This window comes from Cynocephalus volans, chromosome 2 (assembly GCF_027409185.1).
Source record: "Cynocephalus volans isolate mCynVol1 chromosome 2, mCynVol1.pri, whole genome shotgun sequence".
Taxonomy (NCBI): Eukaryota; Metazoa; Chordata; class Mammalia; order Dermoptera; family Cynocephalidae; genus Cynocephalus; species Cynocephalus volans.
This window is the reverse complement of record NC_084461.1, coordinates 208913397-209056110: the sequence shown is the minus strand read 5'-3', so window position 1 is coordinate 209056110 and position 142714 is coordinate 208913397. Positions and strand designations below refer to the sequence as shown.

Here is a 142714-nt window from a genome sequence, read left to right as displayed (position 1 = left end):
AGTCGACACAGACACACTCATGTGTGCACACACACAGGCACACATATGCACACAGGGCATGCATACATGCACATGTGCAGAACTCACGCATAGGACACGCACACACACATATACACGCACATAAACATGCAAAGCCATGCATGCATATGCACGCATGAACATACACACGCACACTCATACATGCATATACACAAATGCACACACTCACAAATGCATACAGGCATACACACTCATATGCATACACACACACACACACTCATACATGTGTATATACACTTGCACACACTCATGCACATACAGATGCATACATGAACACACACATGCATACACATATGCACACTCATGCTGTAGACATGTGTGCACTTGTGTACACTCACACGCACACACATAAACACTCAACGGCACACTCACACACTCACAGGGAGCCCAGCGGCCATGGGCAGAGCCAGCCAAAGCCTGGCCCACACTTGCAACCTGCCTGCGGCCTGGCAGGAGTTTCCAGAACCTCACCAGAAGAAGGCTCATTCTGAGATGATGAAATCAAGTTCTCCTGTATTGTTTCCCCAGAACTGCAGGGAACAAACCTGTCACGTTACAACAACCGAAACGTTCAGGCCAAAATGTTGCGTCGGCAATTAAGGGCCCCATCATTTCAAGCAATTAAAATAAAAGCTTTATTTGAAAACTAATTAATTCTAGCTACATATTTTTCCCATGACAATATCCTAGGAGTACTTGATTTATGACATCTAATTATTCTTTATTAATCTAATTGAGAATTACTGCCCTCTCCTATCTCCCCCGGCCCGGCGCCCGCAGCCCTTGCGCAAGGCCACTGCGTGGTACCAGCCTGGCGCTGCCCGGCGCCACTCTCGCCCTTGTCTCTTCCTCCCGGAGGGCAGAGGAACAGGAAACCTGATCCACAGAGCACAACTTTGGATTCCATTTGCTCTTTGAGATGGAATAGAGAGGCGCATTCTTTTAAAAATTAAAAAGAAAGACAAGCTGACAAAATGTGCATAACTCTGACAGCTTTTCCGATGGGTGCTACAAACACCCCTGAAAGTCCCACAGGCCGTCAGCCCTGTGCACAAATGGTCGAGGACAGCATCTCCCGCACTGCACCACAGCAGCGGCAGGTCAGCAGGCCTCGTTACCCCCACAAAGATAGGACCTGAGCCATCCTCTGGGCACGGAGACCAGTGGGCAGGCAGGGCCCAGGCAGCAAGGCACACCTGGTGCTCACTGCCAGGATCCAAGGGTGCCCTCGGGGGGGGCAGGAGCAGGAACAAAGACACCCAGCTGGTGCAGACCTGCCGCGGCCCTCGTCAGCCGTGATGGGCTGCGTCAGCGCAGATGCACCCATGCAATTCGAGGCAGGTGAGACAGGGCTAGGGAAGTGGCTGGTGCCCAAAAACCATGGGTCCCTATCCAAGTCATTCTCGGACAGCTGGGGGTTCATGCCTCTGTGTGCACCCCGCAGCCTGACACACAGACGGGCCACAGGTAAGCCCTGGGCACTCACCTGCCCTCAGGGCTGCACAGCCTGTATCTAGTCACTGAGACATTTCCTTTCACTACAGCAGAACCACTGCTCACTGAAGAAGTCTGGAAATCAGCAGAGAGCATGAGAAGAGAGCCAAAGCAGGGGAGCCATCACCCATGATGCCCCAACACTGCCCCTGCCTGCCCCAGCCCACGGGTCCTGCCTGAGGGCATGTGACAATACAAAGAGGGGCTGCACATGCTGCCAGGAGTGCCTCAAAGTGGACCCCATGGCCGCCCTGGCACCCTGCCTGTGTGTCAGACAAGAGCACAGAACCAGCTCCAGAGCCCCGTGAGGCAGCCAAGCATCCTGTAACCAACACAGACTGGGCGGGCGCCACTTTCCAGCAGGATGGATGCCCTGATCGGCCCTCCCACCAAAACAATAGAAAATGTTGATAAAATAAAAAAATTAAAAAACACGAGATCTTCAACACATCACCAAGTTGGCAAAAAAGTCTGGAAAGTTCAGAGGCCAAACATGAAGTAAAAGTCCAACCTGGTGAGGCCTGTGAAGCCTGCAGCTGGCGCCTGCCCTGAGGGCATGTGCTCCATTAGAGACCTGGAATTCCAGTTCTGATGGCCTCTAGGGTCACGAAAGGCGAGGCTTAGGACCCTCCCAAGGTGGCTAATCCCATAGGAGAACCCCAATAAAGGTGGGGCCCCACAGGGTTTGTGCCCAGTGTTAGGCTGAACCAGAACTCAACCTGCACCCACAGGTCCCAGAAAAATGCCAGCCCTCAGGTGTCAGCCCTAATTCATACCACCTTAGGAGATCCCCAAGACATCAGTCTGTCTTCTTACAAGGAACCCACCTTCATCCCACGCAAATGAATTCACAGAAAAAGTCCTAAGAAACACAGACTCGTGGTCACAAATCACAAAAAAAATAAGGAATCATGGCACCATGAGTGAGAGCCACCAGAAACAACAGGATGCAGAACTAGACCCACAGGGCAAAGCATTCGTGTATATAAAATAAGGATGCTCAGTGTTTTTAAAGAAATAAAAAGAGGAACCTAAACTACAAGTAGAAGAGCAAGAGACTAAAAATCACCACACAGATTCAAAAAAGGATCCAACCTGGTGAAAGGCTGCTGGGAAACAGGAGATTTGCACTGTGCCAAGGTATCAGTCTCCTGATTATTTACGAACCACAAAAGGAAAATGTACCTTTACAATGAAGACATCTGGCTGTCACCACCTTCACCAAGTGATCAAAGCTGGCATCGCCAATAATAAACAAACTGGCATCACTTATCTCTTGATGTGATGTAATCAGAAGACATGGCAACATCCTCGTGTATCTGTGCCAACAACGTCAACATGAGTCCAGCCATGAGGAAACAATCAGACACATCCAGATCAGGGACACTGAACAAGTAACCAGCTTGGACTCGTCAAAAGGTCAATGTCAAGAGAAACAAGAGCAAAAAGCAGGGTGACTCTTCTATATTAAAAGACACTAAATGCAACATGTGAACCTTAGATCTTGGGTTTAAAAGGGGGGAGGTATGAGGAACATTTTGGGGACACTGGGGGAAATCTGAGAAAGGACTGCAGACAACATGGAATTAATTTTCTTGGGAAGGCTAAGGGTATTTTATGTAGAAGAATGTCCTTATTCCTAGGAGATATACCAGTATGCCGAAGTATTTAGTGGTGAAACGTTATAATGTTTGCAAACTGTTTTCAAAAATTTCACAAAAAAAATTCTCTTTTAATCCCTCTCTATCTATCTATATATGAGTACACAGGTAGAGAAGTAAAGCAAATGTGGCAAAATGCTAACCACTGGTGAACACAGGTGAAGGGTATGCAGATATTTATTACACTACATGTGCAACTTTTCTGTCCGTTTAAAAATATAAAAGCATGCTGGGGGAGAAAGACAAGTCTCTGCTAGACTTGTATCCAGAATCTACGAAGAACATACAGATCGATACAATAAAACAGCAAACGCCAAAAAGAAAAATGAGCAAAAGACTTGAGCGGACATTTCACAAGCAACATAAATGTGTCCAATAAACATATGCAAAAATATTTAACCTAATTAATAATCTTGGAAATGCCTGTCAAAACCACAATGTAATATAATTACACTCCTAGCAGATTACCAAAAAAAATTAAACAGTCTGTCAAGTGCTGACAAAGACATGGGACAACTGGAACCTTTCCACCATGCTAGAGGGAACGTAAATTGAAACAACCACTTTGGAAAACAATCCAGTACTATCGTGCCCACCCTGTGACTCAGCAGCCCTACTCTTAGATAAACACCCTAAAGAAATTCTCTCACATGTGCACAAAGAGACTTGTACGAGAATGTTCACAGCAGTATTATGAATAACAACAAAAACTAGAAACACTCCAAGTGGCTATCAACTGCAGAATGAAATAATTTTGGTATATTTATACAATAGAATACGCCACAGAACTGAAAATAAATCCATTCTTACATGGACGAAGCCCAAAATCATAATTCCCATCAAGAGACATTAAGAAAGTAAAAAATGAAGCTACAGACGGCGAAAAAATATTCATGACACATATTATCTGTAAAAGGACTCATTTACAATTTACTCATTGACTCAGAATACATGTCAGTAAGAAAAAAAAAATTGTAAAACAAAGTGATTCCAAAAAGCTAAAATTAGAGATGGCAAAGGTGTATGAGGCAAACCGAAACAATATGAAGGCAGGGATTGAAATATTAATATCAGACAAAGCTGAGTTCCAGCCAAAAAGCATTAGATTTGACAAAGATATTTTTTAACACTTCATTGCAATATACAACGAAGATATAACAGTTTTGAATATCTATGCCCTAAATAACAGAGATACGACCTTTATAAAAGCAGAAACTACAGAAGATGCAAGGAGTCACAGAAAGAAACCTGCTAATGATCAGAGGATGTGACACACTACTTTTGGTACAAGTCAGATTAGTGGACAGTAGTAAGGAGACAGAAGACCCAAACGACACGACCAACAGGGTAGATATTGTGATCTATACAGAAGTTTACGCTCTGATAACTGAGACCACACCTTCTTCTCAAGGGCACATGGAACATGTGCAAAAATTGATCATATATTGAGTCACAAAGAAATATCAGTAAGTTTCATAAAAAATTTATAAATAAGATTCTATGACTATAGTGCAATAAAACTAGAAATTAACACAATAAAAAACAAAAAGCCCCTCCCAAGTAGAAGTTAAAAACCATTCATTAAATAAGTCTTAGGTGAAAGGGATATTACTGAAACTACAAATTTTTAAAAACGGCAATGAAAAACACTACATACCAGAATTTATGAGATATATTTAAAGCTTTGATCAGAAGAAAAAATACAGATCAATATCAGTTAAGAACATCATACAAAAATAGTAAAGTAAAATATTAGCAAACAGAACCAATATCACATTAAGAAAATAATACACAATGACCAAATGGAATTTATCCTAGAAACGCAAGGTTGGTTCAATTAGGAAATCTGTTAATATAGTATTTCATATGAATAGATCTAATGAGAAAAAGCATATGATTATCTCCATAGATGCTGAAAAAGCCTTTGACAACATTCAATACTCATTTTTTTATTAAAACACTTTAGCAAACAGAAACTGATGACTGGGACTGATGTGTTTCTTAAAAATGATTAAAAAGTATACACGCACATCCCCCTTGGTCCTAAAACCAACACATTACTTCATGAAGAAACATTGGTGGCATTCCCACTAAGATCAGAATGCCCAATATCTCCAGTACCATTCAAAATTTTACTGGAGGTTTAAGTCAAAGTAATTAGACAGAAAAAATCTAGTAGAGGCATATGATTGGAAAAGAAGATGTTAAACTATCTTCTGGATGATATGATGGTATAAATGGAAAGCCCTAGACAATCAATGATAAAACAGATTCAAACAATAAACAAACAAACAAACAAACAAACAAAAAACCTTCAATATGGTAACAGGATATAAAACTAACATAGAGAATTCAATAGTCTCCATACACAAAACAATAACCAGTTAGAGAAAATTCCATTTATGATAAAGAAGATAAAATACTTAAGAATAACCTTAACAACAAAATGCAAAACCTACATGAAGAAAATTTTAAAATATTCCTGAAAGATACAAAAATAGACGTGAAAAAAAGGAAAAGAGATCCTTTGTTCCTGGTTAAGTCAGTTCACCATCAACATAAAGATGTCTCTTTTCCCCAAGTTAATTTATAAATTTAACACAATAGAAACATTAACGAGCTTCTTTATGTAGTTAGACAAGTTGACACCAACATTGACACAGTTAAACAAAAATGCAGAATACCCAGAAAAACACAGGTGAAAGAGCTACAAAGGGGCTAGCCCTATCAGATACCGAAATGTTCTGGAGTCTTTAAGATTAAAAGTGTGGCGCTCCCATATGGACAAGCAGATCAGTGAAATGGAAAGCCCAGCAGTAAACCTAAGTATGTGCAGAAGTTTAATATATTAAAGAAATGGTATTTCACATCACGGGGGCCAAAATGGGCTTTTTAACTAATGGTGCTGGGCCAAATGGTTAGCCGTTTGGAAAAATGATAAAATCAGATCCATATCTTACAGTGAAAGCTTATATCTTACATGAGAATAAACTCCAGGTAGATCTGGGATCCATACGCAAAAAATAAACCATTCAAGTACTGGAAGAAAACGTGGGAAAATTACTTTGTAACTTACTTGTAGAACAGGTTTGCTATGACTCAAAATTTAGATGCAATAAAAGAAAAATTGATAATTCTAACTACATAAATATACAAAAAATTCTAAACTTTTGCATTTCAAAAGAAATAAAAATACCCTTATAATACATATACATAAACCTTTCAAAACTAAGGAAAAAAAGACGAAAGACCCAATAGAAAAATGGACAATCGATATGAATAGACAATTCACAGAAGCTATGAAAATGGCCCTTAAACATATGACAAGATGCTCAACCTCAGCCTCACTCATGAGAAGTTTCCGGTTCTGGCAGAATGCAGTAAGCACTACAGATTTTCTCTTAGGCTGATTGCAATAAAAAACTCAGGACAAAATACAAGAAATGACTACCTGAAAACCAAAAAGTGAGGAAGAACAGCAGCCAGATTTTGGAGGCAAGCAAAAACGTGGGGAAGTGACCTACCCAGGGATGAGTTTCCTGGGTTTTTTGTGTGTCTTGGGGCAGTGCCTTGAGGGTGTGCCCTGGTTGCAGAGCTGCAGGGCAGCGGTGGCTATAACTAGAAATAAAAAGTCCAAATATCTGGATAGAGGTATGGAGAAAAAAGCCCGCTCTGGTCCAAAGACTGTGAGGGAAATCCTGACAGCTGACTGTTTTCTCTCTCACAGTCCTTCCCCAAGGATGGTCCTAGACACAGAGCTGTGTGGGACAGGTGGCTCTTAGAGAACCCGGTCTTTCTGACCAGAGGAACAAAGGAAACAAGACTCTGCAAGATAGAGAGGGTGTGTGTGTGGAAGGGGGTGCTGAAGAGAGGGAGAGCTAAAGAAAAAGGTCCCGATTCTGTGAATGAACACACAAAGGCCCAAGTTCACCCCTGAGCTGCATATGCATGGAACAGACTCAAGGCAGCACCATCTTTAAGAACTGAACTGAATTTAAACCACCCCTCAAGTCGCAGACTGAGCCCTGAGTGGCTCATACCTATGTGGGACAGAACCAAAGCAGCAGGTCAGGCTCTGAAAATGGAAATGAGATTAAAATCATAACCCAGAGAGGGCAAGACAGAACACGTGATACAAATCTAACAGGTTGACTGCCTGCTAACACAAAACAGCATCCTACAGAGGACCCCCCATACAAGCAACCAGGAAAATGAGACCAATTCTCCAGGGAAAAGATAACTTACAGATGCCAACCTTGAGCTGATTCAGATGTTGGAAACATTGGATAAAGATTAGAAAGCAGCTTTTATGATTATGCTCCATGAGGCAAAGGTAAATATACTTGAAATAAATGGAAGAAAAGAAGTTGTCAGCAGAGAAAAAGAAATTATTTTTTAATGGAAATTTCAGAACTGAATATTAATAAAATATCTAAAACAAAAAAATTCAATAATGGAATGGGATATGACAGTACACATGAAAATTGGTCAACAGAATCAATATAAGATCAGAAAGAAAAAAGATTGAAATAAATGACTAGAGAATCAGGGACTTGTGAAATAATAGTAAAAAGTCTAACATTCAGGTCAGGGGAGTCCAACAGGTAAAAGAAAGAAAAAAAATCAAAGCAGAAAAACTGGGTAAATAATGCCTGAAACTTCACAATGTTAGGAAAAGACAAAAATGTATACACTCAAGAACTCAGTGAACCATAAATAGGATAAACCATATTCAAACACATCATAATTAAACTGCTGAAAAATAGCAACAAAGAAAAAAATCTTGGGAGTAATGACATTATCATATGGAAATACTAATTTGAATGAGTGTGGATTTCTCATCAAAAACCATGAAAGCCAGAAGACAGTGGAACATCTTCATTAAAATACTGAGAGAAAAGAACTCTATATTCAGCAAATTATCTTCTGGGAAATGAAGGCAAAACAAAGATATTTTCAGACGAGGGAAAACTAAGAGAATTTCTTGCCAACAGACATGCACTAAAAGAAATGCTAAAGGAAGTTACTCAGGCTCAAAAGAAATGATACCAGAAAGAAATGTGGAGCTTCAAGAAGGTAGAGGAAGAGAAATGGTAAATATCTGGGTAAATATTAAAGACAATTTTCACCTTTTAACTGAAAATGTATGAGGTTTTCAATATGACAGCTATAACATAAAGGTGGGAGGATAAGGGGTCTGATATAGTTATATGACTTCTTATATTTTACTTGAAATGAAAAAACATTAAGAAGACTGTGGAGGATTAAGAATGTACACTGTAATCCCTAGAGCAACCATTAAAAACATAATTCAAAGAGACGTAGCCAAAAAGCCAATCAAAGAAATTAGGACAGAATATTTGAAAATATCCAAATAATTTAAAAGAAGGCAGGAAAGGGGAGGCAAAAGAACAAAAAAGGAGAGAGGAAAGAGAAAACAATAAAATGGTACATCTAAATAGAACAATATTAATGATTACAATAAATGTAAATGCTCTCAACATGTTCAATAAATGACCCAATTATAAGCTACGAAAAAAACCCAACTGTAAGCTACCTAGAAGAAACCCACTTTAAATATAAAAACAAAGATAGATAAAAAGCAAAAAGATGGAAAAGATATACTATACAAATAATAAAATAAGTTGGAGTGAATATAATAATATCAGACAAAGTACACTACAGAACAAGGAATATTATCAGGGACAAGAAGGAGACATAATGATAAAAGGACAACATAAAAGTTGTAAATATGTATTTACCTAACAATAGATCTTCAAAATGTATAAAGGAAAAACTGATGAAAGTGAAAGTAGAAATAGACAAATGTATACTTCTACTTGGAAACTTAAACTCCTACTTAGCAACTGATTGAACAAGTGGCCAGAAAGTCATACAGAACACCTTAGTAATACTACCTACCTACTTGACCTAGTTGACATTTATAGAATGCTATACCCAACAGAAAACACACACTCTTCTCAAATGTACGTGGAACATTCATCCAGATAGACCACATCCTGGGTCATAAAACAAATCTTTAAAAAGGTAAGGGAATCAAAAGCATACAAAACATATACTATGACCTTACTGAATTCAACTGGGAACCAACAACGAAAGATAACTGGAAAATCTCCAAATATTTGGAAATTAAACAACATTCTTTTAAACAATCAATGGGTCAAGAAGGAAGTCTCAAGGGAAATTAGAAAATGTTCCGAACTGAATCAAAATGAAAACGCAACATATTAAAACTTGTAGGATGGGTGTTTCCAATAGAGCTTAAAACTAAAAAAAAAAAAAAAAAAAACAACTTGTAGGATGCAGCTAAAGCAGTGTTTAGAGGTAAATTTGTAGCATTAAATGTTTACATTAGAAAAGAAGAAAGGTCTCCAAATCAATGACCTGGCTTCTACCTTAAGAAACTAGAAAAAGAGTAGCAAAATAAGCCCAAAGCAAGCAGAAGGAAGGAAATAATAAGATTGGAGCAGAAATAGATGAAATAGAGAATAGTAAAACAATAGTCAACGAAACCAGAGGTTGATTCTTTAAAAAGTCTCAATCACTGAACAATGAATTCAGGAGCCACCTGCAAACACTGGATGTAGCTATTGACCCTGGTAGGGAAGAGGAGGGAAGATGCCTAGAAAAAATTGGCATCTGTTTACTAATTAAAACATTTTTTAAAATTTTGTTACCAAAATATCTTTTGAAATTAGATATTCAAATAATTTTAAATAAAATTGGTAAATCTCTAGCTGAACTGATGATATAAAGAGAAAAGAAACATATTATAACAATTCAAAAAGGGTTATCACTACAGACACCAAAACTATTGAAAGGATAATAAGAAAATACAATGAACTCAATGCACCCAAATTTGACTACTTAGCAGAAATGAAAATTGAAAACCACAGACTAGGTGGAGAAAAAGAGTACATAAATAGCCTTATATTGATTAAAGGAATTGTATTTTTATGATTTTTTTTCTTGGTGGCTGGCCAAGGAATTGCATTTTTAGTTTAAATCCTTGAAAAAGAAAAAAAAAAAACCTCCAACCCACATGACTTCACTGGCAAATTCTACCAAACACTGAAAGATGAAATAACACTAGTTCTATACAATTTCTTCCAGAAAAGAGAAAAATAGAATGCTCTCCAACTGATTTTATGAGGCTAGCACTATCTTACTACCAAAACTAGACAAAGGTATACGAGAAAAGAAAATCACAAACCAATATCCCTCATGAATACAGACATAAAAATCCTCAAAAAAATAATAGCAAATCAGATCCAGCAATATATAAAATGAATATACCATGACCAACAAGAGTTTATCTCAGGAATGCAAAGCTGATATAATATTAAAGAATCAATCAATATAAACCATCACACTAAAGAAAAACCACAGGATCATATCATTTGATACAGAAATAGCATTGACAAAATTCAACATCCATTCATGATTTTTAAAAAACTCTCAGTAAGCATAATCCATAAGAGAAAAAACTAGTAAAATCAATTTCAAGAAAATTAGAAACTTTTACTCTTTGAAAAATGCTATTAAGAAAACATAAAACAGTCCACAGATGGGGAGAAAATATTTGTAAATCATGTCTCTGGCAAAGAATTTTTATATCAAATATATAAAGAATTCTCAAAATTCAGTAAGAAAACAAACAAAAAATAAAACAGATTAAAAATGGGGAAAGATTTAAACAAACACTTCACCAAAAAAGACAAGCAAAAAGCAAATAAGGACGTGTAAACATACTCAGCATCTTCGGTCATTAGGGAAATGCAAATTAAAACCACAATAAAGTGCCACTACATGCTTATTAGAATGGCTAAAATGAAAAAAACTGACCATTCTAGTTGTTGGAAAGTATGTGAATGAACTGAAACTCTCATATGCTATTGATGGGGTTATAAAATGGTACTACCACTTTGGAACAAAGTTTGGCTGTTTCTTTAAAAACAGCCCCCAAAAGAATACAATCCAAATGTCCATCAACAGCTGAACAAACAGGGGTATATCCACACAATGGACTATATCCATCTTTGACAATAAAAAGGTAGAAAGTACTGACACATGCTTCAATGTGAATGAATCTCAAAATAATCATGTTGAGTGACAGAAGCCAGAAAAAGAGAATCAATATTGTGATTCTATTTATATAAAATTCTAGGGAATGCAAACTGACCTAGTGGGACAGAAAGCAGATTAACAGGGACCTGGGGAAGGGAAGTGCAGGGAAAGGGAGGAGAGAGGCACACACAGTGGCAGGAGGAAAGTTTAGGGACCACGGATATGTTCACTATCTTGAGTGTGGGGATGGTGTCACAGATGCTGAAACTTGTCAAACTGTCCACTTTAAACATGTGCAGTTTATCACACATCAACTACACCTCAAATACACTCAACAGCAACTAAACAATCCAATTTAAAATTCACAAAAGATTTAAGCAGACACTCCACCTAAGAAGATGAACATATGGCAAATAAGCACACAAAGTACTCAACATCATTAGCCATGAGGGAAACGCAAATTAAACCCATGATGAAATACTGCTACACACATATTAGAATGGCTAAAATTAAAAAGAAAAAAAAAATGACGAAAACAAGTGCTGGCAAGAATGTGGAGCAACCGGAACGCTCACGTGTTGTTAGTGAGAATGCAAAATGGCCCAAGCACTCTGGAAAACAGTTTGACAGTTTCTTATAAAATTAAATAGGCATGTATAATATTACCCAGCAATACCACTCCAAGATATTTATTCTAGAGAAATGAAAACTTACTTATGTGTGAACAAATATCCATACATGAATGTTTATAGCAGTTCTATTCACAATCGCCCCAAACCAAAAATAACCCAAATGACCACACATGGGTGAATGAAATACTACTGAGCAATAAAAAGGAACAAATTATTGCAATAAATGCAACAACATGGATGAATCTCCAGAGAATTATGTTGAGTAATAGGCTACATACTGTACAATTCTATTTGTATCGCATTCTGGAAAAGGGAAAAGTGTAGGCACAGAGGACAGGTCAGCAGATGCCAAGGGTCAGGGGGAAGGGGAGGGCCCGACTACCCAAAGGCAGCAAGGGGGAGGGTTTTAAGGGAATGAGCAGTTTTCCGTATCCTGATTGTCGTGGTGCTGGTGCAGACATGTGTTAAGACTCACTGTAAGTACGTATGATAATAAGAGTCCATACGAAAGTAAAGAAATGATTGAATAGATAGATAAATAAGGGAGAATAAACAAATCTCCCACGGAAAAGATTCCAGTTTATGTAGATACCCCACCCTTAAGGGGGGAGCATGTAATTTTCCACACTTTCAGTGTGGGCTACGCAGTGACTTCCTTTCTCAGAGTACAGTATGGAAAGGGAGAAAAGAGTAACTTGGCAGTGTAGACACCTGACAAACACTGCCTCGGCCAGGTGATCAAGGTCAACACCAACAGCGACAAGAAATGTCGACGGTTTGTACCACGGATGTGACATGGAAATATGAGAAAGGCACTTCAGCTCTGTGGTCTTCCTCCCCAAACCCATAACCCCAGTCTAATCATGAGAAAAACATCAGACAAATCCCAACTGAGGGACGTTCTACAAAATATCTGCCTGGTGCTCCTCCAAACTGCCCAGGTCATCAATAACAAGGAAAGTCTAAAAAACTGTCACAGCCAAGAGGAACCCAGGGAGTCATGAGACTAAATGCAATGTGGCATCCTGGATGGGATCCTGGGACAGAAAAAGGACATTAGGGAAAAACTCAGGAAACCTGAGTAAGTCTGGACTTTAGACAATAACAATGTATTATAACTGGTTCCTTAGTTGGGCCGGACATATGATGTTAACAAGGGAGAGGGCTCTGATGTTCTTCTGTGCACAAGTTCTGTGCACAGCTGCTGCTCTTGGCAATTTCCTGGGAGGCTATTTTTCAAATAAAATATATTGTATGATATTTTTGTGCTATTTTTTTTTATGCTACAGGTAATGGTATTTAATTTACTAATAATGTATTACTAAAACTCAGTTCCTGCTTAGAAGTTCCTGGCTTTAGAGCAGAGCCAATTTCTTTTGTTTTTGTCTTTTTTCCTTTTTTTCTAGAACCAATTTCTAATTCTACTCAAGGTGACTTTAAACAGATTTAATGCCCATTTTAAAGTTCTTCTCCTATTTAAAATAATTCACCTCTTATTTTTGCTCTAATATAGATTTAAATTCATCAACAGCGCCCCTAATAAAAGCTAATCATTACTTGGTTGAGCATGTTAGCTGATAGCTTTTATCATCATCGTCATCGTTACTTCCAGAAGGCACCTTCCTTCTACACAAGCAGAGCAGCCAGGGAACGTGAGAACGCTGATCTAACCAATACTGCTCTCCACCAGCTGACCCACTGAGTCTCTCTTCGAACTAGCACAGCCCTTCTACCAGGAAGACTCAGAATCGGTCAGTCTTCCAGGCAACAAGGCCCGGGTGGGCATGTGGGGGGCACGTGGGTGGGATGGGCTCCCTCCTGCCTCCTCGCACCAACCAGGCTACACCTGGAACTGGAAAGGTGCTCCCTGCTCAGGCCCGTCCCCAGCAGAGGCCTCATCCCTATCCCCTGCCATCCTGATGAGACCAGACAGCAGCAAGGCCCCTGTCTCAGCACAGGCCCCTGCACTGCAGCCTCAGCAGGCGGTCTTGCACTCCCAGCCAGCCCGACACACACCCCCTCGAAGCTGCATCCCAGGAGCACAGCCTGGGCCGTGCAGGCCAGGTCACTGGCACACTTCCCAGTGCTGGTGCCTCAAACCAGGAAGTGCAGGTCTGAGCACACCCCTCCCCATCTCTGAAATGCAGGGAGATCTGGGGGTGTCAGTGGGTGCACATACAGTCCACGGAAACCTGCCATCGACAGCCCTTTCTCAAAGTCATAGTTCTCGGTCACGATGCCATCTGCTCACTGAGGCCCCCAACAGTCAGTATCGCTTCCTGAGCCTTGGCTCTCAGCCCAAGACAGGGGTGGGAGCAGCATGGTCAGTGACGCAGAGGCCTCTGAGGGGTGTCCTGCCATAAATAATGCCAAGGAAACAGCCCCTCCCAGAGAGGCCAGACCTGCCCACAAGGGCTGCAGGAAAGTTCCAGATGAAAACAAGGGAAGGATCGAGCCTGCTGGGATAGAAGATCCTATCCCACGACCTGCTGCTCATGGCCACAAAGAACTGGACATACTCCTGGGCCAAGGAAAACATGTCGCACCTCCCTGCTCCAGCCCATGGGCTGCCAGAGCTGGCCGATAGGGGCACCCACACGTCTGCCAGCATCACCTGGTGCGGGCCCAGCCTGGGAAGGACCCGAGCGGGTTGGGCCCACCCCAGACCCAGCCACGGCCCCAGCCCTGCCTGCGCCCACCACAGGCCCAGCCACAGCCCCTCCCTGGCCCTGAGCGCGGGAAATAGCTCTGCCCACAGTAACTCAAACTTCACAAAGAAACCATTTCTGGAACGGGGCTCCGTTTGGCGATGCGGAGTCAAAGGCGCACTTCATAGCTTCTCTCCAAATCCCATGCATTGTCAGGGCCCTTTCCCCTTTGAAGCCTCGCTGAGTGATTGAAGCATCTACTTTCCGAGGGGCAGATAGCACCGGGCCGGTAATCTGACTCTAAGCCACGGGATAAAGGTAGTTTGTTTCCTCTCAGCCTGTCTGTCAACACCTCCTCAGTAATTAGCCCTAATTATTACAAAGGGCCAGCCTCCACATTCGGTTATTAAATCAGAAATAGTATCATGGCTGGGCATCTGTCAACGCCCCAACTGGCGACCTTCGATTCATTGAATCCTCTGTCAGTATCCGCCTTTAGAAGCACCGAGGCGGGCAGGGAGGCAGCGGCTTCAAAGATGCAGATCCTGGGGAGGAATTCCGGGGATGCAGGGAGGCAAGGAGGGCGGGGGCCATGGTAGCCCAATGACGAGGTGGGAGCTGGCATCCCCAACCCCAGGGCAGCGAGTGCACACCCCAATCACAGCCATTTCCCATCTCCCAGGGCTGATGATGTCAATCTAAGAGAGAGAGAAAGAGAGAAAGAGAAAGAGAAAGAGAGAGAGAGAGAGAAAGAGAAAGAGAGAGAGAGAGAGTGTGTGTGTGTGCGCGTGTGCGTGTGTGTGTGGTAGGGGGTGACAAGGCACGCCCCCAACAGCCCCTTCCCTGGGAGGACGCAGCACCCCCAGGCCTGCATCTGGCGTATCCGTCTCCAGGAGTGGCAGGCAGGCTGTGGCCTTGACTGACAGCTGGGCCTAAAGCTCAGCGAAGCCCTGCAACAGCTCAGTGACAAGATACAGGCAAAATGCCCCAGAGGGGGACACCAAGCCCCGGCTGCTGGGATCCCTACTCTCAGCCCATGCAGAGCCTGGGCACTCCTGTGAGAAGGCCATCTCCCCTGGGATTTCCGTGATGGAGCCAACAGCACTGCTGTCCTGAAGCCCCTGCAGGAAGGACAACCACCCACCTCTGTCCTGGGCCTGAGCATCTCCTTCCACCCAAGAGAAACTGGATGCCTGCTCCGCAACAGAGGCCTTCTGCTCCTGCAAAGCGACTGTCACTCCGGCTCCTCCCTCCCCAGGGAGAAGCTGCCCCTCCAAGACTCACAGCCTCAGGCCAGGAGCAGGCACTGACCTCACTTTCCTAGTGGCAGTATCCCAGGCCCCTTGGGAATGGCCGCCAGCACTTCTCCACAAACTGAGGCCAGAAGCGCCTGACCCCAGGCCCATAAGGGCTCCTGGCCTGCAGTGAGCCAGCACTGCCCAGCACAGTGCCTGGATGCTCACCCCACCAAGTCTGCAAGCACCCCTTCCAGACAGGCCCCACTGCGTTTGAAGGAAAGAGTGACAGAGACCAAGTTAAAAACCCATCTTCCTGACCAGTCTCCTCTGCAAAGAACACGGCCCACATGGTGAGGACAGTGTCCAAACAGAGGCGAGCATGGCCCTCCCTCCTGCCAGCCCACTGTGGCTTGTACTTCTCCCCAGTGGTGCCACCACCAAGTCCCTGCTGGGTGCTCTGCCAACGCATTAAGTCCTCACAGCCACCAACCATCACACTGGCAGGGGCAGGCCAAGCTGGGGCAGTGTGAGTATCTCCTGGAGACAGGGACACACAGGTTAGTTTTCTTCCTTGGTGATGTCTGGAAGCCTCGTGGCAAGTCAGCAAGGGCTTCCACGGGACCAGCAGGCAAGCTGCCTAGGCTGGGCCAAGAGGAAATGCCAGGGTGAGAGGCTGCTGGGCTGCAGGGGAGGCAGGATGGGCAGGCGGGGTCTCTCCATGAATGTCTGTCACCCCAGGAGTGGGTCCAAGGAGCCTGGCGTGATGGCAGGAAGGAAGCCCGGCTCGGGGGCGTTTTTAGGCAGACTGTTCCAGGCAGTTACTGGCAGGGGTGGGAACCTGGCCAGCAATGGGCCACCAGCCTTTCTGTCCTTGGTGAACGCAGTGAAACACTTGCTGCTTTTCAGGAACCGTGACCACTCTTGCACACCAGTGCTGGCCTCTGGGGCCCACTCTTACCAGGAGGCCTGGTCCACACATGCCAGGTTCCCACCCCACCAGGGAGAGAGACAATGCTCACATAGAGTGTGGGACAGGGCCTAATCCCCTTGGGCTGGTGCCCCTGGCCTAGGTGACAGGGACATGCCTGGCCAGCTCCTGGGAACCCAGTTCCACTTGGAGGAAAGGTCCTTAACCACGGTGGTGGTGACACTGACAGGGACTTGTGTCAAGTTCCTCCTGTGGCAGAGGCCACTTCAGATGGGGGAATTCCCCCCACACCCACAGGTGGCAGTGTGGCCAGGTGTGTGCCCTGACGACTCTTGACCATCCACACTTACATGCACTGTGTTGGTTGTGCATGTGCTTACACACGTGTGACAGCAATGGTCTATCACACCCACATCCAGAGACTTGCAAATGAAGGCAAAAGCCAGCTTCCTGATTGCTCCAGACCCATGGGTGGTGCGTGAGGACACTTTGCTGAGGAGCCCCCATGTGCACAGCCTGCGATAATGGGCCCCATCTCCATGGCAACACACACCCTCGGCCCTCAGGATGTGAGACGCCCAGGTCCCCACAATGCGGTGGGCTCCCAGGTGCGCACAGCCATGCTTCCACTGTCTGCCTGCAGCCAGGGACAGATGGGGGGAGGGGAGAAGTCAGACACCCCTCTCCACTGGTCTGGTAGCCCCAGCAATGAGACAGAAGAATCTGGCAAGTGCATGAGCGCCCACCACCCACAGTCCCCAATCCTGTGCTGTGGGGCCCCTGAGGCAGGTTGGGAAGGATCAGGCTGCTGAGGGCACCTGCAGGCCAGGCTCTTCCCCACTTGGCCTTGTCCCAACCCACAACACCCTGGTAACTAGGATCGTGTGGCCCATCTGCAGAGAATACTGTGGCCCGAAGAGAACCAAGGGAGCTCAGGGCTCCTGCTGTCCCAGAGAGCATGGCCGGCCGGGCTGTCCACCAAGGCTAGTGCTTCCCGCTAGTGGAGCTGGGTGAGGGGCCCACTGGGACCTGCTGTACCATCCCTTCCACTTTTGTGTTTGTGGTCAAATGCGTTTTAAAAATTAGCTAAGACAATTTGAAGAAGGAGGGGGGACATTCCTTTACCAGAAAATCAAGATTTTATTACAAATCTAGAATAACTAGAAGATAGATCAGACCAGAGTGCCAGGTGGGCACAATAGGGACAGCCCCATGGGTCACGGTGGCCAGGACAGCACCCAGGAGCCGATGCTGGGGCAGGGACGTGCCCTATGAAAAGAGGTGAAATGGGATCCCCTGCCAGTCAGGATGTAATAGGTTAAACTGTGGAAAACACAAGCCCCCAAGCTCTGTGGCTTCACACATTAAAAATGTATTTCTTGCTCATGTTACATGTCCATTGCAGTTGGCAGGGGGGCTCTACTCATCACGGGCTCTTGAAGTCCACAGCAGACCCCTCCCTCACACCATAAGGCTGCTCTTACAAGTAGACCCGAAGTCTAATGTACAAGGGAATACGAGATGTCTTATGTAAGAAACAAAAAAGAGCCGTGCATACAGAACTGGGCACTGCCTACTCAAGGGCAGGAGGCTTGGCAATCTGTCACCTCAGTACAAGCCCACAGAACCCAGGGCCTGGAGGGACTCTACACATGGCACTTGGTGACATGCAGAAGGTGGCTCACGACAGCAACGCCCAAAATTGCAAGAATAAAAAACAAAGAAACCCATCTTGGGCATTGTTATGGGTTGAACTGTATGGGGTGCCCGCCCCCCAAACTCTTATGTTTCCTAACACCCAACACCTCAGAACATGACTGTATTTGGAGATAGGGGTCTTTAAAGAAGTAATTAAGGTAAAATGAGGTCATTATGGTGGGCCCTGATCCAAAATGACTGGTGTTGTTATAAGAAGAGATTGGGACAGACACACAGACTGAGGGATGAACATGTAAGGACAAAGCAAGAAAGTGGCCATCTGTAAGCCAAAGAGAGAGGCCCTGCCCACACCTCGATCTTGGACTTCCAGTCTCCAGAACTGAGACAATACTTTCTATGTTTAAGAGCCCAGTCTGTGGTACTTTGTCATGGTAGCCCTGGAATGTTGCCACAGGTATCAATGCAGGTCCAGCCCTCCCTTCCTCAGTGGCAGCACTGTTCAATGTCGCCTCGAACAGCTGCCTACACATCTCAGTGCAGAGTGCCCCACCCCGTGGGAGGATGAAACGCTCTTGTCCTGTGGAACTCAGCTGTGGCTCTGTGGCTTCCTTTGGCCACAATAATGTAAGCAGAGTGGCACGTATCACTTGTGGCTCCCTGTGGTCTTGCCACTGCCTATGTGATTGTGGAGAGGTGTGTCCAGATGAAGTTCTTGTCCACAGGGGTCCCTGAGAGGCTGCAGTGGACACAGCGCCCCCCAGCCTATCCATGGGATGTACAGCGTGAGCAGGAAACAAGCGGTGACGACCCAGGTGGCTGAGACATTGGAGGTTTTTTTGCTGCAGTGCAATCTGGCTTATACTGTGACACTGCGGGGTAATGGCGAGGTCAGGTGACACCAAGGACCCTCAGCTTGTGCACGGAGGTGGTGAGGTATCATGGTGGCAAGCTCAAGAACATACTCTGAACCCCACACTGTGGCACTGTGCCACGACCATCCGTGGCATTAGCCTCTGCACGTGACAGGCGGGCAGTGTTGTGCCCAAAATTGTCATGTGATTAAACTGTAGTATTTTATACTCCACCAACAGCATGAGAAAGGCTACTTCTCCACACCTTCAACAACTCTGGGCATCTAAAACTTTTTAATTCCTGGAAACACAGCCCCCCTCCAAAAAAAGAATTCACCCATATTTCCCTGTAGTACTTATATGATTTTTTAATGTTGAAATCTTTAATCTATCTGGAATATACACTGGTATAGTGAGTTAGGTATCTGGTTTTACCATTTTCTAGATGCCCTACCAGTTGTCCCAACTGAATAATCTTTTTACCCCCATTAATTTTAAACAACACCCCTAGCATGTACTACGTTCCCATATGTATTTGGCTCTACTTCAAAGTTCTATTTTCTCCTCTGTTCATCTGTCCACGCCACTATCCAAGTACTTTAATTATCATAACTTTATAAAGTACTCCAGTATCTTAATGGACCACATCCTCAGTACTTCCTGTTTTAGAATTTTCCTTGGGGCCGAGCTCGTGGCGCACTCGCAAGAGTGCTGCACTGGGAGCGCGGCGACGCTCCCGCCACGGGTTCGGATCCTATATAGGAATGGCCGGTGCACTCACTGGCTGAGTGCCGGTCACGAAAAAGACCAAAAAAAAAGAATTTTCCTTGGATACAGTACTTTCCATCCCGTTGCACCCACCGTGCCCTATCTTTAGGAAATGAAATCACCAGGTATTTCCAAGGAAAGTGAGGGACAGACACGATGATCTGAAAGGCAGGTCCCAGCACCTCAGACAGTCCCTGAGCACTGGCAAACCCTGCCAGGCTCTGTGACTCCCGGAGCTCCCTTCTCCAGGCTGTCTGCCCAATTGCAGTTGCCAAGAGTGGAGACTGACCCAAGATCCCCTCACACAGCACAGAGCCTCCTCTCCCAGACCCAAGGTCCTCTTGCACAGCACAGAGCCTCCTCTCCCAAACCCATGGGCCCCTCACACAGCACAGAGCCCCCTCTCTGGGCCATTGGTGCACTTTCTTCCCCAAGGAGTAGAAAAGCAGCTCAGTCACTGCAGAGGTAGCCGCTGGTGACAAAGTCACTTTGTAATGCAGTGTGTGCCACCAGTTTGGAAGGCCAGGCCAGAGGCCTCTCTCCACTCCCCCAGGTCCTCTCCTCCATCCCACCTGCATAGCCACCCCAGAACCAGCAACCAGGCCATTGTCACTGTGCAGCCCTGCCTTCTTTCCCTTCCCAACCACAATAAATAAAACCCATTTTCCAAATGAAAAGAGTCACCTGGCCTCTCCCAAGTGCTCTCGAGCCTGCCCAGCCCTCACAGAGGTGTGGTGGACCATAAGGGACCAAGGGAGGAAAAGGCCAAAGCCCCCAAAACAGGGGTCAGCGGGAAAACTGCAATATCGAGCTAAAGGGACTCACTTAAGGCCCACTAAATGGAGGCAGGGAAGGCAGCCTTGCAGAGACCAGCAAGAGGGGACAGGAGAGTCTGCTGGGTGACCAGGCCATCCATTCCCTACAGCAGCTCCAGGTTCTACTGCCAGACCCACAGGCCACAAGAGGCTCAAACGGGCTGTGGGGGAGCAGTCTTTCCCTGCACGAAAAGTAGGGCCCGGACCTGAGCGACCACATGGAGCGGCAGCTGTGCAACCCAGCACAGAAGCATCCTGGCTGGGCCAGGATGTCCAGGGATTTCCCACATCTGACCAGAATCAAGACCCCATATCGGTTTCTTCTGTCAGCTTGCTTGTTTTGCTGTCAGGATTACATGGGTTTTCTAAAAATAGCTTCCCATCTATTTCCAAGATTTCCAGCTGTTGTATTTAAGAGGAATCCATGCCTTGATATAACTCACACATAAAACCATCTAAACCCAGAGCTTTTTTTAGTGATGGTGACCAAATAAAATCATCCCAACTTCTTTTTTTCTGAAAGTTTTACTAGCTTTTTGTTTATTACTGTTTTCCCTAAAATAACTGGCTGTTTTTCCAATTCACGTTTCTACTTTTTCCTCCTACTTTCCGGGAAGTTGTTCCTTTTTGTCATTTGTTTTCACAATTGTAAAACTCCAAGGGGCTTGGAATTCTTGTCTAAGCACCCCTCTGAAGAGCCCCACTCTACATGGGCAGCTGTACCCACACACCATGTGAACTTGGCTTGAGGGAGCTTCCTGGCTCAGCTTTCATTAGAAAACCCATTCTTGTGCAGAACAGGTCTTTCTTCATTCCAATCCTCTGGCTCTGGGGCCTCCAGCTCCGGTCTGTTTACCAACACCTCTGGGAAGTCAGTTCTCAAGGCTGTAGCCTCCCATTCCCATCTATTCAGCCCCAACTCCTCCCATCCTCAAATCCCCCACTGGAAACAGCCACACCTGCGACACTGACCTGCGGTGCTTGTGGCTGGGCGTCTGCTCCTGACAGCTCCCATCCACGAAATAAGGACTTTCCTTGTTGGCAGCCACCACACCAGGCACAGCCATTGATCCAACACACATTTAATGAACACCAATTGTGTACCAGGGACACAAAGCTCATTAAGATAGAGCCCCTGCCCCAGAGGCTCACAGTCTGCCCAGGAGATACAAGTCACTTACATCACTGGAGTTTTAAGTGCACACTCAGCAGTGTGCAAGAGGATACAGGGCAGGCAGGGACTGCTGAAAGCAGAAAGGAGGGCAGCATGGGAAAGGCACGGAGACTAAACACCGTGCCAGCTTCTGAAGAAAGCCAGGTGTAACTGGAATGTTAACAGATAGCAGGGGGAACGCCTGGAGTGGAGCCTGGCCAGGGGCTTGCATCCCACCTTCCTGCATCCAACCGCCAAGCGGGCTAAGGCTGCTGGTCAACCCACAGAGAAGCATCATTCTCAGCCACAACACCATCCCCTTCACTTGGAAGGATGACAGTGGCCGTTTCCTCCACGCAGCCTTCCTTACTTACATTCCAGCCAAGAAGACGGAGGTCACAGGGAGTAAAGACGTGGGGGTGGGGGGACAGAAACAGACCCCATACAGGGACCAGATCTAAACAGGACAGGCCTGGCAAACCCAGCCCAGTCCAAGCCAGTGTTGAAAACCAAGAGGGGTGACAAGGACGGTACAAATATCTAATGGGGGCTGACACACACAACTATCCACTAGTGGGAACAGGCCCAGGCGAGCTGGCACTCCCAGGTAAGGGGTGGGGATGCAGTTGAGAACCCACAGGAGCAGGAGGATAAAGGACAGGCAAACGACAATCTGGCTGAGGGTGGGGGGAGCTCTTTGTATCAGACAAGGTGAAGCCCAAAACAACAGTACCTCCTTGCCAGCTGTGGGGTCATCTGGAGTTACCGGGGATGCTCCTCTGTCCTGAATGTGGGCCTTGGGGCTCCCTAGCTACACAGACCACTTCATCATGAGGGGTGCAGCTGTACCTGCCTGGGCCGTGTTCAGAACCCAGGGATGCAGGGTGGGGAACAGGAGAAACCTGTTGGTCTCCTGGGGTCCCCAGGGTGTCCACTACCCTCTGTGGGGTAGCCAAGGACACCTCCTGGTCTTTCTCTGTCTCAGAAACCTCCTCCTCTGTTTTCTGGAATTCTGGACCCCCTGGCGAGCTGGTTCCAGTTTCTTGGAAGTCGAGTTAGCAGATTCTGAAAGTGCAGGCACAGGAGGTGGCTGGCCCCACTGGACCAGGATCAGAGGTACACGCAGAACTGGACAAGGCAGGGGCCCCCTCAGGTGTAGGGGCGCTCTCCTTGGCCAGCTGATGCTTGGGCAGAGCATTTCTGGATGTAGAGTTTGACCTAGAAACAGCGGGGGTGGCCAGAACAGCTGCAACAGGCCTGAGGCAGGGCCCATGTTGGGAGCCAGAGCCTCTGAGAACTGAGCTAAGCATTGCCTCACCACAGGTAGCTGTGGGGCCACTGGTGGCTGGCTGGAGGCTGGGGATAAGGCGTAAGGCACTGCAGCATGGTACTCAACAAAACTTTGGGTCTTGAGTAACTTCCTCAAGATCCTGGCAGAAGAGCTTGTAATCATCAGGCAGGGGCAGGTCCCTGTCGAGGTAGGGAGGTGCCCATGCCCAGGCTCGGCCCGTCAGGACCTCACAGACGTGGCTGAGGTTGTCCTGATAGTGCTCAAAGTAAAAGGACATGTAATTGCCCAGCTGGGCCAAAAAGTGATCCAACAGCCATGGGGAGCCATCAAAGGTGCCTGGATCTGAGCCTGGCACTCAGTGGAAGTCCACCCTGAGGGGCCGGGGGCCAGGCATGCACCCAGCCGGGGGACCCCTTTCTTTGGGCTTACCACCAGGAGTGCCACTAGCTGTGCTCTTCTGCTCCGTGGTCATGCGCACACACACAGGGTCCCCGCAGCAAGGCCGCTCAATCCAGGGATCCACAGGGGCGTGTACGCCAGCCCAGGAGAGGCTGGGTCCATCTGCTGCCGAGGGTGTGCATTGGCATAATTGGCTGCTGCCCAGATGGGATTACGAGGCCCCAGCCCATGGCGCCGGCCACAAGGCATGCTGGGAGTAGAGGGGGGAAGGGAAAAGAGCCGCCGCAAGAAGGAGGGTGGGGACAGAGGCTGCCCACAGGACACAGACAGGGATCAGCTGGACAGGGTGTGCAGACCTGGACCTTTCTAGGCAAGTGCTGAGGATCAGGGGAGCTGACAGCTGTAGCCTCAGGAGAGCTGAGAAGAGCTGAGGGGACTGTCAGACGCAGGCCATCATCCAAGGCAATCTGTCCAAAAACAAGGTGGGAAAGAGCGCGAGCGAGACTCAACCGTCACCACTGGGCTAGCAGGCGGAGGCAGCAGCAGGCAAAACCCTGGTTCCCAACCAGGATCTCAGAGTGGGAGGAGGGGCCCAGGGGGCTGACCTAGGAGGTCCAAGAAGGCAGGCAAATGCCACCTGTGACATGTCAAGGGCAAGGTACAACAACAGATGCTGTCTATTTCAGAAGAAGAAAGGGGGCAAGATCAGGACTGTCAGGGGATTTCAGGACAATGGTAGTAGCAACCTTTTTTTTTTTTTGACCGGTAAGGGGATCGCAACCCTCAGCACGATGTGGTCCACACCACACTCAACCAGTGAGCACACTGGCCATCCCTATATAGGATCTGAACCCACAGCCCCCGCGCTCCCAGTGCTGCACTCTCCCGAGTGAGCCACGGGGCCGGCCCAGTAGCAACCTTTTACTGAGTGCTTTTTTCATGTCAGACAGTGACCACCCCACAAGAGGTTGGTACTATTGTCATCCCATAGGCACAGAGTGGTGACGTAACTCTCCTGCAGCCACACTCCAACCAGTAAGTGGCGGAGGAAGTGGAACCTGGCTGTAGAGACCACAGGCTTAACCACTACACATCATGCAGATCATAGGCTACACTTCAGTCTGCTGAGTAGGCTCCCAGCCACACCAAACACTGAAAACTAACATTAAGTACACAGATTATATCATGAGATTCCTTTACATCCCAGTACCAGGCACATGGCAGGTACTACCTGCATCCCGAAAGAAGATAACAGTGCCGCTATTATCTGTTCCTTCCTGTCCCTCGCCCCATGATTTCCAAACTCAACTCTCACCACTCTGAGAACTACCTGCAGGCAGCGCCATCCCCACCCTGAACGCCACCTCCCTACATTCCCCATTCCAGTCAACAGCGCAGCATCCTCACTCCCACATGTAAAATCCTGGAATCTCACTTGCTCATCAGAGTCCACTGGGGTTTGTTCTCACCAGTCCAGTCACTCATGTCAAGGGCCTGGAGAGCCCCCCTCTAATGGCCGAACCTGCCGCTCCTTCTCCATGCAGCCATCACAAAGAAGGCTCCATCAGCAGCTGCAATCCGTTCTTCTCCAAGGCAAGGAGCACTCCTCTGGGGCTCTTTCACTCTGCCCAGCCTGACCATAACCCCCTCCCTGGTCTCTCTGCAAAGGGAGACCCACTCATGACCTCTACAAGACACTCTGCCTCAACCCTACGCCCACACCCCAGTATCCATCAGCTCATATCTAGGAGCACAATGGCCCATACACACTTTCACGCCAGTTTCCACAGTCAATTCCTCCAAGGAACTACGGCTATGTTGATCTTTCCGCCCAGTACCTCTCAGGATGGCCTGCAATACTCGAAGCTGTGAGGGCCACTGGCACCTACCTCCACCACACACTCTGGATCCCCTCAGGTACATTCCCCACTCTGGGCGAGGGTCTTCCCCTTGAAAGCCTAGCCCTCAACCCTGGATTCGCACCGTACTGCAAAAATAGAGAACATTATGGTCGGCTGACAGCAGTGCCCCAGGGGACAACATGTGACTGGAGTCCACGCGAGTCCAGTCCAGTCCCTCACTGAGCTCTAAAAAAGCAGTGACCACTGGGCCGAGCCCGTGGCGCACTCGGGAGAGTGCTGCGCTGGGAGCGCGGCGACACTCCCGCCGCGGGTTCGGATCCTATATAGGACTGGCCGGTGCACTCACTGGCTGAGTGCAGGTCACGAAAAAGACAAAAATAAAATAAAATAAAAAATAAAAAAATAAAAATAAATAAAAATAAAAAAGCAGTGACCACAATCCAGACCCCAGTTCCCACGACCACCCCAAAGTTAGGTGCCAGACTGCCCACAAACACCACATCCTATGCACAGGCATACGTGTGCTACCTAGATCTCTGCCCTCCCTTCTTCTCAGCCCCTACCTCCCACCCCTAATCGGAAACTTAACTGTCACCCTATCCATTCACCTGCATACCTGTGTGCCTCCTGCAGCCTCAGGAAGAAGGTTCCCCTGCACCAGCCAGCCAGAGCTAGCCTAAACCTGGGACGGACGCTCACATTTTGAGAACCTTCGCCATTCTACGCCGCCCTCGCCTATTAGTCTGTTGGTCTCCAGCATCTCTGGCCACCCTGCCTGGCACTGGGGAATTTCGGCCATTCTCCTGGGCTGGACAGCGCTCTACTAAGAAGCAGGTACCGCGGCGAAGGCGTATTTGCCCACGCAAAGGTAGCGGCTGGAACGCGGAGCGTTCTCTGCTCCGAGGAAACCCAGAGGCCCCGCGAGTAGATCTAGCCCCCAGACCTCAAAGCAAGTTGAGGGCAGACGTTTGCACCAGCCGCCCGCCCCCCAGCAACCTCCATGCAGGAAATAAGTTCACAAGGCGCACTGCAATAAGAAGCCCACCTACCCGCAGCTACGCCCGGCGCCCCCCAAGAGGATCCAGGGATCCGCACCCGGAGACCGCTCGGACCGGCCTCCCTCCGAGGGCGAGAGTCCAAGGAACACCTAGAAAGTAGAAAACGAGATCGGCCACCGTGAGGCCAGGCGGGAACGAACCAAGGCGGCGGAAACGTCCCGAAAAATCTCCAGGAGCCCCGCCCAATGCCCAACGCGGACAGAGCCTGAAGACCGCTGGCCGGGAGGGCAGCGGGACTCAGGCCGGGGGCTCCGGCTGCTCTCCGCGGATGGAGAGAAGAAAAGGGACGGAGAGGCGCAGCTCCAGACCTACGCACACAGGTTCCCCCGCCGGCCACACTGACCCTCTGGACGAAGTCTGCGACTCCCGCCTGGAGGAGCAGGGCGCCGGGTCCGTCCGCGTCGCGCAGCAACGCCCCCAGCATGCGAGCGACCGCCCCGTACGACCCCGCGCAGGCTCCCGGCACGCCCCACGCCGGCCTCCCAGCTGGGCCGCGCACGCGCTCTCCGCCCTTGTGGCGCGAGATCGCGGCCGCGCAGGCGCTGTCGGTCCCTGCCCGCGCTGCAGCGGGCGCGGGGGGTGATGGGAGCGGGCGCCCAGTCCCGCGCCGCGCCAAATGCCACGAGAAAAGGCTGGATTGTGTGCGCAGGCGCTGGGCGGTCGGGTCTAAGCTGTCTCTCGTTGTGATCCCCAGTAGGAGGTGTCTGACAGAAGGTGCCGTCATGCCGCCACAGAGACCGAGGGTCGGGTGCCGGCTTTGCCCGCTGTTACTGCCCTCGAGTCAGCTGGACACTTGGGGGGCTGCTGAGCGTCAGCAAGGTTGCTGTGGGGCCGGGCTAAGACGAGAGGGTTTGGGTATGGAGGGGCTGCTGGGCCTATGAACCTGGCGAGCGCTTCTGCAGAATGTCTCTCAGCACCCGGTGTCCCTTCTGGAAACCTAAGGAGGGCCTGGCTCTACATTCTCCATCCCAGCTACAGGAGGCAGGGCAGGCTGGCTCCAAGGACTCTCCGCCTGCGTGCAGCGCCTGTGGGTTTCCTTGTCGTGGGTGGGTGCGTGCTGCCCTACCCCAGCGGAGACTGGACCCGGAGAGGACAATGAGGGCAGGTGGCCAAGGCCTCCCCATAGGCCTTGCCCAGCCTAAGCCTGCCGCCCCGCACTGGCATGCCCAGTCAGAACCCCGACACTTTGGAAAAGCCAGGAGAGGATGAGCTTCTGTGCTCCTCACGTGCATGTTCAGGGGCCCACCTCTCCCCGCCTCCCCAGGTCTTCGAGGTGGGTGGGGGAGGCGCAGCACCCTCTCCCCGAATGCCCATGGGCCAAGGACTTGGATGCAGGCCAGGAGTCCGTGGGGCCATGGGCAGCCAAAATTGCTGGAAAATGACGCTTCTTAAGGCGAATACATACGTAACACACCAGCTCCCTTTATGCCCTGGTCTAGTGACTCTTTTCATGAAAGATCTCTGAAATGTTATCTGCATTTACACCCAATCTCTCTCGCTTTGATCCTTGAAACGCGAATCAAAGATCACATTGTACCTTCCCTGGGTGTGTGGGGCTTTCAGCCACCCGGGCCAAAAATAATAAAAGTGGCACCCAGCCAGGAAACGCCTCCTTGAAGTGTGAATGAAACTTGCCTTTTTCGGTTGTATCTTTCCTAATTGACCTGATAATTTAAACTTCCTCCCTCAAGGGAGAGGGGGAGTTCCCGCAAATTCGGCTTTCCTCAGGCAGCTCAGGCCAACTCAGGTAGGGCTCGGCAGAGAGTGGGCAGTAGATCTGTGCAAAAAAAGAATCCCAACAGGGCCAGAAAAGGCCTTTTTCGGTCCAAATTGCTTTTTTCTTTCAGATCATCTTCTACATTTTAAAAAAATTTATGTAACATAAAATTACCATTTTAGCCATTTTTAGGTGTAGGATTCAGTGGCATTAAGTACATTCGTATTGTGCAACTATCACCTCCATTTCCAGACCTTTTTCATCACCCCAGAAACTCTATCCTTTAAACAATATCTCCTCATACCCTCCTACCCCCAGCCTCTGGCAACCACCATTCTGTTTTCTGTCTCTATGAATGTGACTACTCTAGGTACCTCACATAAGTGGACTCATACAATAATTGTCCTTTTGTGACTGGCTTATCTCACTTAGCACAGTGTTTTCAATGTTCATCGGTATTGTACCATGTTTCAGAATTTCCTTCCTTTTTGAAGAGGAATAAGGCACAGAAAGAGAAATACCACATGTCCTGCTCATAAGTGGAAGCTAAAAAAAAAAAATCAATTTTAAAAAGAGAAAGATACAACAAGCACAATAATATGTTGAGCTTTCAAGAGGAGAGAACAGAACTGAGGTTACCAGAGGTGGGCCAGGGGGAGGGATGCTTAACCAGGAATTGGTTAAAACTGATTACTTTGTATAATGTTGAATATACTAATTATTCCAATTTGAGCATCACGTACTGCACACAGGTATTGATATCCAACTTTGTACCCCACAAATTTGTACAATCATGTTTCGATAAAATTTTTTTTTTTAAATCTGAATAATATTATATTGTACGTATATACCACATTTTGTTTATCTGTTCGTTTGTTGAGGGACACTTGGGCTGTTTCCACCTTTTGGCTGTTGTGAATGGTGCTAATATGAACATTGGAGTACAAGTATCTGAGTACCTGCTTTCTATTCTTTTAGGTATATGCCTAAAAGAGTGAAATTGCTGAATCATAAGGTAACCTTTTGTTGAACTGTTTGAGGAACTGCCAAACTTTCCCACGGCAGCTGCACCATTTTACATTCCCACCAACAGGCCACTAGGGTTCCAATTTCTCCACGTCCTTGCCAACACATAGTAATTTTCTGTTTTGTTTTGTTTTTATAATAACCATCCTGATTGTGCGCAACCGGGGCTGGCGCTGCAGGGAGCCACTGCGGTTGGCCTGATCCGCGGGCTCCTTCCTCAAAAGTGGAGGTCAAGATGGCGGAAGAGGAGAGCTGCCTGCCGCTTTTCCGCCACGAGTAGAAGCAACCTGAGGCCCGCGCCAGATGCAGCCATAGCAGAATCGACGCAAAGGAATGGCTTTGAAAGGGTGTCTTTACCCTGCCGAGAACTGGGAATCTTCCCCCAACCCGTGCGCGACCCGCCAGTGCACCGTGGCCCGCGTCACAGCTGCAGACGTGGAAACAATGAGGCCTGAGCCGGTGTGTGTCACCCCGGGCTGCAGTGGTGCCCGGGGCTTCTGACCCCCCGCCCCCACCCGCCCGTCCCTGGAGCTGGAAGTGAATCAACCCGTGGCCGAGACAGGGAGACGTCCAGCGGGAGAGGCAGAAGCTCCGTAGAGACCACACGCCTGGCGGGGCGCCACTGCGCGATCCAACAGGTAGGCTTCACCACTGCCACCCAGCTTCATTCTCAGCCCAGCCCAGTGCACACAGAGTGGTGAGACGTCCGGCAGGGGAGGCGGGAGCTCCACAGGGTTCATGCTGCTGCCGCGCAATCCAGCTGCCGTGCAATCCAGCAGCCCAGCCCAATGTGTACGGAGCACAGAGTCATCCAGCAAGGGAGATAGAAGCTCCGTAGAGTCCACACACCCTGTGGGGGGGGCAGCCGCCACACAATCCAGCAGCAGGAAGGCTTCACCGCCGCCACCCGGCTCCATCCCAAGCCCAGCCTAGCGCGCACAGAGCAGGGAGACATCCTGCAGGGGAAGCTCTGCAGAGACCACACGCTCTGTGGTGCCTCAGCACATCCCAGCAGCCCGGGCCAGAGCGCACGGAACAGGAAGTCACTGAGGTAGCCATCCCAAATTGGCAACCACAGCAACATCTTAGTCAGTCAATAGTGTCAAACCTGTGGACTGTGAAACCCCCTGCCACAATGAATAAACATCAAAGAAAAGATACCAGAAATACGAAAAATCAAGAAAGTACACCACCAAAGGATAATAAATCTCAAGCTCTAGATCCTGTAGAACAAGAAGCCCTTGAAATGTCTGACAAGGAATTTCGATTGATAATTCTAAGGAAACTGAATGAGATAAAAGAAAACTCAGCTAGACATCATGATGAAATGAGGAAAAGTATACAGGACCTGAAAGAGGAAATGTACAAAGAAATCAATGCCCTGAAAAAAAATGTAGCAGAACTTGCCGAACAGAAGAAGTTATTCACTGAAATAAAAAACACAATGGAGAGTTTAACCAACAGGCTTGTGGAAGTTGGAGAGAGAACCTCTGAACTTGAAGATGGGCTGTTTGAAATAAAACAAGCAGACAAAAAAAAAAAAAAAGAAAAAAGAATCAAAGGCATTGAAGAAAATCTGAGAGAGACATCAGACAACCTAGAGTGCTCAAATATCCGAGTCATGGGTATTCCAGAACGGAGGAAAAAGGAGATTGCATTGAACACATATTCAACAAAATAGTGGCAGAAAACTTCCCAGGCATACGAAAAATCACAGATCTTCAGATCCAGGAAGCTCAACGATCTCCAAACGTATTCAACTCAAAACGTCTTCTCCAAGACATGTTATACTCAAATTGGCAAAATTCAAAGACAAAGAGAGAATCTTAAAAGCTGCAAGAGAGAAGCGTCAAATCACCTATAAGGGAGTCCCAATCAGGCTAACATCAGACTTTTCATCACAAACCCTAAAAGCCAGAAAGGAGTGGGATGATATATTCAAAATACTAAAAGACAGAGATTGTCAGCCAAGAATACTCTACCCTGCAAGGCTATCCTTCCGAAATGAAGGGCAAATAGTATATTTCTCAGACAAACAAAAACTGCGGGAGTTCACTACCACACGACCACCCTTACAAGGAATTCTCAAGGGAGTACTGGGTTTGGTTCCTGAAAAATAACTACCACTGCCATAAAAACCCAAGAAAAATCTAAACCCACTAGTATAATAAAAATGGCATTCATGAAGAGAAAACAAAGCAACAAAAAGGCAATCTACAACCCAAGGAACCAACAAACACAGAAAACAAACAGTAAATCAGAAAGCAAGGAACAAAAGACACCTAAGACAACCAAACAACAATCAATAAAATGCTAGGAATAAATCAACACCTTTCAATAACAACTCCTAATGTAAAAGGCTTAAATTCCCCAATCAAAAGACACAGACTGGCTGGCTGACTGGATTAAAAAGGAGGACCCAATTATATGCTACCTTCAAGAGACCCACCTCACCCATAAAGACTCACACAGACTAAGAATAAAAGGATGGAAAAAGATTTACCATGCAAACAGAAAAGAAAAACGAGCTGGAGTAGCTATTCTTATATCTGACAAAGTAGACTTTAAACTAAAAACCATAAAAAGAGACAACGAGGGACACTGCATAATGATAAAAGGACTGACCCATCAAGAAGACATAACAATCATAAATATGTACACACCCAATGTTGGAGCAGCCAGATTTATAAAACAAACTCTATTAGACCTAAAGAAGGAAATAGAAACTAATACCATAATAGCAGGGGACCTGAACACCCCACTGTCAATATTGGACAGATCATCTAGACAAAGAATCAGCAGAGAAACAGAAAATCTAAACAATACACTAGACCAATTGGACTTGGCAGATATCTACAGAACATTCCATCCAACAACCTCAGAATATTCATTCTTCTCACCAGGACATGGATCATTCTCCAGGACAGATCACATATTAGGTCACAAATCAAGTCTCAACAAATTCAAAAAAACCGTATTTTCTCAGGCCATAATGGATTAAAACTAGAAATCAATAACAAACGAAATTCTGGAAACTATACAAACACATGGAAATTAAACAGCATTCTACTTAATGACATATGGGTTCAAGAAGAAATCAAGCAGGAAATCAAAAAATTTACTGAAACTAATGAAAATAATGATACCTCATACCAAAACCTGTGGGATACTGCAAAAGCAGTATTAAGGGGGAAATTTATTGCATTAAATGCTCACCTCAGAAGAATGGAAAGATGGCAAGTGAACAACCTAACACTTCACCTTAATGAACTAGAAAAACAAGAACAATCCAAACCTAAAGTTAGCAGACGGAAAGAAATCATTAAGATCAGAGCAGAACTCAATGAAATTGAAACCCTAAAAACAATACGAAAGATCAATGAATCAAAAAGTTGGTTTTTTGAAAAGATAAATAAAATTGACAAACCATTAGCATGGCTTACAAAAAAAGAGAAGAGAGAAGATTCAAATAACAAAAATTAGAAATGAAAAAGGTGATGTTACAACTGATTCATCTGAAATACAAGGAATCATTCGAGAGTACTATAAACAACTATACGCCAACAAGTTTGAAAATCTGGAGGAAATGGATAAATTTCTGGACACACACAAGCTCCCAAAGCTGAGCCATGAAGATTCAGAAAATCTGAACAGACCAATAACAATAAAGGAGATTGAAGCTGTTATCAGAAAGCTCCCAACAAAGAAAAGCCCAGGACCAGATGGATTCACAGCAGAATTTTACCAAACATTCAAAGAGGAAGTGACACCGATTCTTTACAAACTATTCCAAAAGATTGAAACAGACGCAAATCTCCCAAACTCATTCTATGAAGCAAACATCATCCTGATACCAAAACCAGGTAAAGATATAACCAAAAAAGAAAACTACAGGCCGATACCCTTGATGAATATAGATGCAAAAATCCTCACTAAAATACTAGCAAACAGAATACAGCAACACATACATAAAATTATTCACCACGATCAAGTGGGATTCATCCCAGGGATGCAAGGTTGGTTCAACATATGCAAATCAATAAATGTGATACACCATATTAATAAAATCAAACACAAGGACCATATGATCATCTGTATAGATGCTGAAAAAGCATTTGATAAAATTCAACACTCATTCATGACAAAGACCCTCTATAACTTAGGCATAGATGGAAAGTATCTCAACATAATTAAAGCCATATATGATAAACCCACTGCCAATATCATCCTGAATGGGGAAAAGCTGAAAGCTTTTCCATTAAGAATAGGAACTAGACAAGGATGCCCACTCTCACCACTCCTATTCAATATAGTGTTGGAAGAACTAGCCAGAGCAATCAGAGAAGAGAAGGAAATAAAGGGCATCCAGATTGGAAAAGAAGAAGTCAAACTGTCCCTGTTTGCAGATGACATGATCCTATATATCGAACAGCCTAAAGCCTCTACAAAAAAACTCTTGGAGTTGATAAATGATTTCAGCACAGTAGCAGATACAAAATCAACACACAAAAATCAGTAGCATTTCTATTCTCCAATAGTGAACATGCAGAAAGAGAAATCAAGAAAGCCTGCCCATTTACAATAGCCACCAAAAAAATAAAATACTTAGGAATTGAGTTAACCAAGGATGTGAAAAATCTTTATAATGAGAACTGCAAACCACTGCTGAGAGAAATTAGAGAGGATACAAGAAGATGGAAAGATATCCCATGCTCTTAGATTGGAAGAATCAACATAGTGAAAATGTCCATACTACCCAAAGTGATATACAAATTCAGTGCAATCCCCATCAAAATTCCAATGACATTTTTCTCAGAAATGGAAAGAACTATCCAGACATTTATATGGAATAACAAAAGACCACGCACAGCCAAAACAATGCTGAGCAAAAAAAATAAAGCTGGAGGCATAACACTACCTGACTTTAAACTATACTACAAAGCTATAATAACCAAAACAGTATGGTACTGGCATAAAAACAGACACACTGATCAACGGAATAGAATAGAGAATCCAGAAATCAACCCACACACCTACAGCCATCTGATCTTTGACAAAGGCACCAAGCCTATACACTGGGGAAGAGACTGCCTCTTTAGCAAATGGTGCTGGGAGAACTGGATATCAATATGCAGGAGAATGAAACTAGACCCATACCTTTTACCATACACTAAAGTCAACTCAAAATGGATTAAAGAATTAAATATACACCCTGAAACAATAAAACTTCTTAAAGAAAACATAGGAGAAACACTTCAGGAAATAGGACTGGACACAGAGTTCATGAATACGATCCCAAAAGCACGGGCAACCAAAGGAAAAATAAACAAATGGGATTATACCAAACCAAAGAGCTTCTGCACAGCAAAAGAAACAATTAACAGAGTTAAAAGACAACCAACAGAGTGGGAGAAAATATTTGCAAAATATACATCTGACAAAGGATTAATATCCAGAATATACAAGGAACTCAAACAACTTTACAAGAAAAAAACAAGGAACCCAATTAAAAAATGGGCAAAAGAGCTAAGTAGGCATTTCTCTAAGGAAGATATACAAATGGCCAACAGACATATGAAAAGATGCTCAACATCACTCAGCATCCAGGAAATGCAAATCAAAACTATACTGAGATACCATCTAACCCCAGTTAGGATGGCTAAAATCCAAAAGACTCTGAACGATAAATGCTGGTGAGGTTGCGGAGAAAAAGGAACTCTCATCCATTGTTGGTGGGACTGCAAAATGGTGCAGCCTCTATGGAGAATGGTATGGAGGTTCCTCAAACAATTGCAGATAGATCTACCATATGACCCAGCTATCCCACTGTTGGGAATATACCCAGAGGAGTTGAAATCATCAAGTCGAAGGTATACCTGTTCCCCAATGTTCATCGCAGCACTCTTTACAATAGCCAAGAGTTGGAACCAGCCCAAATATCCATCATCGGATGAGTGGATACGGAAAATGTGGTATATTTACACAATGGAATACTACTCAGGTATAAAAACGAATGAAATACTGCCATTTGCAACAACATGGATGGACCTTGAGAGAATTATATTAAGTGAAACAAGTCAGGCACAGAAAGAGAAATACCACATGTTCTCACTTATTGGTGGGAGCTAAAAATAAATAAATAAATTCACACACACACGCACACACACACAAACCGGGGCGGGAGGGGGGAGAAGACACAACAACTACAATTCCTTGAAGTTGATGCGACAAGCAAACAGGAAGGACATCGTTGGGTGGGAGGGGGGAGAGGGAGGTGGGACGGAGGTTTTGGTAATGGGCCACAACAATCAACCACATTGTATATCGACAAAATAAAATTAAGGAAAAAATAATTAAGAAAATAAATTTGAAAAAATATATATATACATAAAATAACCATCCTAATGGATGTGAAGTGGTATCCAAAGTAGTTTGGATTTGCGTTTCCTGAATGACTAGTGATATTGAGCATCTTTTCCGGTTTATTGGCTATTTGTATATCTTCACTGGAGAAATGTCTTTTCAGGGCCTGTGCCCATTTTAATTGAGTTGTTTTGTTGTTGTTGAATTGTAACAGTTTTCTAGATATTCTGGATATGAATCCCTTATTAGATACATAATTTGCAAGTATTTCTCCTATTCCATAAGCTGCTGTTACATTCCATTGATAGTGTCCTTTGATACAGAAGTTTTTAGTTCTCATGAAGTCTGATACGTCTATTTTTGCTGGTGGTTGTTGCCTGTGCCTTTGGTGTTATATCCAAGAAATTATTACCAAATTCAGTGTTGCAAAGCTTTTGCCCTTTGTTTTCTTCTAAGAGTTTTATACTTTCAGGTCTTACGTGTATGTCTTTGATCTATTTTGACTTAATTTTTGTATATGGTGTCAGGTAAGGATCCCACTTCACTCTTCTGCATGTGGATATCCAGTTTTCCCAGCATCATCTGTTGAAAAGACTGTCCTTTCCCTATCTTGGCACACTTGTTGAAAATCATTTTATATGTGAGGGTTTATTTCTGGGCTCTCTATTTTGGTCCACTGATCTATATGTCTATCTTTATGCAAGGACCACACAGTCTTAATTACTGTAGCTTTATAGTAAGTTTTGAAATCAGGAAGTGTGAGATCTCCAAGTTTGTGCTTTCTCAAGATTGTTTTGGCTATGGGTTCCCTTGAAACTCCATCTGAATTTTAGGATGGGTTTTTCATTTCTGCAAAAACACCATTGAAATTTTAATAGGGATTGCCCTGAATCTGTAGCTTTCTTTGTAGTATTGACATCATAACAATATTAAGTCTTCCAATGAATAAACACAGAATGTCTTTCTGTTTAATTATATCTTTAATTTCTTTCAGCAGTGTTTTGTAGTTTTCAGTGTACAAGTTTTTCATCTCTTTGGTTAAGTTAATTCCCAAGTACTTTGTTCTTTTTGATGCTATTTAAATGGAGCTGTTAATTTTCTTCTCAGATTGTTCATCATTAGTATATAGAAATGCAACTGATTTCTGTTTGTTGATTTTGTATCCTGCAACTTTGCTGAATTTGTTTACTAGCTCTAACAGTGTGGAATTATTAATAAGAGTTTATTAGCTCTTATATGTTCTACATATAAGATCATGTCATCTGTGAATGGAGATAATTTTACTTCTCCCATTCCCATTTGAATGCTTTTGATTTCTTTTTCTTGCCTAATTGCTCTGGCTTGGACTTCCAGTACTATGTTGAATAGAAGTGGTGAAAGGAGGCATCTTTACCCTGTTCCTGATCTTAGAGGAAAAGCTTTCAGTCCTTCACCAGTGAATATGATGTTGGCTGTGGGTTTTAATGTATGGGTTTTATCACATTGAGGAAATATCCTTCTATTCCTAGTTTATTGAGTTTTTTTTTTTTTTTTTTTTTTTTTTTTGTCTTTTTCGTGACCGGCACTCAGCCAGTGAGTGCACCGGCCATCCCTATATAGGATCCGAACCCGCGGCGGGAGCATCGCCGTGCTCCCAGCGCCACACTCTCCTGAGTACGCCATGGGCTCGGCCTTACTGAGTATTTTTTATCATGAAAAGGTGCTGAATTTTATCAAATGCTTTTTCTGTGTCAATTGAGATGATCATACGTTCCCCCCCCCTTTCTATTAATATGGTGTATTACATTGATTTCAATGTATATATTTTTAAGTGCTTTTAATTTCCCTGCAGGCTGGATCCTTAACAGGGCCCAATGCTGCCTTTTCACCCACACAGTGGGGGGAGCTAACTTTGCTGAGAGCCCACTGAGTGCCCATCACGTGACAACAGAGTTCTCATTGGATGAGGCAGGAATCTGCCCATTTCACAGATGGAGAAGCTGGGCTTTGTAAATGGAAGCTGGACTTGCCTGAGGAATAATAAACTTGAGAGCCCACAGCCCCTCCTTAGGAAGTACCCCCACTCATGTGGGATGCTGGATGTGAATGTTGAACTGGGAGGCCAAGAGGAGGTGGTCAGGCAGAGCACACTGGAGGAAGACTTTGGCTCTGAGGTGTTTAGGGTTGATGTCAGGTGCCTGTGCTCCCCTCCCCGTCCCCGAGCCAGGGACAGCAAGATGCTGGGACACAGCAGGTGACACCCGCTACCCGGGGACTGTCAGCCTCTTGAGCCTGCCTGTGCTCCTTGTGCTTGGATCTGTGAGAGTCCTTCCCTGGAGTCAGCTGGGGGGTATCCATGCCCAGAACCAGGGGTGGCAGGGTCTCTCTCTTCAGCCGGCCACCTTGTTGCCTTACCAGAAGGTTCCCTAAAAATGTGGAACTGAGTCTTCTGGTGTCTTAGAGATTCCAATGTCATATTCCAGAAAGGAGTGTCCTGCTTGTTGTGGGGCTGTGCCTATGTGATTAGTATGGATGCCTCAGAGACCCAATCTGGTGCTGGACACCAGAGCCTGGTAGCCCTAGGAGTCCTTGTGCTTCAGCCTTTAGAAGCCGTGTTGTCTTTGTGCGTTTCCTTCCATTCTTCTTCTTCTTTTTTTTTTTTTTTTTTTTTGGTCAGATTTACTACAATGAAATGCACAGATTTTTTTTTTTTTTTTTAATTTAGACAAGGTAAAATATCATCCGTAATACTACCACACTGATTGTTTTGGGTGTTGGAGTCTTCTTTCATATGCATATTTTGACAGAGCTGTAACAGCCCACTATGTTTAATTTTGTGTCCTTTTTTTATTTAATGATATAGAAATGTATTATGATTAACTCTTGAAAACAAAAATGTTCTTAAGTATCTGATTTAGAAAATTCAAAACTGTCATAAGAGATGAGATGCAGAAAAGAAAGTACAGAAAAAAAACTTAGATCATAATGAGGAATGAATTTAGATTTTGATTTCAATCTCCCATAACAAAGTTTGTCAAAAAATGAATGATAGTTACATATTTAACAAATTATACAATATATATATAAAGATTATTATACCCTAAAAGAATCATGTAAAATTAATGTTTGACTAAAATATTTACATCAATGGTGCTTTGTAGACTGCTTAGTAGTCATTCCTGTTGTTGTTGTTTTTCTTTTAAAAAATCCACAAAATTTGCAAACCTTTATCTGGACTAATCAAGAAAAAAAGAAGACCAAAATTACTAAAATCAGTAATGAAGCAGGCGTGTTATTATTACAGTGTCGTTATGGTTTTTTTGTGGTGATAAGATTTAGTGTTTTACTCTTTCTCATTTGCAATTTTATTCTAATGGTGGGTTTTGTTCTTTTTTATGTATTGGTGGTGGTGATTATCAATTTTTGCATTACAGATGCATGACTTCCTTAAGGGTTTCTTGTAGAGCTAGTTGTGTGGTAGTGAATTCCCACAGTTTTTGCTTGTCTGGAAAATACACTATTTCACCCTCATTTCTGAAAGACAGCCTTGCTTGGTATATTGTTCTTGGCTGGCAGTTTTTTTCTTTTAGTATTTTGAGTGTATCATCCCATTGTCTTCTGGCTTGTAGAGTTTCTGCTGAAAAGTCTGCTGTTAATCTGATAGGGGCTCCCTTATAGGTGACTTCACACTTTTCTCTTGCTTCTTTTAAGATTCTCTCTTTGTCTTTGAGCTTTGCCAGTTTGACTATAATGTGTCTTGGAGAGGATGTTTTTGGATTGAATCTGTTTGGAGATCTTTGAGCCTCCTGGATCTGAAGGTCTGTGTCTCTCTACCTATGCCTGGGAAGTTTTTCATTATTATTTCATTGAATAGGTTTTTTCCTGCCTTTTCCTTTCTCCTCCCCTTCTGAAACACCCATGATTCAAATGTCTTTGTGCTTAAGGTTTTCTGATATCTCTCTTAGGTTTTCTTCTTTTAAAAATTTTTTTTCCTTTTTTCTCCACCTGGATTATTTTGACAAGACTATCTTTAAGATCAGAATTTTTTTTGTCTGCTTGTTCTAGCTGCTGCTTAAGCTCTCAGTGGTGTTTTTTATTTCACTGAGTGAATCTTTCAGTTCCATGAATTCTGCTACATTCTTTTTTAAGGTATTACTCTCTTCAAAAATTTCCTCCTTCATATCCTGGATTCTTTTTTCTCATTTCATTGTGTTGTCTAACTAGGTCTTCTCATACCTCAGTGAGTTTCCTTAAGATTGTTGCTCAGAATTCATTTTCAGTCATTTCAAGGGTTTCCTGCTCTATAGGGTTTGGTATTTAAGAATTACCGTTTGTTTGTTTGTTTGTTTTGTTTTGTTTTTACGTGTCACATTTTCTTGGATGTTTGTATTTCTAGTATCTCTATATTGATGTCTGGTCATCTGGTAGAGCAGTTGCTTCTTCTATTACTCTGGAGTGGGCTTTAAGGAAAGAGATGTCTTCTTTTTCCAGTCTCTGCTGGTGACTCTCCTTTTGTCAGTGCATTTGAGTGTCTGGCAGGCCACCTGCATGGTGGCTGTGGGTACTGCTGTGGCATTGAGCCACTTTTGTGGCAGCCATGAGTGGCTGTGGTGAACCAACTGTAGGGAAGTGGTGTTTTTGGCATGCTCTCCTACCTACTTCTAGGTGGAGGGAGCTGCCTTTGGCTCCTGCTTAGGACCACAGGTGTGCTCCCTTGCCTGCTTCTGGCCAGAGGAGACTGCCCTCAGCTCCTGCCTAGGACCCTGGGCATGCTCTCTTTGCCTTATTATTCTTTTAATGTCTGTAGTTTCTGTAATGTTTCCTCTCTCATCTCTAACATTGGCAATTTTCCCCAAATAACCAACATTTTATCTTATTGACTTTCCTCATGATTTGTTTTCTATTGCACTGATTTCTACTTTGTGTTTATTATTTCCATTCTTCTATGTACTTTGGTCTTAATTTGCACTTTTTCCCCATTTCGTAGGGAGGTTGCTTAGGTCACAGATCACACATCTTTCTTTTTTTTTTTAACATAAGGATTTAAAGTTATAAACTTCCCTCTAACCACTGCTTTAGCTGCATCCCAGAAATAATGTGTTGCATTTTTATTGTCATTCAGTTCAAAATATTTTCCAATTTCTTTTATGAATTCTTTTATCCCTAGTTATTTAGGAGTGTGTTGATTTCCAACAATTTGGGTATTTTCAAGACATTTTTGTTACTGAATTGTCTTATTGTTATGTCCCAGTGTATGATCTACTTGGTGAAAGTTCCAGGTGTACTTGAAAAGAACATGAAGAATAAAAAAAAAACATTTGTAAAGAATGATGGTGGGAATCTGGTACACTCACTTTGCAAAAATTTGTTGGCATTCCTATAATATTAAGCATATACCTACCTTATGACCTAGTCATTTCATTCCTAGATGTATTTTTCTTTTTCTTGGCAACTGGCCAGTAACAAGGATCGAACCCTGGCCATTGATTTTTATCAACACCATGCTCTAACCAACTGAGCTAACTGGCCAGCTTCACTCCTAGATGTATATCCAAGAGAAATGAAAACATATGTCCACATAAAGAGTTGTACATTAACATTCATTGCGGCTTCATTGGTAATAGCCAAAAACAACTGAAATATCTAGCAATAGGTGAACAGATACACAAAATTTGTACATTTATACAATAGAATACCATTCATTAAAAAAAAAACTCAAAACACACACACACAAAAAGAAAGATACACAAAAATTGAATGAAAGAAATCAGACACAAGAGTATTTATTGTATAAATCCATTTATATCAAACATTCTATTATTAGCACCATGCTCTAACCAACTGAGCTAACCGGCCAGCCCTATATATCAAACATTCTAGAAAATACAAACTAACCACTTGCAAGAGAAAGCAGATCAGTCATTACCTGGAGCAGGAAGTGGAGGGAGAGAAAGACTACAAAGGGGCATGAGGAAATTTGGGGGAAAGGAGATGGAAAGTTTCTATATTGTGATTGTTGGGATGGCTTCCAGTGTGTGTACATCTGTCCAAATTTATCAAATTATACTCTTTAAATGGGTGCAATTTATCATATGTAACTTATACCTCAAAATGCTGTTATTAAAAATTTAATAAAGCTGTAACAGAACAGCTATCAGAGTACAGGAGAAAATAAAGTGGCTTTCTATTGGAAAAAACAGATAAAGAATGTGTGTTTTGTCATTGCTGGGCATAGTGTTCTAAAATGTCCATTAGGTTTAGGTGGTTGATGTTGTTTTTAAGTCTTCTGAAAAAAAATTTTTTTTTTGACCAGTAAGGAGATCGTGACCCTCAGCATGGTGCCATCTGTACCACGCTCAGCCAGTGAGTGCACCGGCCACCACTATATAGGATCTGAACCCGCAGCCTTGGTGCTACCAGTGCTGCACTCTCCCAAGTGAGCCATGTGACCAGCCTGAGTCTTCTGAAATTTTTTAAGTTGTGTATCAATTGCCAAGCCCAGAGGTATTAAAATCTCTATGATTGTGGATTTGTCCATTTCTCATTTTAATTTTGCAATTCTATTTTTAGGTGCATACACATTTATGATTGTGTTTTCTTGATTAATTGAGCCTTTTATTATTATGAAGTATTCCTCCTTATCTTTGGTGAAACTCCTTCTCTTCAAGACTACATCGTTTGATATTGATGTAGCCACATCAGCTTTCTAGTGCTTTCCTTTTGGATTGAATATCTTTTTCCATCTGTTTACTTTTTTTTTTTTTTTTAAAGATGACCGGTAAGGGGATCTTAACCCTTGACTTGGTGTTGTCAGCACCATGCTCACCCAGTGAGCTAACCGGCCATCCCTATATGGGATCTGAACCCATGGCCTTGGTGTTATCAGCACCACACTCTCCTGAGTGAGCCACGGGCTGGCCCTCCATCTGTTTACTTTCAACCTGGATGTGTCTTCATATGTAAAGTTATCTCTTATAGACAACATGTAGTTCAATTTTGCTTTTTAAAATCAAGTGTGACAATCTCTGCCTTTTTTTTACTTGGAGAATTTGGTCCATTTATATATGTAATTATTGATATGGTTCTGTTAAATGTGCCATTTTACTATTTGCTTTCTGTTTGTTCCATCTTTCTGTTGTTCCTGTTATTCCTTTTCTACCTTCATTTGTGTTTATCAATATTTTTAATATTCCATTTTATTTCTTCTACTGGCTTTTTAGATGTTCCTCTTTGTATTTTATTTAGTGATTGTTCTAGGAGTTTATAGGTCACAGAAATTTGATCTTTAATTTATTATAATCTACTTAGAATTCATATTGTACCACTTAACATTAAGTGTAAGAACCTAACATCTGTATAATTCCATTTGCAACCACATTTTTGCTATTGTCATACATTTTTCATTAATATAAACCCAACTGTACATTGTAATAATTCTTCTTTCAGGTAATCAATGCCTTAAAAAAAATAAGAGAAGGAAAAAGATAGCATTTTTTATTTACCTACATATTTACCACTTTTGGTACTCTTCATTTCTTCTGTCTATCTAAGTTTCCATCTGGTGTAATTTCCTTTCAGCCTGAGGAACTTCTGTAGCAGTTCTTCTAGAGCAAGTCTGCTGATGAGGAATTATCTTGGCTGTCTTTATCTGAGAATATCTTTATTTCTCTCTCATGTTTTAATAATACATTTACTGCACATAGATTTCTGGGTTGACTTTTTCTTTCTGCCCATACATTTTGTTCCATTGCTTTTAATTTATGTTTTTTTCTGATGTGAAGTCAGACATATGTAATGTGATCTTATTTCTCTGGCTGCTTTCAATATCTTCTCTTAGTCTTTCAAAAGTTTGACTATGACATGCCTGGGTTTTTTTGTAGTTTTTTGGAATTTTTTTTTGTCCACTGAGGCATTTTATTTGTACATACATATTACATTCATAGAAAAAGAATCCCAGGATTTTCTTTTGTGTTTTCATCTTGTTTCTCCATGGTCCATGATGCCAGCTGAGGTTGTTAGTACAATGAAACCAAACTTATGGGACAGGAGTAGATTATTCTGCAATTTTTCTAGGTCTTTGAGTTGTACATCAAATCTGGGGCTGATCACTCCACACTTGTTTAACCTGCCTGGGAGGTTCACAACAATTTTCCCAGCTCTGTGATCATCAAATTCACCAATGTAACTGCTTCATCATCACAGTTAGAAACCAGACAATGACTTTGGAGCATGGCCTAATAAGATCCTGGCGTTTGCCTCTCCTTTTGGCATTGTTGATGCTCTTGAGAGCATCAGCCAGGACATTCATGTGCACCATTATGGTGGCACAGAAAGATGGCAGAAAGACCTGGGTGTGTTTTCTTTATGCTTATATTGCTTGGGGTTTGCTGAGATTCCTGGATTTATAAATTGATGTTTTTCACCAAGTTCATGAAATTTGGGATCATTATTTCTTCAGATAGTTTTTCTGCCCCATTCCCTTTCTTCTCTCCTTCTATCATTTTGTTATATTTTTTAAATGGCCTCTCAGGTTCCTGGAGCTCTGTTTTTATTTTTGTTGTTCTGTTGTTATTGTTGTTATTTTTAATCTTATTATTCTCTATTCTTGTGATTGAAACACTGTTTTATAAATTTGTCTTCAAGTTCATTGACCTTTTCTTCTGCCATCTCCGATCTGTTCTTAAGAACAAAGTCCATCCAGTTAAATTTTCATTTGTTAATGTAATTTTCCATTCTAAAATTTTCATTTGCTTTTTTTAAGTTTCAATTTCTCTTCTGAAATTCCCTCTGTTCATTCATTTTGACCATTTTTTCCCTTTGAGTACTTAAACATGTTTATAATATTTGCTTTTAAATTTAATTCCAACATGTGAGTCACCTCAGGCTTGTTTCTATTGACTCCTTTTTCTCATGGCTGGAATCACATTTTAATGTTGCCTTGTGAAAGGCGACTTGTAGAAGTTCTGGATTCAGTTACCTTCTTTTGAAGAGAATTGACTTATTCTAGAAGGCCTTCCAATTTGAACTTTTGGAGGCTTGGTTTTATGTTTGTTAGGATAGATCTGTTGCACATTTGCTTTTATAGTCATAAGGTAAATCCTTTAGTCCTGGAACATGTTTCTTTCTCTTAAGGTGGACTTTCTGTGGTTTCAGTGGTTGGAGTACCACTAGTTTCTGACCACTTTTAAAACTGTTTGATCTTCAGTGCCTTCAAGCAGTTGTCTTTTATATTTTATCTAGAGTTGATCATTGCTATCTGTGAAAAAGTTAATCCTGCACAAGCTACCCAGTCATTATTTAGACCAGCACCTCTGTACATTTGTTGTGCAAGCACTAATCCAGCTGTGCCTGCCTTTGTGGTTAGGACACACAGGGTGCCTGATGAAAGTTTTGGAACAGATCTGGTGTCCTGCTCACTTTGCGTGGTAGATGGCCCTGGGTACACCAGAACCAGGAGAAGGTAAGCTGAAGGAAGTAAGGTCAAGTCTGAGCCACATACCTCTTTCCATAGCCACATATCATGTGCAGAGCACTTGTTCTTGGATCTTGCAGAGCAGGGCACCATGGACATTTAAAAATAGAAAACATAACATAAAGCCTTCATGCCATGCTTTGATCACCTACTGTGTACTAGGAACTGTGCTGGGAACAAGTGAAGAAAGGAGGCCTCTCTGGGGCAAGAGAGACAGACACCTTTAGGTTAGCAAGGAAGCAGCATTCCATGGGAGCCCTGAGCAGGCACCTCACCTTGCCAGGTGCCAGGGAGGCATCCTGGAGGGAAGACCCTGCATTGAATCTTAACCAGTGAGGGAGAGTTAGCCAGGGCAGAAGGGTGAAGACACAGCTTTGGGCTGAGGGCACAGCATGAGCAAAGGCATAAGGGCAGTAGCAAGAAGAGTGCCCCCCCCTCCCGAGAACCTATCACACAAGCATCTGGTCATCACAGTGGCCCTAGGAGGGGTGAGATGGGGTCTGAGCTTGTCTGAGCTGGCAAAAGCAGGACTCATTCCCACCGTGTCTGGGCTTCCTGGTGCACCTTCTCGCCCTGACATGCCTGGGCACTGGGGAGGTGGCAAGTACAGCGCCTTTTGAGAGAATTAAGGCACTGGATGGGAGACTTGGACATGCACAGAATGGGCTGATATGAACAACATCCTCCATTTATCTGCATCTCCCCTCCCAAGACTTTGCAAATCAAATACTCCCCAAGCTATGGAAACCCAACCTCTGCTGATTGTTAGGACTTTATTATTATAATCACCCAGCCCAGTCGCAGTCACCATGGACAGAACAATGAGCCACTGAAGCCTTGTGGAGGTCTCACCTCCCATCCACCCTCTCCAGTAGGCAGGGCCCTGGCGCTGAGGCCTCGGTGGCGAGGCGGTGGCGTGCCTGTGCCCTGGCTGCACCATCGCACCCCGCGGGGGCTCCTGGGGGGTCCGGGCATTGGTCTTCTCACTCATCTCCCTCATAGAGCTGGAGGCCTCAGGGAAACACATCCCGCTGTTGCTTTGCTCTCCTGCCCTTCTGTCCCATGTCTTGACCTTTGTAGGTCAGAGCTAATTATATCTAATTCGGGGGAATCTATGGGCAAAAAAACTCTTCAGCGATGCTGAAGACACACAAGCTGCCGTTAGCTGCCCTCACCAAGCGTGGCCTGTGAGCCTCGCTGATACATTACAGAAAGGGAGCCTGTGGGGTGCTCTGACTTGCTGGGGTACCCGGAGCGGGGCTAGCCCCTGGATCAGAGGCCAGAGGTTGGGACAGGGAGCTGGGCCCAGCCGGCTCCCTACCCCCAGCCGCGCCGTCTCTTGTTTATAGTCCCACTTTATTCTCAAGCATTTGGTGTTATTTGATCATCTGTTATAAGCCAAAAAGATCCTGATTTGTGGAACTGCAAGGCCCTATCACTGTCCCATGAAATCCTAGAGGCCGGGACCCCGCCGGGCTGGAGATGGGCCTGCCATGCCCGTTGACTGTGCTGCTGCCACTGCTGGCTTTGAATTTCCTCCCTGGGAAGAGGCCACAGCAGGCCCAGTCACACAGCCAAGGGACCACTGTTCTCTGGGCTCACTGGGGTTCATCACGCTGGATTTTCACCCTGTGGGGCCAGCTCCCTGTCTTGTCCCCAGTGGGGGTCAGCTCCAAACACAAAAGGCACATGAAGGGAATCCTCTAGCTACCCACTGGGAAGGTCCCTTTTGTCCCCTTGGATGGCGCTGGGAAGGCTCTTGGGACCCCGGCTTGGGTTTCAGGAGTAGGGTAACCCAAGCACCGTAAACTGCATCAGGGCTGGGATTAGGCAGGCTGGGGTCTAAGATGCTTTGCTGTGCCCCACAGGTGGCCTCCGTGATGCTCTTGCAGGCACAGGTGCTTGGCTGGGGACCAGGGTGTGCAGGGAACCCTCAGAGGGCAGGACCAGGAACTTGAGAGCTTTCGGGGAGCTAGGCTATGCCATGAGGGCTGGCACAAGGGGAAGAATGGGGGCCCAGGAGGTGGACGGCAGGAGCATGATGCCGCAGGTCAGAGCTGCGCGAGGGGCCCACGGCCACCAGGCCCAGGTCTGAAGGCTCGGCCCTGGCTGCTCCCACAGTCAAGCTCACAGGGATCAAAAGGCAACACGTATAAAATGGGCCCAAAGTCCCATCTCTCTTCCTTTCCAGGGTTGCCCAAAAGATCTGCCGAGAGTGTTGACAGCAGCAAGCTCCTGCACTTGGTGGACCTGGGCCACGGTGGGTGTGGACAGGTGCAGCCGCCCAAACCCTCAGCTCCTGCTCAGCGCCGGGAGGCTCAGCTGCTGCTGCTCTCATTCCCTGAGGACCGTGGTGCCAGCCCAAGATGGAGCTGGTCACGGCCTGTGGGAGCTCAGGGCTTCTGCCACATGCCCTTGGTTCTCACAAGCCTTCACCCTGTCGTGGTGAGTTCTGGAGACAGGAAGTGGTAACAGCAGCCACGTCTGCTGGGCTGGGAGGTGGGCCTAGCGTGTGGCCCGATGCTCAGGGCTACCACAGGAGAGGCCCAAGGAGCGCCCCAAGAGTGGAACTTGGGGTCCCAGACCTCCAGCCTCACTGCCCGCTGCTGCCGCGACAACTCTTTCAGTTCCCCGAGTATCAGTTTTGCAGGATCTACTTATTTATGAGCCTCTGCCTGGTACAGGGAAGACCTGAGGCAGCTCCCAGGGCCAGGCAGCCAAAAAGCCCAGGTCTGAGATGGTGGTAAAGGAAGGAACAGGGTGGGGCATATACTGTTACCCGTGCCGAGGCCTGTCTGGCTCTGCACCCTTGCTGGCACCAACACCAAGAGCAAAGATGATGAGGAGGGGAGGGGGGAGGCGAGGGGGGAAGGGACAGGAAGGGGGAGGGGAAGGGGGGGAGGCAGAGGTGGGCCAGCCCAAAGACAGCAGGGTCCCTTCTCAGCCTAGGGTCCTCAGAGAGGGGTCTTCTGCGCTGCTGGCCCCACCAGGAAGGCCTTAGGACTTCTGTGTGGGGCTCCATGGAGGCCCAGGGAACAGGATCTGGAAAACTCTGCCCACGGTCCGCCAGCTCCCCATGCCAGGCTGAGCAAGTGGGAGAAAAGGTAGGAGTCGAGGCCCTGGGTGGCTGGGCAAGCGGGGTCCCTGGTGGCATGGAGCTGAGGATTCAGGCCCTGCTCGAGCAGCCCCTGGTGGCGGGATACTTGTCTTTAGAGGGGAACTGCATTCCCTCCCTGCCCCCCATTCTAGTCTCCACCCCAGTCTGGGTTGGGTGAAGCCCCCACACCCGGTGGGAGGTCCTCAGCCTGCCAGTTTGGGGCTAGGACAGAGCATCTTCCTCCGAGGCCAGGGCCACCCCCAGGAGCCAGGCCTGGCGCAGGTTCTGTATGGACCGAGAATCAGTCCAGGCAGAGATGCTTCCTGACAGCAGGGCTGGGGAGGAACATGCTTCGGCCTTGGGGAGTCCCCACGCTTGGGCCTTGGCACCTGCTGGGCTGCGTCACTCACTCCTTGCCTTCTGGTACCCGCCTGCTGGCTTCGGCACAGGCCACTGCTGCTTCTTGCTTGCCAGGGTGGGGATCGCCCCCGTGTCTGGCAGTGACCGGCCACATTGGCCCCCTTGCCCTAGCTGACCAGGACTAAGGGTGGATGCTGACGAGGAAGGAAAGCAGGCAGAGGGCAGAGGCCAGGGCAGGAGAGGCCAGCAGGATCGGTGAGGTTGTATGAGGAAGGGCCCTTGTCCAGGGACCCCGGGGAAAGGGGAAGTGGCTCCCAGAGGGACACAGAGTGAGTGGAGTAGCCTAGGACTAGGGGCTCAGCTGGCTCTGGGTTCAGGGAGGCAGCAGTAGCTCTACCTGCCAGCCTAGCACAGATGCCACCCATAGGAGCCACATGCCAGCACGTGCTCTCCCAGGAAGGGATATGAGCGTGGAGTGGGGAAGCCACGTGGAGGGGTGGTCTGGGTACCTGGAGCCTGAATTGGGTCTGGACGGCTCAGCAACATGGCCTCGTGGCCCTGGGTCTCTCAAGATGGCAGAGCTGCCCTGATGCACACACTGCTCGGCTGTCTCAGGGTGTCCCTCTTGCGGGGTCCTATAGCTCCAGGCAGCTCTGCTCCCAGAGGCTGAGTGGGTGGGTGAGGGCCTCAGGCCTGCCCCTGGGGCCTGCTTCACACTGGGGAGTGGGCTGGGGCCCAGGGCACTGGTAGCACATCCAAGCTGCTGGCTGGAGCGGCTACAGGCCAGGAGAGGGTACAGGCCAGGAGAGGTGAGGTGAGCCACGCGAGCCAGGATGCCATGGGATGAACAACCACAGGGATCTCAGGGACAAGCCTAAACCTGAGGCCGTGGGCACAGCCACTCTGAACTGCAGGCATTGCCTGACGTTGAGCTGCTTCTCACAGGGGCAACTCTGCCAGCGAGGGCCCCCGGTGGGCACAGGAGGGCACTTCCACAGCTGCAAAGCACAGCTGCGGCATGTGGCCTCTGCCACACGCCACCTGCCGAGTGCAGCTGGGGGTCCTGGCAGAGGTGCAGGATGCTGGGGTGGGGGTGGGGGCACCACTGGCCTGGGGACGGCTTGGTGGGGGCTACAGTCTGAGCATCTCAGCTGCTCCCGTGAGCTGATGACCCCTTTCTGCACCCCCTGCCGTCAGTCCTAGGGCCTCTCCTCGGAGACCTCGCCAGGCCCTGCCCTGCCGTGTGGTGCCACTCTGGTCCTCATCCCACCCTCCATAACTGCTTGTCATCCCTCCTCTATGTGCACACCTCCCAGGGTCAGACCTGCCAGGCAGCATGCGGGCATGCAGGCGGAGGGAGAGGGTGAGGTGGCCTGTGGGTGCATGTGCGTGTGCGTGCGTGTGCGTGCGTGCGTGCGCGCACGCGCGTGTGTGTGTGTGTGTGTGTGTGAAAGACTCTGCCCCACTTCCGAATGGAGGGTAAGGCGGAGAGGGGGCGGCCTGGTCCTAGCACAGCCCCCGCCCTCTTCTCTGCCTCCCACGTCCTTGCGCAATCTGGAGCCACAAGCAAAAGTGTGCAAGACGTCGCCGGAGGTAATTGTAGGTTACATGGAACAATCTGAGGAATTAAAATCATATTTTCATTGCACCATAAAAACATGCAAAGGCGGCGGGAAGGCGGCCCTGGGGCTAGGTGGAGAGCACCTGGCCTGTGGCGCTCTGGCCCCTCCCTGCACTGCTGGGAGGTGGGGAAAGGGTAGGAGCCAGCCCAGAGAGAGTGTTGGGCTGTGCAGTGAGCCTGGAGCTGGTCAGTCCCGAGACACTCAGGACAGAAACCACTGCTAGCCCAGCCCATCTATCCCGCCCTGAGCACCAGAAACAGGAGCCCTGGGTGAGTGAAGACACTGGTCTGCACAGAATGCCAGGGTCCCTGCGTCCCATCCTGGTTCTGCAGCTGCCTGGGTAGGGGCTCCAGGCTCAGGCCCCACGAGAGCAGTGTGGTGTGAGGGATGTCAGTGCCCATGGGGTCCCCTAGGCCCAGTCCATGGCGCTGTGTCCCACAGTCAGATAAATGCATGCAGATGCAGCACGTGGCCCTGAGGGGGCCCAGGTGGTGGCAGTCCCTAGGCTCTTTGTGGAAGACTTTCTCCTGGAACACCCACTGCTTAGGCCAGATCCCTGCCCATCATTTACCAGGAGGGCATGAAACCCTGAGTAGAGGGAGCCAGCAAGGCCTGAGGCTGTCTGGGACGTCGGTTGTGGGTGTTTTGGTCCCTCCTAGGTGGCCGTGCAGACCGGGTGAACTGGCCAGATGGCGCTGAGAGCAGGTTACAAACAGCAGGTGCGCTGGTGTGAGATCTGTTCTGGAGAAAAGGAGCATGCACAGAAAACCAGTTGGAGGGGCTGTGGGGACACAGATGTGTGGGCGCCACTCTGGCTGCCAGTGATGGGCACTCCTGGCCAGTTGGGTGGGCAGGGAAACAAAAGGCCCCGCCCCAGAGAGCTGCTGGATGTACTGAGGACTCCCACATAGGATGCAACATTTCTATCATCACCAAAAGCAATAAGGCCATTTCAAGTTCCTTGTCTGCCCCACGGCAGGGGCTGTTCCTAGGGCTGAGAAATCCACAGGACCCCCCTGCCGGGCCCAGGCAGCAGCTGTCAGCTGACCTCCGCAGGCCTTCACCCTTTGCCTCCAAGGCAGATGAAAACCTCGGCCTGGCCTGGAGGCCAGTACTCACTGCAGGATCCACGGCCGGGGTGCGCCACCAGCCGTGCGTTAAATGGGACACGGCTGATCTGGCGCTGCACTTGTCGGGAGGCCTGGCCTGGCCCAGCACTTGGCATCTTAATTGGGCGTCTGAGAGCTCCCGCACACGCTTCGCACCGCCACCGCCACCGCCACCGTGAGCGAGCCTCCTGTAGGCCCATTAAGGTGCAAAGACATTCCTTTGTTTGCTGACAAGCAGGGTCCCATCCAGGGCTCCCGGGCCGGCAGACTAAGTGATGTTTTCTTAAGGAAGACACGAGATTAGCCGCCTCTAAAGCCCCAGCACAATGCCGGGCCCTGCCCGTGGCTGTCAGCGCTGTCTCTCGCGCAGTGACTGACAGGCGCTGCCTCGGCCCATCAGGCCTCAATGCACAGGATTAGCCTAAGCACAGCCGACAAGCTGACTTGCAGGGCCACGACGGAAACGTAATGAGGTGACTGACGTTCGGGGACAGAAAGCCTCAAACACCCCTGCCAACGCCCGTCGTTCTGCCACACCGCTGGCGGCTGCTCTGGAACACAGCCTGTGGCTGCCCACCCCTCCTGAGCACCCGCGTGAGCTCTGCCGCCATCCTTGCTTCGAGGAGCACAGAGACCTCAGGGGTGACCGGGGCACAGGGTCCTGGGACGGATTCCCAGGTGGGGGTCCTCGGGCTTGAGGCCAGGCAGCTGCGGGGGGGGGGGCAGCCCTGCTCCCTGCCTGGGGTATGAAGGACCAGGTCTGCCCGAGGCTGCCTGGCTGCGCCTCTTGCCCAGTGGCTGTGCCTCTCGCCCAGTGGCTGCACCTCTCGCCCAGTGGCTGCTGGGAACTTGGATGATCCCGACTGTCTGGGTGACCCAGGCATCCCCTCTCCATCAAGTCTTAGAAGTTGCTCCTGTTCCCCAAGGGGGTGGTGGGGGACCAGACCCCACCCTGCCTGGGCAATCCTGGGAGGCACATCAGGGACAGCACAAGCAGAACACGCTTCAGGAAACACCCTCTTTATTTGCACTCCAGCAACACCAGGGGGGCTCGGACGTGGGCAGCCCACAGGGTGGGCTTCTGCCCAGGCCGTCATCATCTGGCATCAGGGGCCTGGGGGGCTGGCCCAGGCGGGAGGGGGGTGGGAGGTGCAGATGTGGGGGTGGCAACCCCCTTGAGCCGTCCCTGCAGGGCACATGCTGTCTGTCCACACACACGTGGCTCCATGCTGACCACTTCACAGGCTCTCCAGCGGAGGGGCTGAGGCTCACCGGGCCTGGCCCACAACAGTCCTGCTGACAATGGGTGGAGTCAGCACGGGGTGGCCACGCCATCCCTCATGTTTGCCTGGCCATGTCTCCCACGGCCACACACACAGACCTTCAAGGGATAGGTGAGAAATGAGCCCCTGCTGAGTGGTCCCCCACCCCCTGGTCCACACATCACAGGGAGTGCTGCAGCCTACAAAAACATTTTGAAATGATAAAAATTTATAGCAGACTCCTAACAAAACAGCACTGTTAGGTGTAATATTCTGATAAGAGCTTCCTCAGTATGCCCTTTGTTTGTCCGTATTAGAGGCAGCCCTGGCTCGGGTGGCCATGGTGGAACAGGGTGTCCAGAGTGCCCAGGGGACCCCAGGCCTGGGCCTGCACCTGCAGGACCCACAGGCGTCTCAAGGGAGAGCTCACTGCTCAGCCCCGGGAAAGAGGGGGTCCCAAAGAAACCCAACCCCAGGAGGGGCTGATGGCCACAAGGGACACCCCCAGGTGGGCTGAGCCACACAGGCCCAAGGGCCCTCCTGCCCCAGGAACCCAGCCCGGCTGCTGAGGCTTGAGGCTGCTCTGTCAGTCTGAGAGGTGAAAGGCTCTGGCCACATGCAGCCCTTAGCTGGGGTCAGGGAGGGACTCGCTCATTTCTTCCTCAGAAGAGGGTTGTGATGACCACCACACTTCTGAGGCTTCTGCCACCCGCCCTGCTGCCAGGCGTCACAAAGCTACAACAGAAGCAGATCTGCAGGGCAGTGACCAGCCGTGCGTGAGGCAGCGTCTCCACCTTCTGGGCAAGAGGAACATGAGCCGGCGCTGGCACTCTGCATGAGATGGGACGGAGGGAAGGCCAGCTCCCCACCACCGCCCACTGGGAGCAGCACTGGGACTGTCTGCTCAGCCTGCCACGCCAGTGTCCACCTGGGACAGGCTGCTGCCATGTGAGCCCAGCCTCTCGACACCTCCTGCTTCTTGGCCACCCGGGCACAGGGCATGGAGCAAACCTATTCAAGGTGGCTTGGCAGGTGTAGCCTTGCCACACACCTGGAGGGAGCCCATCACAGTGGCTCCCACACCCCCCAGCCACATCCTCTGTCCTCAAACACAGAGCCTACCCCACCTACATACCTGGATCTGGGCCTCTGAGGAGCCTGGCGGTGAGGGGCTGCATGTCACATGCCCTTGGCCTGACAGGGACGGCAGCTTACCCTCAGCAGCCTGTCACGGTGGGGTCCAGACCGGAGCGCTTGGAGATGCGCACCTTGACCACCTCCTCAGAGCAGGTGGGGTGGATGCCCACCGTCCGCATCACCTGCGCATAGGAGGCCCTGCACCTGCACACAGGCAGTGGGGGAGTCAGGCGAGGAGTCAGCGCAGGGAAGTGCGTCCACACTACCCCGTCCCTGGGAAGGGGAGGGCCTTGGGAGTCACCTGGTCTCACTGTCCCCTGACCTCTTCTCCAGCCAGTGGCCAGAACACCTGCCGACATGCATGTTGGACCTGTCCACCTCCCTCCCAGCAAATGCCCAGTGCCCACAGAGGCCAAGCAGCGACCCGCTCTAGCCCACCGCCTACCCGCCCCCTCCCTGGCTCGCCGCAGGGCCTGGTCTCCTGATGCTCTGAGCCCACCAGGCACAGTCCCGCCTTGGGCTGCAGCTCGGGCTGATCCTTCCCTGGGCCCGCTCCCTTGCTCCCTTAAGGCACAGCTCAAATCAGCTGCCCCAGCAAGCCAGAGGCCACTTCTTATTACTGCAGCCCGCACTGCCCGGCCACCTGTCTGGCCCTGCTCAGCACCCAGCACTTCTCATAGGTGGTGGCAGAGCATCCGAGCCCCGAGCACCTGCTGCGTCGGGCAGGGAGCTGCTGCTCTGTGGGTGGCTGTGTCCAGAGCCTGGCATCCTGCTGCACACAGCGAGTGAATGGTGGCGCAGCAGTGAGGGGTCTGGTCTGGCCCTGCCGCTGGCCTGATGAGGAACAGCCGCCAGGCCTTCCGCTGCTCAGCCCCCCTCATGACTTCCTGAGATCTGGCCCCCACCCAGGCTGCCTGGCCCAGCTGCCAAGAGTCTACTGGCTAAGGACTGCTGTGGGTGTTCCAGGTTCTACATGAGCCCATGGCACCACCACACAGGCTCAGCACGCACCATATCACAGCACGTGTGGACGTCCTGCAGGGCACAGATGGCCACAGCTCCCATTGTTTGCCAGCAGACGAGGCTGCCACAGGCAGCTCCTCTTGTGTCTATGCACACGCTGTACACGTGTGTTGGAACATCTGGTGGGTAAATTCTTAACTTGAACAAATGAGTGTGTGCATTTCAAGTAAGGTCCCCAGCGGGTGGGTCCAGTCCACACCCTCCTCCTGACCATATTTGAAACATCAGTCTCGTCACTCCACTGACTGGCAAACTTCAGTGTCGCCACTGTGCAGACACTGGGAAATGATCACTACTAGACAACATCAAACCTTTTGATCCTCATCAGCCAAAATGCTTCCTTGGTGTTTTCTACATTTTAAAATTCTAAATTGTGAATTCTCGAGGCACAGCAGCTTTCTACTGTTTACTATGATTTTCTTTCCCTGTGAACTGCCTATTCATATTCTCTATTTTTCTATTTGGTTGTCTGCTCTAAAATTATTACTGTTGATTTTTAAGAGCTCTCTGCATATTAAGGAATCCAGTCCTTTATAGCTGCATTATAAAAAGAAGCTGCCACATTTTAAAGGATCTTTCCAAAAGTTGTTCCGGAAGCTGAGTGTCAGGCCTGGCAAAAGAATTCATGTGCCAGAGTATGTGGATGGCAATGGCCTTGTGTGGGGCCAGGGCTCTCTTTGTCCTGTCCCAGCCAGAGAACTCTCTGGCCAGAGCTATTGCCACGGATGACCTAGCCTGCCAGTACTCACACACAGGTCAGTGGGCCAGGTTCCCAGGGTCACCCCCAACCCTCTCCTTGCACCAAGAGTGGACCCTGCCCCTCCAAGGGCTCCAGTAGGACTCTCAGCAGAGCCAGTACCAAGCTCATGGGCTTCCTTCCAATGGTCACTCTGGACCGAGCTTCCAAACATCTCTGCTACAGATGGCTCTGCAGTTTAGGGATAACAGACACGTGTTCCAAGGACGTGAGCCCACCCAGCACCCAGCCCTCCCTGCTCTCCTCTGAGACCCTCCCCTGGGAGAACCTGACCCCCACAACCCAGTGATTGCCTCAACATGTGTGCAGGGCTAGGAGGGCCATGGTGGGGCCTGAGGCTTGCTGCCCTGTGATAGGGTGGCCCCCATCCAAGAGCCAGGCTGCCTGGGAGGAGACTGGGGTGCCCTGGGAGCCTGGCCCGGACCCTCCATCTTGCCTATGTAGCACCTCAACAGCCTTTCTGAGATTGGCCCTGCTCCTCTGCCCCGCCCTCTCCCTGACTTTCTCTGTCCCTAGACCTCCTGCCCCCACGGTCAACTCTTGGTCACACCCATACACCCCAAACACACAGGGGCCTCAGTCACCTGCACACCGTCCTCTACGTGTTCAGCCCCTCCCTATGCCCTCGCCTCTGCTTCACCCACAGATGGCTCGTCCCTGCCCTGGCCTCCTGCCTCTGAAACCCCATGCCCAGCTGCCTCTCTCTCAGGCCATGCCCAACTTCCCAACTTCCCACTGCCCCGGACAACCCACCCTACCCAGAGTCTTTGCCATGGGCTCATTTGGCCCCAGGACCCTGAAAACACACAACCTGAGCCCAAGACCCAGGCAATGGCCGAAGCTGTGGAAGACACATGGCTACTCCAGAGTGGCTCTCTTCGAACATTTGTGACTGCCTGAAGGCTCTGCCTGGTGAGCGAGGGCCCCAACCCTGCTCCCCAGAACCATAGCACCAACCCTCCCCCCAGGTGGCCTGGCCACAGCGGCCACCCGGCATGGCTCTGGCTTAACAGTGTTTGGCTGGAGAAAAAAGCTGTCTCTCCCCCGACTGAACCTGCCACGTGTAGGAGGAGCCTGAAGACTCTGCTGCAAACATGTGAAGGCCACATGAAATCAAGAGAAATGCATCGGGCTTTCCAGTGCAGTGCTGCTAACACGCAGAGGGACGCCCAGTCTGAGCATTGCGTACCGGCCGACATTCCTCCAGACTTACTTGATCCCCAGAGCAAATCCTTGAGTAACTTCCCCTGCGTTGGGGCCAAGGAAGTGCAGGCCCAGCACCAGCTGTGGGGGCTCCCTCAGGCACACCATCTGAAAGTCACAGCATCTCAGCACAGCCTGGGAGGGGGACCCAGGCTGCCCTGGGGGCACGAGTGGCCCAACATTCACACTTCTTGCTCTGGAGGCACCACACCCCTGCTGCCTCTGGCTCCTTCCCTCCCTTCCTTCCTCCCTGTCACCCCTGGCTTGCCCCAGCCCTGGACCCACAAAAACACTCACCTTTATGTAACACTGGGACGCATCCCGTTCAGCCACGGTGAACTCCAATGGTTTATAATATGCATGATAAACCTAGGTGACAAGACGCCAGTTCCTGGAGCCAGTGGCTGCAGCAAAACAAGTCCAGCGGGCATCTTGCTGCTCTGACAGGCTTCAGGGGCAGGGTAGGGTGCAGTGGGACCCAGAACATCTCATTTGGTCTGCAGGTTTGGTCTGGGGTGAGGACTCGGCTTGCTAGCCATGGAGAGCGTCCCTCTCTTGATGCACAGGCAGCCAGTGGCTGGAGCGTGTGTGCAGGACGGACCTTCTCTCACCCAGCCAGAGACCCCCATAACTATAGCCACAGAGTGGGCATGAGGCTACCCATGTAACCCCCGCCATGCCACACTGCAGAGCCCAAGCCTCAGGGCAGGACATTGGCCCCCCCATCTGAAGCACACACAGGGATACAGGCAACACCTGCACCTTCCTCGTTGTCGACCACTGCACAGTGGATGGGGCGACTACGGGCACTGGAAGGTGGGGTGCCTGGCCCACGTGACGAGGGCAGGAATAGGTTGGTGGGCGGCCATCCAGCCTCCTTCGGGCACCCTGGCGCTTGCTCGGCCCTCACTTGAGCAACAAGGAGGGGACAGGCGCAGGGCGGCCCCTGCTACACCGGAGCTGTCGGACAAAGGCTTTCAGCACCCGTGAAGGGCTCGACAGCGTGTTCGGGGCTGCGGCAGAGTAAAAAATGACTGGGCCCTCACATGTGCCGCACAGCCATTATTAATTAATGGCGCTTCAGAGAATATTGTTCTCACTAAGACAGAATTGAAAAGAAAACAAACAAAGAGTATTTGGCCATTCAACATCGTGAAACATAAAACAGCATTATAAAATGCTATGGCCATATGTCCCGTGTCCTTGTGATGAATCAAACAAAAATAGCAAATAAAGTGCCTCAGGGAAGGCCAGCCGTCAGACCGTCCTACTGATGGAGGAGACTGGGGTTCTGGGGAAGGGACAGGCCCTGGAGCCCAGTGACTCATTCCCAAACGGCACCAGCCCCGCCACCCAGGCTGCACGGGGTCTGGTTTCTCCTGGGCGCCTGCAAGCTGCTGCAGCAGCAAGACAAGCCCGCCCGAGGCTCCCAGCACCCCAGCCCTGCAGGCGTCAAAGCCTCCCAGCAGCCCTCCAGGCTGGGGCCACGGCCCGCCTGCCAAAGCAGACCCCAACAAGCAGCCTTGCCCAGTGAAAACCCACTTCCTCTGGGCTAAGTGCCCAAGTGTGGACTGTTGGGAGCCTGTGAGGACTGGAAGAAACGTGGAAGAGGATTGGGGCATGGGCTGGGGCAGGTCAGGGGGTCGTGCGTGTCAGAACCCCTGGGGAGTCGCAGGAAAGCAGAGGTGTAGTGGTGGGGGGAAGGATGGGCCCAGCCTGGGGCAGGAGGGCAAGAGTGGAGGGGAGCAGAGGTCACAGGACAGCCAGGAGAAGACTTTCCAGGTTGAGGGAGATGCATGCCCCTGTGAGGGGTACAGCCACAGAGGTGCCCGGGCCCTGGTGCCTTTGGTGACAAGCAGTCTGCATGCTGACATGGGGCTGGCACTTGGTGGTCCTGAGACCCCAGCAGGGGGGCTAGTGGTACGATGGTGGGGACCTGAGGACGCTGGGCATGTCTACAGCATGGCTGGGGATGGGGCCAGAGGCAGCTGGAGGACGGGGCCTCTCCTTGGTGCCTCCTGGGCCCACGAGGCAGCCCAGGCCCTCCCCTTGCTACCACATGGAGGCAGGTGGCCGCTGGGTGCAGAGGAGCCAGGGCTCGGCCATGCCCCAAAGGCTGCCCAAGGCCTTGGCCTTCCCTCATTTCTGGAGCTGCCCTGCAACATTCCCGTCCTGTGGGTCCCTTCTTGCTGCACCACAGCCATTGTTCTGGGCCCCAGTGCCCAGCCTGTCAAGCGTAGGCCCCGGAAAGCAGAGATACTGACACCCCTGCTCACAGGGCCCCTGTCCAGGGAGGGGCTATCAGTGGGGGTGCAGGTTGCACAGGTGGCATTGCTGGCAGCCCCTCTCCTCCTGCTGACTCACCTCGACATGCTCCTGCCCATGGCGAGCCACGGCCTCCTCCTCTGACAGCCCCACACAGCCGTACTCCAGGGGAGTGAAGACCGTCGTGGGAACCTGGAAGGCAGGTCCAGAGTCAGGTGTGCCCCCCAGGCCCCAAAACTGAAGGTCCCCGCTGTGGGACACAAAGAGCAGTAAGTGCAGGCCAGGTCCCCGGACACACTGGCTGGCAGGCCACAAGCACTGCGGCCAGGTTCACTCACCCACTCCTGGGCTGCACTCTTGGCTCTAAACCACACACGCGTGTACACATGCACATACACATGCAGGCAAGCACGTGCACTCACACACACCCACATGCCTGCACACACGCATGCACACATACACACAGGCAAGCATGTGCACTCACATACCAGACCCCTGCACACATGCTGCGCGCGCACACACACACACACACACACACACACACACAGAGGTAAGCACATGTGTTCACACACGCCTGCACACATTGCTGCACATACACACACAAAGGCAAGCACGTGCACTCACATATGCCCACATGCCTGCACACATGCTGCACATACACACACACACACACACACACACAGGCAAACACGTGTACTCACACATACCCACACACCTGCACACACACACACACACACACACACACACACACAGGCAAGCATGTGCACTCACACACACCACACCCCTGCACACACGCTGTACACATGCACGTATACAGACGAGCACATGTGCTCACACATGCCCACACGTCTGCACACACCCCCTCACCCCAGAAGAACTAGCCTCGGCCTTTTTCAGGCTGATCTTGGCATCCTATAAAAGAACTCACATTGTCGTAATCCATCAAGTCTGAGGACCCACCGAAGAGCCGCTGGGCCAAGAGCTTCCCTGCCATTATAGCCGTGGGTGTCAGCTCGGGCCGCCCCTGACAGAAGGAAGCGGGACTGACTTCAGCACCGGGTCTGAGGGAGTCTGTACAGCATCCCCCACTGTCTCTTTCCTACTGGGCATCTCCCTTTTGAAAACCCCCAAATACCATTTGCCACTGAGCTGTCACCACAGCTGAAAGCCTTCGCCCCTTGAGGCTACCTCTGCAGCCCTCCGTGGGTTTGCTCTCATTTGCTATGACTGCACCAAAGCTACGGTTCGCATTAACTGGGATTCCAGCTAAAACGGGCCCCAAGCATTCTGTGTGCTCCTGACACACAGCTAGACTTGCACATCACACCCATGACAAATCCCAAGTCAGAATGTCGCTCTGCTGGAGACCACTCCGTCCCAGAGTGTATCCTGCCTTGGGTGCTCCTGCACGCGTCGACCTGGGACCAGCTGCCAATCACGTCTGCAGCAGGAAATGCAGATGTTGTTTGGCATTCCAGAAATGAACAGAGATCCACAGAGATAAACTCGGGAAAGCGCCCGTGCATTCCACCAGGCCTGGCTAACTGCGGAAACACCAGGCGCACAGCGCACAATATCTCATGGAACAATGGCCTCTGCTCCACCCACGGGGCTTTTCCCAGGTGCTGGCCGGACCATCAGGATGTTAACTCTTTGGACTGCTCAGATTGGCCTTTCCTACTGAGTAGGCTTAATTTGCTAATAAAGAATGCCATATGAGCCATATATTTCTGGCCACACAGTTTCCACGACGTTGTTATGGGCCCTGAAGCCCAGGAGCTGCATGTCCGTGTGGCCCATGGAACTCTGGCGGGTGGAAGGGAGGCCTCCCAGGGTGATGTGCACAATGCTCCTCTGCAAAGAACATGAGTGCTTTCTTTGCGTGCAGAGCCCACAGGATGAGACAGAGGCCACCCCTGCAGAGGTCGCACCACGCGACCACACCAGCCAGTTAAGTGGGCTGAGGCCTCAGGACAGTTGAGGGCACGTGAAGCCATCACTGCCATCCACACAAGCAGGTCAACCCACTGGGGAAGAGGCTGAAGCTCCCACCACAAGCCCCCTCTGAGCTGTCCCCACAGTTCTGCCTCTGCCTGGCACAGCCGCAGAACCGCTGCATCAGGGGCTTGTGGCAGCAGTGGGTGCCTCCTGCCCTCTGTGCCCCACACACCACTTCCTGAGCCCGGTTCACAGGGGGCCTGATGCAGCTCGAGTGGCAGCCACGGTGGGTGTGTGACACCTCTGGTATGCTGGGGGCACCAGGGGCCATGTTGCCCCAGCAGGAGGGGTCTGCATGGGGCCCAGCATCAGGCAGGACTGACCCTCACCAGCTGGGCGGGCTGGCCCCCAGAAACAAAGGGAAGGCCCAGCCTTGCATGGCCCCCTGCCTGGCCCACTTCCATGTGTGAGTTGAGCTCTCTCGAAGCCCCTGGCCCAGCACGAGCCTCAGAAGAGCCTGGCAGGTGGGGCGGAGGGGGGTACAGTCCCTCCACATCAGTGAACACTGCCACCTGTGCTCACTTGGCTCCAGGGTGCCCCAACCAGGGACTCGCTCACCTCGGACACTGACTCCCATTTCCCCCAGGCTCCTGCCTGGCATTTCCCAAAGTGGGTCCCAGGGTGAGCCAGGGCAGGGTGGTGTCTGCACTTTCCCTGGGGGCCACAAATGTCCTCACAGAGCTCCCTCGGCTCCAGTCCAGGAGCATGACACTGGCTGGGTACAGGCCCCCTCAGGAAGTCGCATCAGGTCTCTCCTAAGCATCTTCTAACATCTGAAATGACCCCTACCAGGCTCTGCGGGCGGGGACACTGTTACTGCCTTTGTCCCCATACTCAAAAATGTGCCTGGTACCCAGTCACACTCAATGAACAAATGAAGGTACATTAACACATTAAAGAAGATAGATTAGCATTCCCCCAAATTCATGTCTACCTGGAGCCTCAGGATGTGACTGTGTCTGGAAACAAGGTCTTTGCACATATAGTTAAGGTGAGGACTGAGATGAGGTAAGACTGGAGTAGGGTGAGCCCTAAATCCAGTGTGAGACCAACTGTCAGAGATAAGTGCAGGCAGGCACACTAGGAGACGGCCACGTGGGGAGGGTCAGAGAGCAGAGGGACACTGCCACGAGTGGGGAGCACCTGGGCCACCAGATGTTGGGACAGGCCAGGAAGGACCCTCCCCTAGAAGCTTCTGAGGGAGCGTGGTCCTGCCCATGCCTGGCCCCAGAATGTGAGAGAATAAATTCCTGTTGTTCTAAGCCACCAGTTTTGGGTGATTTTTTACGGCAGCCCCATGACACTAACTCACACATGGCAGGACACACTGCTAAGAGGCCTGGGGACTGCAGGCACCTCTCAGGTGCATTTGACCAGGGGCCACCTGAGCCACCTCCCCCAGGGCAGCGGGGCACACGCAGGGCTGGCCGACCGCTCCCGAGGCTGTGTAGTGTGGCGCCCCATGGCTGACCAAGTGGGTCTCTTGCTGGGGGCCCAGGGAGTGGGGAGAGGCACTGTGTGGATGCCTCCACCAGGGCCTGGAAAGGGAGGTGCTGCGGCCCCTGCTTTCTAGGAGAGGGAGCGAGAGAGGCAGGGATGTGGCCACAGCCACAGGCCGTGGGGGGCTGTTGGGCAAGCTATAGAGTCCTAGTGCCTTCCCCAGATATCACCCTGGCCAGGAGAGATGGACACTGGTCTCTCCTTCACGGCAGGCCCTGCCCCCGTGTGATGGCCTAGTCAGGGAAGGTACTGACCAGCCAGCAGATCAGAGGGTAAACTGAGGTGAGGCGGGTGGGGCCAGGTAGGCCTGCACTGGTCCTGCCGCTCAGCCTCCGTGGGGATAGCATGGCCCTAAGGTCGAGTCTAGAGGGGACATTTCTGGGACTCTGCGCCTCCAGAGCACCTGTGGGTAGGTCAAGACCGGTCCTGCAGAGCTGACCCATGAGCAGATTCACAACAGGAATTTGCTAACTGTGCTTTCAGCCGTTGGAAGCTGTCCCACACCCGCCCTTCAGAAAGCAGCGGCATCCGAAAGAGCAGAGTCTGACACCTGATGCTTCTCAGAACACGCGCCCTGCCAGCACCTGGGCTTTGGCTCCGAGCCTCCCTGATTGAAGAAAGAAACATTTCTCTCCCACAGGACAGCAGCCGCCAGAGAATGTGCATCCCCGAGTCCCGGCGGGGCTGGGTGGGGTCGGGGTCCCTGCCACCAGGGCACAGGCCATACCTCTGCCACGTCTCCAATGGCGTAGATGTGGGGCACGGAGGTGGCTTCCCGGGCGTCCACCAGGATCTTCTGACTGTCAGGGTTGGTGTCTACCCCAGCCTTCTCCAAATTCAGACTTCTGGTTTGCGGAACTCGACCTGAAGGAAGCAGAGAAGGCTGGAAGGTTCTCCTTAGCAGTTTGGACGTAGCTTCCTTTTATTGAAAACATCTCCCAGAACGGCCGCTCAGAACAGGTCAGATGTGAGGCAGGACCGGATTGCGGGCCCGGTCTGTGCAGGCGAGGAGCTGTGCGTTACTTTCATTTCCGACAATGTGGGGGGCGGGGGGCTGGCCCCCACAGCCTAGGGCTGGGACAACCTAAGAACTAGAAGTGACCCCGCAAGGGACTGAGACACCCATGAATTGAGACACCGCAAAAGCTGCCTCTCCACTCAGTGGAGCAAGGCCTTGAGAAACTCAGGGGCCAGCCTGGGCACAGGGGCCTCTCCCTGCCACAGTCCTCCTTGGTGCCCGGGCCCTGGCCTGACCTGAAGGAGCCCCTTACCACCAGGCCCCTTTCCCTCCCTGCCAGGCCTCCTCGGGCTCCTGGCCACCCCCATGCTGTGGAAAGGGCTTCCAGGGTCTCTGCCATGAGCCTCACTGTGTGCTCCTGGGCTGATGGGGCGGACACTGAGGAGTCGCTACATGCTGTGGAGCTGGTACTTAGAGGCCACCTCCCCGGGGACATGCAGCCTGGGATTGCCTGTCCTTCCATGCACAAGAGCCCCTGGACAGACCTCTTTCCTCCGTGAGCCTCAGAGTCCTCATGTGTAAAATGGGCTGACATGGGAACCAGATGAGACCAGACATGAGGCTCACATGGAACCCCCCACCCCAACCCGGTCTTGCTGGCCACCAGCCCCTGAAGTCCACAAGCCTGTGGCAGAGCCAGTGCTTTTGCCCACCTGCAGCATAGAGAGCCCAGCACTCACGTCAGCACGGGGGACCTAGGCTGACCTGGGGGGTCTTGGGATGGAGCAGGGCAGGCAAGCGACAAATACGAGAGGTACAGAGTGTGCCACCTCCTTCCAAGGAAGAGAGGAATGCGTGCATGCACATACGCACACACTACACGCATGTGCACACATGCATACACAAATGCACACTCACATTTGCAAAGGGAATCAATGAAAGGATAAACCAGCACTAGCAAAACCGGGGCCCTATGGAAAGGGAGAAAAGAGGAGCGAGGAAAGGAGATGGAAACAGGACGTGTCTAACCGCATCCTGTGACACTGTTTTGTCTTTTTGATCACATATAAGGTTTACATATTCAAAAAATAAAATTAGATAAACATAAGAAAGAATTCCTTAAAACTGCAAACGTAAAACAAATGAGCCTAACGGCGTGTGCGGTTGGTGACAGCGCACATGGGAAGAGAATCAGCTGAAGAGACTGCGGAAGCCCTTAGTCTAAAGGTGCTTCCTTAGAGGATTCTAATCTAACAACAATGAAGCTACAAAGAGGTCTTATGCACCATTCAAAGAGGATAGTTAAGACCCTATAATGTCACATTTGAATTCAAAATTCACGATTTCTTTTCTTTTCAAAATATGAAGTTCCCAGCTCTGGCCACAAAGAAGGTCAAGAAGCAAAGTTGACCCAAGAGCGACCCCAGCTGTAGGCTGGGACCTCAAACACCTCCCACCGGGAGACCGGGCCCCACGGGGCGTGGACACCTCGTGGGTGGGCACAGTGTGATCAAAGACCCAGCACCACAGGGAGGGCTGCAACACGGGAAGGCAGTGGGCCCCGAGGAGGAGACACGGAGCACGTGCCATGTGGGATGCACAGAAGCTGCGGCTCTGTCCTAGCAGTGTGCAGGCATTTCGGGAGGTGTTGTGGTCACATGGAGTCTGCCTGAAGCCCAAGGTGAGCTGACCACCTCTCATGTCCCCATATGGCTCTTCCTGGGTGGGGCGTCCTCCCTCCCAGTCTCCCAGGACCCCAGGGGTCCTCTGAAGCCCCTGCCCTCTCCCACACAGGGCTCCTCCTGCAGGCTTGCTGCATCACAGTGGGTTATGCTCCTCTCCCACTGCCAGACTGTGTCTGCATGGACAGGCTGTGGGACATGCGACAGGTGCTGCAAGGAGAGATGAGCCAACCCAGGGCAGGAAGAGTGTGCAAACTCATGCCCTACCCAGGGCATGAGGGATGGCCCCACCACCCCATCTCTGGGCAGCCAGCGCAGAGCCCAGTGAGCAGGGTCTGCAGCCAGGTCTCCCGTAGCTCCGGCCCTCAGCACCTCCTCTCCTGCGCGCCCCCAGTGGCTGACCAGCAAACAGCCCAGGTCTGGGACCTCAGAACCAAGAGAGGAGCTGGGCTGCGGGGCAGCGATGGAACCACACACCACACCCATCCTTGGGCATACTCGGCTCAGCTGATCCTGCTCTTGGGTGCAAAAGCCAGGAAGGGCAGGGGGTGGCCAGTCCCTGGCAGCATCGGCGCAGCTGTCCCCTGCCAAGCTCCATACAGCTCTGGGCCCAGAGAAAAGACAGCATGTGGACCTTGTCACTGCTGAGCTGCCAGCAGAGGTCCCTTTCTCCTCAAATTCAGATGGGTGTGGCCTTGTGGAGCCAGTGGGCAGCTGCAGCAGCTCTTCCTACCCTACTCCAGGAGGGCAGCAGGCCATCCCCCAGGCTGCTCTCGGCTCCCAGGAGCTCAGAGTCATCCCCCAACGGCAAAAGTGACTTGGTGTCAAAGGCATACTTCCGATAGCTTGTGGTGGCTCGGGCAAACCAGAGTTCAGAGTGCAGCAGCCTGGAAGCGGGTGGCGCCCACCTGAACATCTCGAAGACGAAGCCCCTATGAAAAGGAAACCTAAGTCTCCAGCTGCTGTCCCAGAGCAAGAAGTCAAAACACAGAGGCTCAGCTAAGCTGCACTTCTCAAGTTCGCGGGAGGCTGGCTCCAGCCTCTTAGCTCTGCTTGGCCACAGGAATCAGATGTGGGCAGGCTGGCACCGGGCAGGATCAGTGCAGACACGGCCAGCACGAGGCCACATCAGAGGAAGTAGCTGGACCCTATGGACAAGGCAGGGGTGCACAGGAGGGGCAGGCGGCTCACCACTCAGCCCTCTCTGGTCCCTCTCCAGGCTGGTGTCCAGCTCACCAGGCCCACTGCCTCCTGGTGACTGCTCAGTGCAGGGCCAGAGTGTCTGAGGGCAAAGCTGGCAGCCACACCATGCCTATGCTGTCCCCTGCACACCTGCCTGGCTGGTCCTGGGAGGCCAAGAGCATTTCCTCGTGGGCCTCATGGTAACTATGCTAAGTATGGACTTGCAGGGGCCGAGCAAATCCTATCCCAAGGTCCCCCCAAAAATAAAAATAAATTTAAAAGTAGTCACTGGAGATAACACAGGCATGGTATTAGACTCCCACAGTCCATTTCAAAGCCAGGGAATTTTAGGACATCCTGTGCGTATACATTTGGAAAGTACGTGGGAATGTGGGTCAAGCCACTGATGTGAAGAATGGATGGCTAGATGGACAGGGCAGGAAGTGGAGGGTGGCAAACACCACGCATGGCACGGGCAGGGGCTAGGCTGCTGCTTCGGGAATGCACGGTGCAGGGAGGGAGAGAGGCTGCAACAGGAGGTCATGTCCAGCCTGAGAAAGGCAGCTGTGGGCATGTGAGGTTTGGGGCCTGCTGGGGTGGCCAGGGAGGCCAGCGCCATGCAGGGGCCCCACAGTGGAGCCATGTCCCTAAGCTGTGACAGGCCCTGCCAGCAAGGACACTAAGCCCTGATGCCCCCAAGTCATGGTCCTCACTGAGCAAACCAAGGGCAGTGGCCACAGAGGAGGCACAGTGGGTGCTGTGACCTCAGACATGCCCCATGACCCCCAGGAGGTCCACTGCCTCACGCTCGGAACAGGGTCAAATCTCCCCACTGACGCTGGGGGCCCAGCCAGGTGTCGTAGGCCCCCCCTCAGCTCCGGCCTGGAGCCCCAAGGGAAGGTGGAGAATGGTCACTGAGGTGGGGACCGAGTAGCTGGCCATGAACACAGGGTGGCTCTTGTCACACTGGCAACGCCTGGCACAGGCCCAGGCCCAGCGGGACTTAAATGGTGTGAGAAGCTAGATGCAGGCCAGCATGCCTGCCTCACCCCTGACCATTTCCCTCTTACGCAGATAGAGAAGCAGCGCTTTGGGGAAGACGGAGCCCCACCCGCCCTGTGCGTGTCCCCTGTGCTGTGCTCAGAGCTTCCCCAGCCCCAGCTGTACCGATCCGCCCGCTGCAGGCTCTCCGCCGGGACCCGGGCTCTTCACTGAGCCACTGTTTGCTGCTGCTGAACAGCCCCCTGGGGAGGGACGCTCGGACACCACTGGGATGCAGACCTGACGCACTCGTTCGTCCACATGCTGTGTCCTCAGTTTAGATCCCCAGAGGAGGGACAGAGACGGATGCAGGCTTCCCAGCATGGCGCAGGGGACCGCGCCCTGGGACAGCTCCTTAGACTCAGTTCCTTCCCCAGAGAAGGCAGCGGCTCAGTGGTCTCTCTCATGCGGTTTTAATTTGTACTTCAGTGATGACGAGCAAAATCAAGTATTTTCTGGCCACGTGTTTATTAACTGTGCTTCTTCTGGGAATTGCCAGGTCCTGCCTTTCCTCATTCACTTATAGATATCTTCACAACACTCTTGCCTTATAAGAGCTTCTTAGGTAATAGATGTGTGACCTCTGCCGTATTTTCTGCAAACAATGAGGCCATTAAAATCCCAGGTACAAAGGGAAGTTCTCGCTTCCTCCTGTGTAAGTGTGAGTGAAGCTCAGGAAGCAGGGAAACCTCTGGCCCTCGGAGCTGCCTCCTGCCCACCCCCCACCGTCTGGGATGCCGCGGGGGCCTGCGGTGGTGGCAGGGGCAGCATCTGGCCCCTAAGAGCACTCGGAGCAGCCGGGCAGGGCCAGCCCTCCTCTGATCACCCTGGGAGTCTTCCCGGCTGCTGCCACTGGCCCGGGGAGGCGACCCAGACACAGGGCTCATCCAGCCGGCCTGGCCCCAAGGAGGGGCCGGAGAAGGCTGAAGGCCAAAAACCACCCCGAGCGCAGCCAGCGGTCATTACCACCTGCTCTGCTGGACACAGGGATGCACAGACGGCCGGCCGCGTGCAGTATCACACGCCTCTTTCATCCTGTGATGGCCATGCCCTCCAATTTCACGCCTGCCTGGGGCACATGTTCCCACCAAGGAAGGACAATCCGTGTAATGAGGTGAGATTTAAGTGTCAGCGAGAGTACGGCTGGGTGAGTGAGGGGCTGCGATCCAGACACACGCAACCAGGGTGTAAAGGAAGCATCCCTGCGAGGCAGGCGGAACCTCACATGCAGGCCCACGTGGACAGCCTGGGTGATCAGCCCAAAGGGCATGTGGCCCCCAGACCAGCTCCTCCCACAGGGCCAGGCCTGCTGCTTGCCCAGTGCTGCACCTTGGGCCAGGAACAGAAAGGGTCCCACACCTTTGGAATCTGGAGCCAGATCCTTGAGGCTTTTTTTTCCTACTTGTTATCTTCTTTTTTCCTTTTTGCTTGAATGGCCCCTTCTCAATGAGCCCAGGCCCCACCCACCACTGTGCGCCCCGAGGGGCAGGGGCACACAGCTGTCACACAGGCCTCAGGATGCAGCCGGGCTGAGTATTTGTTGAATGAATGCCTGAGCCCCTGGACTTTAACATGACCTGATTCTGGCTGCTCACTGTGACCCCCAGTGCCCACCAGGGACCCCCCAGGCTGTCACGATGGCAGTGTCTTTTACCTGGGGAAGCTCCTTGGCGGCTGGAGGCAAGCTTCCTTCCAGGGAGCACACAGGCGCTTCCTATTCAAGCTTCCTGTGTCCACTGATGATGCACAAAATAAGCTCACGGCACCTTCTGAAACCCAACCAGCCTTTCAGTGTGCGGGGCCTTGAGCTCAGGCCCGCAGGACCAGCAGGAAGGAGTGTGCTCAGTGGCGGGTGGTCGGTATTGCCCTAAGAATTATTCACATGAATATGATTCTCCTGCTGGTTGGCTGCTCCAAGTGTCACTTGCAGAATTTAGATGGCACACGTTAACACGTATAAATGGTGCCCACTTATTTCTAGAAGAGTTTTCACTAAGTTTTTTGTTTTTTTTAATTAGTTTCCAGTATGTTCTAATCACAAACACTAAATTTGACTTGGTAAAAAGACCCGGCCTGACAACTGTCAGTACAGAGGCAGGCTGCCCTGGGTCGGACGGCTGTGGGGATGGACACAACTCTGGACACGGGTACAAGCTGTCACTTGAGCCAAGCTTGGGGCACTGCCTCCCACTGGCCTGGCCTGACCTCTGCGATGGGTGAGCACAACGATGAGCTAGGCTGAGGTAAATGGCGGCTGCCAAGCTGAAATCGCTGTTGCAGGAGCAGTGGTGCATTGTCCAGGGCCACGCAGTGTCATGGGAAAGGCCGTGGCCGCCTCCTTGGCCCAGGCCTATAGGAAGAGCCCTCTGAACGTCCATTGTCTTCCTCTCCAAAAAAGGGAAAGAAACCCACACAGAGGCAGATTCGGATCTTTCCTGACGTCAGTAATTACAAACTTTAAATTTGCATTAAAATAAAAAGATGTTAGGCTATCAAAGAGGCGCTTCTGATCATATCACCTGGTCAAGGCTGGCCACTCCACCTTGAGAGCAGGGCAGGGGGTGGGTGCCGGGCGAATCCCCACCAGGAGGAACACGGCCACACTTAGCTTCCTGCAGCTGCAACAAGATAAGGTCCCAGAGAATAGAACTGGTGGGCTCAGCCGTGGCATCTCCCAACCAGGTTGTGTCCATGCTCAGCAACGCCCATCAGCTGCTCCCCAGCATCCAAGTGAACACAGGTGAGCAAGGATGGCCACCACGTCACCGCAAGCAGGCAGTAGGGTGGAGACATGAGCCCGGTTGCAGCCCAGCCTGGGCCGACGTGCTCCAATCCTGGACACCGAGGCCCCCACCCTCACCTCCTTGGGCACCCCAGCCCGTGGCCATGTTCCAGGTACACACGCTGTGTGGGGCAAACGCACACGGAGCACCTTGTGGAATGACAGTCAGGAAGCCGAGCTCCAGTGCCTGAGAGCCAGGGCTCGCTGGCACCCTTCACACCATGTCAGAGGCTCAGAAGGGGGTTTACACACAGGTGATGACAACTCTAAGCTGTCTAAGACAAAGCCTGAAGAAGAGGACATGGCTTCAGTGGCCAAGGTGAGATTCGACCTGATTCTTCCCCCAGGTCTTGCCAACCACACCGAGGGGAATCCCGGGCAGGCCCAGGACTGTCCTCCTGGCATGGCACAACCATGGGCAGGACTCCCATGGCCCAAGGACAGATGTGCTGGAGTCCTCAACATCTTTCCCCCAAGACAGAAGCAGAACCATCTGGGGGGCTGGGGATGCTAAGGGGCATGTGACAATCCCAGCTCTGGCCCAAGGCTGTGCTCCAGAGGAACTCTGTCCATTCTTTAAAACCGAATCTGAGCTCAGCTAGAACTTAGAAGTGTCTGCACTGAGAGGCATCTGCTCGGACCCTGGCCCGTCCAGCTCCCACAGACGGCCAGGATTCAGGCCACAACTGGTTAACTCTGCAGGCGAAATCGAGCCTGTGGCGGCGCAGGCTGACTGTCTTCACTCAGCGCTGTAATCGGCACATCTGCAGACAGGAAATCCTCCTCGCTGAAGTTCCCAGTCTATTATCTGAGACACCTGGTGTGGGCGGGTGATTCACAGACAAACAATGAGCGGGCCCCCTGCACAGCAATTAACTGCTTTAACTGCTAATGTGTTTAATCCACCACGTGGAGATCAAGGCTGTGCCGAGGAAGAGTCCTCCTCAGCTTCCAGACAGCAGGGCCCATCATTCGCGATGCCAACGTCCACTGTCCTGGCCGGGCACACGGCAGCCGGGCAGGACTGGAACTCGGCCCCACGCAGGAGCTCCGTGCAGCACCCGGGCCCCTTCCGTGTGTATCTTCAGGGGCAGGAGGGCGTCCTTCTCTTTTCTGTGTTTAAGCACCCATCAAAGCCCAGGCTGTGCAGACGCAATGCTCGCTGCTCAGGGCAGGAAGCACAATCCAAGGAGACGGTGGTGGAGCTGGCTGTACAGCCCCCCAGGGTGTTTTATTTTTACCTCTTGGAGCAGATCATGCTTTACTGCAGGTACAAATAATGCTTGGCTAAAGGCTTATCCGTGTGAACCAGCAGAGAACATTCCTGGTTATTAAACTGGGAAGTGGCTCCTGAATGTTTACAAAACCTGGCTGGGAATGAGCAGCAAAGTCAGCACATGCCCGTGCAGCCCCCGCCCCCGAGAAGGCGTCCCAGAAACCACCACTGGGAAGCAAGGTCAAAGGCCAAGGACTGTGAAAAGCTTCCACCCTGAGCATCAATCAAGCCTGGCAGATTGTCTGGTGGATGCCCTTTTTGAAAATACAAAAAATAAAATGGGCTCTCAGTGGGGGAGGGTGGGTGTACATGCCACGGCAGCTCCACTGAGCAGGGGCGTTGCCTGTCACCCGCCAGGGTCCTGCCTGGAAACTGGGGGGACCCAGGCTTCCCTATGGCACAGCCTGGCCCTGTGAGCCACTGCCATCATGATGGGTTCAGCCAATGTGTCTGGCTGCACAGCCACCCATGGTCCAAAGGCAGGACAAGAGCCTGTGCCTGTAGGAGTTGGGTATGAGGAGACATCAGGGGACAAAGGTGGAGGACTGGGGCGCGGGTCGGGGGGAGAAACACACTACATCATCATTTAGAATGGAGGTTATGGTAGTAAACAGCAGTACATTTCTGGGTCTCAAGTGTTGCCTAATCTTTCACAGTGATGATCTTAATGAACTTACTTAAAATTAATTCTCACAATTTGACCAAGAACATTTCCTTTGATAACTCATCAACTTTGGGTCAAGAGGCACTAAATTCACACAAGCGAGTCAGATCCTTGCCTCGCTCATCAGTCTGCTCTTGCGCCCACTGCACAAAAGCCAAGGGTCCCGCTCCTCCGGATTCAATTCCATTGCTGATTTCTATTCATTCCGAGGGACTCAGGAAAAATTGACAGGTTTTTCAGAAGCATGTTGCTCTGCAACCTTGTTGCTCTGGGAGCCATCTCAGGGGATTCTGGCACTCTGGCCAGCAGAGCTAGGACAAGTGCCTTGGGCCCCCTCACTATGAGTAAACTCGGGCTTCACTGATGTGGAGCCAGACGAGGCTGCTGATGGCGATCCTGGCTCTGAGCCTGGGCTCATGAGGGGGACCAAACACCAGACTCAGTGCAGGGAGACCAGGGAACTAGAAATACTGAAGAGAAAGCAATACCTTGATCGTTCCCATTGCCAACATGCAAGTCCACAGGGCAGTTAGGAAAACTAGAAGCCAAAACCAGAAGACGCTGGTACTCAGGCAAGCGGGACCTTCCAAGCAGGTGCGCCACATCACCCTCACCGATGGACCCGCAGCCCTCTACACGGGAGCCCACGTGCAGTGGCCACTGCGTCCTGGCCTCCCTCAGATGGGCCCAAACACTGGGCAGGGGTCTGCTCTCTACCCTTCTCCTCAGGGGGCCCCACCAGGGAGAGGCAGTGTGTCCAGCAAGGTGGGCAGCAGGCTCCTCCTGCACAGCCACACCCAGGTGGCCTTTGCTCCCCTGGAAAACTGGATCTGAGCCTCACAGAGAACAGAAAGAAGAGACCAGAACCATACATGGCGAGGGTAGCCAGCCCATGCCTGGCCAGGAGAGGCTCCAAGCCTCCGCCCCATCACTAGATGCTGCCTTTGGAAACCTTCAAAGTGTGACTTCTGGAAAGGCCCGGGAGACGCTTGCTCCTAGCATGTGATGACCCACAGAGCCCAAAGCAACAAACTGGGAAGTACTGGAAGCCAGGAAAAGGCTGGTTAGTAGAAAATCCGTGTCATTTATATGTAAAAAACAGCTAGCTATGTACACTCGTGTTCACAGCAGCATTATCTGCAATAGCCAAAAGGTGGAAGCTACCCAAGTGTCCATCGACAGGTGAATGGATAAACAAAACTATTCAGTCTTAGAAAGGAAGGAAGTTCTGACACAAGCACAACATGGATGATCCTTGAGGACAGTATGCTGAGTGAAATGAGCCAGTCACAAAAGGACAAATACTGTGTGATACCACATGTACGAGGTCCCTAGAGCCATCAGATTCACAGAGATGGAAAGTAGAATGGTGGGGGGAGGGAGGATGGGGAAGGAGTGTGTAACAGGGACAGAGCCTGGGAAGATGAAAAAGCTCTGGAGCTGGGTGGTGGTGATGGCTGCGCACCAGCGTGACGTCCTTAACGCCACTGAAATGTCCACTTAAAGATGTGTATGTCATGTATGTGTTACCACAATTTAAAATAATTAAGGTCCATATCATTTTTTGTTAAAAACAACACTTTTGTGTTAAAAGATATAGTGTAAAATATCTAATCTGTTAAAGAAAAAAATATACCAAGGCTTAAACGTAGTAGGAAATGTAGAGGATTTATGTGCTAAAACTTTAATCAACAATCTATCAAGAAACAGGGAAAGCCAGGAGGACTAACTAGTCTTTCCCAAATGACCACACCTGGCTGACACCACCTAGGTCTCCTTTGGTTTCTTTCCACAATGTCCCATGGCAGTGGAGAAAGAAACAGAGACAGTGTGCTCCAGAATGTAAGATGAGCGTGGCCAGGAGTGGGTGCCGTCCCCACGGGAGGTGCGCCAGGTAGCGGCCAACTCACCTGGGAGCCAGCAGGCTGGGGGGAGCCCCAGGAGGTGATGAGAAGGGAGGGGAACAAAGATTTCTGTTGCAAGGGACTCGGTTCTGTTGGTCTCCATGTGCCTCTGAGAGACCAGAGAGTGTGTGCGACTCGACGCACCCTTACCTATGGCCCACAGGACAGTGTCAAAGGCACCAGTGTCCTCTTTGCCAGAGGCTTGGTCCTCCCAGGTAACCTGGAGCTGGCCGTCCGAGAGCCTCCTGACACGGGAGAGGATGCAGCCCCTCAGGAACCGGGTGCCATGAGACTCCATGTGCTCCGTGACCAAAGAAGACATTTGCTGCAAATCACAAGAGGACATGCCATGAGGACCAGTGGCAATGAGAACATTGCTACCGATGGTGTGGCAGAGGGGACCTGGCCACTTGCCTGGCTCTCAAAGGCCCTGGTGAGGGCCTGAGAGGGTTCTGTCTGGAGGAGAAGGTGGGGTGCCCATGGCCCCTGCCTCCAGGTCATCTCACCCTGTGGAGCTGGAGGCTGAGCCATGCCTGGCCCCAAATCCTCGGACCCTGGACTCTCAGGTAAAGATGTGCTCAACCTGTGGGTTTCCCTCTAGATGCCAATGAACTAAGTCTTTACTCAAACCAAGGTCAGAGAAGCACCCTCATCTCCTGGGGGCTCTGCTCCAGCCCAACCAGATGGCCCTCCGCTCCCACCAGCCCCCCTCGAGTGTGGCCACCCTCCCACCTCTGCCATCAGAGAGCTGGGGCAGGGGGTGGAAACTCTGATCCCCACCAAGAAATGCAGGGGCAGTGGCGCTGACACAGACCTCAGGGCAGAGAGTCCTCCCACCTGGCTACAGATGGGGGCCAATTCCCCTGGACACTGTGGGGGCCTGCACAGGCCAGCAGTGAGGCTGGCCACAGTTGCTTCTCTCAGGAGGAACTAGACAGTCACGTTTAAAGTCTCTGACATCTGGTGGGGTGAGCAGCCCTGCCTGTCTGGGACAGCGCCCGGTCATCCACGCAGAGGGGCTGGCATGCAGTGGCTGTCCCTCCGGCATCCATCCTGGTCTCCGAGGGGGACTACAGGGTCTGCTCAGTGCACAGCAGGCCCACTGCCCCTTGGCCAATCTGTGGGGACTGTGCATCCTCCTGAAGCTCTGATCACGCCACTTCCTCCCTGGGCACAGGCTCCCCGCTGCGGCCTTTCTCTGCCTCTCTGGCCTCGGTCCAGCTGCACAGCCCCCTCTGTCCACTGCCCAGCGCGCCCTGCCCAGCTCCCTCTGTCCGCTGCCTAGTGCGCCCCGCACAGCCCTCTCTCCCCACTGCCCAGCACGTCCTGCCCATGGCCCCTTCTGTCCACTGTCCAGTGCACTCTGCCCCCCACAGTACCAGGCTCAGAGCCTTCCCAGGAGCCACCTCCCAATGACAGGAGCTCACTGTATATGCAGAGTGAAGTGACAGCATGTGCCATGGTTTTAGGATGAAACAACACATGGCCACACAGAACAAAGTGACCCGTCTCTGAATTGACCCAGGTTGGGGTGGGTGGAGTGGTGGGGTCTGGACATGGCAGGCCCGGCCCTTCCACCTTCATGTGACCCTACCAGACCTCTGTGAGCCGAGGGTCAGCTGCAGTCCCAGGCAGGGCTGGGCAGATCGAGGTGACTCTGCCATGCAATGAGTCCTCCTTCATGGAGGCATGGAGTGTTTGACATCTCAACAATGACAACCTCACACTTGGATTTTAACAGGTGACTTTCCCTTGGAGAGTATCTAGTTAAAGAAAATCTCTGTCACTACAATCGTGGGAGCCTGTCTTGCCAGGGGCGTCTGCGTCCCAGACGTGGATGAGGACAGCTGTGCACAGGGAACCTGTGCAGACACCGTGAGGTGGCACCTCTGAACTCCAGCCCCGCAGCTGTCAGGAAGGCCTGAGCCCAGGCTCGCGTGGAGCTGGGGCTGCCCCTGCATGGCAGACGGGCCAGGCCGCCTTCACAGCTGTGCTGGTGGCTCCCACTGGGGGACTGCAGGCTCATCCTGGCTCGCGTGCTGCGTCCTATTCCAGCCCATGGGGGGTGGCTGGCACTGCTGTCTCCTGAGATGGTCACCCAGGGCATAGATGGTCTCCCACCCACTCATCCCGCCTGGTGAGGCGGCACCCCCACTCAGACCCCAGAGGGGCTCAGCAAGGAGGGAGCAGAGAGTTGGGGTCTTGGAGGTGGGGATGGCACATCTGTGACACACACCCACCCCTTACTAACGAAATGACTGGAAGAAGTGACCGACCTGCCATGCATGAGGCTGGGCCTGGCTGCCCACCTGGTCCCCAGGTGCGGTGCTTCTGCGCAGCTGCACGCACACTCCACCGCCAACCCTCCGTTCCACGCTCTTGCACGTGTTTTTTTTTTGTTTTTTGGCAGCTGTCCAGTACAGGGACCCAACCCTTGACCTTGGTGTTCTCAACACCACGCTGAAGCCAACTGAGCTGACTGGCCAGCCCTGGCATATGTGTTTTTGCATTTCCTGAACAATCTCCTCGTTCACCTCAAAGGCCCCTTTCTAAAGGTTCTGACCTCACTCCCAGCCCACACCTGGATGGTGGGCAGAAGGGAGCGCAGCCCCCGGGGGAGCAGAGCAGCGGGGTGGGAGCTGGGGCTGCAGGCGCTACCTGGTCGAAGCCGCGGAGGGGGATGCTGCGCATGAGGACGGTGGTGTCCAGCCCGATCCCGGTGAGGAAGCCGGCACACTCCAGGGCCACGTCTGCAGTGGCAGCAGGCTAAGGAATGCTAACGGTTCATGACCTTGGGAGCAAAGGGACAAGACCGCAGGGCCCCGTGCTAGCAGCCAATGCCGCCACCCATCCAGGCAGTCCCAGAGGAGGCTCCCGACGCGAGCTGCAGAGACCCGTCACCCCCACGTCGCGAGAGCACTGCCGAGGGGCGGGTTCTGTCAGTCAGAGCCACGAGCCCTCCCCGCAGCACCCGCGGGCCAGGCCAGCCTCCGCCTCCGCAGGGCGCCCTTCCTGGCTCTGGAGTTGAACCTCAGCCTCCAGGTCCAGGCCTGCATCTTGGTGGGGCCCAAGTCCTGATGGGCAGACCCCGGCAGGGCTCAGGGAGGACCATGCAGTGGCAGACACGGGGCGGCTGCCTTTGACCCGTGCTCTCAGCTGGAGGCTCTGGGCTTTCATCCGCCCTCAGGCGGCCCCTGGCGACCTGCTCTGCTCTGATGGCTCCTCCTGACGGGTGCGGCTGGAGCGCAGCGGCTGCCTCACGGCCGGGTCCAGCTGAGCCGCTGTCTCCACGTGTGGCTCAGGAAGGGCCTCTAGGAAGCCCTAGCCACAGAAGGTCAGCCTCCAACTGTCCCCTGGGCACAGGTCCTCCCCCAAGAGGTTGGTAAGTGCCTGGTCTGAGGCAGCCAAGCTTCTGCTGGGAGGGAGGGAGGGCAGTGGGGGGGCTCCCGGGAAGGAGTGTCCACTTCCCACAGCGGCCACCTACATGCTGGTAAAGGATACAGCTGGCCCCCACCACCAACCTGTCAGAGAAATGGACAGAGAGCGACGTGAGAGTCCGCGTGGCCACCGCGGGCGCACGAGCCGTCCTTCCACGTGCAGGACGGAGGACCCTTCAGCCTTCACGCCAGGACGCAGCCAGCCAGCGAGCGCCGAGCCTGACTGCTCAAACGGGTCGTGCAGGCGCAAAGCCCGGTTCCTAGAGGCTACAGCTGAGAGACACAATGTAATGGTGTCATCAAATCAGCAAATTTCCTGGTGGTGAAGGGCACGTGTGGTCCATGACAAATGGCGCCTGTCCCATGAAAGGCACCTGGAGCAGCACCAAGATTCTGTGGACATGTGAGCACCTTCCGTCGGCAACACAGGGTTTTCCTCCTGCCTGCCCTGAGGGGAGTTCTGCCTTGCGGCCCTTGGGCCTCCCAGGGCCAGGCTGGAAGCAGCGAGACGCTTTGCAGGGCAGTGAGGGCACCAGGCTATGGAAGGCACCTGGGAAGGTGGTGTCTGTGAGCAGAACACTCTCAGACCACAGAAGGCCAGGCTGGAAGGTGCACACCTGTCCCCAGCCCCACCATACCTGTACCTAAGGCAAGCAGGGACTGAGGGTACCAGGTGTGGACAGGAAGCACAGAACACTGGGATCCAGCAAAGTCACTGGAAATATTTGCTCTCATAGTTTAAATCCTCTCCTGCTATTCAACTCCATATCTGCACGTGTGCACACACGTGCACTTGTATTCACTCACAGGCACACACATTGACACACACACATGAAGTCACATGCACGCACATGCAAGTGTGCCCTCACGCAACATACACACACCAACATGCACACATGCAGTCACATGCACACGCACACGTGCACACACACTGGCACCCACACACGTCTAGTCACATGCACAGGCTTACACACCCTCACATACACATGTGTTTACACACACACACACACACACACACACACACACACACACACACACACACATATAGGCACAGAACCTAACTCAGAATGAGAACCCCCAACCGGGTCAGCTACATGTGGGTGGGCTCTTCAGATCACCCCTACAGTCTTTGAACAAGAGGAGGTGATGTAAGGAGGGATAAGCACGATGTCAACCCTAATCCCCGCAGGTACTAATGATATAATTCCATTTCAAAAAGCAGCGTATCCCTTGGATACTCCTGCAGGTGCCCTGCGGGAAGCATCTGGCACGCGGCTTCCTCACAGGAGCTGGGGACAGAACCGTGCCAGAGTCACGTCTGAGTGAGAGGACAGAGAGCTGATGACTGGCTGGGCATGAGATGGTCCTGGCTGGTCAGACACCCAGCTCAGCATGTGGGGAAGGTGAGGGGGTCCCCAGGACCCCCAACCCGCCAGGAGTGCAGAGATGCATTCAGGTCCCACACAGGGTGGCAATGGCTGACAGACACAAGGTGTGCAGTGCACTCACAGGTGTGCATACACGTATGTGTAGGTGTAAACACACATCTCCTTAGCAGGTACCTTTTCAAAATGACAAAACCTAGCTCTTCTTGGACTTGAAGTACATGTTGAAAGGTATAAGCCTTTCTTTAAGATAGGAAATCAAGAGTTACTGAAAATGCAAACAGAATTTAGCTGCTTTGAATATCCTGCCCCAAGCACAAGAGCAAAGTTAGGTAAGAGCATCGAGGCCCAACACACAGTGCCCTCTGCTCTGTTTCCGGTGGGGGCCGTGGCCTGGGCTGGCCACCTCCTGGCAGGCAATGCAGGTGCTAGGGGAGAATGCCAACGTGGCCCCTCCGTCGGCAACTGGCTTCCCCTCTCCTCTTGGAGCCCCCTGCCTCTGTGAAACCGACCCTCCTCTGGGAAGTGGCTGGCCACAGCCTACAGGACGGTGGGCCAGGCTGTTCTCTGCCCCTCCCCCCAATCAATCAACTAACAAGAATATTTATTCTCTGAAGAATGCAGGTTACGAGACTCAGAAAATTCCCTCCAAACCAGCTAAAGTAAGAAAATGTTGCAGCTGAAACAGAGGCAGACACCAAAGCCTCCAGATCATGAAGACCAGGAGTGCCAGAAGACAGGCAACCGCAGACCAGCTTCCTCTGGCCACGCTGGCTGGGGGCTGGGGACAGACAGGGGACAGTGGGGTCAAGGCCAGCTGCACAGGCATAGTGACCAATGCAGGCTGGTCACTATGCAATGTGGCCGGCCATGGGAGGATGGCGGTGCTGGAGCAGAAGTCAGAGGACCTGTGGGGAGGGCGCTGCGTGAGCCTCTGGGGGCTGGAAACACTCGACTGACACTGGAAGTCGCCGCCCTGTACCCTGTGAGCCTCAAATTCAGGTTTACATGTGTTCCGGGCAGCTCTACTCTCTGTACCTTGAGGTGGGCAAATGTTTCCCGCAGAGGCAAAACCACTGTGGGATTAGCCTAATCACAGGGCAGGCTTTCTTGTTCAAAACTGGAATGGGGGGAGGAAGCAAAAACAAAAGCATTAATTCAAGCCCATGAAGCCCAGGCTTACCAAGCTCTCCATCTGCCTCTCCAGCTTAGAGGCCCCTGATCCACCCTCCACGGGGACACCCACACAAAGTGAGAGGCTCACGGGAGGCACCTGGCCCCTTGGTAGTCCTGCCAGCACAGGAAATGCCAGGCAGGCTGCCGGGCTGCAGGCACCCCAGAGAGGCAGCATGAGGGAGGGGGCACTCCCAAGACCTCCACCCCAGTGGGGGCCTGCTCCGGGCTTGCCTGGGACCCTGTGACCCCTCAGGGCCCGATGCTGGGCCTGCCTCCACCTGGCTGGAGCCTCTGTGCCAACCCTTTAATGGGTGCCATTGAGGCTGTGGCCCCATAAGGTCTTAACCACAGGGAGATGGACAGAGGGTCTTTACGGTGTATTAACCAAGTCCCAGGCAGATGGCTGGTCTCCTTTCTGCTGGACACAAGGACATCACACCAAATGAATATAGAGGGTAAGCAGAAAATGAGAAAATTAAGTGGCATTGATTTCTCCTAAATAAACAGCATGGCTCTTCCTAGGATAAAATTTACCTTCTTCCATCTTGTGCTTAGGGACAGAGAAAAGTGATTGCAGGACCTGGCTGGCTTCCGGATTAGCAACAAAGGTCAAGAAAATCTCCCTCCACGACAAACTCTGACAGGCAGCGTTAAATCAGCCCAAGTTACAACAACACTCTCGCTGCTTCTTGGAGCTCCAGGAATCCAGGGACAGAAAGCAGCAGGCTGCTGGAGAGTGGACAGTCCCAGCTGGCATCGGCCCCTCCTTCTGAGTGTCGGGTGGCCCCTGAGCTGGGCTGGCAGCTGCGGGAGAGAGTGGTCCCACACTCTGTAAACCCCTTTGGGGACCTGGGCAGGGGCTACCTCAGTGGGCAGCAGGAACAGGCGGGTCCTGGTTGTTACCTGGAAATAGCAGTTCAGTTATGGGACCTCAGAGTAGGTCCAAGGTGGGGGAAGAGCTGCCCTGACACAGCTACGATCTCATTCAAGTCCTCTCCATCATTCCAAGGTCACCAGCACAGAGCCCAGCTCTGTAGAAAGCTGAACCCCAGGCACAGCAAACCCCAGGCAAAGGCGCTGACCAGCTTGCCAGGGAGTGGAGGGGTCTGGAATAGAGTGACTGCAATTCCCCACTTTGGACTTAGGGCACCTGAGCCCCAAAAGCTGGTGGTGAAGGGAGGGCAAAGCCCAGGAAGAGCAGGAGGCAGAGCCCAGGCATGCCTGGCCTAGGTGGGCAGGCCGAGCCACTGCCAGAGTGCAGGGCTTCACAGCTCAGGCAGCCTTCCAGCTGGAGGAACAGGCAGGAAGATGGCACAAGCTGTGGGGCTGGAGGCCTGGCTCAGCTCCTTGGTCCTCTCAGTCGCCAGCCCCCCCCCCGCCCCAGGGTCTCAGGCCCCTCTTGGCTGCACCTGGATCCTGCCCCCCAATGCCTGCCCCTTACGGGAGCTTCAAGGAACAAGCCCATCCTTCTCAACTTCCACATTCCCTCCTCCTGCCAGGGGCCTGCTCTGTGGAAAGGAGCAGCTTGGCCATGCAAGGCCACACATCCCCGAGTCTTGTCAAGTGGGGCCATGTGCTCCCCTCTGTACTCCCACTTCCCCACTGGCAGCTGACAGCTGCCCACACTGGCCATTCTTCCCCTGACCATTCCTTCCAAAGGGGCTCCTGCTGCCTGCCCAGGGGACCCTGTCCCTCCCTCAGAATCCTTCTTACTTCTTCAGCCTGCCCAGATTTCCATAGAGAAACAAGAAACAAGAATAAGGAAAGAGGCAAACAAGCCAGGCTGGGGCAGCTGAGGCCAGGCAGCGGCGCCCTGGAGTCCCACCCAGGGACCTGCGCCAGTCTAGCCCTGGCCACACCCAGGCCAGAGGACAGCCCCTTCCTCCCAAGGGAGAATCTGAGGGTCTGGGCAGCCAGGAAGGCCCCATGAGCCCAAGGGTCCTGCTCTGTCACCTGCAAGCTCATGCTGCTTTGCCAGGAGTTTTCTACATGCGGTCATCACCATCGTGGGTTCTGACCCAGGTGCTCAGCACGCTCCAGCCAATAGCTGCAGCCCCCTTTGCTGGCACCTAGCTGTCTGGTGAATGGCGCTATTTAATTAATTCTGTCTCCCATCCTCTGGGCTCAGGCATGACCACTCCATCTCTGCCATCTGTCCAGCCCTGGGCTCCCCAAGACCCCAATGCCAGCAAAGGAGCTAGGGAGCTCCTCACATGGGGTCCGAGAGCACCGTGATGCCCAGGCAGCCTCTCGGGGCCAAGGTGGCATGCAGCAGCCTCGGGAGGCTGAAGGGCCGCAAGCCCCACCGCCGGCTCGATTCGCCACACCTGAAGCTACTGGTCACTGTGCCCCACCCAGACGCACCCTGAAAGAAGTCCCGGCTGCCACCTGTGCCTGCTCATGGCAAGGGAGGGAGGGAGGTCCTGTGCACACGGCAGAACCCACTAGGGACCTGGGGCTGGGCAGACGTGGCTTATCCTTGGCGGGGGCACAGGAACGCCGGGCACTCTTGGCTGCCCACCCAGCCTCCTGGACGGGACAAGGAGAAATGTCCCCACCAGCTACAGGAGACACTCTGAGGCCAGGGGGCGGCCCTGGGGTCCATATTAATTTCAGTTCCATTTTAAAGGCGAGTTAAAATAAACACGGGGAATATTTATAAGGCAAATAAATCTGGCAGAAACAGCCCCTCCAAGTGTGAGTGGGGGCCTCCCCCTCGGCCCCGGCCCAAGCTGATAAAATACAGAAATGCTACTGTAGACCCTCCGGGCTTATTTTGACTGCGGCGGAGGAATGTAACATGTAAACACTCACTCCTACATTACACTGTTACAACTTGCATTAACAGCACTGGACAAAAGCCGCATTTTCACAGAAGCATCGTACAGGGATATATCTCCAGCTTAATTTTTAAAAAAACCATTTCCTCACATAAATCATGCTCAGAACCAAACGGGTGACTGATACATTGCAAACACTTTTTTCTTAAACAATAACATACCTAGATTCCTTCTAAATGAAAGTGCTTTTTTTCTTAAAAAAAAAAAATCTTCTAAATGTTTTTTTTCTGAAGAAAATAAACACTACAGTTTCTTTCCTGACCAAAATATCTGGTGTCGTGTCTTCCCCGCAGAACTGTTCATCCACACCACAAGGTCACAGAGGAGTGTCCCCGAGCCCAGGGTGCCTTGAGGAGGGAGAGGGGCCCTTCCCGGGCCAGCACTGCCACGTGCACCCACAGGCAGGGCCTCCTGCCCCAGCCCCAAGTGGGCAGCCTTTGGCAAGAAAAGTGCATGATCAGGATTCAGAAAATGCCGGTCTTTGGTGACAGGCCTAGAAGATGACCAGAGCACATGGGTGGCCTCAACCTGGACAGAGGTGCCAGGCAAGGGACTGCACATTCAAGGCCATTTCATCAGGGGTCCAGCAGACAGAGCGTATGGAGAGGCTGGAAAGTATATCTAAATCTCACCAAGAGAAATGAATGTGAAAGGAAACTAAGAAGATTTAGGAACCAAGCAGCCCCAGTGGCAGGACTCAGGATTCTGAGTGGGGACGGTGCTTTCAAGATGGGCACTAGTGACTGGGCAGTCAGCCACCAGTGGGACCCCAGCAACCTGGTCTCCATAGACAAACTGCAACCAGCCCATGCATGTAAAAGAAAATCTGACCTGTGGAAGCCCTAAAGGAAAATACAGGGACTTTTTAAAAAACAATCTTAGGGGTGGGGCAGGCCTTCCTGAACATGCAATAAATCTAAAAGCCATTAAGTGTAAAAGAGCTTTAAGTTACATACAGGAAAAAAGTAAAACCATTTGTACATCACACAAGTTAAAAGACATGAGAAGCTGAGAAAATCTGCAACATGACCGACATGGGATCACATCCCTAATACGCAAACCAGCTGGGAGATAAAAAAAAGATAAGACAAGGAAAAAAAATAGATAGAAAGCAGGCCCCAAACCAATTCACACACTCACCCATGCACACGCACACACACTCATAGACACGCTCACAGACAGGCACACTCAGTTCAAACAAGGCCAGCAAATACACGAAAAGACGACTGAGCAAATGCAAACAGAACCAGATCTTGTTTAACCTAGCAGAAGGTCAAAGATAAAAAAATGGATAACCCAGAAATTATAGCATAAAGGGAAAAAGTGATAGATGCGACAACATAAAAATTGAGAACTTCACATGAAATAATATCACCAAGTCAATAGACAAGCCACGACCTGGGGATCCAGTGGATGGTAACGGACAGTCGGATATGAACTGGCATGAGCTTGGCCGGTCACTGGGAGGCACCCAGATGTGCCACGAGTGGCAGGGACCACCACCTACCCCACGGGAACAGGAGGAGAGGCTCCTTTCTATTCAATGTCTTATAATAAAGCTGATGCCCGAGTTCTGGGGGGAGAGCGGGAAGGGGGCAGAAGTACACATGGAACAGGGTGTGGCCACCCTGTCAGCAAAATGTGTTAGGGTTGAAGGGCTTGGGCCCTTGGACCCAGCTCTTTGACCACTAGAGAAGGCCCTGACAGGTGTACACAAAACGTATAAGAGCACCCCACACCCACTAGGATGGGCACTATCCAAAAAAACCCCCAAAACAAAAAACAACATGTGTGGCGGGGATGTGGAGAAGCTGGCACCTTGGTGCACTGTGGGTGGGAATGTAAAATGGTACAGCCACTGTGGAAAACAGTGTGGCAAGTCCTTAAAAACTAAACATAGAATTACCATGACATCCAGCAATTCCACTTCTGAGTATATGCCCAAAAGAACTGGAAGCAGAGTCTTGAAGAGATATCTGTACACCTGTGTTCACAGCGTTAGTCACAGCAGCTGTAACAGGAGGCAACCAAGTGCCCATCAACAGATGAGTGTACGAGTTTAAACAAGACGTGGTATATCCATACAATAGAAGGTTATTTAGCCTTAATTCAGACATATGCTTCACATGGATGATCCTGGAGGACATTATGCCAAGAGAAATAAGCCAGACACAGAAAGACAGATGCTGTATGACTCCACTCACAGGAGGTCCCTGGAGCAGTCAAATTCACAGAGACAGAAAGTAGAACAGGTGCGGAGGGGAAACGGTTTAGGGCTTAATGGGTGCAGAGCTTCAGTTTTACAAGATGGACAGAGCCCTGGAGACGGATGGCGGTGACGGCTGCACAACGTTACGAATGTACCTAATTCCACTGAGCTCCACACTTAAAAATGGCTAAGATGGTAAATTTTATACTATGTGTATTTTTCTACAACAAATAATTGTAAAAAATGTATAAGAAGCACTCATGATGGCATATAGATGCACATCGAAGGTTTTCATCGCAGCATTTACGATGACGAAGAAGAGAAACCGTTGAGATGCTCATTAATGGTAAAGGTAGAAGAAACTACGCCACATCCATTCAGGGGAATCAAGACCTGACCCCGGACAAAGAGGCCTTGTGAAGTGTGAAGCAATGACCACAAGCAGAGCACGTGACACACGCATGCACACGCTCCCCCACGCGCACATGCGCACACACCTACGCACGCACACACACACATGCAAGGCCTACCCACCTATGGGGCACTTTTCCCCCAGGATTTTCTTGTGAGCAAATGGCTGACACTCAAGTCTCTGCTGCCCTCTGGTGGCCTCTCTGGCCCCTGTGAGCATGAAGTTCCCTCCACAGCCCACAGTCAGGAGCTGCCCGATCTGGGACCCCCAGAATGGCTCTGCTCTGTGGGCTCGGGAATGCACTTAAAGCATGTGCACCTGCTCAGGGAGTGTACAGCACTTGCACGCTGCTGGTCTCGCTTCCACAGCTGGGCTGCGGTTTCTGAGGCCTTTGGAGCCCTTGCTAGATTTCAAAAAGCCCAACATGTAAACCAGATGTTTGATCACGGCCCTCCCCGATGTCCCTAATGGGACCCACTGGAACCCCAGGGCTCTGGAGCCCTGTTTGACAACCACTGACCAAGATAATAAATGGCTGACTCACTTTATATGACATATGTGTTATCACACCAAGACAGCATGGGACGTAGTGAGTCACAAATAACGGGTCCTCTTTCCTTCTTTAGGTAAACTGGAAACGATGCACTAGGAGCTGGCACCAGCCAAGGCTCTCCTGGCCCTGACATTCACTCTTGTGAACTAAAAGGACATAAGAGGTCTTACGTTTTTCCAGGGGATTCCTTCAGCCAGAAGATGTCATCACTTGTAATCCCGTATTCCAAGGCACCTTCGATCTATCAAGAAAAAGAGGATCAGTGTGACCAGAGTGCCATTTGGCCTGCTCCAGGGACTTCCTCAAAGAGGATGCCTGTTTTGCAGACTCATCTCAACTACAACCACCCCCAGCCCACATGTGTGCAGGGCTTCCCTGCTCCACATCCTTGTCTTCAGGTTGTGGTCTCTTTGGGGACAGAAAGTGACCTGTCTATACTTAACTCGGTCAGCCATCTGCCTGGCACTTGAAGGACCGAGTGCTCCTTGGCCAGGTTCCCTCCCAGGTGGGTGCAGCTGGCAGCACTTTCCTCTCTGCTGTCTGAGACCCTTCCCTTCACCTTGATGTAGACTTGCAGCCTGAGGTGGCCATGGCAGCTGCAGGGGCCACACAGACAGAGAGCTGATCCCCCCATGAGTGAGTCTGTCCAGGCACCGGGAAGGGAGAAGACAGGGGCACACAGATCAAGGGAGCAGCCCTGGGGCTCTGAGGGGCCCAGACCTGGAGAGGAAGTGGTGAAAACAGGTCAGCAAACCAGGGGCCTGGAGAGCACTACAGGGTCCGAGCAACAGGGGTGTGGGCCAGCAGGGCCAGCTACGGGCGTAAGGAACAGAGTGGGGTGTCAGTGCTGCAGGCTGAGGAGGGGTGGCTGGTCTGAGGGCACCAGGCTGAAGGCTAGACGGACCAGGCATCCTCGAGGGCCATTCCAGGTGGGCTCTGTGCCCAGGAATCATACAGGCCACCTGATGAGGGGCGGTCAAGGCAGCAGGGGAGACCCAAGGATGGGCGTCCTCTCAGTGGCTTGAGAGAAAGATGTGCTGGTAGAGAGAGGAAATGGATCTCAAACAGTTTACGCTTCCAATTGGCAAAAAAAATAAAGTCAGCAATTTCTCGTGTTTGCTCAAGGAAAACCAAAAGGTCTGGAAATCAAAGGGACTAAAACACAAGCAAGCCTTGGCAGGCACCCAGGGACTGTGCATCAGCGACGAGGGTGGGCTGCAGAGAGAGCAGCACGGCCCCTGAGCTGCCTCCCCCAGGCCCCTGAGCTGCTGCTTCACCCCCTGCGGGTGGAGACATTAGCAGCCACCCGATGAGGTGCGGAGGGTGGGGCCAGGGTGGTGGCACGGGTGTGTGGGCAGCTCTGCCCACTGCCTCAAAGGAGCCAAGGTGATTGCTGCGCTCTCAGGAGCTGACCGTGGCCTTCGGGGGCGTTGAGCAAAACCACCACGAGCCTGGCTGCTGGGTGAGGGGGTCATTTGGACCCTGTCTATCTGGCTCCTTTGAATAGCGGCATGGTGTCATCCTACAGAGCCACACAGCCCACCTGAGCGCCACCTCTGTGCATAGCTGCCGGGCCCCTCTGAGGCTGCTCCTGTTGGCCTGGTGGCCAAAGGAAGAAGTCCAGTGGCCCTCTGAGGACTGCAGGTGTTCGTATTCCTACGGGCCTTCTCTGTTCCCCATTTCCAGAGCAGGCACAGAACTGAGGTGGAGGCTGGGGATTCAGATGCTCACATGCCACTGTTCCCACCTGAAAAGCAGCAGAACCGCCCTTGTTCTTCCTCCATCTGTGCTCTGCCTGGGTCTGAGTCAGAGGCCAGGTGGCCACAGCCCACAAGGAGGCTCGGGGCTGGTGGCAACAGGTCCCTAGGAGACCCGCCAGGATGTGGCCTCGGCCAAAACCCTCTGTTCCCCCTTCTTGCTTTCCTGCGGTAGCTGCTCCCAGCTGAAACTCAGTAAGAATGGCGGCTCTGTGGAGTTCTAACTTTTTCAGTTTTAATCTAGCTCAGCAGCAGCCTTGAGAAGTGAAAGTACCAGAGAAAGCAGAACACAGCTGGGGGCCTTTCCAAGCCTCCTTCCCAAAGAATAGTCAGCATCAGACCTGGGGCAGGGGGCGCTCCCTGAAGACCCCTCTCAAAAGGCTCATCTTTATCTAACCTCACTGCAGCTGCCCAGTGCCAACAGCCTCCCTGGGGGCATTTGTCCAGTGTTTTAAGTCACGGCTGCCTGTGGTGATGGGTAACAGTTGAGGCAAACAACAGACAAACCAAAAGCTTTAAAAAACTGAGGAATGAGATGTGCACAGGGGCTCTGAGAAGCTCCAACACATTCCTGGGAAGCTACAGGGCCAGGCATGTGCCAGGCTGAGCTCTCACTTGGGCTGACCCTGCTCTCTGCACCAGCAGGAAGTGAAGGCTAAGGCAGAGCTGCCCACTGCCTGGCTGGGTGCTGAGGCATCTCCCACATGCACAAAGAGCCTTTGGCAAAAACCAAGGGATTCCTTGGTTCTAGGTGTTTAAGAAATCTCTGTCCAGTCATTAGCTGACCACTGAGTTAACCAAGTAGAGACTGCAGTGGCCACATGACGAAGAACAAAGACTTTACAAAATTAGTTTAGAAAAGTCACCAAACAAACAGCAATAACAACAAAATCCCAGGGTGGATGGAGAATCTGGTTTCCAGAGCTATCATATATTATTAGAAATGTTCAGTTTTCAACAAAAACCTATGAGACATGAAGAAACAAGAAACTAAGACCTTTGTACACCACTGGATAGAATGTAAACGGAGCAGCCACTTTGGAAAACAGTCTGGCAGTTCCTCAAAAAGTTAAACACACAGTTTCCGTATGACCCAGCAATTCCACTCCTAGGTACATACCCAAGAGAAGTGAAAACTAAAGTCCACAGAGAAAAACTTCTACACAGAGATTCACAGCAGCACAGTTCATAATAGCTAAAGAGTGGAAACCACACAGATGCCCATCAACAGAGAAGTGGATAAACAGAATGTGGTCTATCCATACAACGGAATGTTACTCAGCCATAAAATGGGATGAAATTCTGACACCTGCTACTACCTGGATGAAACTTGAGGCCACTATACTGAGTGAAAGAAGCCAGACCCATAAGGACAAATACTGCATGGTTCTACTTATGAGAAATGTCCACAACAGGCAAAGCCATAGAGACAAAAAGCAGATTCGTGGTTGTCAGGGGCTGGAAGCTGGGGGTAAACGGGGAGTGACTGCTAATAGGTACAGGGCTTTCGGGGATGATGAGAATGTTCTGGAATTAGGCACTGGTGACTGATGGCTGCACAGCTCTGTGAATACTCTAAAACCCACTGAATTGTATCTTACAAAATGGTGAATTTTATGGCATGTGAATTTTATCTCAAATTTTAAAAAAGAGCAGGGGGTGGAGGAGGAGGAGGAACAAGACTTAAGTCCTGGATGTTTCGACATCATAGAGTTGAAGAAAAGAGGAGAAATCAGCAAAGGAGATTTAGAAAAAGAGACGCTGGGGTAAAGCAGTGAACAGACCCAGTGATATCCCAGGGGCCAGGTGAAAAGAGAAAAGAGAACATTCTGAGGACTTAGCAACGTGGAGGTCACTGGTGACCTTCTGTTTCAGCACAGTGGATTCAAGAGAGAATTGCAAAGTAGACAGTGACAATAGTGAGTATAAAAAAATAAATCAAAAAAGGGTGTAAGGGGTGCTGGTGTGGGAAGCATAAGTATGAACAGCGCATCCTGTGAGCCCAGTGGCGCAGGAGAGGCCATGCTTTGGGGACACTCACGTGTGTGGGGTACCTGGGCCGCCCTCCAGTAGCAATGACAATGTGATCAGCTGAAAGCAGAGTCTGAGAATAAAAAGAGAAAGCCACGGGTCAAACAAGGACATTGCAATCACCCAGAGGGCTCGAATGCCTGCATGGGCCCCTCAGAGCAGTCCTTGTGGCCCCCTTGCCCTCAGTGAGGACCCTTGGCCAGCAACTGAGAGGCCGCAGAGCTGGAATCCCATCAAGGGTCTGCTGGACAGGAGGAGGACAGGCAGAAGGGCCAGGGAGACCAACTCTAAGCACTTCACAGTTTACAGTGCACCCTGCAGGCATCTCTTCTCCTCGAATCCCCACAAAGGCCTGCAGAAAGGGTGTGATCACCCGCACTGTCACCCTGTCACCCCAATCAGCAGGGCATCCTGGCATGACATGCATCTCACATGAACTGTTTAATCACTTTAAAGGAGCATGACCAGCCTCAAAGGAAGCTGTCTGTTCAATTCCAGCAGCACTCATTACTGAGAACAGCACCGAGGCCGAATAAAGCTGGAGTCGGCACCCAAGCTCTGTGGAAGGGGCCCCAAGGAGCCACTTGGGCGAGTCGCGCACTCACCTCTTTCCCACCTTTGGCAATGCCACAAACTGTGTGCTCGTTGACAAAGCTGGCTTTGATGTTAAAGTACTTGACTTTTCTGCAAAATAAAAATCAGATTGTCAAACACTTCCTCTGCAAATTAACCCTCACCAATCAGATTAAAGAGGGAGCGCTGCTAAGAGGTGAGCTCCAGTCCACAGCCCAGGCCCAGGACCTGTGGCTCAGGTGGGGCTGGGGGCAAGTGGACAGCCAGGCCAGGAAATGTGGAGCAGGGGCAGGGCCCTTGCCCATCCTTTCTGGTTTCTGGGGATACAGTGACCACAGATGTCAAAGGCAGGGACAGAAGCCAACTCCAGATGGTCCTGAGAGCCTGCATACAGCCCTGGTATGCAGTGAGCGGTGGCCTGTCCTCATCATCTGGGCATGTTCCAGAAAGGAGCTGAGGTGGCCGCCAGATAGGCATCTCCCTCTGCCTTTAGGGGTGCAGTGAGCCTAGGAGAAGAGGTACAACAAGGTGCGGGGTGTAAGGTGATTGGCACGTGGTGTGCAGAAACGACCTGCTCTTTCTAACTACAAGGCCACGCTGCAGCGGTGGGTTCTCGGTGGTTTCTCAGTGGTTTGGGGAAGGCATCGCCTCCTCCTGCAGCTCCCGCTCTCCCCACCTCCAAGCCCTCCACAGGCTGTCGGAGCTGCATACAGCAGAGCAGCAAGTGCCCTGCACTCACCTTCACAACCAGGCAGCAGCGTGTGGCACAGACACACACTACACAGCAGCACTATTCGCAGTGGGGAAAAGTGGAAACCACCCAGGTCTGCGCCAGCCTCCTCCTGCACATGACTCTGGAGCCGGCCTGGAGTTGGGCCAGGTTGGCACCCCCTTGGGAGCTGCCTGGGGCTGAGACAAAGAACGGCAGAGCCTGTGCCTCTGGCAGACACCACAGAGGGACACCAAGCCCCCCAGAGAAAAGACGCAACAACTCAGCAGCACACTGCAGCTCAGTGCCCTGCCGGGGGGACGGCTGGCCTAGCCCAGGCAGTGGGCAGGGGGGATGCTGCCCTGGCTCAGCTGTCCTGGATGTAGTGGGTACAAGATGGCTGCCTGCTGTGGAGCCCCAGGAAGACTCCATGAGGCCAAGCAAATTGTACACGGGTGAGAGCCCAGTGTCTCCTCCCCGACCTGCATGGGCACAGGGCAGGGCCACAGCCCCAGGAGCAGAGCTGGGCCTGAGACGAGTGCCAGTTTTGGCCACCTGTCTTGTGAGCCAATCCTCAGCAGGATGCTTCAGGAGGGAGAAGTGTAGGAATCTGGGTTGGGGTCCCAAAGGGCTGCGAGGAGTAGTGGGTCCAGGCTGGAATGATTGAGGGACATTTGCTCCAGCAGAAAACACCACGGCCCTCCAACCAGGCATGAAGAGCCAGAAAATGTGAGATGAGGTGTGGGGTTCCTGGTGCAGGAGCCGGGAGGCGTGGGGTGTGGGGTTCCCAGGGCAGGAAGTATGGGGTGCGGTACTCATGAAGCAGGAGGTGTGGGGTTTGTGAGGGGTGCCTGGTGCTTTTCTTTGCTCACAGACACTTGTGCCTCACTGGGCTCTACCCACCTAAGTATGGCGCAGCACGATCACCCGCCTCAAGCCGGCCCATCAGCCCGAAGCTCAGCCACATCCATGTGCTCCGGCCTGGGGCTCCTGACCTGTGCGCCCCTCCTCCCTGGCACAGCCCAGGCGCCATCATTTGACCAGCATGCCCCTCACTCATCCTGCACTGCCCCAGGCTCTGCTCGGTGCCAGCCTGCAGGGCAGCCTCCGGTTCCCACAGCAGTTGGCCCATCTGCTCCTTGTCTATGTCCCCACCTGCGAGTAGAGTCCCCTCGTCTTACTGCTGCAGAGTCCCCAGAGGCTGCCAGGGCGTGCTCAGTGCGTACCATCAGTAAATGTGAGTCCAGGTATGAACTGATTGAGGAAAGGCCAGGAGGGAGGCCACAGGGAGTACCTGTCCTGCAGCTGGACACGGTGCCCCCAGTTCAAGGATTTCACATGGTTTTGAACAGCTTCTGCCATTTTCCTCCTGTTAAAACACAAAACAAAATGTACAAACCACAACAGAAGTGCTAGCTGTAGAGTCTCATACCAGACTACTAGATGCGAGTAGTGTATTAACAGAAATATCAAGAAATGAGGGTGTTTTAAAAGGTGCTATAATGTGACATCCATCCTCACATGCCACCATCTCTTTCCCAGGTTTGGAGCCATGAGCCTTTGGATTCATGGAAAATGGAGGCTTTGGCCCACAACCATCCAGACGCAGTGACTCTGCATCCTGAAGGTTACACCTTGCAGGTGGCAGCCCGCCTGCATGGGCTCTGAGCCTGCACCGTGTCCTTCCCAAAGAGCTCAACTGAAGCAGCTTCCTGCACTACTGACCTCTGGGGAGGGACTGTTCTTGGTGGGGCTGTCCTGCACACTGTAGGACATTCGGCAGCATCCCTGGGTTCCACCCAGGAGATGTAGCTGACCCTTCCCTCTAGTGATGACCAAAAATATCTCCAGACATTGTCAAATCTCTTGGGGGAGATGGGGTGACAGGGTTGTCCTACAGTATGCTCCCCTTGAGGATAAGTGCAGAATAAACCTCCTCCTCCTCCATTCAGAGCAGAAGAAAAGACCTGGGAACACCATGGCGTCCGGCTCCTCACCAGTCGTGCGGGACAGGCTGGGCCACCTCCCAGCCGTAGTGGCGGGCGTCTCGAATCAGGCCCCCCAGAAGCGCCGCCTGGTGCATCAGCTTCTTGGGGATGCAGCCCACATTGACGCAGGTGCCACCGAGGCCCCACCTGGTGCCTGGGATGTTGGGAAGAACACATTTGAATTCACATTCAGGGGATCGCTGGAGGCTTTCCTGTCTTACTGTATTTAGAACTCCTTTACGTGGTTCTTGTTTTATAACTCAAACATGGCCCACATGATGCCACATCAATTTGCTCTTTATAATCATATTCAGAGTTGTTGTAAAAATGAAAATAATGAAGAACTTTAAGGTAATGACAGCTTCAGCGTGAAACAGACACTCTCCAGAGAATACCGACAGCAGGGGACGAAGGACTTACACAAACTGGGTCCCATCTCCCATCCCCCTCCCCAGGACATGTGGCCCCCATGGGGACTGCCTACCTCGGGGAGAAGGGTCCACGTAGTCTACCACAGCCACCTTGCTTCCCAGCTGAGCGGCTGGAATGGCAAGAAGCACAGCAGGTGAGCACAACAGGGGAGCTGGTTCAGGGCTGGGGACCAGGGACCCCTAAGGCTCAGGAGAGGGCGGGGAAGGGCCCAGGCCAGCAGCTGCCTGTGCAGCAGCCAAGCTGAGCGATGCTAGTGACCTCCGATCTGCTTCAGCATCCTGGCCCACAAGGCCCTGCTGCCCACCAGCTCTGCACCCGGTCTCCTGGCCTTCCCACTGCCCACTGCCCACCGAGCTGTGCTGCCCACAGGCGGGGACCTTCAGACCTCATCTCAGGCCACGGTCTTCGCACCACCCACCATCATGGCACTGGGACCAGCCCCCCTCACCTCTTGCCCCCCCAGTTCCAGGCCCAGACATCCAGCACAACCTAGGGCCTACCCCGAGCACACTGGAAGGCAGACCAGGAGCAGCCCACCCCCGGGACAGGCCCCTGACTCAGAGGCGCCCCCCTGCTCCCTCCCCAGCCCACTGGCCTCCAGCTCTCCTGGGAAGCCCAAGCCCTCCTCCCGGCCCAGCTCCTCTCCTCCCGCCAATGAGGAGGCCCACGTCCACCCTCATCACAGTCCCCCAGGTGGGCACCTGCTGCCTCCCTCTTAGGGTGAGGAAACCAAAGCTCAGGAAAAGTGAAACACAGGTCCAGGGTCGGCCGGCCCCAGGGGGAGCCGAGACCCGGAGTCCAAACCACACTTCCTACCATGGAGCCGCCTGGCCACCCTCCCAGTTACCCTCCCGGCTATCAGCAGGACCACCCAGGCCACAAGTCCCAGGCTCTGAGGCCAACTCTGACACCACTGGCCAGGGCCACTGCAGAGCTTCCCTCTTGCCCGCCTTGGGCTCTTCATCAGCAAACTCCAGGCCCTGGACCTGACCGCCACCAAGGGCATGCGGGACTTACACCTCCTGAGCCCCTAAGTGTTCGAAACGCTACAGAACACGCTGGATTCATGGCTATTAGAAACCAGATTAGAACAAATTTTTCTGTTATTAACACACAGAGATGAGAGGTGGCCTCATTCCTGATCTCACCTTGATGAACAGATCAGCTACATCAGTGACTTTCAACCCCACTGTCACCCGTCTTCATGCAAAAGGCTGCAGGGCAGTGAAGGGTGTGCAGGGGTTGTCAAGATAAGACAGTAAAGACAAGATAGCTCATTCATAAGATGACAATGTTTCATAGAAATCCAAAGACTCCAAAAATACTGCTCTCTCTCTCTCTGTTACACACACAGATACACACATACACAGACACACGATTTTTTTAAAAAAAGAGCAAAGTTTCAGAAGAGTTCATCTTAAAAACCCACATTGCTCAACTGATTAATGATGGGATTCCTATGCTTGATTTAAAAGCTCAGGCCAAGGGGACTCTTCAAAATGCCATTGTCAACTGCCACATCTGACCACGACAAAGCAATAAGGCTCCAGATTTACCATCCCAACAACCAAAAATCTAGGCAAAAAATAAGAAACAATGGGTTTTAAGACACTGTACATCAGGCAACAAATGACCTGAGCGACAGGAAACAAGGGAGGTGAGCCCACAACCAGAGTCTCCAGGACCCTGAACTGTGGGTGGGGGTCCCAAGCAGAAGCCAGCAGAGGGGAGGGGCTGAGAGCCTGGAGAGACTGAGGCAGCCGGGGTTCACAGGACAGGTGACCAGAGAATAGAGAGCTGCACAGAGAACCCTGGAGACCTGATCAGCGCGTGTGTGCAAGGAAACTACCCAAGGCCAGGGAAAGAACCACCCAGAAGGATGAGAGGGGGCCGAGCTCCCACAGAGCAGGGAACAGTGTCTGCTCCCAGAAGCCAGACACATAATCCCAGGGGCACTGGGTAAGTACTGAGGGAGGTCATGCCTCAGTGGGTGAGAATAACAGCCCTACTTCGAGAACTGCTCCACGGCTGCCTAACAAATCCTACGCAGAAGAACCAAAAGGAGCAAACCGTCTGTTAATAATTTATCTGCATCCCAGAACAGAGATCAATAACTGTATTTCTAGGAATATAAAAAGGTCCAGAACCCAACGAGGGAAATTCAAAGTGTCTGGCATTCAACCAAAAATTACCAGGCATGTAAAATACAACCCATAAAGAGGAAAATAATCAGTCAGTGGAAACCGACACAGATGCCAGTATTAGTAGAAGAGATCAGTAAAACAAACGTTACAACAATTCCACATGTTCAAAGAGCTGGGGAGCAGCACGGAAGATATAAAAAGCACCCAAGTCAAATTTGTAGAGATAAAAACTACAACACAGGAGACAAAACATACAATGAATGGGATTAACAGCAGATTGGAAATTGGAGAGTCTTTCATTAGTGAATTTGAAAGCAAAGGAATAGAAACTATCCAAAATGAAACACAGAGACTATAAAAAACAAATGGGGGGGGGCAGCCCTCAGAACCCGAAGAGCTTCAGACAACAGCACCAATGAGCTGGGGCCACCTTCAAGCAGCCTAAAATACACGTAACTAAAGTCTCCAAAACTGAGAGAGAAAGGGGAGGGATAGAAAAATTATTTGAAGAAATAATGGTCAAAAATGTTCACAACTTGATGAAAACTATAAATCCATAGATACAAGAAGTTCCATCAACTCAAACAAAAAAACAATTAAGAAAACTACATCAAGGCCCATGATAATTAAAAATCATTGCTCAAAACCAATGAAAAAAGAAAATTCTGAATTTCTTCCAGAGCAAAGACACACTACAGAGAAACAAAGATAAAGACAGCAGATTTCTCATCAGAAACAGTGCAAGCAAGAGGGGCAAAGGCTTTAAAGTACTAAAGAAAAAAAAACCTTCTACCTTGAATTCTATACCCTGAGAAAATATATTTAAAAAACAAAGGCAAAATAAAGGTGTTTTCAGACATATAAAAGCTGAAAGAATTCACTGTCACTTTGGCCACATTACAAGGAATGTTAAAGGACATCTTTAAGGTAGAAGAAAATTGATACCATAGAACTAGAGACCAGCACAAAGGAATGAAGAGGACTGGAAATGGTAATTACCTGGGTAAGATTTTTCTCATATTACTTAAATCTCTTTTGAATGTAATTGTTTAAAGGTAGGAGGGTGCAAAAAAATAGTAACTGTATAAACATATTAATAATGATGTGTTGTGGGATATATAACATGTAAAAATAAAATGTATGACAACATAGAATAAAGGTGGGGAGGGAAGAAACAGAAATATAGTATTGCAAGGTTTTTATACTACATGTGAAGTCTGTACTATCACTTGCAAGATCAAGACGTATGCTATGACTCCTAAAGCAACCAACTCCCACCATATTTATATATCAACTCAAAATGGACCAAAGACCTAAATGTAAGAGCTTAAACTATAAAACTCTTACAAGAAAACACAGGCATAAGTCTTTGTGACCTTGGATTAGGCAATGGTTTCTTAGATGACACCAAAATCACAAGCAACAACAACAACAAAAAATAAACTGGACTTCATCAAAATTAAAAACTTTTGTGCTATAAAGGACTCCATCAAGACAGTGAAAAGACAACCCACAAAATAGGAAAAAGTTTTTGCACGTCACATATCTAAAAAGGGTCTAGTATCCAGAATACATTTTTAAAAACTCTTGCAACTCAATAATAAAAAGACAAATAACACATTTTTAAAATGGGCAAAAATTCTGAATAGACATTTCTCCAAAGAAGATATACAAACGGCCAATAAAGGCCCCTTGGTTAGAGTGTTAGGTGCTGATAACACCAAGCTCTAGGGTTCGATCCCTGTACCAGTCTGCTGCCAAAAACAACCAACAACAACCAATGAGCACATCAAAAGATGCTCGACATCACTAATTATAAGGGAAATACAAATCAACCACAGTGACACCTAATTAGGATGGCTATAATTAAAAAGCAGATAAGCGTTGGTGAGGATGCGGAGAAACTGCTGGTGAAAGTAAAAACTGCAGCTGCTTTGGAAAACAGTCTGGCAGTTTCTGAAAAGGTTAAACACAGAGTTACCGTGTCACCCAGCAACTCCACTCCGAGGTATATATCCTAGAGAAACACAGAGTTTTGTCTACATAAAAACTTATATACAGATGTGCATGGCAGCATTACTCATAATAGCCAAAAAATGGGATTGGACAACTCAATATCCATCACCTGACAAATGGATAGACAATGTGGTGTAGCCGTACTATGGAGTATTATTCAGCTGTAAAAAGGAATGAGGTCCTGATACATGCTATATCACAGACGACTGCTGAAAACATCATGCTGCGTGAAAGAAGCAATGACAGGAGACCACGTATGATTCCATTCACATGGAATGTCCAGAATAGGCAAGTCCGTAGAGACAGAAAGTAGACTAGTGGCTGCCTGGGGCTAGGGAAAGGAGGGGATGCGGAATGACTATTAAATTGGTAGAGTATTTGGGGGGGAGATGAAAATGCTCTAAAATTGATTGTGGTGGTGGCTGCACAACTTTGTGAATATACTAAAAACCACCGAATGATGCAGTTTAAATGAGTGAATTATATATGTGACATATCTCAATAAAACTGTTATAAAAAATATAAAACAGGGATAAATCTGGCAAAAGATGTGAAAGACCTGTACATTGAAAACTACTAAATACTGCTTTAAAAAAGTGAAAAGATACCTAAATAAGAGAGATACCCCATGACCCAGTCCGTCCACTTTTAGGCATTTACTCAAAAGAATTTAAAAAATAAGCCCACACAAAAACACAAATGTTCACAGCAGCAGTATTCGCAATAGCCCCAAACTGGAAATAACCCAAATGTCCATCTACAGGTGAACGGACAAACAAAACGCAGTGTTTCCAAACACTAGGACACCACTCACTATAAAAAGAAATGAACTATAGACACGCACAGCAATGGAGAGGAGTCAAAATAACCATGCTGAGTGAGAGAAGCCAGAAAAAGTAAGAGTGCGTACAGCATGATCTCATTATACAAAATTTTAGAAAAGGCAAACTAATCCACGAGAGAAAGCAGATCATTGACTGTCTGATGACACGGGAGGAGAGGGAAGTGGGAAGAGATTGTCGAGGTTTGAGGAAACTTTGGGGGTTGTTATGAGCTGAGTTGTGTTTCCACAAATTCATGTTGAAATCTTAACCCCCAGCACCTCAGAATGTGACTATATTTGGAGACAGGGCTTTAAAAGGGGTAATTAAGTTCAAGTGAGGCAGCGAGGGTGGGCCCTGATCCAATAGGACTGGTGTCCTTATCAGGGGAGATTAGGACACAGACAGGCACGGAGGGACGAATCTGTGAGGACACAGGGAGGAGACAGCACCTGCAAGCCAAGGAGAGAGGCCTCAGAAGGAACTGAGCCTGCCCACACCTTGAGCTTGGATTTCCAGTCTCCAGAACTGAGAGACAATAAATATCTATTGTTTAGGCCTGTCTGTTTAGTTCCAGTCTGTGGAACTGTTTAGTTCCAGTCTATTGTTTAGTTCTAGTCTGTGGAAATTTGTAACAGCAGCCCAGCAGACTGACAGAGGGGTAATTCACTACCTTGATTGTGGTACTGGATTCACAGGTATATACACATGTCAAAACTTATCGAGCTGTCCGCTTTAAATATGTACCATTTACTGTATGTCAATTATATCTCAACAAAGCTGTAGAATAACGCAGTCATCCACAGAGGAAACGCCACTCTCAGAAAAGGCCAGGACAGACCAGGAACTGTCCACATTCCAGATAAGGAGACGTGAGTCTCTAGAGCCACGACACGGGAGTGGACACGTGGTCCGGGAATCCATTCTGCCATAAGGGACATCCACAGGACATCTGTCCATCTGTACCATCCATTCTGGAGGTGGCTCTGAGGGTCCAGTAGGGTGCTAACCCCATGTGCCTTTGCTGACCTGCAATCAGCCAGGGGACTTTGCAGGTTCCTGCCTCCACTGCAGGCCGGTGCCTCCCCAGCCCCTTACATCAAGAGCACTGGACAGTGGATTTCCTTTACACCATCTGTAACTGTAAAACCCAGTATTTGATGTTAGAGAACCAGTTTCATGACTGGAGCACCTGGGCAGCTCCCTCTTATCAGGGCCCACCCCTCCTCCGTCTCCTCCCCTCCCCGTTCGAGATGCAACCCTGAGTAGACCACCACCAGGAACTCCCCCAGCAGGGCACAGAGTCCCTGCGGAGCACTGGTGGCCTGCACGGTGATGTCTCTGGACGCCTCTGGGTCCCGCCTGTTCATCCGACACATCCTTATTGGGTGCCCACCGGGTGCCGGGCTGAGATCGAGACAGGATCCGCAGAAGCAGCCCAGGTGTCTGGGGAGGGTGCAGTTCTCAGGAAGGCACAGACGGAGGGAGGGGAGGAGCCTCGCCACTAACTGGGCGGGCGAAGGGTAGGCCAGGCAGGGCAGACAGCTAGGGTGAGGCAAAGGAAAGAAAGACCTTCTGGAAGCATTTGAGAAGAGCGAGAGGGCCGGGCAGGGTGTGCGTGGCGGGAACTGAGACTGGATGGGTGCAGGGCAGATCCGTAAGGCCTGGTGGCTTTCACTGTGAGTCAAGTGGGAGCCCTGGAGCCGGGGAAGGCAGCTCAGACTGAAATTACCACCGGGGCCACTGGGTGCAGCAGACAGCGGGCGCGGCGAGGAGGCTGCTGGGTGACCGTGGCAGGCCAGCTGTGGAGGCAGCACTTTCAGCTTCTGGGTGCTCAGGCCAAGCCCCACCCAGCCCCAAGGACAGTGCCACCCTTTCCAGGGGTCCCTGAAAGCTTTGAGGACCTGCCAAACCAGCGGGGACATGGGGCACAGAATACATACCTTCTTTGGCACAAGCCAGGCCGCCAGACCCCCCACCAATTACCAGGAGATCGTAGTCCCGCTGCCCTGCTGGGGGAAGGGGCGAGAGGTCAGATGGAAGCACAGACCTGGAAGGGCCCCCGCGATTTCTAAAGGGCAAGAGGCTCTGTTCGGTAGACCTCATCGGGAGACCCCATGCTGTGACAACACATCACATATTAGAGCAAACGTAGAGACCAAGCAACGCAGTGGTGCAGTTGGTCAAGGATATGTGTGATCACCTTTGCAAACTGTGCCCCCGACACACACGCACACCACGTCAACCAGCAGGTCCTCTCCGAACTCAAACCTCATTCGGTGTTCTGAGCCAGACACAGAACCAAACATTTTCCTTGAGTCCACATGCCTTGCAGTTGTAAAGGTTACCCTTCCTTACAAGTGAATGAGAACGAAAGCGCAGCCCTTGCCACGCAGACCAGGCATCTTGGAAGGTGCCCAGCCACATGGTGATCCGGGAAGGAAGCCACCCTGGGCACAGGTTTCATCCCTGGAATTCCTTTCAGGTTTGCCATGGGGCAGCTCAGTCCTCCCGAGCTCACACTCACCGCACAGAGGGCCATCTCAGCCTTTCTACCCTGCAGATGGCGTCCTCTGTCTACTCTGCAAGCTACTGGCATGGAACACAGATAAGACACAGCCAAAAAGCAGGGCACAGAGAGGAAAGGGGTGGAGGGGGGAGGGGAGGGGAAGTGCTCTGACCTGGGCCTGAGGTTGGGAACACCCAGCACCAGGCACCAGCCCACTCCCTGGTGAAAGAAGAAAAAAATAATAGAAATAATAGAAAATTATCAGTCCATGGGGGGGTGAAAGCAGGGTGCAGATGCATGACAAGGGTCTGGGATATAAAACAAGTAGCACTTTCAGTCCCTGGCAGATGTGGGCACACCCAGATGATGTACAGGCGGCTGCTGCTCCTGGGCAAGGCCTAGGGGTCCCATGATCAAAGTAGGGTCTGCCATCCAAGGCTGGGGCATCCTCCCATCCACTGGTACTAAAACCTAGTGTCTGTCCTGAGAAGGCTGCACCTGTCTTTGCAGCCAACTCAAAATACATCCAGAATCCCACAACCCGCTGGACCCTGGCTCTGCAGATTCCCCACACGGGAGTCTGGGGCCTGCACTCCTACAGGGACACAGAGCTGGAGGCGAGAGGAGGCCCTGGCTTGCAGCTGAGAAAGCTCTGGAGGCGGCTGCCAGGAGCTGTGTCCAGGTGCGGCCCACAGCCTGCCCCATGGCTGGACTTACTCAAGGTTCTGTCCAGCAGCCGGCATTTGAGACACATGTACGCACACATGGGATCTGATAGAGCCACAACTCAGTTCAGGCAGCCAGTCCAAAGCGCACCCAATTCTGAATTTAACTCAAGGACCGTGAAAAGGCCTAACATGTTGTAAATTATTCGGATGGCTTTGATATGAGCCCAGAGAACCAAGGACGACTGCTGGTCAAAGAGGAGCTGCCGCTGGGCCCCAGCCCATCTCTCTCCTCTCCTGATGCCTGGTGGAGGGGAGGGATGACCCTGAGGTTTTACCCAGGAGAATGTCCCTACCTTCCATTGCAGGTGCCTGTCCTTTCTGTCGCCAGAGCAGGGTCCCCACTAGGTCGTCCTGCCCACAGCCCAGCACTGTGCCCTCTGCCTGCTATCAGGTGGTGGGCAGGGTAGCAGCGGGCAGGGTAGTGGCTGCCCATGTGGACCCTGGGCTTATCTCGGGCAGCTTGCTCTGCCCACGCTTGCCTGGAAGCCCTCTCAGTCTGATAAACACATGTAAGAGGCCAGCAGTGGAGCAGTTTGTAGGTGTAGGAAGTCTGCCTGTAAGCACTTGGGCGGGGGGGGGACTGGGGAACCTGTTGGGGAGGAAGGAACCCAAAGGACCCCGAAGGCAGGTGGGGCCGATGCTGCTCGGCAGGAGGAAGGGCTGGGCAGCAGGCCTTACCTGGGGATACACCCATGTACTCCAGTGCCCTGGGGAATCTCACAGCTTCACCTTCACCCCCTTGACCAGATGCCTTCCCCATCTGCAGAACTCGGCCCCAGAAAGTGTCTCTGCCTTGCCTCTGCTTTCTGCCCTCACTGTCCTTTAATTTTCTGCTCCTCTCTGAACTCAGTGCCTGGTATGGGGCCAGCAACAAGCAGGAGCCCAGTGAGTGTGGCAAGGCCCGAGTGCACGCTGCACTCCTCCAGCGATGGTAAATGGAAGGGTCCCCCCAAAACACGTGTACACAGGCAGCTGGCCACCTTGGGGAGCCTCCTGTGCAGCTGCTCTCCCCACCTCGAGCTCTTTCATGGCAGCAGAAGTTAGGGGACAGGTGACACCAGCAGCATCGTCATCCTGGTTCCTATTCAGGGGCTGTGTCGGCCACCCCCCAAGCCTGGGACAGGGCAGGTATCTTCCTGCTCCAAAAGAAGCTGCGGGGCTGAAATGGAGGAAGTGGCTCAAAATCAGACCCGGGCATCGCTGTTGGGGGCTAACACCCTCTCCTGGCCCTCTCAGCTACTTATTACTAGCCTAGCAAAGCTCTAGCCCTGGGAGCTGCCCCTTACTGCCAGCACACACTGGGCTGCCACTGTGGGCCTGTGGAGGCAGAGCCCTCAGGGTGGTGCCTCCTGGCCAACTGGAAATGAAACGCTGTCTCAAGGCCACGGTTACCCAGGAGGCTTAAGGGCCCTGGGCTTGTGACCACAGGGTCAGCTCCTGTCTACGGACCTTTTACTGGCACCAGGCGGGGTGAGGGTTCCACTGACACAGGTGTGTTTATTTCTCATGAATGTCCCACCTGACACATGTAGCAAGGAGGATTTGAAAGACGGGTGTTCTGGTTAGGGTCCCAGGGCTAAAACCACTGTAATAAGAGCAGCTCTAGGTCTGTCAGGTCCCCCTATATTCCCCCCTCAGCAGGTGGTGACCACCTTCCAGAACTCTGCAGGGCCACCCTCAGCCCTGGGCTCCCCAAGCCCTCGACAGTAACAGCTCTGCCTATTTACAATGTGGTCAGCCCTCCCTCCTGAGTCCACCACTAGCCAGGGCCAGCCACTCTGCCTCCCATGGCTGCCCTCTGTCCTCCAGCTCTGACCCTGTCCTTGTTCACACCCCTTCACACTCACTCCCTGTGGGGAGAGTTGAGCTCTGTCATAGGCATCTGGGTGGTTGAGGGGGCAGTCACCGTGCAGGTATGTGGTGAGGACCACGTTGTCATGCATGGGACTGGCCACACTATTGCAGATGTGGTGGCGCTGTGGCCACCTCTGGGGGAGATTATCCTGCAGAATGGGGTGCAAACCCTCCCAAGTGACCCAGCCCCAGCCCCTGCTCCAGGTGTCTGAAGTTACAATTATTGTCCCGATCTGGCCAACGTCCCTTGGTGGCTCCTGGAGGACCACTGCATATCCTCCCTTCCCCCCGGGCACCTGCAGAGCCTGACATGCAGTGAGGGCTCAGGGCCCATGGCTTCCCTAGTGTCCCTTCATTCATTCCCCGCATGGGCAAGTAATCAGCACTTGCTGTGTGCAGCCACTAGGGGTCTGGGGAGAAGGTGGCTGAGGTCTGGCAAGTGGGGTGCTTGGTGATTTCAGGAGCTAGGACATCATCATCCTCAGAACTGTAGTTAATATTGGGCTTGGCGGGTGTGGGTGAGGGAGGGAGCTCCGGGAGACCGTGGGTGCAGCGAACACAACAGAACCTCAGGCGGGACTCCCAGCCTCAGTTTCCCCAGCTGGGAAGGGAACTACCGGTGGCTGGAAGCGCCTGCCCAAGACGAGATCGAGGCCCGCGTACGGACACCCCCACGTGGACAGCCCCGCAAGGACACCGCCGTCCCTGCAGACACCCCGCGGGGACCCCGCCGCCCCCTGCCCCCCTACCTGCCGCGCCCCGCACCCCGCCCGCCAAGGCCCGCGTCTGCCACCGGAAGCAGCCGGCGGGCCCCCGCAGCGCTGCCGCCATCGCCGCCATCGTCACGGGGCCTCTCGCCGGCGGCCGGGGCTGTCCGCCGCGCTGCCTGCGCCGGTGCGGGGCGCGGCCACCAGGCACAGGGCGCGCGGCCGCCGGCGGGGTGAGTGCGCGGCCGGGAGGGGCCGCCCGGGCGGGGTGCGGGCCTGCGGCGGGGGTCTCCGGAACGGGGCTGGGGAATTGGGGCTGGGGAAGGGGGTCGACATTGTGTGGGGGTCTCTGGGCAGGGTCACCAGACACGTTGTGTGTGGGGGGGTGGGGGTCGAAGAGCTGTGCTAGGGTGGGGAGCTCAAGAGGGGGGGATCCGGCCTCCCGCCTCCTGTGAGGGGTGGGATGTCCCTGGGGAAGGGCCTCCACTGGAGAGGACATGTCAGTCAGGGCCTGACCCACCCTGGGAAGTTCGCCCTTGGTCCTTGGACTGGGATCAGATCCTCAGAGTGGAAGGGTTGAGGGGGCCCAGGGGGAGGGCCTGTGGAGTCCCAGGCCCGGAGGGCCTCAGTGATCTCCCCAACAGCTTCCCTCTTGCAGGCCCTGGGGTACCCCTGGGCCTTTCTCTGCAAGAGAATGGCTGCCCCACCAGGAAGGGGCCCGTGGAGCCCAGGACCAGAAAGAGGGGTCATTCCAGGCCTGCCCTGCTAACAAACCAGGCTTTCGGGTCTTTCCAGCCAGAGACTTTGTGTCCTGTTGCTTTGTACTGTTTAAGGTGAGTCTCCAAGTGTGAGGAACCGTGGAGCTGCCAAGTACTTGATGCATCCTGGAGGGGCTCTGAGGTGCCCCGCAGGGCGCAGTGAGAAGGTCACAGAGACACAGCTGGACACTTGTTAACATGCAAAACCAGATTTTACTTAGTAGTTGCTTACAGTAGGAGAAAGAGCTGAGCTCCATACCAACGTGTGTGGACATGACTGGCGTCTTCTGGGGAGAATAAGGAAGTAGGGAGGAGGAATGAGGGTTTGGGGAGTGACTCAATAGAGTCAGGGAAGTAAAAAATTAGAAAAAGCAGGAAGGAAGGTGTCGAGCTCTTTTTCCTGCCAACTGGGCCAATTGTCGAGCTGAGGCTGGGTCTGGAGCTCACAGACCCCTCAAGCCCGTTCACAGACTGCATCACAAACCTGTCACAAACCTTTCACAAGCCAGGCTGGGTCCCCAGACCCTTCACACACAGGTCTATGAGCTAGGTAACCAGCCAAAAGGTCCTTGGAGAGCTGTAGGTTGGAGAGCATGGCCGTGTGCAGCGGACGCAGTAGAAACCAGCCAAGTGGTGGCACCGCCCATGTGCACTAACTCCACCCACACACAACTTGCTTACAAAGAATGCCCCACACCACCCCCAACTGGACTTAGGTGAGGGGGGCTGATTAAATTATTCTATTTCCCAACAGGAGGGTTGGCCCTTATGAAATCTACGTGGGTCTGCTACTGGCGCTCATCGAAGTTAGGCTCCTACCCTCCCACAGAGGCTGGAAGACAGGGGCCCTATCTTCAGCTGTTGGTTGTAACAAATGGTAAATTCTCTTGGCAGCCCTGCGTTTTCTCAGGCAGGCATCTTAAGTGGGTCTAGGGTGATCCTGGGAATGTGGCCTTGAGCTGTTAGAAACCATGTTAGTGTTCGTTCAAGTCTGTATAGGCCAAGATGGAGGCTGAGTTGAGAAGAGGGCTCAGAGGAGCCTGGAACAAGTTTGGCCAGGGAAAGAATTTCTGTCAGCCCCCCTCTTTTTCAAGGAATGAACAAACATTCTTCTTTCCTCTGGACAGTATAAGGCAGACTTTTTTCTGTTCCATGGCCTTTTGTCCATGAAGAACCAGCTGAACCATCTGTTGAGACTTGGCAAGAGAAGATATTTGCTGAATGGTGCGAGCGATCAGACATCTAATGAGAAGCATTTCTGTAGAAATAAAAAAATGAAGATTAATGGTTGGAGCCAACTGTAAACCCAGATATTTAGTCTAGGAGGCAGCTGTCACCTTTTGCAGAGTGACAGAGATGCAAAAGATTTCTCAGAGCCCATGTATTCAGAGCAATGAGAAGCCCAAAGGGACTGCACCCAGGGAAAACTCCTTCAGGAGAGGAGAGCCCAGGCACAGCCTCGAGTCAGTTTTTGCTTCAGTTTTTATTGTAAAGATAAGAAAGTAACAGAAGAAACACAGATGGTTAATCAACCATAGTAAAAACAAACTGGCTACATGACAATCTTCATTAAAGCAGGTGTAACTTAAAATAGTTCAAACAATTTACCATCAGAAGTAGTCATGAAACTAAGCTATGTGACAGTACAAAAAGAAACAATGAGGTAATCACCATAGGAGCACTTAGCTCCCCAAGAAACTCAAAGAAACAGCTTAGGGCAAGATGTGGAACAACCCCCAACCACTAACTAGGAGAATATGCTTGAAGATTTTAGCTCACGTGCTTTCTCATCATTTAGGTTTAGCTGCATCAAGGGCAACTGCCCCCAGACCAATCACTTTTTGCTGTGCTTCAATTCTCTTATCTACATCAAAGGTTTTAGTCCTGTGAAACTTTTCTGGTCTTTCTTAATCTTAGCAATTCTATGTGTTTTCCTAAAGGGTTGAGCTTTGGCCCCCTAAGCTAGAGGCTCTGGCCTCCTAAACTACAGGACTTTGGTCCTTCTAAGCTACAGGCTTTGGCTTAAACCAAGGACTTTCGTCCTTCTAAACTACAGGACTTTGGTCCTTCTATGCTGTAGGCTTTGGTCTTGTGAAATACATGTGTTTTATTTCTATCTCATTAATGTCAATATCCTCCACAGGCAGCCAGTTGAGATTTGTAGACATTGAACTCTAAGTATCTTTATTGGGTAGAATTGAGGATAGCAGTGGCAATCCAACGGATTTCCCAGGTGGTGGCCTGAATGTCTGTGGTGATGGCATAGACATCAGTGTCACATCATGGTTGTTTTCAGAGCAGAGCATGGAACATGCAGGAGCTCCAGAGGATGTTCTGAGTGGCCCATGTAGCAGCAGCTACAGGCACAACGGTTACTTATACATGATTTGCTTTGGTGATGAGTTCTTTGAAGTTTATATCAAGTTATCTGGCTTCAGCCTACAGGGCGTTTTCAGATTCTGGGGAGGGAAGGCAGCTGCAGGACAGCCTGAGTCCCAATGAGGACTTGGGCAATCAGGTTTTAGTCTCAGTGACACCAAGTTGGGAGGGAGGGAGAAAAATTGGAAATGTTAATTTGGAGAGTTGTAGCCAGATATTGAAGGAAAGTAGAAGGACAGGATTTCGTAAGGGCTGACAAAATGTGCAAGAATCCAGTCCAATTTGCAGGTAGATCATAAAACCTCAAAGACAATGAACAAGATTAGAATCTAATAGTCGACAAGGGTGTGTTACACTTCTCCATTAAAACATAAAATATCTCACTGCTATCACCTCCCTTTTTGATCAGAGATAATCAAAGATTAGTTTTGTTTGCAGAGTAATTCTGGTTTCATTAAAATCGGCATGATTATTTACATGAGCCCAGCAAGAATGGTTATTGACCACATAGGACTTTTTTTTTTTTTTTTTAAGATGACCGGCAAGGGGATCTTAACCCTTGACTTGGTGTTGTCAGCACCATGCTCACCTAGTGAGCTAACCAGCCATTCCTATATGGGATCCGAACCCATGGCCTTGGTGTTATCAGCACCGCACTCTCCCAAGTGAGCCATGGGCCGGCCCGACCACATAGGACTTTTTAAGTTTGCTCTGCTGGAACTTTTAATAAGGAATCTCAGATAGGACTTTTTAAATTTTTTAAAAAATTGGTATATAATTGTACATATTTATGGGATATGTGTGATAATTTGATACATGCATACATCAGATTGGACTTTTAAAAGCCAAGCCAAGAATTTGCTATCATACTTCACCCTGCAGTATCTATACATTTGGGGGAATTCCTCTCTTGAGGTCCCCAAAATATCCTAAGATTCTTGGGACTGCCAGGAAGTGACTTTCCTTGTAAACCAGGTACCAGGCCAAATTTTTCAAGGGGGCTTTGTAAGCATTGGTTCCAAAAGTCAACTTAGTTCCTTAAAGCTGTCTGGTCACATTTGATTCTATGTGCATCATTTTCAAACAGGACATTTCAGTCAAAGCCTTGTAATATAACCTGTGTTTCCAATTGTGTCCTATTACAAGGAGAACAGATTCTTATTGAAGTTATGCAGATAACTATATGATCATGAAAATAATAATAATAATACTCAGTAATAGTTTCTGATTTTTGGAGGGATCAGGCAGGTAGAAAAACATAAATGTTTCAATTTTGTTCACAAAAGCATAATTTACTAGATTGGTATGAGTCATAAATAGGTTAAGAGAAAAGTGAAAGGGTTTTTCTTTTTTAAATATATATCCAGAATATACGAGGAGTCTTCAAAATGTTCATGGAAAAATTCATATTGTCTTTTTTTTTTTTTAAAGATGACTGGTAAGGGGATCCCAACCCTTGACTTGGTGTTGTCAGCACCACGTTCTCCCAAGTGAGCCATGGGCTGGCCCTCATATTATCTTTTAATTCAGTTTTTCCACAAACTTTTTGAAGCAACCTTATAGAACATTAGAGAGCCAGCAACATTCTGAACAAAAGCCATAAACAATTGTAATCATCCTTTATCAGTTTATTCAGTCCCATGTACTTAACTCTTGTTCTGCTTGATCTTGGGTTAGCAGATTCATGAACCCATGAGTTTCTCAAGTTCAATTCTGGAGATCCTGGCTCAGTCCAGTGGGGACTCAAAGTTATTTAAGCCATCAGAGGCCCATCAGAGCGTGTACCCCAGAGTACCTGTCCCAGGCCTTTCCATGGGTCTCTGAGACCTTTTTGTTGAAGATGAAGCCCGAAATCAAGAGATTTCAGGAAAGCCTCAGAGTAAAATAAGAACGATCTGCGATGACAAAAGACTTAAAATGGTGTGGTTAAAGCTCTGATGAGAGTTTATTATAAGAGAAAGCAATTGACAAGGAATATTGGTTTTTGTGACACACAACATTTTAAATAACTGGAATTATGACTGATAACATTATATGGGGACATAACATGGAGAGCAAGGGTATTGACAGATTTCTAGGAACTTTATAAAATTTCTGAAATCCTTATCCTTACCCATACAAATATAACTTAAGGAAGGTTAAGCAGCATTTTTCATTTGACAACACCTTACATGAAATTCAACATTTCAAATAAACCTAATTAGTTTAACATCTCACTTCTACAGGATGAAAGGACAAATCCTTTGAGATCTTCCAGGAGCCATCTAGGAAATGTCAAAGTCAGTATGAGATGAAGAAGACTTCACTTAGTATTTCATTTTGGAGGGCCGGCCCGTGGCTCACTTGGGAGAGTGTGGTGCTGATAACACCAAGACCACAGGTTCGGATCCCTATATAGGGCAGGCCTGTGGCTCACTTGGGAGAGCGTGGTGCTGACAACACCAAGTCAAGGGTTAAGATCCCCTTACCGGTCATCTTTAAAAAAAAAAAAGAATTTCATTTTGGCAAGGCAAAAATTGTCAAAAACATCAAAGTTTTGAATATTTAATTAGATGGAATCACAAGTCACTGTGAAACAACACTTAGTTGTCTACTTAACCAAAGTGACAATAAAAGATCATGAAAGTATATATAGGAGGTAACATGACTGTAAAAAACCTTGGCTCTTTTGCCTTAAGACAACATGGAGCACAGGATATTGTGTTGGTAAGATATAAGATCCTTGTTCCCTAGGCAAATTACTCAAAAGATAAAGAAAACCCTTTTACAGTCTCTTATTAAAAGCAGACCAATAATCTAGGACACTTTGTTGTTTTAACAGAGAGGAAACCGAACACTAGTTTTATATCAGTGCACTCTTGATATTAAAGCTCATTTTTAAAAACTTTATATAGAAATCGGTTTAATCCTAGCTGGCTTTGACCTTACAACACAAAATTCCTTTTCTATAAATCTTCTACAACTTTTTGTATCCATTTAGGTTTTGTCCTATAGTTTTCCTCTTTTTAAATTTTACTTTAGGACAAAATTACTCCTCTTTCCTTAACAAAAACACATTCCACATTCTTTGCATATTTATCATATACAGACACATTTTATTTTCCTCCCATCCTTTGTTTATAAAGTTGTTTTCCCTTTACTCTTATTGTTTCTAGTAGATTTATTTTCATATATTGATTATAATTTTTAACCATTAGTAACCTGTGTATTTTACAGAGAAAACTAAGAAGTAGGCAGTTGTGAAGTGTTTGTCATATAGCAGTATGTTTATGTCATATACCAGTTTAGCACATTTTATGAATATACCATCATAATCTCTAGAGCTAAATGATTTTTATAGTACAATTTCTTTTAATGTGGCAAGAAGAGTATGTTTATTAACAGACCCAAATGTCTTTAGCCTCTCTTTACCATATAAAAACAAGCCAAAAGTATATAAGCTTAAACTTACAATTAATAATGAATGTTTCAGCACTTTCTCTTATTTAGAAATTATTTAGATATTCAATGAATATCTATTATTTAGCTTAATTTAGCATAACTCTAAGGTTGCAAGTTACCAAAAAGATTTTGGAAACTTTTTAGACAGACATATTATAAAACATAATTTATAACACATACCTCACTGGTTTATATAAGAGATGGTTAGGGTTTTTTTTTTTTTTGCTCCATTTTATATTTTTATCTTAACTGTATTTCTGGCAGATGGAGCCATTTAAGGATCACCTGCTCAATATAAGGGCTAGAGCTTTCCAAGTAATATTTGTGGAGAAGACCTTTATGACTTTTTTTGCCCTGACATATAATCTTATGGAGGCTGTGGACTAAATGTCTGTTTCCAAGCTTTTTTTTTCCTCCTTCAGCCTCAGGTCATTGCTTTTGTGGGTCCCTGAGAACCCCAATGGGATGGGGGCCCCAAGCTCCAGTGAAAGCCCAGCTGCAGTGGGACAGGAAAGGTCTGGGGGTGGACAGGGGTGGAGGAGGTAGGGACTTGAGGAGGACATGTCTAAGGACGCAGGGGATCTGAGGGGAAGCTGGAAGGTGGTGACAAAAAGAAGGAGGAGCAGAGGTAATGGGAAGAGAAAGGGCTTAGAGGAGCCAGTTTGGGGAGAACTTAAGTTTCCCAAAGAAGTCATTGAAGTTCCCAGTTATCCTTGGTAAAGTCACATCAGCAAGAAAGGAAGCTGACAGTGTTAGTGACATAGGAGGTGCTCAGCTTCCCTGGGTTCAGGTTTCAGGACATACCTCTGGGTTTCAAGCCACTCCCCAAGGTCTCAAGCCCCTCCTCTAGGCCCTTCCTTAGAGGAAAGTTATTGTTGCTTATTGGACCTATTTTCCATAACAACAGGGAGAGATTGAGACCACAAGGGATGGACTTATGCAAATCTAGTGGCTGAGCATGCTCAGTGGAAGGGAGTTTATCCTTTGAATGACCTTCCACGAGAGGTGCTAAAGAGCATAGAATATTCTTGAATATGTTTAGTGCGTGTGAATATGTTTAGTGCGTGTGATAGAATTTGAACAATGAACATGCCCTAAGAGGAGACCAACCAAGCATGTGCAAGACCAGGTTACATAAGTGGGAACCATCCCTTAGCTGAATATTCATTAGATGGCATGAGCTTGTTTTAGATCAGGAAACTATAAAAGTGGAATCCCTGTAGGCGGCCGGCCTGTTGCTCACTTTCCTGGGACCAGCCCACACTTAGCCGACTGTGTGTTGCTGTACTTTTGTGTTAGGCTTGCACTCTGGACTAAACTGTAAGTGTGTATTTCTTACTTTTGTGTTAAACTTGGTGTGGGCCCTGCTCAGTCTCTGGAGCTCGGCCGCATTCTCCCGGTGAAATCTGTATCTCTTATTTGTTACATTACACTGTTGTCACTTTCTACTGTGACTGTGCTCTTGAATTCTTTCCTGTGGCAGAGTCAAGAACCTTGGTAAGAGGATGGGGTGGGTTGAGGCTGCTATCGGGACTCCCCAGACCCTTTCCTCCAATATCATTAGTGCTTGTTGTTTCTAGTAGTTTTATTTTCCTATATTGATTAGGAGTGGCAGAGCAGAGTCAGCAGGAGTCAAGTAGAGGTGTTTTGGTGGACTGAGAAGTTCCCATGGGAGGAGCAGGAATAAATAGAACAAAGGGCCTCCCAGGGACCTGGAGTCAGGGAGTGAATCTCCACTTGAAACAAGAAGCCAGGAAGAATGTCCAGCCTGGGAGGTACTTTTCCAGAGAAGCCTGAGGCACTAACCCAGCCTCAGAGCACGTACTCAGAGTCATAAGAAGCACAATCTGTTCTCCCCATGCTTCAACGGATGTTTGCGGGAGCACTGGATCATGTGAGCTACCATGGGATACCCACATGTGTGGGTCGACCGGATAAGACTTTGGTCTTTGTGCATGTTGAGAGGTCTGGATGTTACGTCCAAGGTCGTGATGGTGGTTCTGATCCAGATCTAAGTCCTGGCGCTGGATCAAAGAGAAACACAGCTGGACGTTAGTTACACTGATAAGGACAGAAACTATTTGGTGACTATGGACAGTAGAGGAAAGGGTTGAGCTCCATGCTGATTTGTGCAGAGGTGCAGAGAGAATGAGGGAGTTGGGAGGAGGAACGGTGCTGGTTCGGTAGAGTCAACGAAATGGAAATTTACCAAGAGCAGGAAGTGGCAGCTGGCCCTGGTGAAACTCTTCTGGGTTTGCTACTGGCGCTTATTGAAGTTGGGCTCCTACCCTCCCACAGAGGCTGGGAGACAGGAGCCCTATCTTGTGCGAACAAATAGTAAATTCTTTTGGCAACCTTGAGTTTTCTCAGGCAGGCACTTTAAGGGGGGCTTGGCTCATCCTAGGGACTTGGCCTTGAGCTGTGAAAAACTGATTAGTGATTGTTCAAGTCTGTATAGGGCAAGGTTGAGGCCCAGCCAAGAAGAGGGCCAGAGGGGCGTAGATAGAGTTTGGTCAGGGAGAGACCTTTTGTCAAGGCCACTGGCGTGATGGGGCCCCAAGCTCATGGCCCGGGCACTGAGGTGGGGGTGCTGCCACCCAGCCTTTGAGAAGTAAAATGAGGAGGTCAGGTTCAGCTCACATTGAGGGGGCAGGGCTGGACTCAGGCCCAGAGCCTGGGACAGCTGCTGGGCCTTTGTTTACTGTGCCCTTAACCTGCCAGAATCTTCCCAGTTCCCAGGCAGAACAGAGTCGTGGCCCGTGGGCAGATGGCTGACCTGGACATCACCCCAACAGGCATGTCCAGGACCTTTCTGCCCCCACCCTAAAGGAACCCCGTCCTTTCTGTCCTCTCTACAAGGATCCTGGTTAACCCGCTCTCTTGCCTGAGGCCTGCCCTTTTCTGGGTGCCAATTCCGCAGCCCTGCTCATATGTGTGAGCTGGTTAACGTGAAGGGCAGCCGGCCCTACTGAGGTAGGGGTCCTCCAAGGAGCAGGCGCCACAGCAGGATCAGATGTGATGGGGAGAACGTCTATGAAGGATACAGGGGAGTGTGAGACCATGATGCAGGTCTGGCCTTGTGAAGGGAATGGGAGGAGCCATGGCCCAGCTCTGGGCCAGATCTGCTGTTGGAAATGTAAGGGGTCCCCACGTCAAAGGCACAAAGGGGTATCCTGGATAGGATCCTGGGGTCATAGAGCCTCTCAGAGCCCAGGCTTCATGTCTGTCCTTGGTGTGGCCATGACGACAGAGTCACTGTGGTCCCTGGCAGTGCCTCGGACACAGCCTATGTGAAAGCCTCCTCTTAGCCCATGTTGCTGGCCCTTGGGATGCCAGGCTGTGCCAGCCCCACTTCCTGTCCTCTCTGAGGTGTGGGGAAGCCAGCAGGAGGCTTCCTGCCTGGCCCCTGACACATAAGTCCCTTCCTTCTACTCCAGTCCTGCTCAGACCCACGGCCGCCGGCACCCTTTCCTTCTGCAGGTCCTCTCTCTGTCGCAACTACTCACCCCTTCCATTGTCGGGCAAGGGCAGCCACAGACAACGCGTGTGCAAGTGAACTGCATTCAGTAAAGCTTTATTTATAAACACACACAGCAGGCGGGACCCTTCCATGGTGCCCAGGGCAGGTTTGCTTCCTCACCTTTCCTCAGGGGTCACAAGGACAGGAGGCTGGGTCCCTGCCTCCCAATTCCTCTGCAGGTTGGAGAATTTATGACAGATTCTTGTATTGGAGGGTTTGAGATGGTAGCACAAGGGGGCACTGCCCGAGTGCTGCCAGAGAGAGAGCAGTGAGGTCCCCAGATGCTGAGCACTGGAGACCCTGCCCCGTCTGGATTTGACTGGCTATTTTGGGGCCTTCCCGTCGCTCCCTTAGATTCCCAGAGCCTGAGTGGAGGTGAGTGGCCGGCCCCTGGGTCTACAGGTGGGTCCAGGCTGCAGCGTGCAGGTCTCCCCAGCTGCCGTCCCTGTGTCCTCCCAGCCTGTCGATGAGCCCTGCCCAAGTGCCGAGTACGGCCTGCCTGGTATTGCCCAGCTTGCCTCTAGGAAACTGTACCAGCTCTCCCTGAGTTATTGGACCACAGCCAAACTCCCAGCCACTGTCTTTGTCACCCTTTATCCTGTTGGACCAGCCCCTTGAGGGACAGGCCCACACCTGCTCTAGTCTTTGCTGGGGGTTCCAGCCCTGTTCAGCAAGCTCTAGGCAGCGCCCTCCACGGCCTCCTTGGGGGACCTGTGTGTGGACTGGGGCTACTTCTATGTTTAAACACTCACGCCTCAGCCTGTTCTTGCCACCTATGTCCTCTCTGTCATCACACCTGTAGCTCTGTGCCTGTCTTTCCCACTGGGCCCCTAGTCCCGTGGGGACAGAATGAGGTGTGTGCAGGCCACTGTGACTTTCAATGTGCCAATGACTGTTGTCACTGGTTATGTGTTCAGGAATATCAAGGATAGTGCTCCCCAAATGGCTAGTGGCCTTTCTAAGTGCTGCTCGAGGGCGCAGTAGTTGCGTGTTGACCCGCACTGGAGAGTGGGGGACTCACGGCTCCTCGAGCTCTTTCTTAGGGAAGCTGGCTGTGGCTCTTCTCCCGGCGACCAGCCTTAAGGTGCCTGAGTGTGCTGCGGGACTCAGACCTTTCTCTTTGTGGCCTCTTGTAGCAGGTGCAAGGGCCATCTTGCTCCTTGCTGAATGTTCGTTGCTTCCGAAGCTCACGTAGAAGCTTGGTCCCCAATGTGGCAGGGCTGGAAGGTGGAGCCTTTAGGGGATGACTGGATGGCGAGGGCCCTGCCCTCGTGAGTGGACTAATCCATTCATGGATTAATGGGTTGAAGGATAAATGGGTTATCACGCGAGTGGCAAGGACGGCTCCCAAGGAGAGGAAGAGAGCCTGAGGACACGCTTTTACCCTCCTCGCCACATGATGTTCTGCGTCACCTCGGGACTCTGCAGAGTCCCCACTAGGAAGTTCCTCGCCAGATGCGCTCTCTCGACTTTGGACTCCAAAACTGTAAAAAATAAATTTTGTTTCTTTATAAATTACCCAGTTTCAGGTATTCTGTTATAAGTGACAGAAAACGGACGAACACCCTCCTCCCTGGACTTCCTGAGCAGGAAGTCGTGAGTGGGCAGAGACCAAAGTGCCCCGGGCCCTTCAGACAGAGGCAGTGGCAGAGTGGGGCAGAAACAGCAGACTCCAGACCTTTGCAAAGGGGCCAAAGCCATTTTCTAGTTGTCTTTTATGGATTTTTTAAAATGAGCCTAGAAACCAGATCATACAGTTAGTTTACATTTTTAAGGGATTTTTTAAGAGTTTCATCCGCTGATGTTTACTTGCCGTGTATTTATAGAAAATGTTTCTATCTCTTTTAAAGAAAGATGGGGTCATCCAGGGTATGTTAAATGTGAGAGAGGATACTGACCAGCTGACGAAAGAGAGGAGCTGTCTGGCTACAAAAGGCAAGGAGAGGCTGAGAAGCACAGGCGAGCCTGGCTGTCACACTGAGCTCCAGGAGCCGCTGTCGGCTCAGCGTAGCAGGTGTCAGGGCTGGGCCCTGCGTTTGTCACCACCGTCCCAGGTGCTGCATGGTGAGGCCCAGTCACCTGCATCTTACCACGTTGTGTGCACAGAGGACATCCTGTGCTCCTTGTGCACGTGCGTGTGGCAGGCACTGCGTGGATGCTGTCGAGCCTTGCCCGAGTCCCACAGGCCTGCCCCTAAGGCCAGATGTGGCTGCCCTGTCTCTGTGGGCTGCTGACAGCTCAGCTTGCAAGGGTGTCTCAAGAGGAAACTTGGTGCTCACAGTGCTCACATGAGCTAGCGGCTGATGGCCAGGCAGCTGGCAGTGATGGGGTGCACTGAGCTCCTGGGAAGGCTTGTGGTCACACCCAGAGGCCCCAGCACTGCACGGGACAGGAGCAGCCCCACTGGAACCTGTCCATTCAAGCAGCTTTTACAGGCACAGCATCTCAGCTCCATTCCTGTAGTTCCTCCCCCTTTAAGATGACACCTGGAGACATCCAGAGGGTGGACAGAACAGAGCACTCCTGAGGCCACCCTCAGGGGACGAGCCTAGCAGCTCTGTGAGGCTGGAGGGGGCATGGAGCTCGGGAGGGCTCTGCCCTGGGCTGTGAAGATGGGGACATGAGAAAGCAGCACCACCTATGATGATGGTGGACAGGGTCCCCAAACCCGCCACCCCAGGTGGCTCTACACAGTGTGTTTGTCCTGTCCCTCCCACATCTGCATAATTAGGAAAAGAACATCACTGCCCCATAGCAACTGTGGGATTGTCTTCCTGGGCTCTGTTGGGGGTAACTGTGAAATCCTCTGGGATGTCTTCCCAAAAAGAGGAGATGCTCCATTTCTTGACCCCTGGGAGCTACCAGGGCTGCTTGGCATCCCAGCTGGCCAGAGAGGAAGGAGCAGGCTGACCCACAGGGCCAATGGAGTGCCCCACCCACCCGCACATGCAGGTGTCGGGGGCAGGCCTTGGTGAAGTTGGACTGTGTCAGTCTGGATGTGGTGAAGCACATTTGCCACAAAGGATCTCAGAGTTGTTGATCTCCCAGCTGCCAAGTGTCTTGATTGCCCGAAGGAGGATAAATGATGGTGGGAGTTGATGGAGGTCGTGGGTTTGTGGTTGGTCTTGTAGAAAGAATACTTAAAAACGGGCTTATAATAAGGAAGGTTTTGGGGGAGGCTGGGGTGTTATTGTTGCTGTTTTAGGAAAAAAGACCTGCCCCTCCCCCAGTCTGTGTGCCGTCTGTGCAGGGATGGGTGTGGTGATCCTTGCTGACCACTGAATGCATCCACCACGGGCCAAGGCAAGGAGCGTGGGGTGAGCAGATTCTGCTGTGATAAAGGCCCCTCCCTGCTTCATAGAAGGAAGGTGGATATCCCTGCAAGGGGCAGCATGCAGACCCTGCTGTTGGGCTCAGCTGGGGCAGGCAGTGGGCAGGCGGGCAGCCTGGGCAGCTGTGGTTCAGAGGCTCTCCTGAGTGCCTGGGTGCCCCAAGGAATTGGGAGTCATGGTTGGTTTTCTGATTCCTGCTTCCTTGTGGGGAATGGCATGTCCCTTTTCCTTTTTGGAACAGGGAGGGCCAGGAGCAGGGTTTTCTTCTTTTTTTAAATTTTGTTCCACTATTTTTTTTATTATGGCAAAATATACAAAACATATAATTTACCACTTTAACCATTTCTCAGGGTATAATTCAGTGGCATTAAACACACTCACAGTGTTGTTTAACCATCACCCACTGCCCCCTAGCCCTTGGCAGCCTCTAATCTACTTTCTGTCTCTATGGATTTGTCCATTCTAGATATTTCATGTGAGTGGGATCATATATTTGTCCTTTTGTATCTGGCTTATTTCATTTAGCATAATGTCTTCAAGGTTCATCCACGTTGTAGCAGGAATCAGGACCTCATTCATATATATGTATTTTTGGGTGGCTGGCCAGTAAGGGGATCCGAACCCTTGACCTCGGTGTTATAACACGGCACTCTAACCAAGTTAGCTAACTGGCCAGCCGTCATTCATTTTAGTAACTGAATAGCATTCCGTTGTATGGATACACACATTTTGTTTATCCATTCAGGTGTTGATGGATACTTGTTTTTTTCCCCCTTTTGGCTATTGTGAACAAGACTGCTATGCATATTGGTAACAAGTATCTCAGTCCCTGTTTTCAGCTCTTGTGGGTATATACCTAGGAGTGGAATTGCTGGGTCATATGGAATTCCATGTTTAACTTTTTGAGGAACCACCAAACCCTCTTCCACGAGTATTTGCATCAGCAATGCACAAAGGTTCCAATTTTTCCACACCCTTGCCAACACTTGTTTTCCTTTTTTAAAAAAAATAGCCATCCCAATGGGTTTGAGATATCTCATCGTAATTTAGATTTGCATTTCCCTAATGACTATTGATGGTGGACATCTTTTAGCTTATTGGCCATTTGTATGTCCTCTTTGAAGAAATATCTCTTTGAGTCCCATTTTTTTAAATTGGGTTGATTGTCTTTCTGTTGTTGAATTGTAGGAATTCTTTATATATTCTGGATATTAAGCCCTCATCAGATATATGATTTGCAAATATTTTCTCCCATTCTGTGGGTTGTCCTTTCACTCTCTTGATAGTGTCCTTTGATGCACAAAAATCTTTTAGTTTTAATAAACTCCAACTTATTTTTCTTTTGTTGTCTGTGCTTTTGATGTCATATCTAAGAATCCATTGCCAAATTCAAGGTCACGAAGATTTATTTCTATGTTTTCTTCTGAATTTTATACTTTTAGCTGTTAAAGTCAGGTATTTGATCCTTTTTGGGTTGAGGTTTGCATATAGTGTGAAGTAACTTCATTCACACAACTTCATTCTTCTGCATGCGGATATCCAGTTGTCCCAACAGTTGCTGAAGACACCTCTTTGCCATTGAGTGGTTTTGACACCCTCGTCAAAAATCATTAGACCATAGACATGAGTGTTTACTTCTGGACTCTCAGTTCTTCTCCACTGGTCTATTTGTGTACTTCACTGTTTTAATTACTATAGCTTTATTGTAAGTTTTGAAATTAGGAAGTGTGTGACCTCCAACTTTGTTCTTTCTCCAGATTGTTTTGGCTATCCTGGGTCCCTTGAGAGTCCATGTGACTTTTAGGATGGATTTTTCTATTTCTGTAAAAAATGCCCTTGGGATTTTTGATAGGTATTACATTAAATCTGTAGATTGCTCTGGATAATGTTGACACTAAATTATTGAGTCTTCCAGTCCATGAACATGGGATGTCTTTCTGTTTATTCGTGTCTTCCTTAATTTCTTTCATACTCTCATCATGAACTGCAGGTGGAATCCTCGGAGTCGCGGGTGATGCCCAGCCTCCCGGGCCATGCCCAGTGCCCCTGAGCAGCTCCTCCCGGTAGTGCCCACTGCACGCAGCCAACGGCTATGACCGGGCCAGAGACACAGGGCACGGCGACTTCACCTCCCCCTCTGTGGTTGAGAAACCACATTTGAAAAGTGCACTTGGCAAGCCACTTAACAACCTTCCGTGACAGCACGTTTCAAACACACACGAAAGCAGAGAGGATCCCACCAGCTTCCGTGGCTTCCAGGCTCTCACCTCCTGGCCAGCCATGTGCGCTTTGTCCTCCTACCCATGCCCGCTCCCAGGGGAGTTTGAAGCAGGTTCTCTTTGCATCTCTGTTAGGTAATGAGGATACTTTATCCCCACCCAGGCCCCACAACCAGAGCAGGGTAGTCAGGTCATAAGGGTCTCCAGGGGGACACTGAGCTGGCGTGCCCAGCCTCGGCTCCCAGGACCTCCAGCAAGACAAGCTGTTCTGTTGGCTTTGGGGGCAAAATCCCAGCATAGGAACACCTGAAGAGCTCTGAATGCTTCCCTCTGCGGGTTTCTAAGTGTTTCTTTTGTTCTTTTTGGCTGCTCCTGATACAGGGATTCCAGCCCTTGACTCTGGTGTCATCAGCACCATGCTCTAATCTATGTGGTTTTCTTCACTGGCATGATTCTCAGTGTTTGAGGACCCCGGCCCTCCATTCACTCACTCGATCATTCTTTTGTTCTGCAAAACTCCAGGCAGTGAGCAGTGACTGGGCAGTGTCCGTCCTTGGATGGCCAGGTGGGCGTGGTCCTGCGTCCCCTTCCTCCCACAGCCAGGTGGGCATGACCTTCCTCAGTACAGCTGGACAAAGCAGAGGAGGGTGGTCTGGGAGCCCTGGGGCCCTGCGGTCAGGGAGACCCCACAAGGGGAGATGGTATGAGGGTGTATTAGCCAGGACAAGACCATCTAGAGGCAGTGTAGGCAGTGGCCAGTGCTTGGGTGGTGGCCTGGGGCAGCCAGTCCCTTCACTCTGGGCCGCCGACACTCACAGGACAATCCCAGAATTCTCCTCTGGGGGTCGCTGGAGAACTGGGTGAGGTTGAGGTGGGCAGTGAAGGCCCCTCTCCCGGGCATGGCATGGGGGTGGGATATGTGTTGGGGTCAGCCCTTTGACCAAGGAAGCTTCACTGAGTATGCTGGGGGCGCCTTGAGCACCTCCCTGGTCCCCCATGCCCCTTGCCCAGGAGGGCCTGGTGGGGCCACAGTGGGAAGCGTGCGTGGCGATGAGGGGACTGGTCAGCAGTCCTCGGGCCAGCGGGGCCCACTCTGCCCCGCCTGTAGGAGCTGTCGTCCCCTCCTGACAGGAAAAGGAAAGGGGCTTCGGCAGCCCCTGCCCCTGCAGGTGTGGCCCCTCCCTGCGGTGCTGTGGCTTCCTCCCTCTGTCCCATTCGTCAGACCCAAGGGACACAGGCCTGCAAATTTAAGAACAGACAGACCTAGAGAGTAGAGGTTAAAAAGCCAAATTCTTACACAATTTACGTATTATGGGGATTGAAATTTATAGTTCAGGGCTCCAGCGTCTACCAAGTAATTTACTATTTAAGCAGACCCCCCCCCCTTTTTTTAAGCTGACCGCTAAGGGGATCTTAACCCCTGACTTGGTGTTGTCAGCACCACGCTCTCCCAAGTGAGCCACAGGCCTGCCCTCAAATTGTCCCCTTTTATTTTTGATATTTGTTTCTAACATTTACTCGAGTTTTTGAAATACAGAGAATAAAACAAAATGTCCCCTTATTTAACCACTCAAATATGACATCTATTACTACTAGTAGTAATAACAGATAATTAAACCATCATAGATAATAAATAATAAAGAAAGAAACAGGTGTGTCGTTAGGAAATCCTAACCATGAAGAAAGGAGCAAGATGGAAAGTTCCAGCCACTTGAGACCCACGAGGTCCCCTCCCTATTGTTTCCTGTCATCTTCCTCTCCGAACAGAGACACTGTCCTCACCGACTGCCCGTCGCCCTGTGTTTTCACCTCACGCACCTTGTGGTCGTGGCACGTCCTGCTGCATGCATGGAGCTCCTGGCAGCAGGATTGCTTAGGGCCCTGTGAGGTGAGGCCAGACCTTCGGGAAAGATGGCACGATCCACACTCCTGTGGGTGTAGGCGGTGCCCGAGGACAGCCCAGGCAGAGGCACCTCATGCTGGCACCGAGGCCTGCACCGGGTTTCCCACGTCTGCTCGGGGCTTCTGGCCTTTTGGCCATTTCCTGAAAGCTGCATATTGGCCATGTTGGTCCATTTTTCTCTTGGATTGTCTTTTTCTTACTGATTTGTATATGCTCTTTGTAAACTAGTCCTTGGTCTTCTGTGTCATTTCCAAGTTTGCGCTGACTCTCCTGGGGAAATACGGCTTGAGCAAAGTGGGTCATTTCTCCTGCGTTTCACAAGGCACAGGTGCACGTGCCGCCATATCCTGCAGGGCAATGCCAGCAAACACCAGGGGGACTGTCCCCAGTGTCCCTGACTTGGGGACACTCCAGACAATGTCCTACTGCCTTTCCGAGGACTTCTACTGTCTCTTCTGAGCCGGGAAAGGTGAAGCACTGCCTCCCCCACACCTACCCCCAGGGAAGGCCCAGGCAAGGCTGGTCTCCAGAGAAGGGGCTCAGATATCTGGACCTTGGTCATTTCCAGGTTACAGCTTCTGTTGATCATTCAAAGGCAAAATTGAACTTCACACAAATCATGTCTGCTTTGCTGATAAGCTGAGAGAAGGAGAGCCCAGACCCATCCTGCAGCCCAGCAGGCAGGAGCCAGGCTCGGAAGCAGCCTGAAGGTCAGCTGGACCACGGAAGCAGTGAGCAGAGCAGGGGGTAGGTGAGGCTTCAGGCCCGGCACTTGTGCACAGACCTGCTGACACGTGTCCACTCTGCCTTGTGGAATGGCCAAGTGACCGGATCACCTAGAAGTCTGTGTGTCCACACTGGCCCACCCCGCTGGGGCAGAGCCTGGGTTTCCTGTTTATCTTCTGCTCTGTCCCCTGAATCTACCCTAATGGTCCTGGGGTTTGGAGCCCTGAGGCTGTCCTCCACGTTTCTCCTGTGAGGTCCTGGGCCTGCCTCCCCTCCCAGAATGTGCCTTTGCAAAGGGGAGCTTCTAGCAGAGAGCAGGATCTTGTGTGGCCACCAGGGTTCCAAGGCCCCATCCCAGAAAGACTCGAGAGTGACCACAGGGCCCCTGTGGGAAGCTTCCCAAGTTCCTCCTCCTGGCGCCCTTTTCCATTTTGGGGTCTCTGGTCTGAAATCACTTGTGGACTTCTGCTCTGAACTGTGTGGACTCTGCTCTGTGCCGGCTGGGGGGCCTCTGGCTGAGCTTCCATCTCACGGGTCCTGGGCTGCCTGCCCAGAGGAGCTCGTGCCAAGACAACTTGAAGCAGGGCCGCTTGAGGTGATTTCATCCCGCCCCACTCGTGGCTGTCGGATACAGCTCTGTGTCTCGCTCACACTGTGGTGCAGGTGGCAGGGCCTGTCTTTCTCATTCTGGGACAGACACCATGTGTGGCTGTCCCTGAGGGGAGTGGCGAGTGGGTCTGTGCTGCTGTGCCTGGCCTGGGAACCGCCTCGCTCCTAACCTAATTACAGGACCTCACGGTTTGTCGGGCTCTCAGGAGTGTGAGCGTCCAGCACGTACCCCATGCGAGGGGCCAAGGGGGCTGCACAGGGGTGGGGCCTCCCCCTACCTAGGTGTCTTCTAAACCGGCTGGGAGGTGACAGCCTTGGTCCATAGATGCCTTTGTATTCTGTATGGTTTTAGAGGGTCTGTGGGCTGAAGCTGTCCCCCAGCTCAGTCAGGGCAGTGGCTCCTCCACCCAGGGCCGTCAGGGAAAGTGCCCAGGGCCGGGGCTATGACAGGGCAGGCCTCTGTGCAGGACTACCAGAGGCACAGGACACACACCTGCTCCACCCACCTAAGGGCGCTAGAGGACGGTGGGGAGCTGGCTCCCAGGCGCTGACAGTTAGGCAACTGAGCATGTGACTGGCTCCTCTGAACCTTGACCCTCCATCAGCACACAAGGAGTATGGGTGAGTCAGGAAGGGCGCAGAGCACAGAAGCCACTGCCCCTCCCTGTCCTCCCCACTTCCCTTCTCCTGTGGACTCATGTGCCTCCCTTCTCCCTTCTCCGCCTCCTCCGTCCCCTCTCCACGCCCCACCCCGCCCTCTAGCAGAGCTGGAGGCCGGAGCTCTGCTGTTGGCAGCTGCCTCGTTGGGCCTGGTGCTGCTGACGGCTGCTGCTTCTGCGCAGAGGCTGGGCCTGGGGCCTCCTAATCGCCTGCTGCGAGTACGTCCCTCAGCCCATCCACGACCTGCTCATGGGTGACAGCAAGGAGCAGCGCATCTTGCGCCACATGCTAGAGCATGCCAAGGCAGGGGATCCACAGAGCGTGCTGGAGGCCATCGATGACTACTGCTCGCAGGAGTTTGCCATGATCGTGGGCGACCAGAAAGGTGGGTGACCCAGCTGGTAGGCGGGCAGCACAGCCCTGCCAGGAGTGGCCTGCCAGCACCCTGTTTCTGGGTGGTTGGGAAGCTTGGGACAGGCCTAGATGGGGGTGAGGGGCTTATCTGGAGCCCTGGGGGCCCAAGCCGCAGGCCCAGCCACTCACTTCCTGACCTGGACACCCATCGCAGGACTCTGTACCCAGGCCAGTGGGGAGAGAGCGATGTTAGACCAAAAAAAAAAAAGTGCTTTGTAAAGAGAGCGCCAGCCCAGGAAGGCCCATTGTCCAGGGCCCCGGAGGTGGGAGTCAGGCTCTGCACTGTCCTTGCCACGGACTACTCAGTGGACACTGGTCCCTGGTGACTCCTCATGACCCCACTGCTGGGGAGGCCCCCACAGTCATGGGGTTTGAACGTGGTGTAACTGTCCTTGAACTCTGCCCTGCAGGCCTGGGACCTGCCTAGAAACCAGCCGGTCAGGTTCTCCCAGTGCCCCTCCCTCCCCCATTGGTCTGCTTCTGACCTAGGACTTCAGGCTGGGGCAGAGGCAGGCCCTGCTATACTCCCTGGAGTCTGTCCCTGGGGTCAAGACTGCCCCTGCCCAGCCCCCTTGGAGCCCATGACACAGCATCCAGCTCTGGGGACCCGGTGGGCCCTGAGGACAGGGTGGGGGGCCTTCCAGAGAGGGCCACTGTGGCTTAGGGTGCATTGTGGTCAGCCAGGGAAGGTGGCAAGGATAGAGGGACCAGTGAGTGCAACGGTGCAGAGGCCTGAGGGACCATGGGATCCCTGATGGTATGCACAGTGGGCACCAGGTCCTCAGGGCCAGGGATCTGGGAGGTAAAAGACCCCCCAGCAGCAGGTAGGGTGGGTGGAGGTGAGAGGGCCAGAGGTTGGGCATCCTGGAGGGGCTGTAGCTCGGTCAAGAGAGGAGTGGGGCCCAGGACGAGGGTCGGGTCCCCCTGCCTCCACTTGCGCTCACATCCCTCTCCCCTCGACCCTGCAGGCCAGATCATGGATGCCGTGGTGCGGGAGTACCAGCCCTCGGTGCTGCTGGAGCTGGGGGCCTACTGCGGCTACTCGGCCGTGCGCATGGGCCGCCTGCTGGTGCCCGGTGCCCGGCTGCTCACCATTGAGCTCAACCCTGACTTCGCTGCCATCACCCAGCGCGTGCTGGACTTCGCGGGCCTGCAGGACAGGGTGTGTACGCCTGAGCTGGGTGAAGATAGGGATACTGAGGCTCAGAGGGGCCAGGGTAGGCCAGTCACCCCCAAGCTGGGTTCAAGCCCTCAGTCACAGAGCACCCACTGTAACCGGGCCCCACGGTGCTTCCCAGGCCCAGCAGCAAGGAAGGAAGCCCTGGCAGCTCGGTGAAGGGTTCCTGCTGCCCCGCTCTGCACAGCAGGGAACTCCCAAGGCTGCCCTGGGAGAGATGGGGGCAGAGCGGGGACTTGTCTCTCCAGAACCCCAAAGAAAGCTGTTGGGTGAACACTCGTGTGGGTGTCCAGGCGGGTGGTCTCCTGTTTGTCCCCATGGGCATGGGCACTGACAGTGCTGTTCCAGGGGTCAAGAGAGAAAATTACAACAAATTTAGCTGAACGATCTCTATTGGCTTTATTTGTGATCCTAGAATTGGGCAACACTTCATTTATAAAATAGAGTAAAATAAAATAAAATAGTATTCCAATGAGCTGAGCAGAGGAGTTTGGTTTTGTAGAGAGAGAAGGGCTGAAGAAAGCAGAAACAAAGAACAAAACGTGGACTGGTCATTTCAAAGTGACTTTCCTTATAAGGTGGGGACAGAGAAGGAAGTGCTTGGTTAACATCAGATTACTTTTTTTGTAAGGATTAAAGCAGAGGGAACAACTGAAACTGGCCTGTTTGGGAAATCGGCTGTTCTCTCTCCTAATTTCTCGGAAGGTCAGAGAGTAACTCAGTTTTGCTTTGGTGACGAGGAACCTCAGCACGAGCGACTCCATTTTGGTTCTTAGTCTGGTCTTTTGGGGCCTAGTGCAGGAGCTCAGTCCCAAACAATGGCCTATAACTTTGATTTAACACAGGTAACAGTTCTGGTCGGGGCGTCCCAGGACATCATTCCCCAGCTGAAGAAGAAGTATGACGTGGACACACTGGACATGGTCTTCCTTGACCACTGGAAGGACCGCTACCTGCCGGACACGATCCTCCTGGAGGTGAGCCACCACCCACCTCACCAGGATGGGCCTCCATGCTGCCGCAGGGGCTGCCGGCACCACCTGGTCGGTCAGCCTCAGCCTCTCTGAAGAGCCAGGTGCCCCAGCTAAGCCCTGCTGAGGGCGGCCCTTGGGGACAGAGCTGGGCCCTGGGGGGCAGCCGTGGGCACACAGACCTCATTCCAACTGAGGTGCCACGAGATCAGGGAGCACAGAGGGCTGAAGAGGCCCTGGGGAGGAGAGGGGAGGAAGGGAGTTCTGGGCAGGGGGAGCTGGGCTAGGGGCCTGGCTGGGTGGCCAGTTGAGAATGGGGGTGCCAGCCCACCTGCACAGGGCATGGTGCCACCAGATAGTGGGGTGAGCGCCATGGACCAGAAGGCCTGGGCAGAAAGGGCACAGGGCTGAGGTACAGAGGCAGAGCTGTTCTGGGCTGGGCGGTGGCTGGTGCTGGCTCAGGGGGAGGGGTGTCTCCTGCAGAGCTTCCTCCTGGGTCCCTTGTGCAGCCCCGCACCCCACCCCCAGACTCCACCGGCTCCGCCCGGTGAGGACCCCCAGTGCCTCCCTGAGTGAGGCTGAGCAGTGACTGCTGGCCCATCCTCGATCCCTGGATGGTTGCGGCTTGGTGACCCTTTGTGCGCTGACACTTACGGAGCTTCATACTGATGACACGCTAACTTGTCCCTCCCTCGTAGTCAAGAAGGGGACACTGAGCAGCTCCTTGGCCCTCCCCCAGCGCTCAGGATGCTCAGCCTCCCCACGGCCTCCCCGCCCAGTGCCAGTGTGGGGTCGTCCCACATCGCTGTCTGGTGCCCGCTCACCTGCAGCTCTCCACAAGCCAGACACTCCACTGTGGGACCATGGGCCTGAGGGGACAGCCACCCAGGCCCTGGGCATGGATGGGAAGGAGCCAGCGTTTTAGAGAACTGGTGGGTGCAAAAGGGCACAGAACGTTCTGGGAACAGGATGAGTCAGGGCATGGAGGGCTTGGAGCAGGTGAGGGTGGGCTTAGACCTGTTAGATCCAGAAGATCCTTGGCAGCCTTGTGGAGATTGGAGCAGGATGGCTGGGGGAGGGCGTTTCAGAGGCCCCGAAACCACATTGGCGGTGCTGAGCCCTGCGAGTGGAGCATGAGGGAAGACCTGGGGCCCAGAAGGTGACCCGGAGGACCTGTGTCGGGAAGGGAGAAGGCAGTGGGGACTGGATGGCCTTGGGCCAGGACAGGGAGGCTGCGGGGAGCCCGTCTGGGCAGGGGGACGCCCAGCCCCAGCAGCGGGGCGGGAAGCTGCAAATTGGTTGTTGAGGGCAGAGAGCAGGCGGCCGGCCGGGCAGTGCTTGGTCGGGAGAGACAGACCCACAGCTGGGCTGCGTCCCAGGGGGTGGATCTCAGCAGCTTTGGTGTGTGTGATAATTACAGAGGCCTGCATTGATAGAAAAGTAGCAAATATTGCAGTTTAGTAACTAGGAAACTAATAGTTTCTCAGTGCTGCTGCTGCTGCTTTTTTTTTTTCACATTTAAATGACTCTCTTTATTAGTGATATTTAGAACACTGTAGCCTCCAAAATATAAAACATACAACCTTTTAAAACACAGAAAGAAACTTTAGTTTAGTGTTAGGTGGGCACAGAGAAATCTCAACAAATATTTTTAAAAATCACTACAACACAGACCATGTTCTCTTTCTATATTTATTTTTTATTTTATTTATTATTTATTTAATCAAAATTGACTTTACATATTTTTGAAGTTCAACATTGAGATATGTTGATCAAATCAATATTACTAGCATATATATTGTTCCAAATCATAATTATTCTTTATGCCCCTTATCCAATCTCTCCCCATCCACCTTTCTTACCACCCCCCACCTCTGATAACCCTAGATTTCTTCTCTCCTTCTGAAAGAGTAATGGTTACTCTGTTGATTTGTTGCCTAGATGACCTGTCCAATGCTGAGAGGTGTCATCAGGTCCCCCAATATTATCATAGAGCAGACCCTTCTTCTGTCAGTCTGGAATGGGTTTTGTGGAGAGAGACATCCTCTTCTTTTCTTTATCTCTACTGGTGACTCTCCTTGTGTAAATGTACTCCAGTGGCTGGCACACCATCTGCGTGGTGGTTGTGCCATCTAGCCGCTTTCTTAGCAGCCATGGTTATTGTGGTGGCCGTGGTGGGCCACCCACATGGAGGTGATGTTTTTGGCATGCTCCTTTGTGCTGGTGGTGTTCCTGGTTGTGGGGAGTGTCTGGTCCCCGCTCCATGCCTTGGGTCCCTGGGCAGGCCCCAAGGTGCTGGCATGGTGTGCCTGGTTGAGGGAGGGGGGTCTAGTCCCCAACTCCATGCCCTGGGCCCCCAGGTGGGGCCGTGAGATGCTGGTGGTGTGCCTGGTTGTGGGCAGGGGGTCCAGTCCCCTTCTCCATGCCTTGGGTCCCTGGGTGGGCCCCAAGGTGCTGGTGTGGTGTGTCTGGTTGTGGGAAGGGGGTCCGGTCACCAGCTCAAGCCCTCAGGTCCCCAGGCAGGCCCTGAAGTGCTAGTATGGTGTGCCTGGTTGTGGGAGGGGGCTCTGGTCCACTTCTCCATGCCTCCGGTCCCCAGGAGGGCCCCGAGGTACTGGCGTGGTGTGCCTGCTCGTGAGAGGGGTTTCCAGTCCCCTTCTCCATGCCTCAGGTCCCCAGGCAGTCCCCAAGGCACTGGCATGGTGTGCCTGGTTGTGGGAGGGGGGTCTGCTCCCCTGCTCTATGCCCTGGGCCCCTGGGTGGGCCCTGAGGTGCTGGTGGTATGCCTGGATGTGGGAGTGCAGCCCAGTCTCCAGCTCCAAGCCTCGTGTTCCCAGGTGGGCCCCAAAGTGCTGGTGGTGTGCCCGGGCTGGAACTAATTTTTTGTCCTTTGTTTACTTCTAAAATGGGGGAGCTTCCTGTGGGAACCAGTACTTGAGCTGTGTGGTTGTTTAAATTGCTGCTTTGCTGCTGTTTCCCTAGGGAAGCTTTTTGTGCAGCTCAGGGTTTAATGGTTGACCTTATAAGTACTTCTGGCTCACCAGGGACCTGGTGCACCTGGGTTGTGTAGAAACTCTGATCTGGGTCTGAGTTTTTTCATAAAACTGCACCCCATGCAATTCTGCATTCCTGACCAGTCTCCTCTGAGTGGTCCTGCACTGATTGGGAGGTAGATTGGCTGTCCTTGCTGTGTCCCAGTGTTCTCCCAGTGGGCCTGTCTCCCCCACTACCCATACTCCAAACACTTTCCATGGGATGGGTCCTGTGCCAGTCCCTTGCGATGACTCACCAGCCTCTGAATGGCTCCCCATTTTCAGCTGTTCTGGCTCCTCACTCCTGCATGGGTCCATGGGAACACTATTAGTGGTCTTGCTGTCCTGGGGGCCACTAAGGCCCTCTTCTACCCTGCTACCTCCAAGCAACTCCAACCAAAGTGCACAGCTGCAGCTTCTGCCCACTCCTGCCCCATGTGCTCAGCAGCTCCAGCCTTAAGGCAGCTGCACCCTGAAAAGCTCTGAGCAGTTTTTTCTCTTTCTCATCGTGGTTTCTCCCACCTTCATGAACTCCGTAGGTCTCTCCTCCTCTTCCCCTGAGCTCCAGCAGCCCCACCTTCGCTGATGTTACATTTTTATAGTTGTAAATTGGTTATTTGTGGGAGAGAGTGACGCTGGGGACCATCTATTCTGCCATCTTGACTGGAAGTCCCTCAGTGCTGCTTCTTCAAAGCTGTAATTATCTAAATAGCAGAGAAGACACAAATTGGGAATGGCTGTATTTTTTAAACGTGCATTCTGCAGACCCACAGCTGGGGCTCTGCGGCCCCTGACTGGTGCAGGGTCAGGGCCAGCCTGGCTCTGCGGAGGCCCGGCCCCTCCTCTTCATCCCCCCACCAGGTCGGCTTTGTGTGTGTGGGTGGTGGGGGGAGGTAAGGGACTAAGGGGCAGGTGGCAATTCAAAATTGGATGGCTGCTTTGAAGGGGTGGCCTCAGTCTTTTGTCACATAGGCATCTCCACAGGGCTGTTTGAGTGTCCTCACAACATGGCAGCTGGATTTCCCCAGAGCCAGAGATGACACAGTGAGAGACACAGACAGACCGAAATAATGAGAGCAAAGAGGAAGCCACAGTGCCTTTTTATGACCTAGTATCTGATGTCACGCACTGTCATGTCTGCCTCATTCTATGTATTAGTCACTGAGTCCAGCCACACCCAAGGGCAGAGAATGAGGCACCACCTCTTGAAGGGAGGATGTTCAAAGAACAGTGGGCAGAGTTGACAACTACCTCACTCCTTTGTTACCCACTCTGGTGAGATCGCCTCTCTGTGGCATCAGACCTGCAGCCTTGCTCAGAGCGGAGGCTCTTTCAGCCAGAGTTCCAGGCGGTCCTAGTCATCCATCAGGAGGCTCGTGGTGTCAGGACAGTCCCTCCTTCCTTTCTTTCATGATTAACTCATGGAGTTTGTGTCTGGGGTCCCATCTGTCATCATGGTCACACTGTTCCTCTGAAGCTGGCTGCTGGATCCTCTGGGACGAGCCTGGGGACCTGAACTACTCACTCATCTTGTGCATTTCCCACCCCAGACCTGGACGGGCCCCCACTTGGGGCCTGGGCCCGGAGCCCTCTGCCCGGCTGCTCTTTGCTCTGGGTCTTTCAGCTGACATGGCTAGGACATTTTTTTTTTTTTTTCTTTTTTCTAAGAGAAAATACATCATGACTCATAGTAGTATTTCCTGTTCAAATCTGGACCATGGGCTTGCGCCCTCACCTCACTGACCTTGCACCTTCTGCAGCCCACAGGCTAGAAATGTCCGGCCACCACCCCAGGAGAGCTGGGAACACTAAAACTGACATCCATAGACCACAGCCCTGGAGGGGGCAGGGTCAGTTGCCAGTGGTTACAAGTCAAGTGCAGATACCACTACTGCCAGCAATTTGGTTTTGCTTCAGATGTTTGAGGGTTTTTTTTTTCTTTGTAACTTTTGTTTTATGATTACGTACAAAGAATCCTCCATGCTTTGAAAGTCAAATCTCTAAGCGACAGTGACTGAGGCATCTCTTGCCCTGATCTATTGCTCTCCTGAAGACAAATACCTCTTCTCAAGGTTTATCTATTACTTTGTGCAATGTAAGCAGGTCCTCCTCCCAGCATAGACACACAAGCGTCCTATGAGGGTTCTCCCCTGAGGACAGGCCCTGGGGGCGACTACCTGTGGCTGCATATCCAGTAACAATTCCTTCTGCACAGAGAACAGGCTTAGGAACCCCAACGTCCTCCCAGGGCCCAGGTACCAACAGAGATGGGGGTCTGTAAATGCAGGAGCTTGGGGATGTCCAGAGCAGAACCCCAGGGACACACGTGTCGGTGGAGAGGTTGGCCCCAGCCCCGCAGGGTCACCCTGGTCAGGCTGGTCTTGCCTCCAATGGCTGAGCTGCCCCTGCCCCCCATACCTCTCACTTGCAGGTGCCCGTGTTCCCAGCACTGGGTGTCTTAGGGACCCACTGGCCTGTGGCCCCACTGTTTCCTCCACTCAGCTAGCATTTATTGAGCACCTATTGTGTGTGCCACATGCTATACTAGGGGCTAGGGATGGATACAGGAGTGAGGGAAGGAGTGAAAGGTCCCTGTCCTCATCGAGCCAGCGCTCTAGAGGTGGGACTGGAGCACAGCCCTTTCCTGCAGTGGCCACTGCCAGGGAGAAAATGGAAGGCCTCGAGGAGTCCCAGGCCTCAGGGCCAGGTACAGGCCAGCGTGTGGAGTCTCAGCCAGGTGAAGGGCAACTCTTCTGGTTTCAGGTGGGTTTGCCTGGTATCCCTGACCCTTACCCATTTCTGTCTGTCCCCTGAAGGAACATGGCCTGTTGCGGAAGGGGACCGTGTTGCTGGCCGACAACGTCATCTGCCCGGGAACACCAGACTTCCTGGCACACGTGCGCGGGAGCGGCCGCTTCGAGTGCACACACTACCCCGCGTTCCTGAAGAACAAGAAGCTGGTGGACGGCCTGGAGAAGGCCGTCTACATGGGCCTGGGCAGCCCGGCGCAGCCTTGACGGCCCGCCCTGCTCTGCGCTCCTTCAGCAGCCTGGTTCTGAAGGGCACGATAGACGTGCTCCCACTAACCCTACTTCTGCGGTCCTGGGGTCTGTCCTTAAATGCAAAGCATGCTGCAGGCCTGAGCCCTGCCCACGTTGACCTCTCGGTGCTGCAGCTCCATGCTGTCTTTCTTTTAACAACAAATACCAGGCTCTTTACTAAAATCAGCTAGCTGTAATAATCTTATATTCTAATTTCATATTTTAAAAAGAGAAATCCCGGTCTAGATATTTAGATATGAGAGGTCAGCTTAGCACCACGCTTCTCACCCTCCACGTGGCCCCCATACCCTGCTGCGCTCTGCTCCAGCACCAAACACACTGAGCTCCCCTTGACAGGATGATAATGCCATGGGCCTGGCCCAGGGCTGGCTGAGTTCTGGGTATTACACCTGGCCCAATAGTGGAGAGGAGCCAGCCCTACTTAACACTGCTCCTTCTGTGGCCAGGCCAGGGGCACCTGTTAGCACCACATGCATGTCTGCCTGCCTGGGAAACCAGCACAGGCCAATCGGCCAGACTTTACACACATCTCTGACCATGGCAGGCACTGGTGACAGGTGGACATAGGACCACACAGCAGCGCCCGGCCCTCTGGGCCCACATGTCACACTGAGCGGAAGCACCTCTTTCCCCAATCCCACCTGGCCTTGCCTATGGAAAAGGAAGCAGGCTCAGACTGTCACAGCATTTCTGCTGGCTGCCAGCTGCAAGTGACAAAGCAGAGTTGGTTTGTGTCTACCTAATCCACGGCTGTCCCCAACCCCCTCTCTGGCTCTCCAGCCCCAACTCTCCGAAGGGGTCAGACTGCTGGCCACCTCAGAGGCTCCCAAAGGCCCCAGTACAGGCTGAGTTCCCAGACTGGGGACAAAGATCAACACTGTCCTGGCTGAGCCCACCTGTGCCTAAACCAGCCACTGGCCAGGACTCTACTCCTGGGCTTCTAGCCCAGCAATGCAGCCAGTAACCAGTTTGTTCCTCTAGACAAATGGAGAGATCAGCAAAATGCCCTAGGGGCCAGGAACTGACCCCTACCCCACACGAAGCACAGCAGGTGGACACCAGAGCATCCAGAAAGTAGGGCCCTAGCTCAGGGTGACAGGTGCTGCCAGCCCCTGCTGCCAGGGGGCTCCAGGCTCCATGGCAGAGTTCGCTCAGGATGGCCCTTCTGGTGATCCAATCCCTAAGAACAAATGGCTGGGCCTGAGCTCTGTGGAGAGACGAGGGAAGGCAGACGCTTCAGCCAAAAGCACAGGCAGGTGTCAGCCAGCTGAGTGGGGCAGGACAACGTGCAACCTCCAGGCAGGGCAGCCGCCTCCACATGCTGCATGGATGGAGACGTGGAGAAAGGCAGCTGCTATGGGTAGTGCAGGCTGACTCTGAGGGTCTCCGCCCAGGGCCAGTCCCTTCTTGCTGGTCCTGGCAGGGCCCTGTGTTTGGGGCGTCTGAGGGTGTGGGGGGCCATCCCTCCCCTGGTCCCATCTCCTTGGAGCTCTGAACCTACAGTGCCTGAGACGGGGCTACGGGCCTAGAGGACCGTCCCTCTTAGCCCTCAGTCTGGTCTTCCCTAAGCCAGGCGTTTGGGCTGCTGCGCTGGAGGCCAGGGTCCTGCTGGGAGCACACAGGAGCAGAGCATGCAGCCAGCAGAGGTTAGCCAGAAGCCTGGCCCAGAGGATGGGGAAATGATCACATGAACAACCAGACGAGACAACGTACCAGGCATGCAAGCTAGACCCAGGAGTCAACAGGCTGAGGCTTAGCGTCCCCCACGGCGTCCACCAGCCTGACCGCAGGCCTGCTGGGCCCGGGAGGAGGGGCTTTCCTGTCGGGGTCGGGCTGCAGCACATGGGTGGGTGGGTGGGCAGGAGGTGTTAGAGGCAGAACACAGCAGGTTAGTCAGAGCTGACGGGTGGGGCCGGTCCAGGGTGTTGTGAGACTGGGCCTGCCAAGGCAGCACAGGGGAGCGCTGAGGGTGAAGGAAGCTGAGCTAGTGTGGATCACATGGGTTCAGGGTGGCACGTGGACGCACGACGCCTGTGTGCAAAGCTGAGGGACTAGCACAGAGCAGGTGGCAGGTGCTGCCCTTGCCACACCCTGCCTTTCTAGGATGGGTTACCTGTGTTAAATAAAAACTATAGGAGGCTATTGTTTGGGACTGAGCTCCTGCACTAGGCCCCAAAAGACCAGACTAAGAACCAAAATGGAGTCACTCATGCCGAGGTTCCTTGTCACCAAAGCAAAACTGAGTTGTTCTCTGACCTTCCGAGAAATTAGGAGAGACAACAGACAATTTCCCAAACAGGCCAGTTTCAGTTGTTCCCTCTGCTTTAATGCTTACCAAAAAAAAGCAACCTATTGTTAACCAAGCACTTCTCTGTTCCCACCTTATAAGGAAAGTCACTTTGAAATGACCAGTCCGCTTTTTGTTCTTTGTTTGTGCTTTCTTCAGCCCTTCTCTCTCTATAATACCAAACTCCTCTGGTTCAGCTCATTGGAATACTATTTTATTTTATCCTATTTCATAAATGAAGTGTTGCCCAATTCTAGAATCACAGATAAAGCCAATAGAGATCTTTCAACTAAATTTGTAATTTTGTCTCTTGACACCTGGAACAGCACTGTCAGTGCCCATGCCCATGGGGACAAACAGGAGACCACCCACCTGTACACCCACATGAGTGTTCCCTCAACGGCTTTCTTTGGGGCTTTGGAGAGACAAGTCCCCGCTCTGCCCCCATCTCTCCCAGGGCAGCCTTGGGAGTTCCCTGTTCTGCAGAGCAGGGCAGCAGGAACCCTTCACTGAGCTGGGAAGGATAATACATCTGACTCCAAAGCAACCTCTGTGCTTGTCAAGACCATGTCTTAGGCTGGAGGGGATTCCACAATTCTGAGCATGACAGTACAGGAAAGGGCTTCATTTTCTCTGATCACAGAGGAGAAACCAGTGAACCCTGGGGACATGGTCATGGAGAACACCCAGAGGGACAGTCCCACCTGGGAATACCTTTGAGGCAAAGGGAAGGAGATGCCTCTAGAGTATGAGACAGAGGGAGGGCGTCCATGACTTCCCAGGGATAGAGGGCTCCCCACCCCACTCCCAGCCTGGGGACCCCACGTCTCTGATGGGCCCCACAGCAAGCATCGGTGGCCCAACCTTAAGTCAGAGTTGACCAAAAGCTCACCCACGTGGACCCATCTCGCAGCCCAGACAGGCTGGGGATGTCCCCCCCACCTCCAGCCTCCATCTTTGCAGCCCATGGAGGCCCAATCCCAGTGGCTCTTCCAGGGGCAGACTCTGTCCTGTCAGGGTCTGGAATCTCAGGCAGATCCCAAGTCTAGGGCAGTGAGGCTGCACATGTCGGGTTGCATCTAACACGGCACAGGGCAGGGCCGTGAGCACAGCCCAGGGTCACCTCCCAGTCCCTGGGCCAGTTTCCCCTCCTCTGACCTCAGGCTTTCCACCTGGCAAGCAGGCACATGAGCATTTATCCTGCAGAGTTGCTGTGAGCATGAATGAGACGAGTGTATGCATGGTCAGCACAGAGTGGCAGCCAGTGAGTGCTCAGTGGGCCTTACCCTTGGCAGCCGCCTAGAGCCCAGCGCCACCACCCAGTACAGACTGTCCCCAAATCAGCAGGAAGGGAGGACAGTAGGTCACACTCACCTGAGTCTGTTCAGTCAGCTATGCTGAGACGTGCCTGTAGCCTAGAAAAGGGCTTGTGCTCAGAGCACTCACAGACACCTGAATGAGCCTCACCTGCTTGAGAACATGGAGGCAGGTGGGCGCCCAGCAGCGATGACAGAATTGGGTTCACCCACCCTGTCGACAGTGGCGCCTGGAGTCAGTGTCCTCAGCCCCCAGAACTGCTAACATGAGAGTGTGTGCATGGGCACATGCATGCATATGTGCGTGAGCACGCGTGGGTGCATATGCCACTTCTCTGGCCAGGCCTGGCTGCTCTGCCCATGAGTGCACACAGGTCCTCATCACTGTCCCCAAGGGCATGTGGCTGGCATCAGAGTAGCTGTGGGTTCTCCCCAATCTCTGCCACCCCACCCGGGGCTGTCCCTGGGGCACTGACAGAGGGAGAACAGAGGTCAGAGGCCTGCAGCAAGCTCACCTCCTCGCTGGGTGACTCAGGAAGCGTGTGAAGTGCTAGGTCTCCCAGTGGGGCAGGAATCAACATACCTTCTCACCTCATCCTTGCAATAGGCCCCTGGGGGGGCCATGAGTAGTGCCCCCACACAGAGGGGCCAAGGAGGTTCCAAAGACAAACTTCCTGCCTGAGGTCACACAATACAAAGGCCAGCTAGCTGACCAGGTCCCTGCTGACCTGGCCACCACTGTCCAGGCCCCACTGCCCAGGCCACTTGCTGATGAGGTGTGGGGGTGAAGACAGGGGGACTCAGCTTTGGAAAGTCAGTTCTGTCCCTCCGGTGTCACGTGGGGCTTCTCCCTTGTGTCAACTCCACTTCCATGCTCTGCAGTGGCTACTGGAAATAAAACTGGAGGGCCTCGGGGTTAAATTGTCTCTGTAGCCCCGTTGTCCCTTCAGAGCCTTCTTGTGGTCTCAAGGAAGGCCCCCTGCTCAGGACGTGCCATCAGCTGCGCCATCCCAACAGGACCCTCCGATGGCTGCAAACCCCTCATTACTTCCCTCACACAGCCACTCAGAAACAACTTAAATGTCCATCAAGGCACAAATGAATAAAGAAAATGTGGTCTTTCCATACAGTGGAATATTATTGAGCTGTAAAAAAGAAGGAAATCCTGCTATTTGCAACAACATAGATGATCCTGGAGGACATCATGCTAAGTGAAATAAACCAAGCACAAAGAGACAAATACTGTGTGAGTCCACTGATATGAGCTACCTAAAATAATCAAACTCATGGAAGCAGAAAGTAGAATGGTGGTTGCAGGGGCTGAGGGAGGGGAAGTGGAAAGATATTGCTTAATGGGCCTACAATTTCAGTGACGGTAGATGAACAAGCCCTAGAGATCTGCTGTACAACATCGTGCCTATGGTTAACAATGCTGTACTGTACGTTGAAAAATTTCTAACAGTAGGAGACGTGCGTGTGCATGCACGTGTGCATGTGTACATATACATGTGTATATATACATATATGTATACCTATGTATGTATTTTGCTGAGTACTATTCCACTGTATGAATGTACCAGTTTATCTGTTTACCCGTTAAAGGATATTCAGGTTGCATCCAGGTTCTGGCCACTATGACTACAAGCATTTGTGTACAGGTGTCTGTGTAGACCTAGCTTGTATTTCTCTACGGTAAATACCAGAGGCGGGATTGCTGGGTGCTGTAGTAGGTGTATGTTTAACTTCATCAGAAACTCCCGGTTTTCCGGCATGGCTGGGCCATTTTGCTTTCCCACCAGCGATGTATTAGCGTTCCTGCTGCTCCACATCGTTGCCAGCTCGGGACTGTTAGTAGTTTTTAACGTTCTGATAGGTGTGTAGTGGGATCGCACCGTGGGTTCCATTTGCAATTCCCTAATGACTGACAGCGTCGAGCATCTTGTCATGGCTAACGTGCCTGCTGTGTATCCTTTCCTGAGCATGTGTTCAAGTTTTTGCCTCATTTTTGTTTTCTTCTTTTTTCATTGGGTTGTTTTTAATTGGGTTTTTTTGGAAAGTTCTTTACATATTCTGAATATGAGTCCTCATCGTGTGTGTGATTTACAAATATTTTCTCCATGTCTGTAGCTCCTTCTTCATTCTCCTAACAGTGCCTTTCGCAGAACAAAAGGTTGCAATGACGATAAAGTTGAATTAATTGATTTTTTTCTTTGTTGGGTTTTACTTTCAGTGCCATATCTATAAACCCCTTGCCTAACTCTAGCAGAGTAAGATTTCCTCCTCTTTTTATCTAAAAGTGTATATTTTTATAGGAGGTACTTCAAAAAGTTCATGGAAAGATTCAGATTATCTTTCAATTCTTTTTCCACTAACTTAAGTACCTTCATATTTCATACTTAGATCTATGATCCATGTGAGTTAATCTTACACAAGTGATGAGGTTTAAATCAAGGTTTATTTATTCTGCATAAGTCACCTTTTCAATAATCAAATAATCAATTAGCCATATTCGTATGGGTCTATTTCTGGGCTCTTCGTTCTCTTCCATTGATCTGTGTGTTTATCCCTTCATCAATATCATGCTGCCTTGATACTATAACTTCAGAGTAAGTTTAAAGTTGGCTAATGTGAATCTTCTTTATATTTTTTTAAAAATTGTTTAAGCTATTCTAGTTTTTCTATCTTCATACACATTTTAGAGTCAGCTTGTCTACATCTACAAAATAGACCTGCTGGGATTTTGATTGAAATTGTAATTAATGTACACATTATTTAAGGAGAACTAATATCTTTACTATGCTGAGTCTTTCCATCCAAGAATGTGATATGTCTCTCCATTTATTTAGGTCTTTTTAAATTTCTTTCTTCAGATTTTGTAGTTTTCATAATACAAATCAGTGCATGTTTTTGTTAGATTTGTACCTAAATATTTAATTTGAGGAGGGCTATTGTATACGGCATTTTATAAAAATTTGGTTTCCAATTATGACTTTTCTGTCATGATCTTGTATTGTGAGGCCTTGCCAAACTCACTTATTAGTTCTACGAGTTGTTCTTACAGATTTTCTTTTAGGATTTTTTTTAGGATTTTCTTTTTCTTTTTTTTTTTTTCCCCACCCCCTCCCTTTTTTTTAGGATTTTCTATACAGACAATCATGTCATCTGTGAATAATGACAGTTTAATTTCTTCCTTTACAACCTCTACACTTTTATTTTTTCAACTGGAGTTGCTAGGACTTCTGGGATAATGTCAAAATGAGTATTAAGAGTAGATTTGTCTGTTCTTAATTTCAGGAGGTAAACATTCAGTCTTTCACCATTAAGTGTGATGTAAGCAATAGAGTTTTTGTAGTTTTCTTACATCTAGTTTAGGAAGTACCTTCTATCCCTATTTTGCTGGTGGTTTTTGTTTTGTTTTGTTTAATCACAACTGGGGTGGACTTCTGTCAAATGCTTTTTCTGCCTCAGTGGATATGATGTGTGATCTTTCTTTTTTAGTCCATTCACATAGTGAATTACATGACATACTTTCAGTAAATAAATCAAGCTTGCATTCCCAAGATAAACCCCATTTGCTTGTGGCGCATTGTTCTTTTCCTTTTCGTGTATTACTAAATTTGATTTGCTCTGTTGTGTTGTGTATTTTGTATTTATGTACATGAAGGATATGGGTCTGTCATTTTCTTTTTTTTTTTGTACTGTTTTAGGTTTGGAGATCATGATAATGTTGTCCTCATAAGGTGAGTTGGGTCATGTTCCCTTTTGTGCTATTTTTCTGGAACAGACAGAGTAGATTTGGTGCTATATCTTCTTTAAATGTTTAGTAGAATTGGCATTGAAAACATCTAGGATCAGAGATTTCTTTTTTCAGTAGGTTGTGACTACAAATTTAGTTTCTTCAATGGTTATAGGACTGTTCCAATTATCAATTTCATCTTAAATGAGTTTTACAAGTTTGTGACTGAGTTTTCTATTTCATCTAAATTGTCTATTTTATGTGTGTAGGGTTGTCCATAGTATTCTCTTTATAGCTTTTTGATGTTTATGGCCTTGTAGTTATTTTCCTTCTTTCCTGGTATTGGAAGATTGTGTCTTTTTTGTTATTCTTTGGCCTATTTTTTGTCACCTATTTCTTTGACCAATTTCTATTTTTTGACCTATTTGTATTCTATTTCTATTCTTTGACCTAGTTTTTTTCTTTTTTTGTAATGTAGTCATTTAGTGCTGTACATTTGCCTCTAAGCACTGCCTTATCTACATCTCATAAATTCTGAAATTTTGTTGAGTTCAAAATACTTTCTAATTTCCTGTGAGACTTCCTCTTTGACCCATCCACTATTTAGAAGTGAGCTGGTTCTTTAATCCATTTTGAGTTGACTTCAGTGTACGGTGAAAGGTATGGGTCTAGTTTCATTCTCCTGCATATTGATATCCTGTTCTCCCAGCACCATTTGCTGAAGAGGCAGTCTCTTCCCCAGTGTACAGGCTTGGTGCCTTTGTCAAAGATCAGATGGCTGTAGGTGTGTGAGTTGACTTCTGGATTCTCGATTCTATTCCATTGATCAGTGTGTCTGTTTTTATGCCAGTACCATGCTGTTTTGGTTATTATAGCTTTGTAGTATAGTTTAAAGTCAGGTAGTGTTATGCCTCCAGCTTTATTTTTTTTGCTCAGTATTGCTTTGGCTATGCGTGGTCTTTTGTTATTCCTTATAAATGTCTGGATAGTTTTTTCCATTTCTGAGAAAAATGTCATTGGAATTTTGATGGGGATTGCACTGAATTTGTATATCACTTTGGGTAGTATGGACATTTTCACTATGTTGATTCTTCCAATCCAAGAGCATGGGATATCTTTCCATCTTCTTGTATCCTCTCTAATTTCTCTCAGCAGTGGTTTGTAGTTCTCATTATAGAGATTTTTCACCTCCTTGGTTAACTCAATTCCTAAGTATTTTATTTTTTTGGTGGCTGTTGTAAGTGGGCAAGCTTTCTTGATTTCTCTTTCTGCATGTTCACTATTGGAGAATAGAAATGCTACTGATTTTTGTGTGTTGATTTTGAATCCTGCTACTTTGCTGAAATCCTTTATCAACTCCAAGAGTTTTTCTGTAGAGGCTTTAGGCTGTTCGATATATAGGATCATGTCATCTGCAAACAGGGACAGTTTGACTTCATCTTTTCCAATCTGGATGCCCTTTATTTCCTTCTCTTCTCTGATTGCTCTGGCTAGTACTTCCAACACTATGTTGAATAGGAGTGGTGAGAGTGGGCATCTTTGTCTAGTTCCTGTTCTTGAAGGAAAAGCTTTCAGCTTTTCCCCATTCAGGATGATATTGGCAGTGGGTTTATCATATATAGCTTTAATTATGTTGAGATACTTTCCATCTATACCTAACTTATAGAGGGTCTTTGTCATGAATGAATGTTGCATTTTATCAAATGCTTTTCCAGCATCTATAGAGATGACCATGTGGTCCTTGTGTTTGATTTTATTAATATGGTGTATCACATTTATTGATTTACATATGTTGAACCTGAAACAATAAAACTTCTTAAAGAAAACATAGGAGAAACACTTCAGGAAGTAGGACTGGACACAGACTTCATGAATACGACCCCAAAAGCATGGGCAACCAAAGGAAAAATTAACAAATGGGATTATATCAAACTAAAGAGCTTCTGCACAGCAAAAGAAACAATTAACAGAGTTAAAAGACAACCAACAGAGTGGGAGAAAATATTTGCAAAATATACTTCTGACAAAGGATTAATATCCAGAATATACAAGGAACTCAAACAACTTTACAAGAAAAAAACAAGCAACCCAATTAAAAAATGGGCAAAAGAGCTAAATAGGCATCTCTCAAAAGAAGATATACGAATGGCCAAAAAACATATGAAAATATGCTCAACATCACTCAGCATCCGGGAAATGCAAATCAAAACTACACTGAGATACCATCTCACCCCAGTTAGGATGGCTAATATCCAAAAGACTCTGAATGATAAATGCTGGCGAGGTTGCGGAGAAAAAGGAACTCTCATACGTTGTTGGTGGGACTGCAAAATGGTGCAGCCTCTATGGAAAATGGTATGGAGGTTCCTCAAACAACATATGACCCAGCTATCCCACTGCTGTGAATATACCCAGAGGAATGGAAATCATCAAGTCGAAGGTAAACCTGTTCCCCAATGTTCATCGCAGCACTCTTTACAATAGCTAAGAGTTGGAACCAGCCCAAATATACGTCATCAGAAGAGTGGATACGGAAAATGTGGTACATCTACACAATGGAATACTACTCAGCTATAAAAACGAATGAAATACTGCCATTTGCAATGACATGGATGGACCTAGAGAGAATTATATTAAGTGAAACGAGTCAGGCACAGAAAGAGAAATACCACATGTTCTCACTTATTTGTGGGAGCTAAAAATAAATAAATAAATACATTAAAAAACCAGGGAGGGGGAAGATATAACAATTACAATTCCTTGAAGTTGATACAACAGGCAAACAGAAAGGAGATTGTTGGGAGGGAGGGGGGAGAGGGAGGAGGGAGGGAGGGTTTGGTAACTGGCCACAATAATCAACCACATTGTATATTGACAAAATAAAATAAAATAAATAGCAAGGTGGAATGCCATGCATACTGGGGCTCT

General features: G+C 50.6%; 3 protein-coding genes and 1 pseudogene across 10 annotated transcripts in view; 1 reads left to right on the top strand and 3 right to left on the bottom strand.

Annotated features, from left to right (window-relative positions):
* Nucleotides 1–27084, bottom strand: part of GNB1L (G protein subunit beta 1 like) — a 59101-nt gene extending 32017 nt beyond the window's left edge. Inside the window, exons 1-3 of one of the 6 annotated variants that reach the window (XM_063086479.1) lie at nucleotides 26576–26659; nucleotides 24021–24131; nucleotides 23695–23829 (exon numbers count right to left, since the gene is read on the bottom strand). In XM_063086479.1, the coding sequence (XP_062942549.1) occupies nucleotides 23695–23737 (43 nt within the window). In that variant the 5' untranslated portion in view covers nucleotides 23738–23829; nucleotides 24021–24131; nucleotides 26576–26659. Of the gene's footprint in view, nucleotides 1–23694; nucleotides 23830–24020; nucleotides 24132–26575; nucleotides 26674–26892 lie in introns of those variants that run through there. The other 5 variants (XM_063086480.1, XM_063086478.1, XM_063086481.1 and 2 more) reach the window with 5 other exon arrangements.
* Nucleotides 27085–27521: 437 nt separating this feature from the next.
* LOC134370803 (small ribosomal subunit protein uS8-like) lies at nucleotides 27522–43986 on the bottom strand (annotated as a pseudogene).
* An 8393-nt stretch (nucleotides 43987–52379) lies between these two features.
* Nucleotides 52380–104391, bottom strand: TXNRD2 (thioredoxin reductase 2). Of its 3 annotated transcripts, none has more exons than XM_063088263.1 (18): nucleotides 104287–104391; nucleotides 100390–100455; nucleotides 93518–93574; nucleotides 93043–93187; nucleotides 92340–92414; nucleotides 90369–90447; nucleotides 89774–89836; nucleotides 86146–86216; nucleotides 77465–77484; nucleotides 76622–76713; nucleotides 74114–74288; nucleotides 63202–63338; nucleotides 59905–60000; nucleotides 59076–59168; nucleotides 57009–57080; nucleotides 56722–56819; nucleotides 53727–53932; nucleotides 52380–52625 (listed from the first exon to the last, which is right to left on the bottom strand). In XM_063088263.1, the coding sequence occupies exons 1-17, from the start codon at nucleotides 104375–104377 to the stop codon at nucleotides 53809–53811; spliced, it is 1554 nt and encodes a 517-aa protein (XP_062944333.1). In that variant the 5' UTR covers nucleotides 104378–104391; the 3' UTR covers nucleotides 52380–52625; nucleotides 53727–53808. The 3 variants fall into 3 exon arrangements, with proteins under 3 accessions (XP_062944333.1, XP_062944332.1, XP_062944334.1); XM_063088262.1 differs by having other exon boundaries at nucleotides 52380–52622; XM_063088264.1 differs by lacking the exon at nucleotides 57009–57080 and having other exon boundaries at nucleotides 52380–52622.
* LOC134371233 (catechol O-methyltransferase-like) lies at nucleotides 104183–134855 on the top strand. The gene is given in 7 exon segments (XM_063088265.1): nucleotides 104183–104477; nucleotides 105757–105879; nucleotides 123894–123954; nucleotides 123956–124176; nucleotides 125174–125367; nucleotides 126228–126359; nucleotides 132202–134855. Coding segments are annotated over 6 exon segments (918 nt in total). The 5' UTR covers nucleotides 104183–104477; nucleotides 105757–105770; the 3' UTR covers nucleotides 132403–134855.
* Nucleotides 134856–142714: the final 7859 nt, after the last annotated feature.

Excerpts from the sequence above, each read along its gene's own strand:
- TXNRD2 (XM_063088263.1), bottom strand. The coding sequence starts at position 104,377 with ATGGCGGCGATGGCGGCAGCGCTGCGGGGGCCCGCCGGCTGCTTCCGG. Across the intron at positions 60,001-63,201 it reads CCATTGGAGACGTGGCAGAG|GGGCGGCCCGAGCTGACACC; the intron begins GTATGGCCTGTG and ends TCCTTCTGTCAG. Across the intron at positions 59,169-59,904 it reads ACTTGATGGATTACGACAAT|GTTCCCACGACGGTCTTCAC; the intron begins GTGAGTTCTTTT and ends CCTGCCTTCCAG.